The sequence below is a fragment of the Arachis ipaensis genome, chromosome B1 (assembly GCF_059453495.1).
Source record: "Arachis ipaensis isolate K30076 ecotype BB chromosome B1, ASM5945349v1, whole genome shotgun sequence".
NCBI classification, from domain to species: domain Eukaryota; kingdom Viridiplantae; phylum Streptophyta; class Magnoliopsida; order Fabales; family Fabaceae; genus Arachis; species Arachis ipaensis.
In genome coordinates this window covers 13224637-13357071 of record NC_142436.1, presented here as the reverse complement: position 1 = coordinate 13357071, position 132435 = coordinate 13224637, and the positions used below count along the sequence as shown (strand labels likewise).

General features: G+C 38.2%; 9 protein-coding genes, 3 non-coding genes and 1 pseudogene across 13 annotated transcripts; 7 read left to right on the top strand and 6 right to left on the bottom strand.

Moving 5' to 3' along the window:
• Positions 1 to 7723: 7723 nt before the first annotated feature.
• LOC107646583 (uncharacterized) lies at positions 7724 to 8473 on the bottom strand. Its single transcript, XM_016350762.1, has one exon. It carries the CDS (start codon positions 8471 to 8473, stop codon positions 7724 to 7726), a length of 750 nt encoding a protein of 249 aa, XP_016206248.1.
• An 11397-nt stretch (positions 8474 to 19870) lies between these two features.
• Positions 19871 to 19977, bottom strand: LOC148575762 (small nucleolar RNA R71). Its single transcript, XR_015904027.1, has one exon. It is a non-coding gene; the product is annotated as a small nucleolar RNA R71 (small nucleolar RNA).
• Positions 19978 to 26503: 6526 nt separating this feature from the next.
• LOC148575761 (small nucleolar RNA R71) lies at positions 26504 to 26610 on the bottom strand. The gene has a single exon (XR_015904122.1). It is a non-coding gene; the product is annotated as a small nucleolar RNA R71 (small nucleolar RNA).
• A 6526-nt stretch (positions 26611 to 33136) lies between these two features.
• Positions 33137 to 33243, bottom strand: LOC148575760 (small nucleolar RNA R71). Its single transcript, XR_015904121.1, has one exon. It is a non-coding gene; the product is annotated as a small nucleolar RNA R71 (small nucleolar RNA).
• A 5771-nt stretch (positions 33244 to 39014) lies between these two features.
• LOC148575759 (uncharacterized) lies at positions 39015 to 40017 on the bottom strand (annotated as a pseudogene).
• A 10588-nt stretch (positions 40018 to 50605) lies between these two features.
• LOC107625285 (uncharacterized) lies at positions 50606 to 55209 on the top strand. Its single transcript, XM_016327897.3, has 8 exons — positions 50606 to 51081; positions 51197 to 52615; positions 52731 to 52916; positions 52997 to 53051; positions 53401 to 53549; positions 53972 to 54058; positions 54483 to 54611; positions 54734 to 55209. The coding sequence occupies exons 1-8, from the start codon at positions 51016 to 51018 to the stop codon at positions 54845 to 54847; spliced, it is 2205 nt and encodes a 734-aa protein (XP_016183383.1). The 5' UTR covers positions 50606 to 51015; the 3' UTR covers positions 54848 to 55209.
• Positions 55210 to 60249: 5040 nt separating this feature from the next.
• LOC107625276 (Leucine-rich repeat (LRR) family protein) lies at positions 60250 to 61881 on the top strand. The gene has a single exon (XM_016327886.3). It carries the CDS (start codon positions 60520 to 60522, stop codon positions 61810 to 61812), a length of 1293 nt encoding a protein of 430 aa, XP_016183372.1. The 5' UTR covers positions 60250 to 60519; the 3' UTR covers positions 61813 to 61881.
• Positions 61882 to 78680: 16799 nt separating this feature from the next.
• LOC107646561 (uncharacterized) lies at positions 78681 to 79694 on the top strand. The gene is made up of 2 exons (XM_088502536.1): positions 78681 to 79061; positions 79173 to 79694. Exons 1-2 carry the CDS (start codon positions 78681 to 78683, stop codon positions 79692 to 79694), a joined length of 903 nt encoding a protein of 300 aa, XP_088358662.1.
• Positions 79695 to 79907: 213 nt separating this feature from the next.
• LOC148575758 (uncharacterized) lies at positions 79908 to 81209 on the top strand. Its single transcript, XM_088502535.1, has 2 exons — positions 79908 to 80694; positions 80782 to 81209. The coding sequence occupies exons 1-2, from the start codon at positions 79908 to 79910 to the stop codon at positions 81207 to 81209; spliced, it is 1215 nt and encodes a 404-aa protein (XP_088358661.1).
• Positions 81210 to 88950: 7741 nt separating this feature from the next.
• Positions 88951 to 90255, bottom strand: LOC148575757 (uncharacterized). The gene is made up of 2 exons (XM_088503338.1): positions 89152 to 90255; positions 88951 to 89064 (listed from the first exon to the last, which is right to left on the bottom strand). The coding sequence occupies exons 1-2, from the start codon at positions 90253 to 90255 to the stop codon at positions 88951 to 88953; spliced, it is 1218 nt and encodes a 405-aa protein (XP_088359464.1).
• Positions 90256 to 109207: 18952 nt separating this feature from the next.
• Positions 109208 to 111192, top strand: LOC148575756 (uncharacterized). Its single transcript, XM_088502533.1, has 2 exons — positions 109208 to 110135; positions 111188 to 111192. The coding sequence occupies exons 1-2, from the start codon at positions 109208 to 109210 to the stop codon at positions 111190 to 111192; spliced, it is 933 nt and encodes a 310-aa protein (XP_088358659.1).
• Positions 111193 to 116676: 5484 nt separating this feature from the next.
• On the top strand, positions 116677 to 123509 carry LOC148575755 (uncharacterized). Of its 2 annotated transcripts, none has more exons than XM_088499399.1 (2): positions 116677 to 117604; positions 123223 to 123509. In XM_088499399.1, the coding sequence occupies exons 1-2, from the start codon at positions 116677 to 116679 to the stop codon at positions 123246 to 123248; spliced, it is 954 nt and encodes a 317-aa protein (XP_088355525.1). In that variant the 3' UTR covers positions 123249 to 123509. The 2 variants fall into 2 exon arrangements, 1 of the variants encoding a protein (XP_088355525.1); XR_015899750.1 differs by lacking the exon at positions 116677 to 117604 and adding an exon at positions 121716 to 121794.
• A 4071-nt stretch (positions 123510 to 127580) lies between these two features.
• On the top strand, positions 127581 to 128271 carry LOC148575754 (uncharacterized). The gene is made up of 2 exons (XM_088501240.1): positions 127581 to 127953; positions 128114 to 128271. The coding sequence occupies exons 1-2, from the start codon at positions 127626 to 127628 to the stop codon at positions 128269 to 128271; spliced, it is 486 nt and encodes a 161-aa protein (XP_088357366.1). The 5' UTR covers positions 127581 to 127625.
• The last annotated feature ends 4164 nt before the right edge of the window (positions 128272 to 132435 follow it).

Here is a 132435-nt window from a genome sequence, read left to right as displayed (position 1 = left end):
TTTGGTATGACTATACTATGGTGATTACGGTGACTATATAAATATTGTTAAAATTAAGTCTCGATTTTTTAAAATAGTTTGGTAACACTTCTTTTAAGCAACTCTTTTCAAAAAAATATTGTTTAACAATAAAATTCATTTTAGTAACATTTTTTGAAAGGCGGAGACTCGAACAAAGACATTTAAATGTCTTTAAATAAAGACGTTTGATAACGTCAATTGAATAGATTATCATGTATTAGATTTTGACACGCAATATAAATTAAAAGTGTTATTTTTTATTAAAAATTATTGTTATATTCTTAAAATCGTTACTTTGACTTCAATACCAATTTTTTTATTTGTCTAAAATTTAAGTTTTTAACAAAAAATTTTCTAGAAGATTGTTTTATTTTTATTATTTTTTATAAATTTTATAATACTATTTTTTATTTTATTTTGTTATTATTTTAATATTTTTCTCATTTTATAAATTTAATAATTTTTTATGAGTTGAGTTTTTTTTTACAATTTTTTTAATTCTTTTAATATTTGTTTTTTCTGATTTTTTTAAGATCTATATTTTAATGTATAGATTTTTATTATTAATTATTCTATTTTTATTTTAATAATTTTTATTTATTTTTAAATTCTTTGAATAAAACTTTTCATGAAATTGATATTTTAAAAAATATTATTTTTTATAAATTTTAAAAATTCACTATGATTTGAATTAATATTAATTAAAATTATTAATATAATTATTTATTCTCTTAGATATTTAATTTTATTTATAATTTATACCTTTATTATTAATCTACATTTTTTAGAGTATATTTTTTTTTACTGTGGCCAAATAAATAACTTAAAAAAATATTTTTATCATCTTTATATGAATGATACTCTTTTGATGAGTGATACTCTTTTTAAAATACCATAGCTACTATAATCACCATAGCATAATATATATATATATATATATATATATATATATATAGTATAAAAAAATAAAAGATAAACAAAAAGATAAGGATTCAAACTGATTAAAAAAGATATATTGAAATTGAAATAAAAATAAAAAGAATAGATTGAAATTGAGTACAAAAAGAATCATTCTACTTTCTACCCAATTTCTTGATGCAACAAGAAAAGGGACTCCTCAACCTAACTTATAAATGTCATAGTTTGGAAATTGAATCGAAGGGACTCCTCAACCTTTTACCCAATTTCTCTCGATGCAATAAGAGAGGGACTCCTCAACTTCAATTGTCCACATCATGAGTTCATTACGAAACCAAAAAAAAGTTTTGAAACCTCTAAATCATTCTATACTACGACTACCCTAGTTTATGAGGTATTTATAACCTCTTATTAGGTTAAAATATAGAAAACCCTAAGCCCATAAACATAAGGTCCAATCTAGTAATTAAATAAACAAAATCAAAATACATCAAATTAAATTAAAATATTCTAAAAATGTAAACTAATATCTTCTAAATAATACTTGAACTCTTCATATCTCGAACATTTAAAGTACGCATCATTCTCCTCCTCTTCAAAAAAGATTTGTCCTCGAATCTTGTAGGTGAAAAAAATAGTATATGAAAAGAACAATAATTACAGAAAGATACTTTTTTTTCTTTTTTCTTTTTTTCTTCTTTTTTGTATTTTTTTCTCTTTTTTTCTACACTGATGTTTTTTTTATATTTTTTTAAACAATAATGAAACGTAAACGAAAAATAAGAACACAAGAATTTAAAGAAAGACACGACAGACACTGGACACTTTTTTTTATGATAAAAGAAGAACATATATAGATTAATAAGAATTAATCTAATACCTGAGCTTTGATACCAAATGATAAAGAAATAAAAGATAAACAAGAAGATAAGGATTCAAACTGAATAAAAAAGATACATTGAAATTGAAATAAAAATAAAAAAGATAGATTGAAATTGAGTACAAAAAGAATCACTCTACTTTCTACCCAATTTCTTGACACAACAAGAAAGGGACTCATCAACCTAACTTGTCAACGCCATAGTTTGGAAATTGAATCGAAGGGACTCCTCAACCTTCTACCCAATTCTCCGATACAACAAGAGAGGGACTCCTCAACATCAATTGTCCACATCATGGTTTCATCACGAAACCAAAAAAGGGTTTTGAAACCTCTAAATCATTCTATACTACGACTACCTTAGTTTATGAGGTATTTATAACCTCTTATTAGGTTAAAATATAGAAAACTCGAAGTCCATAAACATAAGGCCCAATCTAGTAATTAAATAAATAAAATCAAAATACATCAAATTAAATTAAAATATTCTAAAAATGTAAACTAATATATTCTAAATAATATTTGAACTCTTCATATCTCGAACATTTAAAGCATGTATCAACCTTATTTTTTATGCAAATTTTATTAAATAAAAGTCTACATCTAAATAAAATATTTAACTAAATCTAACCAGATTGTTATAATTACTTTTTAAATCACGCACCTTCATCTTTCCTTCTTCTCCTTCTCCTTTTTCTTCTTCCATTCGTTTCTCCTTCTCCGTTTCCTTTTCCTTCTCTTTTTCTTATTATTCTTCTTCTTATTATTATCTCAGTTGCTATTTTTTCTTCTCCTTCTTCTTTCTCTTTTTTTCTTTCGTTATTATTGTCACTACCACCATCATTACCTTCTTCTCCTCCTTTTCTCTTTTTTTTATTCATTTTTCTTCTCCTCATTCTCCATCATCATCATCATCATCATCATCATCATCATCATCATCATCATCATCTTCTTCTTCTTCTTCTTCTTTATCGTTATTGTCTTTATTATTATCATTATCGTTGAATTTTTGTCATATTAATGACGTTGTCTGATCCAAAATTAATTTGGATATGTTTTTATTCATGATTCAGTCTTTTTTGTATGTTTATTTTCAAACTGAGTTTGTGTGTCACAATCATTAAGCAATTTTGGTGTAAAAACAAAGAAATTTATGTGTATTTGTTAAAAAATTTTGGTGTATTTTTATTCTGATAAATTCTGCATAATCCAAAATTCAGGACACCGATGAAGGGTCCAACCTTTCCTTCTTCAAGATGAGTGAGAATATTATATCTACAACCCGACTAAAAAGCATACAATTTATCCGATTATTCCTGCACATTAACTTGCTAATGAGATGTCGCAGTACTAAAGTGTTAATCATTCCATAACTACTTGTGTTAGGCTGTGATAAATTACTCTAGGTAGGTCTTGCAACGGCTTCTTCTTCTTCTCTTTCATCATCATCATCTTCTTTTTTTCTGATTCATCTTTTATTTCTTGTTTTACCTTCTCAAGTTTCTTCTTGTTTTTCTCTCTTAACAAAAATAGAAACAATGAACCTACATCCATTCAACTAAAAGAAAGAAAGAAAAAATGCAGCATTAAAGAAGACATTTTTATGCTTTTGTAATAAAGTTTCAGTGTAAAAACCAAGAAATTTATGTTATTTGTTAATAAATTTTGGTATATTTTTATTTTGATAAGTTAGGCATAACTCAAAACTTTTTATTTTCCTCATCATCTTCTGCTACTGCTTTTTCTACTTCATTTTTATCATCATCTTCTTTTTTTTCATATTCATCTTTTTCTTCTTGTTTTACCTTCTCAATTTTTTTTGTTTTATACTCTTAACAAGAATAAAAAAATCAAACAAAAAAGAAGAAGAAACATATAATGTTTCAAAATTACTAGAAAGAAGATAAACCTACATTCATTCAACTAAAAGAAAGAAAAAAATACAGTATTAAAGAAGATATTTTTGTGCTTTTGTAGCAAAATTTCGGTGTAAAAACTAAGAAATTTATGTATATTTGTTAATAAATTTTGGTATATTTTTATTCTGATAAGTTTTGGATAATTTAAAGCTCTTTCTCTTCCTTTTCCTCATCTTCTGCTGCTTCTTCTTCTTCTTTTTCATCATCATCTTCTTTTTTTCTTATTCATCTTTTTCTTTTTATTTTATCTTCTCAAGTTTCTTCTTGTTTTACTCTCTTAACAAGAATAAAAATAAAAAATTAAACAAAGAAAAAAAATACATAATGCTGCAAAATTACTAGAAAGATTATAAACTTACATTTATTCAACTAAAAGAAAGAAAGAAACAAGAAAAAAAGAAGAAAAAAAAATGCAACATTAAAAAGAAAAGACAATTTTGTGTTTTTATAGCAAAATTTTGATGTAAAAACTAAGAAATTTATGTATATTTGTTAAGAAATTTTGGTATATTTTTATTCTGATTAGTTCTGTATAATTCAAAACTCTTCCTCTTCCTCTTCTCCATATTCTACTGCTTCTTCTTTATTTCTTCTTATTTCATTTTCTCTTAATTCTTCTTATTTCACTCTCTTAAGAGGAATAAAATAAAAAAATCCCAAATATGCATCTGCACAATCAACACCAGCGAATTATACATAACCAAGGTAACATTGAAGTCCATGCACAAAATCAATCAGCATATTTCAATCATAAAAAAAAAATCAATTCACAACTTATCCAACCATTGCATATTTCAATCAAGCAAGGTATAAATCAACATTATGCATATCTCTAAAAAAACAGCATCAATCAATAATCAACATTCCCATAAGACCACAAAACAGTAACTATATAAAACAAATCAACTGTAAACAGCAACCCTAAACAGTAACAATCATGGAAAAAAATAGCCATAATCATGAAAAACAATAATCAGAATCAATTTTATCTTTGTTTTATTCAACTAAAACTACGTTTTCTTTTGTGATATACTCACAAAATTATATATGGTTGTACATTTTGCAGGAGAAACACACTCATAAAATCAATAGAGAATAATTAAAAAAAAAACCCACCTCAGGGACAGAAGTTGAGGAAGATCGGCATGGGATCTAAGCCGAGAGTGAGAGAGAGATTGAAGCTGCAAATTTCAAGGTGTTGTGTTTGGCTTTTTTTGACGGATTCATTCAAATCACAAAGAAGGAAAGGAGTGAAACACGGAAGGAAAGATGGCACAGTGCAGGCGCAGGAGCTAGCGGATGCAGTAAAGACGCAGGGACGACGTAGCCTGAACGGAGACAACAAACATCGACAGAGGCACAGATGACGCAATAGCAGTGAAGGCGCAGGACAAACTAGCAATGAAATAGCGACCACATAGTGAGAAGGAGAAGGTTGAGGCGCCGTGTTCTCCCCTTTGGCCCATTTCATACTTTCAGAGTGAGAGAATGAGAGTGGATTTGGGAGGCTAGGAGGGGTCAAACCAGTTTTTACCGGTTCTTTTCCTTATCTTGTCCTATGTCTTGCCCGAACTGAACCCGTGATCGGTTCATCAATTTTTCGGTCCAATCGGTCAGGTCGGTCTGTTTTTACAACTATGTTTTCCGCCAATAATGATTAGACTAGAAAAAACCTCAGATAAAAGAACAAAAAATGAAATAACAAAACACTTTTTTTCAAGTTATCATTTTATTCATTTTTACTTTTTTTCCTTCCTCTTAACACCACCATTGCTAGTCAACCACTACTGGCCATCTTTCGTCATGTTTGATCACTCTAAATTCTAAATCTTAAATTCTAGATCCAAAATTTTAATTTTAAATCCTAAACTCATCACATTCAACTGCTGAAAATGTGATGGTATAAGGAGAATGCTTTGTAATGCTTTAGGCATTATTTCTAGCATTCTTTGAGATTTGGTTTTCTTTTTTTGGGAACCATCTCCAGAATATAACAATCTCCTTCTAGCCTATTTGGATTATGGGATCTTTCCTCTTTGGAGAACGACTCATCTTGGTCAGCCTATTTCTACTTGGTGTTTCTTTTTGGTTCGCTCCTCTTTTACTCATGGCCCCATATTCTTAAAATTTCCATTCTCGAGTCCCTACTCAACCCACTCGTGAAAGCCCTATCAATCTTTTGATGTCGTAGTCATTGGATTAGATATACGGGCAATAAAATCTTTTATTCTAGGAGGCTCTAGAACACAGAAGGTAGGGGATTAGGATACGCTCTAGTTGTAAGAACTCAATTTTCGGTAAATAAACTTTTCTAGTTATTTTAAAATTTATCTTGCAAATTCCGAAAACCATGGTCCAACAAGAAATATTGAGGCAGGCCCAAGGGTTAAAAAAAACAAAAATTAAATAGAAAAAAACAAATTAATGAGCTCAAATTTGACTTTATGAGGGTAATTAATCCCTCTAAGTCAAATTTGACTAGTAGATAGTAAATATTACTTTACCATTGGTTTATTTTTCTAATTAAAGACTTTTTGAGCCGGAAAAATACTTTTAATGACGGTTTTGTACGCGTCGAGAAGAACTCTAGTAATAAAAAACCTCGGAACTAGTGGTAAAAATAATTTTTATCTAGGCAATTGTGTCCAAAGATTTATATTAGCTATCCATTCATAATTTATTTCTTTAAGAATAAATCTTATCCATTAATTATTCACCATACGGTAAAAGTTATCACAAACCGAATTTCTAAGTAGTATTTGGTAACACCCTACTACACAGAGTTTAACGCTTAAGTCGTAGAACAGAGGTAGTGTGGTGTTACAGACCTCTAATCAGAAAATATTTACATATAATAGTGGAAGGAGATAATATACTAGGAGCATTGAAAAACGGGTAAAACAAATTCGCAAAAGAAAAGCGCAATGCTCAGGAAAATAGAATTACTTACGTGCTAAGAAACCTAAAAGTTATGGATAGGAATAAGTGAAAGAGTCACAAGAGTGCCAATAATACAGTGAAACTAGCTCCTGACTCAGCCTGCGACGCCAAGGCTGGCCGAAGAATATTTACATACCTATATATACAAAATAAGACCCTAGCTCTCCCTCAGCCTCTATGAGGAACAAAATACACAAGTTTCTTGGAGAACAAGCTAAGTACATAGGTACATATATATACAAACAGTAAACCTAAAATAATCCAGTGACTACTCCACTGCAAAGATCCAGACGCCTAGCGAGGAGCCTCTCGACCTGCATCTGAAAATAACAACACAGTATGGGATGAGAACCGGAGGTTCTCAACATGGTAAAGGTGTCACGCGTATAATAAATAAGGTCCTAGGAATGCCAGAGGCAATCCTAGAACTCCGTCATACAATTGTAAAACTTAATTTTCTAAGCAAAAGCCATAAATAGGGGTAAGTAATCTAGACATTCCTAAACTTACTCAATTTTAAACCTAACATAAACACCAAACTATTTCACCCTTCCTCCGACCATAATTAAGCAGAGACAAGCAACCAAACAAGTTCACGCATAAGTAAGAAGCAGATAGTGTAAGTAGCAAGTATAACAGGTAGTAGGATGTATATATTCAGTTAAGCAATCCCAGGTATAGAAATCAAAACAAACAAATGCACATGATGTATGCCTGTCCTATGGCTGATGAAGCTCATCTGTCGGTTATTCATCCAACCCGACAAGTCCGAAAACCTTAGACTGTCCCCCGTCGCGCATCCCCATGAGTCTATGCATAGATTTCACATTCATTCATCATTCAAATCACTCACTGGGAGCTATCCATACTCGAAAATTTATACGTGCCCGATCACCCTTACGACGTAGGGTCAACATCCTTTAAGAACCTAGTCACTCATCTAAGTTAGCTAAGCATTGTTCCATCTTAACAACTAATAGTCTTCGACTAATCATCGGCTCGGACTCCACGATCATTAAAACTTGTCATGCTTCGCAAATGGATATTACACATTAATGATATGCAAGGTAGCTAAAAATTTAACTGCTAGTTCATGGTTACCTCGGGTCTGAGAATCAGATTCGGCTGCATCCTGACATTTCTTGTGTGGACAGTCTCCAACTGTATGCCCCGACTTCCCGCACTTGTAGCATACACCTAGCCCGGCTCTATGCGGCTCATCTGGAGTAGTCTCTCCATAGCCTTCCTGTAACATCGCCCACTTCATGGAGTAACTTTCTGCGAATTGACTTTTCTTAACCAATTCAGTGAAATTCGTTAACCTTTGCAGATACACGTAGTTGAAGATGTCTCTCCTAAGTCCTTTCTCATACTGAGCACACTTCCACGCCTCATAGTCGGCTGGATTTTCTTGACAAACTTTTGAGAGACGACACAGGTTGTCGAATTCATGGGTATAGTCAGCAACAGACATATTCTTTTGCTTCAGCTGCATTAGCTCCAACTCCTTTGCAATGCGAAGTGCATGTGAGAAATATTTTCCGTAAAATTCTGTCTTGAATCTACTCCAAGGGACATCTGTTAGCTCCACCTGCAAGGTATGACATAACTCTTGCCACCACTTCTGAGCATCTCCCGACAACATGTAGGTCACTATTTCCATGGACTGTACTTCCGGAACATGTTGAGTGTATAAATATCTCTCCACATCTAAAAACCACTGATTAGCCTCTAACGCATTGCCATTTCCATTAAACTGAGGTGGACCACACTTGAGAAACTCAGTAAGGGTCATAGACCTATAGTATTGACCTATGTTGCTTGTACCAGCACCCAAGCTTCTATCTCGAGGTTCTTACATCGGTTCGGTCCTAAGATTTTCCCTCTGAATACCTCGCTCAGATTTGCGAGACAACATTTGGTCCCTGTTCACACCAAATAATTGATATTAAGGTGATCAGTCTCAATATCTCAAGTTTAGTGCTTAAGAGTCCCAAATGCATGCTCACAAACATATATGCTACTTATATCAGTTAGATATCCTAATAGCACATAGACACATACACAGAAAATGCACAAAAGCATAATCAGTCCGTCCTCTGGCTCTATAGGAACGAACTGCTATGATACCATAATGTAACACCTACTACACAGAGTTTTACGCTTAAGTCGTAGAACAGAGGTAGTGTGGTGTTACAGACCTCTAATCAGAAAATATTTACATATAATAGTGGAAAGAGATAATATACTAGGAGCCTTGAAAAATGGGTAAAACAATTTCGCAAAACAAAAGCGCAATACTTGCTTGCTAAGAAACCTAAAAGTTATGGATAGGAATAAGTGAAAGACTCACAAAAGTGCCAATAATACAGTGAAACTAGCTCCTGACTCAGCCTGCGAAGCCAAGGCTGACCGGAGAATATTTACATATATATAGGTATCCCAAATGGCCATAATACAAAATAAGACCCTAGCTCTCCCTCAGCCTCTATGAGGAACAAAATACACAAGTTTTTTGGAGAGCAAGCTAAGTACATAGGTACATATATATACAAACAGAAAACCCAAAATAACCCAGGGACTACTCCGCTACAAAGATTCAGACGCCTAGCGAGGAGCCTCTCGACCTGCATATGAAAACAACAACACAGTATGGGATGAGAACCGGAGATTCTCAGCATGGTAAAGGTGCCACGCGTATAATAAATAAGGTCTTGGGAATGCCAGAAGCAATCCTAGAACTCCGTCATATAATTGCAAAATTTAATTTTCTAAGAAAAAGCCATAAATAGGGGTAAGTAATCTAGACATTCCTAAACTTACTCAATTTTAAACCTAACATAAACATCAAACCATTTCACCCTTCCTCCGTCCCTCCGTCATCCATAATTCAGTAGAAACAAGCAACCAAACAAGTTCACGCACAAGTAACAAGCAGATAGTACAAGTAGCAAGTATAATAGGTAGCATGATGTATATATTCAGTTAGGTAATCCCAGGTAATGCATAGTAATCAAAACAAACAAATGCACATGATGTATGCCTATCATATGGCTGATGAGGCTCATCTATTGGTTATCCAACCAACTCAACAAGTCTGAAAACCTTAGACTGTCTCCGATCGCGCATCCCATGAGTCTATGCATAGATTTCACATTCACTCATCATTCAAATCACTCACTGGGGGCTATCCATACCTGGAAATTTATACGTGCCCGGTCACCCTTACGACGTAGGGTCAACAGAGTATCACTTTTACCCATTTCTGCTGTATTTTTAACTACGAGTAACTAATCACAGTTAACTTTAGATAAACACATCATTATGACGCTGATTATTCTCTCTCAAACTCACGCTCCTTCTCTCTCAATCTCAGCCCCTTTTCTTCTTATTTTTCTTCAGCCTTTTACCATCTTAAATTCAGTAAGACTCTAAATTTTTATTTAAAGGTACATTGGTCACAAATTTTAGACACACTTATGTATTTTTATCACCCTTTTTGACCGAACTCTTGAGAGAGAGAGAGAGAGAGAGAGAGAGAGAGAGAGAGAGAGGAAAATGATGTACATTTTCTCTGCATTTTAGCCTTATTTTTAGTAGTTTTTCTATTGGTGTTCATGTGTTCTTCAAAAGTCTAAGCCATACAAATGCAATTTCTTGCCCGTTTCACTAATTCTCGCGTTTTACCAAAAATTCAGCAAGATGAGCTCTTGTTCCTTCTCTATTCTTTTCTATTTTTTCAGCTGTGATCATGATGAACTTTTGATCTCTTATGTATCTAGAAAACCCATCTTGAAGCCCATATAGAGCACGCCTAAGGAGCTACACAAATTCAAGCTCAAAGTGGTCAAATTTCAACACTCTTTGTGATACTTTCAGCCAAGAAAAAAATTGCACCATATTCAAATGTACTCCAGCATTTGTTAGATTATTTTTTGGTGTTTGGAGGTCTAGTGACTAAATTAAATGAGAGGTAAAGGTTAGGAATAGTTAGAATATGTTTGTGCTTGATTTGGTGTTCATATAAGTCACTTTGTGGTGATTTTATGCTTAATTTTATAATATGAAAATTCGGTGGTACTTCTCTATTTTTGACTTATTATTTGAGTATTATATGAAACTTATTTGTCTCCAGAAATTGTATGAAAATACTGAAATTATTTGGAATACTTGGGGTTTAAGTTTCAAGCCTTAGATGTCATTAAAAATAGGTAAAAATGAAAAAAACTGCACTCCTAAAAATTTAGTCCCTAAAAGACCTGGAAAGTGACGTGTTATAGGGTTAGAAAGAAGATAGAAAACTGATTTTAATCCTATGAAACAAGTATGTAAAAATAAAAAGGGTGTTATGGTCATTTTCGGGTAAAAAAAGGGGTTAAACATAGAATTTAAAAAAAAAAGTAAAATTCTGAACATAGTGTCATTAAAGGTAAATTAGTAATTATGTAAATTAGTTGGATCAAAATTGTAATTAAAATAAATTTTTGGGCCTAAATAAAAGATATAGTAAAAGTTAAAAGTAAAACGGTAACTAAAACAAGTAAATAAATTAAAAAAAAAGGTGAAATGGTCTTTTAGGTCACTAGGGGTAAATTTGATATTCATAAAATATTAGGAATAATTTGGTTATAGAAAAATATTAGTATCAATTCGGTAAAATTTTGATGCTAAATAAGGTTAAACAGTAAAATTAGAGTAATTAGGGGCAAATCGGTGCTTTTAGGCATAAAATGAATAATTAAAAATAATTAATTAACTTAATGAAAGATAATAATGTCTTTTAGTAAAAATATGAGGGTAGAATGATAAAGTAATAACATTAATGGTAAAAGCGTCACTAAAAGTTTAAAGAAAACTAGAAAAACAATGTCAGTTAACAAAGGACAAAATTGAAAATATATAAAAATACCAAGGACAAAATGGTAAAATATGACAATGATGAGACAGTTTACGAAAAGAAACCAGGTACAAATTTTTATAAAAAAAGGGTAGAAAGGTCCCTTAGAGATAAAATTTTATTGGGAAGTGCTGCAGAAAAGGAAACTATAGATCGTAAGGTGCTAGAGATACTTGGTAGAGCGGACTTCCATCCTGCCTGGACAGAAACTATATGAACGTGGGGACGCCTACCATATGGAGTGTTAATCGCTGGGAGCACCTTGTATTTTGTGCTATTCTTTTATTAGCGCCACGATTGTATTTCTAACACCGTGCACGACCGACCCAGTGAAGTTGCCATAGCCGGACTTGGCCCAGGTAACGTCGGATTGCGGGTAGCCAACCAACACATGAGCTAATGATCTCCATAGGATCAAACATGCATCATACTTGATTGTTGCATTTTCTCTGTTTGTGAATGCTTACTTGTTATGTAATTGCTACTCTATTATATACTTGTACTTGTGCTTGTTTGCGTATGAACTACTGTTTAAGCTTTGTAATGATTAGGCTTAGGCTGTGGACCCCTTAGATTTTCCGTATAGTACCCTGTTGAGAATTGTTCATACCCTGGGTCGAGCTGTCCAACTCGGGATGTTTAACGACAAGTTGACCGACCTCTTCAGGTCAGGACCATCCGATCTCTTCTCAAAGAGCTCAGCCAAATTACCAAGAAAAGCCCAAACAGGGCCCAAACAGAGGAACACGACCCAAATCCAAAGGCAGTCCAAGCCTACAAAGATAAGGGCGGTTTCCTTGAAGATAAGATGACCTCACTCAAAGATAAGATAAGATAAGATAAGATAAGATAACTATCTTATCTCCAAGAAGGTCACTCCTCACCATTATAAATACACTGGAGCACCCAGGTATAACTCATACTCTGATTCTACTAAAAACCTGCTTAATACCCTTGCTAACTTAAGTATCGAAGTCTCTTGTAGGTACCCCCCATCCTCTGGTGACAAAGGATCAGCATCATCAACAAGTCCAACAAGTTGGATACGGCGGCTCCAACCACCGTCCACAAATCGGACGCCTCATCGCCGACCAGTACAGAAGATCTCGTCTGAGATCGACCTACAGTTTCAGGTAGCCCTCGGAACATTGGCACCGTTGCCAGGGAACTTAGAAGTCATCCCATCGTTATGGTGGACAATCTTGACAACGACCTTAATTCCGATTTGGAGAACAGAACACCACATAAGAATGCAGAGGTTACAATAGACGACACTTCTCAACCTAACAAAGACAAGAATTTACAAACACGGGAGCCATAGAGGCACTTCAGGATCGCCTAAAACAACTCGAGAAAGAGGTCGAGTATCAACGGGAAGTCGAAAGAGACCTACGAAGGGAAGCTAGGAGACGCCGCGAGTTAGAGGACGAGCTCCTAAAACTCGAAGCAGATCTCAAGGCCAAAACTACTCGATCCGGCCACGAAGGTAGCTCTCGCAAGGATCAAGATCTGTTCACCAAAGAGATAATGAAAGCCAAAATCCTGAAAGATTTCAAACCTCCCAACATGACTCTATACGATGGCATGTCAGATCCTAGCCATCACCTCAGTAATTTCAGAAGTAGAATGTACCTCACTGACGCCTCAGATGCAGTTCGCTGCAAAGCCTTCTCGACTACCTTAACAAAAATAGCAATTAAATGGTTCGACAATCTGCCCCCTAGGTCCATCTCAAGCTTTCACGATTTAGCCAAAAAGTTTCTAGCCAGGTTCTCCATCCAGAAAGACAAAAACTAAGCATGCCCCAAGTCTATTAGGAATCAAGCAAGGAGATCGAGAAAGTCTCCGCAGCTACATGGAAAGATTCAACAAAGCATGTCTGGACATACAAAGTCTGCCAACTGAAGCCGCCATTATGGGTCTCATCAAATGGCTTACAAGAGGGACCTTTTAGTCACTCAATATCAAAAAAACATCCCACATCCCTGAATGAAGTGCAAGAACGAGCAGAGAAATACATCAACATGGAGGAAAACTCTCGACTAGGAGACCTCAAAATCAGGATTCTCCTATTCTTCCCGGGATAAGGACAAAGAGTCCAAGAAAAAAGAAGATCAGCATGGAGAAAAGATCAAGAAATACTACAATTACACCCCTCTTTGGGTGTCTCTTGTAGATGTCTATCGAGAAGTATGTCATACTGAAAAGATACCCCCAGCTCGCCCACTTAAAAGCAAGAAAGGAGGAGAAAATTGGACTGAATACTGTGAATACCATAGAATTTATGGACATTCTACCAACGAATGCTTCGACTTGAAAAATGTCATAGAAAAACTGGTAAGAGAAGGAAAACTAGATCGGTATTTAGCCAACTGAGCAGACGAACCAAAAAAAAGAAGAAGGGACGAAGATGTCGGACGAGCTGAACGATCATCCCGTACACCAGAGAGACATGTCCACATGATACACGGAGGATTTATGGGAGGAGAAATCTCTAAATCATCTCGCAAAAGACATCTTAAAGAGGTATATCACGTGGAGGGAGGAGAAGAAACACCCGACATCCCCACTATCACTTTCACTAAAGAGGACGCAGCTGGCATCATCTCGGGGCATAACGATCCCATGGTCATCACTATCATATTGGCCAACGCTAGTCTCCACCGCACACTAGTAGATTAGGGAAGCTCGGCTGATATCTTATTCAAAATTGCCTTCGACAGACTCGGCTTGGAAGAAAAAGAACTCAAAGCATATCCGAACAGCCTATTCGGGCTAGGAGACACTCCAATCCAACCACTTGGATACATCTCACTACACACAACCTTTGGAAAAGAAAACCGGTCAAGGACACTCAACATAGATTACATCGTGGTCGACGTGAGTTCAGCCTACAATGCCCTAATAGGTCGGACAACATTAAATTAGCTCAGCGCAGTAGTCTCGACTCCACATCTGTGCATGAAGTTTCCAATAGCTGAAGGAATAGCTACGATAAAAGCAGACCAGAAAACGGCGCGCCGCTGTTATAACGAAAGTCTAAACCTTAGAGGAAGAGGAGAAGAATTCCACACCATCGAACTCGGGGGAGTTCGAGGGCGGGAAGAACTTCATCCACAACCTGAAGGCGAAATAGAAAAAGTCCAGATCGGAGATGTTCCAGACAAAACAATAATATCGGCACAATCCTAAAAGGAGACATAAAAGAATCACTCATACAGTTCTTAAGAGACAATGTCAACCTCTTTGCATGGAAGGCCGCAGACATGCCAGGCATAGACCCTAACTTAATGTGCCACAAGTTGGCAGTCTACCCAGGATCTTGGCCAGTACAGCAGAGACGTAGAAATCTCGGACCAGAATGATCCCGAGCTGTGGAAGAGCAGGTACAAGCACTACTGGAGGCAGGATTTATAAGAGAAGTTAAGTACCCACTATGGCTAGCTAATGTCGTCCTGGTGAAAAAATCAAATGGGAAGTGGCGGATGTGCACCGACTACACTGATCTCAACAAAGCTTGCCCAAAAGATCCTTATCCACTCCCAAGTATCGACGCCCTGGTAGATGCCTCCTCCAGATACAAATACCTCTCATTTATGGACGCCTATTCGGGATACAATCAAATCCCGATGTACCCACCTGACCAGGAAAGAAACTCATTTTTAACCCCGAAAGCAAACCACTTGTATTGTACCTCGCGGTGGGAAATCGGACAATAGCCTCAGCACTGGTCCGAGAAGATGACAGTGGACAACAACCTATATACTTCATCAGCAAAGCATTACAAGGGTCCGAATTGAACTATCAAAAGATAGAAAAATTTGCTTATGCTCTCATACTAACATCTCGACGACTTTGCCCATATTTCCAAGCCCATATCATCAAGGTTCAGACCAACCAGCCCATAAAAGGCATTCTGCAGAAAACAGATTTAGCAGGAAGAATTTTGCAATGGGCAGTCGAGTTGTCCGAATTTGACCTTCAATATGAAGCTCGGACAGCCATCAAATCACAGTATTTGGTCGACTTCATTGCAGAGTTCACGGACACCCCAGAAATCCCTACAGAATGGAATCTCTATGTAGACGGTTCCTCAAACAAAACTGGAAGTGGCGCAGGCGTGATAATAGAAAGCGACCAGAGAACCCAAATCAAACTTTCCCTCAAATTCGGGTTCCCTGCCTCAAACAACCAAGTGAGTATGAGGCACTACTAGCTGGTTTGAAGCTGGCTAAAGAAGTTGGAGCTCAAAAGCTTATCATCTTCAGTGACTCACAAGTAGTCACCTCACAAATAGCAGGGAGTTACCAAGCTAAGGACCCCACCATGAAAAAGTACTTAGACAAAACCAAGGAACATCTCGGACAACTTGGGGAATATGAGGTCCGCCACATACCCCAAGAACAGAATGCTCGAGCTGATGCACTCTCAAAACTAGCCATCACCAAACCAGGGGGCAACAATAGAAGTCTCATCCAAGAGATGCTGCAAAACCCGTCAATCTCAGAAGAAGAAAAAATCCTAGCCATAACAGGTCTGGATCAAGGATGGATGACTCCCATAATTAATTACCTCAAAACAGAAACACTCCCTACAGATAAAAAGGAGGCAAAGAGGTTAAAATGGGAAGCACAATACTACACCATCATAAATAATACTCTATACAAGAGAGGGGTTTCAACACCACTGTTAAAATGTGCGCCGACTTCCAATACAAAAGAAGTTTTAGAAGAAGTACACAGTGGCATCTGTGCCAACCATCTTGGAGCACAAGCCCTCACCAAAAAAGTACTCCGGGCCGGATTCTATTGGCCAACTTTGCAAAAAGAGGCAATGGAATTCGTAAAGACATGTTCACCATGTCAGAAGCATGCTAATTTTCATATCGCCCCACCAGAGGAGCTCATCAGTGTAACATCACCCTGGCCATTTGCAAAATGGGGACTCGACCTCCTTGGGCCGTTCCCTCAAGGATCAGGACAGGTCAAGTTCATCATCGTCAGCGTAGATTATTTTACAAAATGGATTGAGGCAGAGCCCCTAGCCAACGCCACTGCTCAAAGAAGTCGAAAATTCCTATATAGAAACATTGTCACAAGGTTTGGGGTCCCATACTCTATCACCACAGATAATGACACTCAATTCACAGACGCAGGCTTCAGAAAATTAGTGGTCGACTTGAAAATAAAGCACCAATTTACATCCGTAGAACATCCCCAGGCTAATGGACAGGCAGAGGCCGCCAATAAAGTCATATTAGCCGAGCTAAAATGGAGATTACAGGATGCAAAAGGAGCTTGGGCTGAAGAGCTCCCACAAGTCCTATGGGCATATCGGACAACTCCACACTCCACCACAAAGGAATCACCTTTCTGATTAGCTTACGGAATGGAGGCAATGATCCCAGTGGAGGTCGAAGAAGGATTACTCAGAGTAATCCACTATAATGAAGAGGCCAATTCCCTACTTCAAAAGGAGGAACTCGACCTACTTCTAGAAATTCGAGAAAGAGCTTGGATTAAGAAAGAGACGTTAAAACGTCGGATGGCCTCAAGATATAACCAAAAAGTAGTACAGGGAGGTTTTTCCGAGAACGATCTCGTCTTAATCCGAAATGATATCGGAACAAGTCGACCCGGAGAAGGAAAGCTGGCAGCAAATTGGAAAGGACCTTACCGAGTCATAGAAATGCTCGGAAAGGGATACTACAAGTTGACCAAACTCGAAGGGCGAGAGCTTCCAAGGTCATGGCACGCCTGCAACTTAAGAAGGTATTACAGAAGGTAACAAAGATCTTAGGATGAGGTGCACTCTTTTTCCTAAAAAGGGTTTTTTAATGAGGCACCAAGCCAAGATCCATGAACTGCCGGACTTATTTTGAATAAAGTTTTTAGATTCTCTACAAATCCTCTTATCAAGACGCATTAATCTGAAACGCAAAAAATTCATTGCCCGATTATAAAGCTACAGATCGGCAGAAAGTGAAAATCAAATTCACTGCTCGATCACGATAAGACCAACGAAGATGAAAACCAAATTCATCAAAGGTTGACCAAACGGGGATCAAACCCAATTTCTACGAAATCGACAAAGATGAAAAGGCGACAAAAACATAATAATGCAAGAAGTTATCGAAAGTGATCCATGGAAAGGACCTGACGAGGTCTTAATAAAAATGGGTTGCTAAAAATAACTTAAAGACAGGCCGACGTAAAGAAGTTGGACCAGTCTACCACAATAACCAAAGTTATAAAAAGTAAATCCCTGGAAAGAGGCCTGGCCAGCGCTAAAAAAGAGGATTACTAAAAATAACTTAGAAGGGACCGATGTGATGAAGTCGGCCCAAACCAAAAAAATTATAAAAAGTAATCCATAAAAGAGACCTAACCAAGGTCCAAGAAAATAGATTACTAAAAATAACTTAGAAGGGACCGACGTGATGAAGTCGGCCCAAACCAAAAAGTTATAAAAAGTAATCCATAAAAGAGACCTGACCAAGGTCCAAGAAAAATGGATTACTAGAAATAACTTATAAGGGACCGACATGATGAAGTCGGCCCAAAACAAAGAAGTTATGAAAAAAGTAATCCATAAAAGAGACCTGACCAAGGTCCAAGAAAAATGGATTACTAGAAATAACTCAGAAGAAACCGACACAACAAAGTCGACTCGGCAAGGCTACCAAAAGTTATGACCCACAGGAAGAGACCTGCCAAGGTCCAAGCAAAAGGGACTACTAGAAATAGCTTCAATACATGACCAAGTTTAAGAAGTCGGACAACAGAAGGCAGGCGCTATAAGGGCCCCAAGTCAGACCCAGAAAGCCATGACCTCAAGAAAATCAAATTACAGGCACCATATCAAGAGAAGGCAAAGAAGACTAGTTGTACGAAGTTAGCCTCAATTAAAATAGAAAATAAAACACAAAAGGAAATCAAAAGAGATTGGACAACAAGGCTCCAATACTCCCAAGATTCCAGAAGGTGTCAGAAAGGTGCAGACAAGCATACCACAAAAAGAAACAAAGTTGTTATAATAACAAGACTCAAGAGGCCACCTAAAGTCGACCCCAAGAGCCTGAGAAACTACCTTTGTTTTTTTTTAAAAAAAGTTGCTAACAGAAAAGCAACCAAAAGTATCCAGAAGTCAAGAGCATAAAACTACAAAATAAAAGAGTTCAAAGCCCACAGGTCGGGCTATACACAAATGCATCTGAAATAATTAGAGAGGATCCAACGACTTCCCAGTAGCTGCATCCCGAGGTGAAAGAGGACGAGTCTGAAGAGGTACCGTGATGCGTGAGCATCTTGTCTATCTTTTCCTAGTGAATTTGCATCTAAATTGTTGAATTTAATTAAGAATTAATTATATTTTAGCCACTATGGATGCTATTTTAAGTTTTGTATAATACTGTTTATTTTAGGTAGCATTTGGCAGAATTTGATGGAGTTTCTGCAGAGAAAGAGAAGAAGCCAAGGAGATGACCAGCGAATACCGACGCGGACGCATGGCTCACGCGACCACGCGGAATGGAGGAAATCGCAATGACGCGATCGCGTGTCTGACGCGATCGCGTGGACTGGAATCTGCACAAATGACGCGAACGCGTGGACGACGCGGACGCGTCACATGCGCCACGTGCAGAAAATGTAGAAAAACGCTGGGGGCGATTTCTGGGCTGTTTTAACTCAATTTTCAGCCCCGAAAATACAGATTAGAAGCTGCAGAATGGACAGAACAAGTGGTCCCCACCCATCAACTGAAGATCTGTTAATTAATTCAAATTTAAATTCAAATCTTAAATTAGGAAAAGATATTATTTTAAGTTTAATTTTAAATATTAGATTTTAAATTTATTAGGATTAGTTATAAAAAGGGATGCCATCAGATGGGAACTCGGTACATCCGAATGGGGATGATGAACAGAGGAGAGTGCTTGGCTCTTATTCTGCCCCTACTGCGGATCTTTATGGAAAAAGTATTGTGGTGCCTCCTATAACTGCAAACAACTTTGAGTTGAAGCCACAATTGGTCACCCTGGTGCAACAAAATTGCCAGTATCATGGTCTTTCTCACGAAGACACAAATCAATTTATCTCTGATTTTCTGCAGATATGTGATACTGTGAAGACAAATGGAGTGAACCCAGAGGTGTACAGACTCATGCTTTTCCCGTTTGCTCTGAGGGATAAAGCAAAGCTATGGCTAGATTCACAACCAAAGGAGAGTCTGAATACTTGGGAAAAGGTTGTTACAGAGTTTCTCACTAAATTTTTCCCACCAAAGAAGCTGACTAAGCTTAGGTTGGAGGTTCAGACCTTCAGACAGAAGGAGGGTGAAACCCTTTATGAAGCCTGGGAGAGATACAAGCTACTAACTAGGCAATGCCCTCCAGACATGTTCTCCAAATGGACCCAACTAGATATCTTCTATGAAGGCTTGGGTGAGATGTCCAAGATGAGCCTAGACACTTCTGCAGGCGGTTCACTACACAAGAAGAAGACACCAGAGGAGACTATTGAGCTGATTGAATTGGTTGCAAGCAACCAATATTTATACTCATATAACAGGAATCCTGTGAATTCTGAGACCCCTCAGAAGAGAGGCGTGTTGGAAGTGGAAGCTGTTAATGCTCTTCTTGCTCAAAACAAGCTTATGTCTCAGCAGATAAATCTACTTACTCAACAGATGGGTGGCATGCAAGTCTCAGCTATCAACACTCAAAATCCACCCCAAGAAATCTCCTATGACATAGCAGGTAATTTTGTTCAAAATGATAATCATGATTATGCTCAACCTTCTTATGAACAGGTCAATTACATGGGGAGTGGCCCTAGGAATCCCAACAATGATCCATATTCTAAGACATACAACCCGGGATGGAGAAATCACCCAAACTTTGGGTGGAGGGACCAACCTCAGAGACCTCAGAACGTCAACAATAGTTCTCAGGGCGGTTTCCAACATAACAATGATTTGGAAGCAATATTGATAGGTTTTAGACAGGAAACCAGAACATCCATCAAGAACCTGGAAATTCAAATGGGTCAATTAGCCACAAAGGTCAATGAAATTGATCAGAGGACCACTAATAGCCTTCCTGGTAACACAATTCCAAATCCAAGAGAGAAATGCAAGGCTATCACCGTAATAAGTGAAGAAGTGGCAAGTGCGGAAGCATAATTTATGCAGGAAACCAAGGCCTCCATTAGAAACTTAGAGGTGCTAGTGGGCCAACTGAGCAAGCAAATACTTGAGAAGTCTGCAAGTACATTTCAAGAGGATACAGTGGTGAACCAAGGAGAAGATTGCAAGGCTATTCAATTGAGAAGTGGTAAAGTAGCTGGCTCTGAGACCAAGGCCAATGAAGAGCTAGTTGAAAAGGAAGCTCCAGTTGAGAAGAAGGAAGAAGTAGAGCACGCCCCTCTAAAGCGTGCAGACAACCCATTCCCAGACTCTCTTGACACTTATCCTACACTGCCAAAGGCTCCTGAGTACAAGCCTAAGATGCCGTATCCTCAGAGACTTCAAAAGGAGACCAAGGACAAGCAGTTTTCAAAGTTCTTGGAAATCTTCAGAAAGTTACAAATCAATATTCCTTTTGCTGAGGTTTTGGAGCAAATGCCTATCTATGTCAAGTTCATGAAGGAGCTGTTGTCAAAGAAAAAGCGTTTAAAGGGAGATGAGACAGTAGTCCTGACTAAGGAATGTAGTGCTGTCATTCAGAATAACTTGCCAAGGAAGATGCCAGATCCAGGGAGCTTTCAAATTCCATGCACCATTGGGAGCACAACCTTTGAGAAAGCCCTATGTGATCTAGGGGCAAGCATAAATCTAATGCCCTTATCTGTGATGAAGAAGCTGCAAATCCAAGAGGCACAACCCACAAAGATAGCATTACAGATGGCAGACAAATCTATGAAGCCTGCATACGGATTAGTGGAAAACATCTTGGTTAAAGTGGGTAAGTTCTTCCTCCCAGCAGACTTTGTAATTCTTGACACAGGGGAGGATGAGAATGCCTCTATAATTCTAGGAAGACCATTTCTAGCCACTGGCAGAGCTCTGATTGATGTAGAAATGGGTGAATTATTGCTTAGAGTGCATAATGAGCAACTGGTCTTTCATGTCTTCAAAGATGTACATTCAACAGGTGAAGAAGAGAGGTGCATGCAGGCTGAGCTTATTGATCCAAACCTTCAAGAACCCCCTGATGATGCACAACAGAATTTGCAACTCAAACCTCCAGTGGTGACAACCGATAAAATTTCGCCTGACATCAAACCTAAGTTTGGTGTTGAAACTGCATCATCCACCAAGGAGGAGGTCCCCAGAAAGAAAAAAATACCCAGAGGATGGAGAAACAAAAAGATTCCCACTGAAGGTTTCTCCCCAGGAATGAAGGTGGTGTTGACCAGCAATCCAGCATGGGTTTATACAATAATCAAAATCCTCTCTCTGGAGCATATTGAGCTACGTTATGGAGACACAGGAAAGAAGTTCAAAGTAAGGGGTGAAGAGCTGAGCCCCTATGATCCTCCTCCTTAGAGGAGCTGACCGTCAAGCTAGTGACGATAAAGAAGCGCTTGTCGAGAGGCAACCCGATAAATTCGTATCCTTAGCTATTTTTCGTAGTAGTAGTTTTCTTAGTTATTTTATTTTATTTTTTTGAGTTCTTACTAATTTTCTGATCATGCAGCTATGTTCTTCCAGGAACCGAACACCTCAAGCTATATTTCAAAAAAAAAAAAATCACCCGACGCGCCAGCGTCGCTGACGTGAACGCGTCATCTAGGGGTGCGAGAAAAAATAAAAATTTACAGAGAGTTGCGCGGGAGTGGCGCCAGAATGGAGCGTTTCGCACAAACGATCCCACGTGTTCGCGTCGTTTGTGATTTTCGTCATTCACGCGGTCGTGTCACCGACGCGATCGCGTGACCTACAAATTCGACGTAAAAGAGCGTTTGGGCAGAGAGTTGTGCCAGCTTGGGGCAAGAAGTGTGCTAAAAGCACAAATTTGGTCACGCGGACACGTGACTAATGCGTTCACGTCAGTTGCATACATGGCCATCCACGCGGACGCGTGCCTGACGCTGACGCGTTATTAAGGAAGTTCTGCGACGTACGCGATCGCGTCATTGACGCGAACGCGTCGCTTGCGCCGCCCAGTTTTCTTTCTCTCTCTCTCCCAATCCTACTTCTCTCTTATTCTCTTATCCTTTTATTTTTTCTTTCATTTTAATATTTGTCTTTTCTAATTTCAGTTCCTCTTTGCTTGAGGACAAGCAAACCTTTAAGTTTGGTGTTGACGCTTCGCTTATAGGTTTTCTGTCTATTCTTATGGCACCAAAGGGAGGCGAATCATCTTCACGGAGGAACACAACCTGAAGAATAAAACGACCGCTAGGATAATTAAGGTGGTTGAGTTCCTTTCATTTTTATTCCTTCCCTCTTTTCTATATTATGTTCCAGTTTCCTGTTATTTTTCTTTGTTTGTTGCATGATCATTTATTAGTTAGAATCCTAAGACTAGTTTAGTTTTCATTTAATTGCCTTAATGCTGAAAAAAGATGTTTCATGTACCACTCACTGAACTTGAATCTAAAAATAAAAGAAAAAGAAGTGATGTATTGCATGAGAAATTGAGTTAATTTTAAAAATAGTCGGATTTACTTAAATGTGGTCGTATTTTCTGTGATTCTTAAAGCATGACATGAACAGTGCATAATTTTTGATAGTGAAGTTTATGAATGTTAAAATTGTTGGCTCTTGAAAGAATGATGAAAAAGAAAGAAAAATGTTATTGATAATCTGAAAAATCATAAAATTGATTCTTGAAGCAAGAAAAAGCAGTGAAAAACACAAAGCTTGCGAAAAAAAAACAAGAAAAAGAAAAAGCAAGTAGAAAAAGCCAATAACCCTTTAAACTAAAAGGCAAAAAAAAAAAAAGATCCAAGGCTTTGAGCATTAATGGATAGGAGGGCCCAAAGGAATAAAATCCTGGCCTAAGCGGCTAAATCAAGCTGTCCCTAACCATGTGCTTGTGGCGTGAAGGTGTCAAGTGAAAAGCTTGAGACTGAGCGGTTAAATTCATGGTCCAAAGCAAAAAGAGTGTGCTTAAGAACTCTGGGCACCTCTAACTGGGGACTCTAGCAAAGCTGAGTCACAATCTGAAAAGGTTCACCCAGCTATGTGTCTGTGGCATTTATGTATCTGGTGGTAATGCTGGAAAACAAAATGCTTAGGGTCACAGCCAAGACTCATAAAGTAGCTGTGTTCAAGAATCAACATACTGGACTAGGAGAGTCAATAACACTATCTGAATTCTGAGTTTCTATGAATGCCAATCATTCTGAACTTCAAGGGATAAAATGAGATGCCAAAACTGTTCAGGATTGCAGTTGTAAACCCCACTATAAGAAGAGACATGAGCTTAATCGAACTCTCATTCTCATGCAAATTCACATCCTAAGCTTATATTAGTTTTGGTTGCTTGAGGACAAGCAACAGTTTAAGTTTGGTGTTGTGATGCGTGAGCATATTGTCTATCTTTTCCTAGTGAATTTGCATCTAAATTGTTGAATTTAATTAAGAATTAATTATATTTTAGCCACTATGGATGCTATTTTGAGTTTTGTACAATACTGTTTATTTTAGGTAGCATTTGGCAGAATTTGATGGAGTTTCTGCAGAGAAAGAGAAGAAGCCAATGAGATGACCAGCGAATACCGACGCGGACGCATGACTCACCCGACCGCGCGGAATGGAGGAAATCGCAATGACGCGATCGCGTGCCTGATGCGATCGCGTGGACTGGAATCTGCACAAATGACGCGAACGCGTGGACGACGCGGACGCGTCACATGCGCCACATGCAGAAAATGCAGAAAAACACTGGGTGCAATTTCTGGGCTGTTTTAACTCAATTTTCAGCCCCGAAAATACAGATTAGAAGCTGCAGAATGGACAAAATAAGTGGTCCCCACCCATCAACTGAAGATCTGTTAATTAATTCAAATTTAAATTCAAATCTTCAATTAGGAAAAGATATTATTTTAAGTTTAATTTTAAATATTAGATTTTAAATTTATTAGGATTAGTTATAAAAAGGGATGCCATCAGATGGGAACTCGGTACATTTTTACCGGAATCCTTATTTTCTCTTTTCCATGAGCAACTAAACCTCCACTGTTAAGGTTAGGAGCTCTGTCTATTTCTATGGATTAATTTTATTGCTTTTACTATTTTAATTTATGTGTGGATTTATAATTTAAGAATTGTTTTCGCTCTTTATTTTATGAATTTGGGTGGAACGGAAGTATGACCTTCTTTCTATTTGAGTTCTTGTAAAACTTGGAAAAGCTCTTTACCGGAACAACAGCTTGAAAACTATTTCTCCTAAATTTTAATTATCTGAATTTAATAGGATACGTGACATATAATCCTTTTACCTCTTGGATAATTAGTGTTTTTGTGGCATATAAACTAGAAATTGATTATCACCCTCTAATTGGAATTAATTGACCAAGGAATTGGCAGTTAATGAATTTTAGGGGAGACTAGGAAGGTCTAAGGAAATAGGGTCTAGTCACATACAGTTTGCCATAAATTAAATCCTGCATAATTAAATTAGTTAGTAAGAAAAGTTAATCCGGAAAAATAGATAACTCTGAAACCTTAACTATCTTCTCCATATATTATTCCCAACTTAATTACTTGCCCTTCTTTAATATTTTTTATATTGTTTAATCTCTTTTATACTGCATCTCAATACCAATTTTTGTTTGTCTAACTAAGTCTATCAAACACTATTGTTGCTTAGTCCATCAATCCTCGTGGGATCGACTCTTACTCACGTAAGGTATTACTTGGTACGACCCGGTGCACTTGCCGGTTAGTAAGTGTGGTTGTAAAATACCGCACCAAGTTTTTTGCGCCGTTGCCGGGGATTGATTGTGATTAACAACTACTCGTTGTTTGATTGCTTAGATTAGATAATTTTTTTTATTATTATTAATTTTATTTTTTTTTGCATTTTTTTTACGATTATATTTTTTCTTTTTTCTTCTCTTTACGTTTATTTTTTTTATTTTCCCTTTCGTTTACGTTATCTCCCCTTTTCCGTAATTTTTTCTTTTATTAAAAAAAATTAAAAAAAATAATATATATATATTTAAATAAATAAAATAGCAAAAAAAAATTATTTATGAATTTAAGTTTGGTGTTACCCAGTTAATTTTATTTTTCTGTTTTTTTTTTCTTTTAAATTTTCGAATTTATTTATTTATTTATTTAGTAGTTTTATTTTATTATTTTACACAGGTTACCTCATAGGGACTTCTCTGCACTCTGACGTAGAGAGTCCAATTTTTTCTTGTTTTCTGCTTGTGTATGCGCAGGAACAGAGACAAAGAACATCTCTTAGACTTTGATCCTGAACCTGAGAGAACTTTCAGGCGACGTTTACAACAAGCAAGACTTTGCAAAACTGCAGAATCCACTATGGCAAATAATAATGCTAATGCCAATGTGGTAAATCCGAATGGGGATGATGAACAGAGGAGAGTGCTTGGCTCTTATTCTGCCCCTACTGCGGATCTTTATGGAAAAAGTATTGTGGTGCCTCCTATAACTGCAAACAACTTTGAGTTGAAGCCACAATTGGTCACCCTGGTGCAACAAAATTGCCAGTATCATGGTCTTTCTCACGAAGACCCAAATCAATTTATCTCTGATTTTCTGCAGATATGTGATACTGTGAAGACAAATGGAGTGAACCCAGAGGTGTACAGACTCATGCTTTTCCCGTTTGCTCTGAGGGATAAAGCAAAGCTATGGCTAGATTCACAACCAAAGGAGAGTCTGAATACTTGGGAAAAGGTTGTTACAGAGTTTCTCACTAAATTTTTCCCACCGAAGAAGCTGACTAAGCTTAGGTTGGAGGTTCAGACCTTCAGACAGAAGGAGGGTGAAACCCTTTATGAAGCCTGGGAGAGATACAAGCTACTGACTAGGCAATGCCCTCCAGACATGTTCTCCAAATGGACCCAACTAGATATCTTCTATGAAGGCTTGGGTGAGATGTCCAAGATGAGCCTAGACACTTCTGCAGGCGGTTCACTACACAAGAAGAAGACACCAGAGGAGACTATTGAGCTGATTGAATTGGTTGCAAGCAACCAATATTTATACTCATATAACAGGAATCTTGTGAATTTTGAGACCCCTCAGAAGAGAGGCGTGTTGGAAGTGGAAGCTGTTAATGCTCTTCTTGCTCAGAACAAGCTTATGCCTCAGCAGATAAATCTATTTACTCAACAGATGGGTGGCATGCAAGTATCAGCTATCAACACTCAAAATCCACCCCAAGAAATCTCCTATGACATAGCAGGTAATTTTGTTCAAAATGATAATCATGATTATGCTCAACCTTCTTATGAACAGGTCAATTACATGGGGAGTGGCCCTAGGAATCCCAACAATGATCCATATTCTAAGACATACAACCCGGGATGGAGAAATCACCCAAACTTTGGGTGGAGGGACCAACCTCAGAGACATCAGAACGTCAACAATAGTTCTCAGGGCGGTTTCCAACATAACAATGATTTGGAAGCAATATTGATAGGTTTTAGACAAGAAACCAGAGCATCCATCAAGAACCTGGAAATTCAAATGGGTCAATTAGCCACAAAGGTCAATGAAATTGATCAGAGGACCACTAATAGCCTTCCTGGTAACACAATTCCAAATCCAAGAGAGAAATGCAAGGCTATCACCGTAATAAGTGAAGAAGTGGCAAGTGCGGAAGCATAATTTATGCAGGAAACCAAGGCCTCCATTAGAAACTTAGAGGTGCTAGTGGGCCAACTGAGCAAGCAAATACTTGAGAAGTCTGCAAGTACATTTCAAGAGGATACAGTGGTGAACCAAGGAGAAGATTGCAAGGCTATTCAATTGAGAAGTGGTAAAGTAGCTGGCTCTGAGACCAAGGCCAATGAAGAGCTAGTTGAAAAGGAAGCTCCAGTTGAGAAGAAGGAAGAAGTAGAGCACGCCCCTCCAAAGCGTGCAGACAACCCATTCCCAGACTCTCTTGACACTTATCCTACACTGCCAAAGGCTCCTGAGTACAAGCCTAAGATGTCGTATCCTCAGAGACTTCAAAAGGAGACCAAGGACAAGCAGTTTTCAAAGTTCTTGGAAATCTTCAGAAAGTTACAAATCAATATTCCTTTTGCTGAGGTTTTGGAGCAAATGCCTATCTATGTCAAGTTCATGAAGGAGCTGTTGTCAAAGAAAAAGCGTTTAAAGGGAGATGAGACAGTAGTCCTGACTAAGGAATGTAGTGCTGTCATTCAGAATGACTTGCCAAGGAAGATGCCAGATCCAGGGAGCTTTCAAATTCCATGCACCATTGGGAGCACAACCTTTGAGAAAGCCCTATGTGATCTAGGGGCAAGCATAAATCTAATGCCCTTATCTGTGATGAAGAAGCTGCAAATCCAAGAGGCACAACCCACAAAGATAGCATTACAGATGGCAGACAAATCTATGAAGCCTGCATACGGATTAGTGGAAAACATCTTGGTTAAAGTGGGTAAGTTCTTCCTCCCAGCAGACTTTGTGATTCTTGACACAGGGGAGGATGAGAATGCCTCTATAATTCTAGGAAGACCATTTCTAGCCACTGGAAGAGCTCTAATTGATGTAGAAGTGGGTGAATTAGTCCTTAGAGTGCATAATGAGCAACTGGTCTTTCATGTCTTCAAAGATGTACATTCAACAGGTGAAGAAGAGAGGTGCATGCAGGCTGAGCTTATTGATCCAAACCTTCAAGAACCCCCTGATGATGCACAACAGAATTTGCAACTCAAACCTCCAGTGGTGACAACCGATAAAATTTCGCCTGACATCAAACCTAAGTTTGGTGTTGAAACTGCATCATCCACCAAGGAGGAGGTCCCCAGAAAGAAAAAAATACCCAGAGGATGGAGAAACAAAAAGATTCCCACTGAAGGTTTCTCCCCAGGAATGAAGGTGGTGTTGACCAGCAATCCAGCATGGGTTTATACAATAATCAAAATCCTCTCTCTGGAGCATATTGAGCTACGTTATGGAGACACAGGAAAGAAGTTCAAAGTAAGGGGTGAAGAGCTGAGCCCCTATGATCCTCCTCCTTAGAGGAGCTGACCGTCAAGCTAGTGACGATAAAGAAGCGCTTGTCGAGAGGCAACCCGATAAATTCGTATCCTTAGCTATTTTTCGTAGTAGTAGTTTTCTTAGTTATTTTATTTTATTTTTTTGAGTTCTTACTAATTTTCTGATCATGCAGCTATGTTCTTCCAGGAACCGAACACCTCAAGCTATATTTCAAAAAAAAAAAAAGCACCCGACGCGCCAGCGTCGCTGACGTGAACGCGTCATCTAGGGGTGCGAGAAAAAATAAAAATTTACAGAGAGTTGCGCGGGAGTGGCGCCAGAATGGAGCGTTTCGCACAAACGATCCCACGTGTTCGCGTCGTTTGTGATTTTCGTCATTCACGCGGTCGTGTCACCGACGCGATCGCGTGACCTACAAATTCGACGTAAAAGAGCGTTTGGGCAGAGAGTTGTGCCAGCTTGGGGCAAGAAGTGTGCTAAAAGCACAAATTTGGTCACGCGGACACGTGACTAATGCGTTCACGTCAGTTGCATACATGGCCATCCACGCGGACGCGTGCCTGACGCTGACGCGTTATTAAGGAAGTTCTGCGACGTACGCGATCGCGTCATTGACGCGAACGCGTCGCTTGCGCCGCCCAGTTTTCTTTCTCTCTCTCTCCCAATCCTACTTCTCTCTTATTCTCTTATCCTTTTATTTTTTCTTTCATTTTAATATTTGTCTTTTCTAATTTCAGTTCCTCTTTGCTTGAGGACAAGCAAACCTTTAAGTTTGGTGTTGACGCTTCGCTTATAGGTTTTCTGTCTATTCTTATGGCACCAAAGGGAGGCGAATCATCTTCACGGAGGAACACAACCTGAAGAATAAAACGACCGCTAGGATAATTAAGGTGGTTGAGTTCCTTTCATTTTTATTCCTTCCCTCTTTTCTATATTATGTTCCAGTTTCCTGTTATTTTTCTTTGTTTGTTGCATGATCATTTATTAGTTAGAATCCTAAGACTAGTTTAGTTTTCATTTAATTGCCTTAATGCTGAAAAAAGATGTTTCATGTACCACTCACTGAACTTGAATCTAAAAATAAAAGAAAAAGAAGTGATGTATTGCATGAGAAATTGAGTTAATTTTAAAAATAGTCGGATTTACTTAAATGTGGTCGTATTTTCTGTGATTCTTAAAGCATGACATGAACAGTGCATAATTTTTGATAGTGAAGTTTATGAATGTTAAAATTGTTGGCTCTTGAAAGAATGATGAAAAAGAAAGAAAAATGTTATTGATAATCTGAAAAATCATAAAATTGATTCTTGAAGCAAGAAAAAGCAGTGAAAAACACAAAGCTTGCGAAAAAAAAACAAGAAAAAGAAAAAGCAAGTAGAAAAAGCCAATAACCCTTTAAACTAAAAGGCAAAAAAAAAAAAGATCCAAGGCTTTGAGCATTAATGGATAGGAGGGCCCAAAGGAATAAAATCCTGGCCTAAGCGGCTAAATCAAGCTGTCCCTAACCATGTGCTTGTGGCGTGAAGGTGTCAAGTGAAAAGCTTGAGACTGAGCGGTTAAATTCATGGTCCAAAGCAAAAAGAGTGTGCTTAAGAACTCTGGGCACCTCTAACTGGGGACTCTAGCAAAGCTGAGTCACAATCTGAAAAGGTTCACCCAGCTATGTGTCTGTGGCATTTATGTATCTGGTGGTAATGCTGGAAAACAAAATGCTTAGGGTCACAGCCAAGACTCATAAAGTAGCTGTGTTCAAGAATCAACATACTGGACTAGGAGAGTCAATAACACTATCTGAATTCTGAGTTTCTATGAATGCCAATCATTCTGAACTTCAAGGGATAAAATGAGATGCCAAAACTGTTCAGGATTGCAGTTGTAAACCCCACTATAAGAAGAGACATGAGCTTAATCGAACTCTCATTCTCATGCAAATTCACATCCTAAGCTTATATTAGTTTTGGTTGCTTGAGGACAAGCAACAGTTTAAGTTTGGTGTTGTGATGCGTGAGCATATTGTCTATCTTTTCCTAGTGAATTTGCATCTAAATTGTTGAATTTAATTAAGAATTAATTATATTTTAGCCACTATGGATGCTATTTTGAGTTTTGTACAATACTGTTTATTTTAGGTAGCATTTGGCAGAATTTGATGGAGTTTCTGCAGAGAAAGAGAAGAAGCCAAGGAGATGACCAGCGAATACCGACGCGGACGCATGACTCACCCGACCGCGCGGAATGGAGGAAATCGCAATGACGCGATCGCGTGCCTGATGCGATCGCGTGGACTGGAATCTGCACAAATGACGCGAACGCGTGGACGACGCGGACGCGTCACATGCGCCACATGCAGAAAATGCAGAAAAACACTGGGTGCAATTTCTGGGCTGTTTTAACTCAATTTTCAGCCCCGAAAATACAGATTAGAAGCTGCAGAATGGACAAAATAAGTGGTCCCCACCCATCAACTGAAGATCTGTTAATTAATTCAAATTTAAATTCAAATCTTCAATTAGGAAAAGATATTATTTTAAGTTTAATTTTAAATATTAGATTTTAAATTTATTAGGATTAGTTATAAAAAGGGATGCCATCAGATGGGAACTCGGTACATTTTTACCGGAATCCTTATTTTCTCTTTTCCATGAGCAACTAAACCTCCACTGTTAAGGTTAGGAGCTCTGTCTATTTCTATGGATTAATTTTATTGCTTTTACTATTTTAATTTATGTGTGGATTTATAATCTAAGAATTGTTTTCGCTCTTTATTTTATGAATTTGGGTGGAACGGAAGTATGACCCTCTTTCTATTTGAGTTCTTGTAAAACTTGGAAAAGCTCTTTACCGGAACAACAGCTTGAAAACTATTTCTCCTAAATTTTAATTATCTGAATTTAATAGGATACGTGACATATAATCCTTTTACCTCTTGGATAATTAGTGTTTTTGTGGCATATAAACTAGAAATTGATTATCACCCTCTAATTGGAATTAATTGACCAAGGAATTGGCAGTTAATGAATTTTAGGGGAGACTAGGAAGGTCTAAGGAAATAGGGTCTAGTCACATACAGTTTGCCATAAATTAAATCCTGCATAATTAAATTAGTTAGTAAGAAAAGTTAATCCGGAAAAATAGATAACTCTGAAACCTTAACTATCTTCTCCATATATTATTCCCAACTTAATTACTTGCCCTTCTTTAATATTTTTTATATTGTTTAATCTCTTTTATACTGCATCTCAATACCAATTTTTGTTTGTCTAACTAAGTCTATCAAACACTATTGTTGCTTAGTCCATCAATCCTCGTGGGATCGACTCTTACTCACGTAAGGTATTACTTGGTACGACCCGGTGCACTTGCCGGTTAGTAAGTGTGGTTGTAAAATACCGCACCAAGTTTTTTGCGCCGTTGCCGGGGATTGATTGTGATTAACAACTACTCGTTGTTTGATTGCTTAGATTAGATAATTTTTTTTATTATTATTAATTTTATTTTTTTTTGCATTTTTTTTACGATTATATTTTTTCTTTTTTCTTCTCTTTACGTTTATTTTTTTTATTTTCCCTTTCGTTTACGTTATCTCCCCTTTTCCGTAATTTTTTCTTTTATTAAAAAAAATTAAAAAAAAATAATATATATATATTTAAATAAATAAAATAGCAAAAAAAAATTATTTATGAATTTAAGTTTGGTGTTACCCAGTTAATTTTATTTTTCTGTTTTTTTTTTCTTTTAAATTTTCGAATTTATTTATTTATTTATTTAGTAGTTTTATTTTATTATTTTACACAGGTTACCTCATAGGGACTTCTCTGCACTCTGACGTAGAGAGTCCAATTTTTTCTTGTTTTCTGCTTGTGTATGCGCAGGAACAGAGACAAAGAACATCTCTTAGACTTTGATCCTGAACCTGAGAGAACTTTCAGGCGACGTTTACAACAAGCAAGACTTTGCAAAACTGCAGAATCCACTATGGCAAATAATAATGCTAATGCCAATGTGGTAAATCCGAATGGGGATGATGAACAGAGGAGAGTGCTTGGCTCTTATTCTGCCCCTACTGCGGATCTTTATGGAAAAAGTATTGTGGTGCCTCCTATAACTGCAAACAACTTTGAGTTGAAGCCACAATTGGTCACCCTGGTGCAACAAAATTGCCAGTATCATGGTCTTTCTCACGAAGACCCAAATCAATTTATCTCTGATTTTCTGCAGATATGTGATACTGTGAAGACAAATGGAGTGAACCCAGAGGTGTACAGACTCATGCTTTTCCCGTTTGCTCTGAGGGATAAAGCAAAGCTATGGCTAGATTCACAACCAAAGGAGAGTCTGAATACTTGGGAAAAGGTTGTTACAGAGTTTCTCACTAAATTTTTCCCACCGAAGAAGCTGACTAAGCTTAGGTTGGAGGTTCAGACCTTCAGACAGAAGGAGGGTGAAACCCTTTATGAAGCCTGGGAGAGATACAAGCTACTGACTAGGCAATGCCCTCCAGACATGTTCTCCAAATGGACCCAACTAGATATCTTCTATGAAGGCTTGGGTGAGATGTCCAAGATGAGCCTAGACACTTCTGCAGGCGGTTCACTACACAAGAAGAAGACACCAGAGGAGACTATTGAGCTGATTGAATTGGTTGCAAGCAACCAATATTTATACTCATATAACAGGAATCTTGTGAATTTTGAGACCCCTCAGAAGAGAGGCGTGTTGGAAGTGGAAGCTGTTAATGCTCTTCTTGCTCAGAACAAGCTTATGCCTCAGCAGATAAATCTATTTACTCAACAGATGGGTGGCATGCAAGTATCAGCTATCAACACTCAAAATCCACCCCAAGAAATCTCCTATGACATAGCAGGTAATTTTGTTCAAAATGATAATCATGATTATGCTCAACCTTCTTATGAACAGGTCAATTACATGGGGAGTGGCCCTAGGAATCCCAACAATGATCCATATTCTAAGACATACAACCCGGGATGGAGAAATCACCCAAACTTTGGGTGGAGGGACCAACCTCAAAGACATCAGAACGTCAACAATAGTTCTCAGGGCGGTTTCCAACATAACAATGATTTGGAAGCAATATTGATAGGTTTTAGACAAGAAACCAGAGCATCCATCAAGAACCTGGAAATTCAAATGGGTCAATTAGCCACAAAGGTCAATGAAATTGATCAGAGGACCACTAATAGCCTTCCTGGTAACACAATTCCAAATCCAAGAGAGAAATGCAAGGCTATCACCGTAATAAGTGAATAAGTGGCAAGTGCGGAAGCATAATTTATGCAGGAAACCAAGGCCTCCATTAGAAACTTAGAGGTGCTAGTGGGCCAACTGAGCAAGCAAATACTTGAGAAGTCTGCAAGTACATTTCAAGAGGATACAGTGGTGAACCAAGGAGAAGATTGCAAGGCTATTCAATTGAGAAGTGGTAAAGTAGCTGGCTCTGAGACCAAGGCCAATGAAGAGCTAGTTGAAAAGGAAGCTCCAGTTGAGAAGAAGGAAGAAGTAGAGCACGCCCCTCCAAAGCGTGCAGACAACCCATTCCCAGACTCTCTTGACACTTATCCTACACTGCCAAAGGCTCCTGAGTACAAGCCTAAGATGTCGTATCCTCAGAGACTTCAAAAGGAGACCAAGGACAAGCAGTTTTCAAAGTTCTTGGAAATCTTCAGAAAGTTACAAATCAATATTCCTTTTGCTGAGGTTTTGGAGCAAATGCCTATCTATGTCAAGTTCATGAAGGAGCTGTTGTCAAAGAAAAAGCGTTTAAAGGGAGATGAGACAGTAGTCCTGACTAAGGAATGTAGTGCTGTCATTCAGAATGACTTGCCAAGGAAGATGCCAGATCCAGGGAGCTTTCAAATTCCATGCACCATTGGGAGCACAACCTTTGAGAAAGCCCTATGTGATCTAGGGGCAAGCATAAATCTAATGCCCTTATCTGTGATGAAGAAGCTGCAAATCCAAGAGGCACAACCCACAAAGATAGCATTACAGATGGCAGACAAATCTATGAAGCCTGCATACGGATTAGTGGAAAACATCTTGGTTAAAGTGGGTAAGTTCTTCCTCCCAGCAGACTTTGTGATTCTTGACACAGGGGAGGATGAGAATGCCTCTATAATTCTAGGAAGACCATTTCTAGCCACTGGAAGAGCTCTAATTGATGTAGAAGTGGGTGAATTAGTCCTTAGAGTGCATAATGAGCAACTGGTCTTTCATGTCTTCAAAGATGTACATTCAACAGGTGAAGAAGAGAGGTGCATGCAGGCTGAGCTTATTGATCCAAACCTTCAAGAACCCCCTGATGATGCACAACAGAATTTGCAACTCAAACCTCCTGTGGTGACAACCGATAAAATTTCGCCTGACATCAAACCTAAGTTTGGTGTTGAAACTGCATCATCCACCAAGGAGGAGGTCCCCAAAAAGAAAAAAATACCCAGAGGATGGAGAAACAAAAAGATCCCCACTGAAGGTTTCTCCCCAGGAATGAAGGTGGTGTTGACCAGCAATCCAGCATGGGTTTATACAATAATCAAAATCCTCTCTCTGGAGCATATTGAGCTACGTTATGGAGACACAGGAAAGAAGTTCAAAGTAAGGGGTGAAGAGCTGAGCCCCTATGATCCTCCTCCTTAGAGGAGCTGACCGTCAAGCTAGTGACGATAAAGAAGCGCTTGTCGGGAGGCAACCCGATAAATTCGTATCCTTAGCTATTTTTCGTAGTAGTAGTTTTCTTAGTTATTTTATTTTATTTTTTTGAGTTCTTACTAATTTTCTGATCATGCAGCTATGTTCTTCCAGGAACCGAACATCTCAAGCTATATTTCAAAAAAAAAAAAAAAGCACACGACGCGAACCCGTCATCTAGGGGTGCGAGAAAAAATAAAAAGTTACAGAGAGTTGCGTGGGAGTGGCGCCAGAATGGAGCCTTTCGCACAAACGATCCCACGCGATCGCTTACCTCACGCGTTCGCGTCGTTTGTGATTTTCGTCATTCACGCGGTCGCGTCACCGACGCGACACCGACGCGATCGCGTGACCTACAAATTCGACGTAAAAGAGCGTTTGGGCAGAGAGTTGTGCCAGCTTGGGGCAAGAAGTGTGCTAAAAGCACAAATTTGGTCACGCGGACACGTGACTAACGCGTTCGCGTCAGTTGCATACATGGCCATCCACGCGTACGCGTGCCTGACGCTGACGCGTCATTAAGGAAGTTCTGCGACGTACGCGATCGCGTCATTGACGCGAACGCGTCGCTTGCGCCGCCCAGTTTTCTTTCTCTCTCTCTCCCAATCCTACTTCTCTCTTATTCTCTTATCCTTTTATTTTTTCTTTCATTTTAATATTTGTCTTTTCTAATTTCAGTTCCTCTTTGCTTGAGGACAAGCAAACCTTTAAGTTTGGTGTTGACGCTTCGCTTATAGGTTTTCTGTCTATTCTTATGGCACCAAAGGGAGGCGAATCATCTTCACGGAGGAACACAACCTGAAGAATAAAACGACCGCTAGGATAATTAAGGTGGTTGAGTTCCTTTCATTTTTATTCCTTCCCTCTTTTCTATATTATGTTCCAGTTTCCTGTTATTTTTCTTTGTTTGTTGCATGATCCTTTATTAGTTAGAATCCTAAGACTAGTTTAATTTTCATTTAATTGCCTTAATGCTGAAAAAAGATGTTTCATGTACCACTCACTGAACTTGAATCTAAAAATAAAAGAAAAAGAAGTGATGTATTGCTTGAGAAATTGAGTTAATTTTAAAAATAGTCGGATTTACTTAAATGTGGTCGTATTTTCTGTGATTCTTAAAGCATGACATGAACAGTGCATAATTTTTGATAGTGAAGTTTATGAATGTTAAAATTGTTGGCTCTTGAAAGAATGATGAAAAAGAAAGAAAAATGTTATTGATAATCTGAAAAATCATAAAATTGATTCTTGAAGCAAGAAAAAGCAGTGAAAAACACAAAGCTTGCGAAAAAAAAAACAAGAAAAAGAAAAAGCAAGTAGAAAAAGCCAATAACCCTTTAAACTAAAAGGCAAAAAAAAAAAAAGATCCAAGGCTTTGAGTATTAATGGATAGGAGGGCCCAAAGGAATAAAATCCTGGCCTAAGCGGCTAAATCAAGCTGTCCCTAACCATGTGCTTGTGGCGTGAATGTGTCAAGTGAAAAGCTTGAGACTGAGCGGTTAAATTCATGGTCCAAAGCAAAAAGAGTGTGCTTAAGAACTCTGGGCACCTCTAACTGGGGACTCTAGCAAAGCTGAGTCACAATCTGAAAAGGTTCACCCAGCTATGTGTCTGTGGCATTTATGTATCTGGTGGTAATGCTGGAAAACAAAATGCTTAGGGTCACAGCCAAGACTCATAAAGTAGCTGTGTTCAAGAATCAACATACTGAACTAGGAGAGTCAATAACACTATCTGAATTCTGAGTTCCTATGGATGCCAATCATTCTGAACTTCAAGGGATAAAATGAGATGCCAAAACTGTTCAGGATTGCAGTTGTAAACCCCACTATAAGAAGAGACATGAGCTTAATCGAACTCTCATTCTCATGCAAATTCACATCCTAAGCTTATATTAGTTTTGGTTGCTTGAGGACAAGCAACAGTTTAAGTTTGGTGTTGTGATGCGTGAGCATCTTGTCTATCTTTTCCTAGTGAATTTGCATCTAAATTGTTGAATTTAATTAAGAATTAATTATATTTTAGCCACTATGGATGCTATTTTGAGTTTTGTACAATACTATTTATTTTAGGTAGCATTTGGCAGAATTTGATGGAGTTTTTGCAGAGAAAGAGAAGAAGCCAAGGAGATGACCAGCGAATACCGACGCGGACGCATGGCTCACGCGACCGCGCGGAATGGAGGAAATCGCAATGACGCGATCGCGTGCCTGACGCGATCGCGTGGACTGGAATCTGCACAAATGACGCGAACGCGTGGACGACGCGGACGCGTCACATGCGCCACGTGCAGAAAATGCAGAAAAACGCTGGGAGCGATTTCTGGGCTGTTTTAACTCAATTTTCAGCCCCGAAAATACAGATTAGAAGCTGCAGAATGGACAGAACAAGTGGTCCCCACCCATCAACTGAAGATCTGTTAATTAATTCAAATTTAAATTCAAATCTTAAATTAGGAAAAGATATTATTTTAAGTTTAATTTTAAATATTTGATTTTAAATTTATTAGGATTAGTTATAAAAAGGGATGCCATCAGATGGGAACTCGGTACATTTTTACCGGAATCCTTATTTTCTCTTTTCCATGAGCAACTAAACCTCCACTGTTAAGGTTAGGAGCTATGTCTATTTCTATGGATTAATTTTATTGCTTTTACTATTTTAATTTATGTGTGGATTTATAATTTAAGAATTATTTTCGCTCTTTATTTTATGAATTTGGGTGGAACGGAAGTATGACCCTCTTTCTATTTGAGTTCTTGTAAAACTTGGAAAAGCTCTTTACCGGAACAACAGCTTGAAAACTATTTCTCCTAAATTTTAATTATCTGAATTTAATAGGATACGTGACATATAATCCTTTTACCTCTTGGATAATTAGAGTTTTTGTGGCATATAAACTAGAAATTGATTATCACCCTCTAATTGGAATTAATTGACCAAGGAATTGGCAGTTAATGAATTTTAGGGGAGACTAGGAAGGTCTAAGGAATTAGGGTCTAGTCACATACAGTTTGCCATAAATTAAATACTGCATAATTAAATTAGTTAGTAAGAAAAGTTAATCCGGAAAAATAGATAACTCTGAAACCTTAACTATCTTCTCCATATATTATTCCCAACTTAATTACTTGCCCTTCTTCAATATTTTTTATATTGTTTAATCTCTTTTATACTGCATCTCAATACCAATTTTCGTTTGTCTAACTAAGCCTATCAAACACTATTGTTGCTTAGTCCATCAATCCTCGTGGGATCGACTCTTACTCACGTAAGGTATTACTTGGTACGACCTGGTGCACTTGCCGGTTAGTAAGTGTGGTTGTAAAATACCGCACAATACCGCATCTACCGTCCCGTAATCCCGGTTCAGGATCTGGACATCGGGATCAGACTCAGGTTGGCCGACTTCAGTTGCCAGAGTTGAAGGAGGCAGGGCAACGGAGACTTTTGCAGAAGTTACAGGATGAGGGTCGACATCATCATCATCATCAGGGTCATCTAGGACAATCTTACCATCTTTTACAATGTTGTCCAGGCTAAAAAGAGTGAGGTCAAGCTCGGGCGCAAGAACTCAAACTTGATCCTTCAAATTCTCATAAGCAACATTTACACTGCCTATAAGATGACCCTGGAGCTCGGCGTAATCAGCTCGAGTAGACTCCAAATCCTCCCTAAGACCCATCATCTCCCTATAAGTCGTGATATAGCTCTCCTTATGCTTCAATGCCATATCTTCAGACAACTTGGCAGAAGCCGCCAAAGCAATAGCCCGAGTCTTCTCCCCCGCCAACTCTTTCTCCAACTTAGCCACTTTCACCTCGAGCTCTTCCTTCAAATCCTTCATCCGATCGAACTCTGATTTGGTCTCCTCCATAAAGGCCTTCGTTGCGTGGATAGGAAGATCATGGGCAGTTCGATATAAAGCTACTCTCATATGTGCCATTTTGATGCTGCTCCGAGTAATGAAATCCAAATGACGAAGAAAAGAGACATCGTCAGTAGGAATAACACCATAAGGAGCAATCTGCTGGTCGACAAACCCAACGGCATCAAAGTCAGGGGCATCTAGATTGAAGGGCTCAACAGTCCTTTGTCTTTTAGGAAGAGGTCCGCCAGTGGGAGAAGATGTAGCAGCAGAAGTCTGGGGGGATCAACTAATCGGACCTGAGGCGTAGGTATCATCTTCCTTGGCCCAGCAGTATTCAAAACAGGCTTCTTGGGAGGAATATGGGAAGATCCTTCCCCAGCAACTTTACCCGAGATGTGCTGCGCTGCTGTAGCCTTCCTCGCCCTCTTAAAGGCCTTCATAGATTCGTTATTTTTAATCATCTCTGAAAATACACAAGAAATCAAGTTATAAACTGGAACAAAAAAATGAGCTCAAAAAGAATAAAACAAATATGACAAATATCAAGGAAGTCGACCCCTACCCAGTTCACTTCGGAGAAGTAAAGGATCTCCTAAAAATTTCTTAGTATCAAGATGGGGAGGCTGCCCCCAGTTTTCTTCTAACATAGTTACAAAAGCTTGCTCAACTCCGTCCAACATCTCCCAGGTGTACCTAGACACCACTACATTCCTTCGCCATTCTAAAGGAAAGCTGGGCTCGCCATTCTCATCCAAAAAGAAAGGTCGAGCTCCTTCAATAGCTCGGACCTTAAAAAAGTAATTCTTAAAATACCTGAAAGACTCATCATACATGGAAAAAACTTTGTGTCCTTGGGCAGATCTAAAAGAAATCCAAGAAGCTTTCTTTTTGGCGGTCCCAGGCTTGGTCAACACAAAGAGGTACAAAAAGAGGGTTTGAGAAGGTTTAACATCAAATTCTTGACAAAGCAATTGAAAAATTTTGATAAATCCCCACGAGTTCAGATGAAGCTGAGATGGAGCTATGTTATACGACCACAACAGGTCGGTCTCAAAAGGGGTGAAAGGAAGGGTGATGTTCATCTGGCTAAAAAAGAAGTCGTACACATAAAAGAAGGGACGCTCCCCCTAGGTCGGAACAGGGAAGCAAACCCTTTCATCAGAATCAGGTGCTACCAATTCATAGTTGTTCTCTTGATCCATACTACTACAGATTCGATGATATTTTCTAAGTTCCGCATAGAATTCAGAGTCAGCTAGAGAAACACACAGCAGGACGAGAGAGTCCAGCCAATCGGACATACCCTCAGGAACCTTGGAAGACATCTCGACAATATTTTTGTGAGAAGACATGGTCAACTAGTCCTACAGCCAAAAAAGAAATTGGATTACTAACCAAAACAGCTCGGACAAAAGAAGTCAGCTCGGACAAACATGACTAAGAGCAACACAAACAGTAAAAGAAAAACCCTAAGACGCACACTAAGGTTCAGGGGCATCCTTTGGAGGCAGGGATAGAGTAAAGACTCGAAAAAAAGTCTACAAGGCTACATCCAAACAAAACTCTCAACAAAGAAAAGTAATCCCCTTCCAAAAAAGCAACAACACGAGAAGGAAATCAAAGCAAGCCATCAGAAAAATGTTATCTTCTACAAAGTCTATCAGTAAAGAAAGCTATCAACATGATGAAATCATCAAAGGCGCAATCTTTTTTCAAAGAATCAAACAGTTTATGATCCCAAAACCTCAAATGTGATGACACAAACGAAAGCAGTAACAACATTTCAAAACCCTAAATATGTCAACTACCAAGAAAAACGAAGGAACCTACCAATTAAAGAAGCCCTAAAACAGCGTACGTAGTAGAAACGATCAGACACAACAAGCAAAGAAAATATTCAAACTTTCACAAAAGACAAACAAAACTATAAAAAGAGATGACATAAAAGAAGACAGGAAACCAACCTGCAAGCGAAGAAGGAATGGCAAAGCAGTCCAGAGTCTGAAACAACAAACGAAGCCACGCCAACAATCGCCTTCTCGAGAAAAGAAGAAGAAAACACGAAAGAACAACAACAGAGGAAGTAAGGAGAAAAGAGAAGTTGCAGTAAGCAAGGAGAAAGGAAATAGGAAGCGAAAGGCTTTGTGAAAATTCAAAATGAGAAAAGGAAACGGCGAATGGGGGGAGTTAATGGGTTTTTAAAACCCTCGCACGTTCCCAAGAAAGTGCAAAACGCGCGCTACAAGGAGAAACGTTCCACATTTAAAGCTACTTAAATGAAGTTCCACAAACAGACTCAACAAAAGAATGCTCGAGTCCGGCTTCTCCAAAAGAGATCGAAAAAACTCAACTTCAAAAGAAAGACCGAGCTCGAGCAAGGGCACTGTTCATACCCTGGGTCGAGCTGTCCGACCCGGGATGTTTAACGACAAGTCGACCGACCTCTTCAGGTCAGGACCATCCGACCTCTTTTCAAAGAGCTCGACCAAATTACTAGGAAAAGCCCAAACAGGGCCCAAACAGAGGAACACGACCCAAATCCAAAGGCAGTCCAAGCCTACAGAGATAAGGGCGGTTCCCTTGAAGATAAGATGACCTCACTCAAAGATAAGATAACATAAGATAAGATAGCTATCTTATCTCCAAGAAGGTCACTCCTCACCATTATAAATACACTGGAGCACCCAGGTATAACTCATACTCTGATTCTACTAAAAACCTGCTTAATACCCTTGCTAACTTAAGCATCGGAGTCCCTTGCAGTTACCCTCCACCCTCCGGTGACGAAGGATCAACATCATCAACAAGTCCAACAAGTCGGATACGGCGGCTCCAACCACCATCCACAAATCGGACGCCTCATCGCCGACCAGCACAGAAGATCTCGTCTGAGATCGACCTACAGTTTCAGGTAACCCTCGGAACAGGAATCTTAGGTTCTCACCCCCTTTCCTTCCACATCCGCAGATGGGGACTGTCATTCTTTTCTTTGAGTATCCTACCTACGGCCACTACGTGGATTCCGCAATGGGAGGCGCGGTATTTTGGGAAAGTCCGCATATGCGTCTCTACTACCTTCCTGATCGTCCCTTCTCCCATCCTCTACTTAGTCAAGAGTTCAACCTGGACATGCCATATAACATGCCTCTCTTCGAGCTGCACCCTGGTAGAGGCCAGTATCTATTCCCATCTCATCCTCTAAAGATGGTGGAGCCCATATTGGAGTTCCCGATAATTGATTTACCCAGGTGGCCACTACCCACCATGGCTTGACTCCAATTAGGATCAAGTAGTCCTCGATATATCTATGCCCGCTGCTCCACCACCATCCCTTTGTAGCTGAGCCAGTCAACGATCCTTGGGCAGAGTTTGACGGACCAAGGATCCCAAGAGCACTAGGTCCACACCTTCATTGGAGTATAGCTCAGAGACAAGGATTGATCAGAGAATGATAGACCTGTAAACCAGTTCTCTCGAGACAGGAGAGGAGGATTCTGCTGAGGATGCGAGGAGCAGCAACATCATGGGCACGTCCGAGTGACTCTTCTCCCAATAGCATGTCTCTTCAGCTTTTAGTTATCTTTGACCCGTACCAGCATCAACATCAGCAGCAACAGCAACAGCAGCAGCAGTAATAGTAGTAGTCGAGGTCTTTGTCCTTGCACTGTATAGACTTTTTAGAGGACTAGTTTTTGTGATATATATATATATACACACATTAGAGTGGGTCCCAGTCTAAGGTGGCTCTTGTGAGTCAGGGCCTGTTAATATAAATAATAGAGTCTGTAAATATTCCTAAATAAGCTACTATGAATGAACTATGAGCATGTGGTAAACAAAGCCCTCGGACACATATGTAACATAAAACTATACTTTTATATGATTATCTGTTCCTTGTATTATCTGCTTAACTTATAATTGTCCCGATATATTAAATTAACTTGCAACCTCAATAAATGTTACAGGCTCATATCTAAATAAATATATTATAGTCGTGAGTCCCTAAGGTCAGTTAAATAGTAGTGCCTAGCTGCTAGCCTTGGTCATGACAGACTAGAAATTCGGTCATTACACTGTTAGCATACCTCATTGTATAGTAAGACAATGAGAAGGTTAGTGCTGTGAAAGAGGTGTTTCAAGTGTCTTTGGTAGTGTTGGTCGCGCTTTAACCAGTTATCCATAGGATATTGGATCCATCGTATGCATCCATGTTAGTGTGGTGGTAGAATTTTTGGAATAATCTCGTCGAGGATCATTGTGAAAAATGGGTGGGAATCTTTGCATCTGCCTTTACTGTCTGTCTGTAAACCATCTTGGATTTTTTGCTGAGTAACCGGTTGGCTTCTGTCCTAGTGTATATTAGATTTGAATTTGAATAAATAGTTATCTTATCCTTCGGATGTGTAGGAAATAAGATTAGTTTTTGAATTTCAAATTGTTAGGAAGTTAGAATATGAATAAGTGAACAAGGTTCATATCGATGCATTAATTTTAAGAGTCTACGAATTAAGAAACTCTTTAGTTTTAGGTTGTTTTCTAAACCTTCTCTTGTTAAAGGTTAGGAGCTCTATTTGATTTTATGAATTAATAATGCAAATATTTTTTTTATTTTGATTCATATTTTTTTACTTTTTCAAAATTGAGTTTCGTTCTTCATTTTTAATGGTTAGAAGTATTGGAAAATATTCTAATTTTGTCTTGGATTCTGTTATTGCTTTGGAAAATTCAATATTGGAATTAACTTGAAATTCTTTCTCATAATATTCAACTTGACTAGGAATAGTATTTTGAAAGTTGTGTAGCTTTAAATCGAAACTGTTCTTAACCTCTTCTCTTAACTAGTTGACCAAGAAATTGACGATTAATTAAGTTAAGAGAAATTAGATTGCTAAGTAATTAAAATTTAATTATAAATGATTTTTTGTGAAAAGATTTTTGCATGAGTCAAAGTAAGAAAACACAAGTATTGCTCTTTCTAAGATTAAATATCTTCGAAGCCTTTAACATTCATATTCTTAATTATTTCTCCAAAGTTTCTAAGCATTCTCTCATTCACAATCAACAATATTTTTCACTGTTCTTTGCTCTACTTCAAGATTCATAATTCTCTTGCCAATGTTTGATCAATCTAATTAGAGATTCAATTAGATATTACTTGATTCAATCCGTTATCCTTGTGGGAACAATATTCACTCACCTTGGTATTACTTGGAGTGATTTGATGTACTTGCCAATATACAAACGTAACACTTTTGCCTTAACAGATATTACGATAGACTAGCTTGATTCTAAAATTGTCATCTCCTGCTTTTTTTCAAAATAAATTTGTCTAGTTGTTCTATTTTGGATATTAAAATTTTCATTATCTATTAAGCTTCAAAAGGTAGGAAGATATGCCTAATTAACTATGCATTCCAACTTCTTCCACCTATATGCATAAGATTTGATACTATTAAGTTTGGCTCTAACTGAATTTTGGGAGGATGGGAGCTCCAGGACTTGAAACAATTTTGCTTTGGTAACCGTGGATTTTTTCATATTTTGACATTTCTCTTGTTTTCAACTTTTCAATATTTATCCCTTTCCAAAACTCTTTTTGCTTGTTAAATACTCCTCCAACTATGGCTTGGTGCGAATACTAAGTATGAGTTTAGGTAATTTTTCCTATTGTAGTGCTTGCTTCTAATGATTTTAACTACCAAGCATTCTGTATTCTTCATTAATCTCTAGCCTTGTTTTGCTAAGAGGGCCATATTGAAAGCCTCAGTATCCCTGAGTCCTAAGCTTTTATTTTGCTCCGGAACGCATAGCTAGTCCTATTTCACTTAGTGAAAATTTCTTTTTTCATTCTTTGCTCTCTAGTAAAATTTGTCTATCATGATTCCAATGTTATAGCATAGTCTAGAGGGTAGTCGAAAGCATCCATTAATGTACGTAAGTATTGCTTGAGCCACTCATTGATCAACATTTCTTTTCTTGCTTTGGACAATAACTGTTTTTCCACCATTTGAATTTTTTTCAACTTGCTCTTGGATATAGTAAAAAACCCGCTTCTTGGATCTACCTACAAAAGTCGGCAGCCCAAGATACTTAGAGTGTCTTTCTACAGTCTTAATCACTAGCCAATCCTAAATGATCATCTCTCTATAGTAAGTATGTTCAGTTAAAAGATAACTCGGATTTCTCCAGATTAATTCTTTATTTTGATGCATTTTGGTAGAAAAATATAGCTTTCTTAACTGTTTGTACTGTCCGATTTAATCTTCTAATAAAAAAGATGTTATTGTCTGCAAAAAAAAATGATAAATCTTTGGACTATTTTTTGCTATTTTAACCTCTTGTATTAGTCTGCTGTTTAAAACTTTATGTAGAATATTTGATAAAATCTTTATAGAAAGGATAAAAAAGTAAGGGGGATAAAGAATCCCTTTGTCTTAATCTTCTTGTAGGGAGAAAAGATTTGCTCGAATTACCATTCAATAAAATTGAAAAAGATGTAATGGGCTTTTTTATTTAAGGTTTAATTACTCTGTTGGTCCCTATAGTTTTGTAAAATTTTTAATTAAGTCCCTATACTTTTTTTCCTTTTAATTGAATCGTTGCACTAAAATTTTTTTTTAATTGGGTCCCTATATTTTTTTTCTTTTTATTTGGGTCCCTGCACCAATATTTTTTTTTTAGTTGGGTCCCTATAAAATTAAGCCAATTACTGCTAAGAGGGACCTAATTGAAAAAACAATTAGTGCAGGGACCCAATTAAAAGGAAAAAAGTATAGGGACCAACAGAATAATTAAACCTTTATTTAAATAAATTTTTTGGCTCTCTATATTACATGATTCCCCTAAATGGTTTTCGAGAACGTGATTTTCCTAAACCATATAATATATAAATCGTCCTAAACTCGTGTGTTTTAATCAATATATAAATCATTGTGCCCTGGGACGATTTATGCATGAATTGCATAGCTGAAAAAGGCATAAATCGTCTCAACTCCCTGTGTGTTACTAAACACAAGTAAATCGTCCTAGGCTATGATGGTTAATGCCTTTTACCCTAAAACCCTCTACCCTGGCATGATTTACGTGGAGCTTCATAACCCTCTATCCCCTAGCATGATTTACGTGCAAATCAGATCCCCACAATACCCTAGTACAATTTACGTGCAACTTTTTATCCTTCAATACCCTAGGACGAGTTGTGTTACTATGATAAGGCATGTTAGTCTAGGACGATTTACGTGCATAAATACAATACCTGTAACCATGGAACGATTTATGTGCTGATAGAGGCTATAAATACAAGAGGACGATCTGTATCGAGCCATAATTCAGCTGAGGGTTTTGGGAAGATGGCTGAGAGTGTGTTTTTGTTAGTTCATCACTGGAAAAAAATCGATGAAAACACAAGTGAGGGTGTAACGTTCAGTAGTAAAAAACATGTTGGAGTGTTCATAAATCCATCAACTAGTTTGGAGGATTTACGAAATAGCATATTACAAAAATTAGGTCAGTGCAGTAAAAAGCTTGTGAAGCAAATATTTTTTCGGATCCCTATCTCACTCGGGCAAGGTTATGTGAAGTTTGGAAAATATGAGATGCTAAGCGATGACGACATTCGTGTTATATTTCACAGTCAATCCAGATTTCCAGATTTGGGGACTATAGATTTGTTTACAAGAACGGCTGATGTGGAGGGTAGCTCCGGTGGATCTGCCCCAAATCTACCCACCGTCGGGGTAGATGGTGCTTATAGTGCCATTCCAACCCGTCATGACATCACCACCCACATTTCATCACCGTCATTTGCAGCCGATCTACCTATTCATGCCGATAATGGAGATGACTTGGGTGATGTGCGTACCTTGGGGGAGCTTGCAGTGGCAATCAGAGGGGACCGGTATTGGATGGTGAAACCACATTCATGGAGGTCAGAGATAGGGATCCACTTGCTGAAGCCATGGGCGATGATGAGTCAGATTCGAAACCACCCGTTATTGGTGATGAATCTGACGGTGAGGATGACACAAGATCAGTTGGGAGATCGCAAGGGCAATCAAGTTCTCAGACACAATAGTACCCTCCACACTTCTCTACATTGGATCTTGAGGCGATGAATCAACCAGCATTTCCAGGTCGACAAATGTCTACTATTGACAGAGACGAGCATGTCATGCATGGTGCAGAGGAGTTTGAGATCGGGCAGCGGTTTCAGAGTAAGAAGGAGCCAGTGTTGATGGTGAAGAGTTATTATAATATTCGTCGTGGTGTTGAGTATAAGGTGTTTGACTCCGACAAGTTGAAGTATCATGGGAAGTGCGTCTAGTTTGGGAATGAGTGTAATTGGCTGACACGCGTGACTATGCGACAACGGAAAGGATACTAGGAAGTCCGAAAGTACAATGGGCCTCACACATGCCTTGCAACCAACCTGTCCACCGACCACAGGCAACTTGATTATCATGTGATCTGTGCGTCAATTCTGTCGCTAGTCATGGTGGATGCAGCAATCTCGGGGAAAGTATTGCACAATGCGGTCTCAACGAAATATGGATTCAAACCCAGCTACCAGAAGGTGTGGATGGCTAAGTAAAAGGCGATTGTACAAATTTATGGTGATTGGGAGGAATCTTACAACCTGATTTCGAGGTGGATAATCGGGGTTCAGATGTACATGTCGGGCAGTATTGCAGTATTGCGTACTTCACCTGTAAGGTCTGGTAATACGGTTGATGGCTCGATGGTATTTTTTCATCGATTGTTTTGGACGTTTTCGCCATGCGTTGAGGCGTTCAAATATTGCAAGCCACTTATATCGATTGATGGTACCCATCTCTATAGCAAGTACAGGGATACCTTACTCATGGCGAATGCACAAGATGGAAACTCGAACATACTCCCATCTCTATGACATCAAACCCTCTCGGCCTGAATGTGGGAAACCTCCAAAATATCCAGGACTGTAGCAACGCTAGTGGCCCAACTAAGTTCTTCACATTCTGATTGGCAACTCTATAGAGACACCTATATAACCAAGACAACGTGGCTGAATCCCAGCTATACTTGCCGAGTCCGTCAAGATCCGCAACATACGGGAGCCAGCGTAAGTGAACTCTGGCACCGGACTTGTCGCCAAAAAGTATCGTGGACAACAACATCATGATGTAATCACACGCATAGACCTGTACCGTTGCCTCTGTAGCATCAGTCGGCATGACTCTGAACCTGTTTTGAAACCAGCCATACGACACGGTGAACTCATCGATACAGTCCTCAGGAGGAAGCTCACCGAATAGCTCTTTAAACCACTGCCACGCAGGCTTTCCACCCTCCATCAACTGCTCAAAGTCACTAAGACAACCACTAACTGGAAATCCATCAACAGGGAGGCCGAACTGATATGCCACATCCTGTAAAGTAACAGTGCACTCTCCAAATGGCATGTGGAAAGTGTGAGTCTCTGGACGCCATCGCTCAACGAAGGAACTAATCAGTGGCTCATCCAGCTTAAACCAATAATCATTCAGCCTAGCAACATGTAGCAATCCGGTGCTATCTAGGTAAGGCATAATACGGTCATGCAATATCATCTTCTGTTGCCTACAGATTCTCCGTACACATCGGGTTAGCTGATAACAGAATAACAAACACAGTCACAACTCAACACCGCATAACAACCAAAAATATGTTCCAGAAATCAAACTCACCCATAAACCAAACAAGAACCATACCAATCCTAAGCACGTTAAGCCTAAGTTTTTACAAATTTCTAACACAACAAGTTTCTTTTTTTCAAAAATCACATTATTATAACTAAACACATCAACGTCATTGACTATATCAATTGTAAACCAAATTAACCACTAACCTCTTCGTCGATAAAACCTGCCACGTGCGCGATGTTGTTCAATCGATACATGTCACCTTCGTTCCTCGCCATTTTGCACCGCCCCCCACCGCCGCCAAACCAACCTTCCACCGCCGCCCTTATCAGCTCAATCCTCCGCCGTGGGCCACCCTCACCGCCATGCACCGGAAGCCACCCCTTCTGTCGCCTAAGCAACCCTCCACCACCACTAACTTTCCGCCACTACACCCTTCCTTCACTTTTTGGCCGTGGCTCTCCTCCACTCAAGCAAGCTCCTCGCCGCTAATGGGGGTCTCTCGAATGAGTCATTACTCGTGGGAAGGTAATTAGAGTTGGGGTAATACATGATTCGTCCTAGGGTATTGAGGGGTGTATATATGCACGTAAATCGTGCTAGGGTATTGTGGGGATCCGATTTGCACGTAAATCGTGCTAGGGGTAGAAGGTTATGAAGCTGCACGTAAATCGTGCCAGAGTAGAGGGTTTTAGGGTAAAAGACATTAACCATCTTAGCTTAGGACGATTTACTTGTGTTTAGTAACATACAGGGGGTTGGGACGATTTATACCTTTTTCAGTTATGTAATTCATGCATAAATCATTCCAAGGCACAATAATTTATATATTAATTAAAACACACGAGCCTAGGACAATTTATATATGGTATGATTTAGAGGAATCACGTTCTCGAAAATCATTTAGGGGAATCAAGTAATATAGAGAGCCAAAAATTTTATTTAAATAAAAAAGCCACATGTAATGCTCATAGTTGTGAATCGTTTAAATTCATCTTCCTAAAAAGTTCATAGAACTGTGAACTTCCTTTAACAACCTTCATAAAAAAAGCTGTTTTCAAACCTAGATAGTGAAGACCACATAATAAACAAAAATTATTTATACGCTTAAAAAATTTATATAATACATTTATATAAAATATTGATATCGATTGATTAGAATCATTTTATTATGAGAAATTTAGATTTAATCGGCTATAAAATTATGAATAAGAAAAAAAATAGAGTAAGAATCAATATTTTTAGTTTAGATAGAATTGATATAATGCCTCAATTATGAGATCATTAAAATAGAATTTGAATTGGAATTATAAAATTTAATAAGTCAAAGACCTTCCAAAAAAATTCAAAATAAATAAATTCACAAAATAAAAAAAATTATTTCGTTGCTATTTTTGTCAATACTAATAAGTTAATATTTTTTTCTTGATTTTGTTTATCAATTATTTTACTAATTGTTATATTAAATTTCAAATAAATTAAATCAAGTAGTTAATTGAATGAATTAATGATAATTAATTAAATTAAAAGAATTATTGAAAAATAGCATGAAGAAAATGGTATATTAGTTATGTTATTAAGTGAAAACTGATTTTAATTATATTTTAATAGATAAATAAATAATAGATAATGGATAGATTTGCCCGTACTTACACTTACAGTTACAGCACAAGGATGGTCATGGAGATGGCACTGCCCCTGGCCCCCTGCAGCTAAACCGGGGGAAGGGAATCATTCCGTGGAATATGACTCTCTTCTAAACATGTAACTGTAACCGCTCTACAATGTAGAGACGACACCCATGCTCACGAGCTTCACCACCCTCTCTCCCACACAAACCACACCCATCCCTTCTTCCTTCACAAATCATTCCTCTCTCTCTCTCTCTCTCTCTCTCTCTCTCTCTCTCTCTCCACGCCTTATAAATTCTGACCACTGACCACTCCTCACTCACTCACCACTTCACCAATCACCATCGTAGCTCGCAATTCCCCAATTCCCGAACCCAACGCAACGCTCAGATCCATTTCCCTTCTCCTTTCTCCATGGACGTCTTCGTTTTGCCACCTTGGATCCCCGAAGATGACCTTCTCTTAAAGAACGCCGTTGAGGTACCTCTCTCTCTCTCTCTCTTGCCGCGGCTTAAGCTACCAAACCCTTGCGTCTGGTGTTTAATTCGCGCAATTCAGTTCAATTCCTAACATATTTGTGGTTGTGGTTGTGTAGGCAGGTGCGTCGCTGGAATCGCTGGCGAAAGGAGCGGTTCAATTCTCGCGAAAGTATTCTATTGCTGAATTGCGAGACAGGTGGCGTTCTCTTCTCTATGACACGGACGTATCAGCCCAGGCTTCGGTTTCCATGGTGAATTTGGAGCTCTCCGGAAAGTCCGCTAAGGAAGGAACAATTGGTGACGCACACAATGGCGTTGGCGTTGTGGCGGCGAAGCGGAAGAGAGGTCCCAGCATCCGGAAGCAGTACTACGCCATGCGGAAGAGGCTTTGCAGACAGGTTTTCCACTCTCTTGATTCTTTCGACGAGGCAGTACATGATGAAATGGATTTGGTTAAGCTTAAGCGTGAGGGCGAGGTTGAATCCGGGGGAATTGTAACTTTAGATAATGATAATAATGATAAGGATATGAATAATAATTCGGTTGCTAATAATTTGGTTGGTTATGGGAGTTACTCGGGATTGGAGGATGTTGTGTTGTCTCATTCTATGAGTGATATTCCTTTGTGGAGAACAATTGAGGATGTGCCAGCACCAGCCATGCCTGTCGAAGCGAGTCCTAGAAGAAATGATCGCCATGGGGAGGAAGCAAGGGCAACAATGCTTCCCCCTTCCCATGGTTCGAAAGGCAAATGTGCAGTTGATGTGTCGAATGCTTTGGCATCTATGTCGGGAGAGGAGCAAAGGCGCCTTTCTGATCCACTTTCGAACTTATCAAATGAGGATGAGCCTTGTTATGAGAACGTTGATTCGCTTCTGTTGAGCTCTCCTTGTGAAATTCAGGGAAATGATGCCTCTGATATTTGCGAATCTCAGAAGGTGGATATGATGACCAAAGCTGGTGAAATGCCCAGTAATTCATCTACAGCTGGATTGGTGGTTGTTGCCAAACCATTAGACTACAGTCGTGGTGATGTGCCTTATGATTGTGATCCTTGTAACAATGCTGTGTCATCTGTTTCGGTCCGAACCCCTCATCGTGAACCCAGTGGAGAGTGTGAGTTCTGCTTCCTGAATGCTGAGGACGCTGATGTTCCATCTGAAGACAGTGCAGACTCGTCAATTATAGTTCCTTGTTTGTTGACTAGGAAACCCCAACCAATTGTCAAGGATGCAGGTTATACAGATTCATCTGTTAATAACCAGATGAAAAAGGAACTAGATAGAAGCTTGAAGAAAGAAAATAATTCACACTCTTCAATGTCTTCCCAGCGACAGATAGTTAAGGCAGTGTTAGTGCCAAATATAAATTCAACTCAGCCACCTGTCGGTGTTGTTACGAGAGCTGAAAATCCTGGAAGGAACCTTATTTCAGCAGTTCCTAGTCAGAGCAACAGTGTCAGTATTAACGCAAGTCACAAAAGATTAGTTCATGCCGCTATCTTGACAGCCATGGATGGACATCCAAAACAAAAGGTTAAATGCATGAATTCCATCAGTAGTTCATAACTACGTGCAAAACTTGTTAGGAAAGTCATTTATGATTTTGCTTTCATTAAGAAAGTTCATTGAAGTTGTATGTTGTAAGCAGGAAAGTGTTGCTTCGGCTTCAGCAAAACATCATGCAGATTCAAGGGCAGGGCAACAAAAGGATTTACCCGAATCTGAAGTAAAGTCATTGTTTCTCAATCAGGAAAGGGAGAATGATGATGATGATGATAATGACGAAGATGACTCTGATAATGAAATTCCTTCTTTTTCTGATATTGAGGCAATGGTAATTATTGTATGTTGCATTGAATAGCAATTATACTACATACTTTGTTATTTCTCATATCCTGGATCTCTCTTGTTCAGATTCTTGAAATGGATTTATGTCCGACTGATCAAGATACAAGTGCAAGCAGAGAAGGTAACTTATCTGACACATGCAAAAATGAAATAATCACAGTTTTGTTTGAGGTTTTAATTTATGCCTCAAAAAATGTTAGAAGTTGAATATTGAAGTGTGTTTAACAAAAATGGATTTTCATGATTTGATTAGAACTTTTGCACTGGATACAATGAGTTTGCTTATAACCCAATTAGCATTTTTTTTATAGTATATGCTTTCCATATGTCATAATTAAAGTTTTCAATATCAATCGTCAACAGATAGGGTTTAAATAGAGCCGTGGGTTATCCTCTGAAGTTTTATTAATGTGTTTTTTTCAGAGAATTTATTTTAATGATAGCTGTTGTCTTCTAATCTTTTACTCCAGTGTTGAGATATCAACATGCTGAGACCAAGAAGACCATCATGAGATTGGAGCAATCTGCACAGTCCTTTATGCAAAGAGCCATTGCATCTCGGGGGGCATTTGCTGTATTGTATGGGCGTAATCTGAAGCAATATATTAACAAGAGCGAGGTAAATTTATGGAGTTTTGACCTCTTGTTTTTCTTTAAAATGTGGATGAATGACATTGTACGAGTGAGAAAATGCTTGTTGTTGTTGTCGTTGTTGAACGTTGTGAAATACTAAGATCTCTTTGTAATGCATGTTACCTTCACTTTGGATTCCCATGCTGTGATTTGTTATCTTGTAGGCCAATTAATGCTTTCGCTTTGATTGCAAACAAAACAGAACCAGACTAGCATTATCTCTGAACAAATTGAACTCTATTGAAGTGAAATGCAATACTTCTGTTGATTGAGTGTTCCTCAACACTAAAATATAAAGTTTTAGTTATGTTATTTTCCTGATTAGGGCTGCTGTTTTTAGTTTGTGATGTTCTTTCCAAGTATAATTGATTCTTCTCTGCTTTTGTGCAATTTCTTTCTACTTAACAGGTCATACTTGGAAGAGGAACTGATGACCTACATGTTGATATTGACTTGAGAAGAGAAGGGTGTGCTAACAAAATATCTAGACGACAAGTAAGATTTTTCAAAAGCTTCAGGTGCAAAATTTCTGTGCATGGATAGCTTTTATGATTGGATGTGATTTATGTTTCATAGATTTTCATTTTGCGTGGATGGAGGAGGGGCCCGTTGGTAAGACTTTGTTGTATTTGAAAAGGAAAATGTATGAACTTATTTCAGTAACGGAATCACAATTAAATGATCTGTATATGCCTGGAGAAGGAAAATGTCTAATTTTAATGTGATGGTGTTATTGTGTGTTTTTATGGTAATTGAAGTAACTACCGGTATCATGACAGTGTCTGCATCTGCATGATTTTCGTGATGCAATGGACATTGCACTTGTAAGGACCCAGATAATAGGATATCCAGACATTTTTTATCATATCCTTCATAATTCATAGTGATTCAACTTTGACACCTACTTATTATCCATTAGGCTTTAATAAGGATGGAAGCAAATGGCTCTTTCATTATTAAAAATCTTGGCAAGAATTCTATCTTCTTGAATGGCAAAGAGGTTGCTCCAGGACAGCTGCGGGGTCTTAGTGCTAGTTGTTTGATCGAGGTAATCGCCTTTTCTTTCTACCTAAAAGTAACGTTTATTTATATATATTACAATTTACAATGCTCAAATATTATTGTATACCTTGAGAGCGTTATAATTCGAGGTAAATGGCTTGCGTACAGATTAGAGGCATGTCATTCATCTTTGAAACCAATAACAAATCTGTGAAGACTTATTTAGAAAATATGAATTGCAAGGGAGAAGACAAAGGGAAGGCTTTAACCATGGTTGCCTGAGACTTAAGAGATTTCTAAGAAGAGTAATGAAATCGAAGGAATAGCAGTATTGTTTAAGTGTAGCTTCTGAAGTTGTAGCAAGATGTTTTAGGAGTAGTTTCTCATGTCATAAAAAAATAGTTGTAACATTAATTGTTATTGTTAGTATGCTTTGTAAAGCGAGAGAGCCCAGGTTGTAGTTGTACATATAGATAGAAGTTAAAGAGCTATTAAGCTACAAAGGTATGATATGGCTGCGCTGTAAAATAGGAGGACTTGTGTTTTATGTCTTACCTTCGCTTCAGTGTAATTGGTCTCGTAGAAACTTCCCTGGCTGAAGTAATGGTTATTGAATGAATAAAATACAAATAGAAAATTAAAATTACATTTCTTTCTCTTGCTTAGTGGGGATATTATACTTCACACTCCTTTTGATTTCAAGTTGGCATTAATTCTGTTTTTCTTCCTATTGCAACAATCTATTTTCTGTTGCTAGGTGTTTTTGATTTGTTTGTTTCTTGTAGATGTCTCTTTCTTGAATTTAGATTTTCTAAAGAAGAAAGTTGGTAAAGTGGTAAAATGAAGGGTTAATCACTGATGATTTTGTAACTTCCATAAAATATGTATTCCATTATCGTAGTTTAAGAATAATTAACTCTTTATTTTACCAATTTTTTTACTTTAGAAGATCTTGACCGCTTTCTCTTTGTCTTTGACTATTTCTGAAGATCTAGTTTTCTCTTTGTCTTTGACTATTTCTGAAGATCTAGTTGGGTTTGTGGGCTTTTTTACCTGTTTTGTTGGGTTTCATATGTTCTTTTATTTTGTCGAGCTAATTTGACTGAAAAAAAATATCCCTATCTTTGATGAAGAGGAAAAAAAAAAGTTAGCATATGTTTATTGTAATTTATTTGAAAACATTACTATTGAATTTATTTTTCTTAAATTTTATTTTTTTTTAAATATTAAAAACTATACAATACTTTACTCTAAATTGTTTAATTTATTTTCTTGATGATAAACTCGAACATTGTTGTTTTGAAACACAATCTCAAAAAACAAAAGGGATTAAATTGACAAATATGAAGAACACTTCTAGTATGAGGCTGGCCTAAAAATGCTTTTTGATAATTAGTTTATCACTTAATTGATTTTGGAGGGAGATTGTTGGTGCATCACCCGTTGGAGCTATCAAAAATTCTACAATGGAAATTTAACAATTTCAGCACTTATTATTTTTTATATGCTGCACGGGAGTGTGTATCACAAAAGGATGAGATAGGAGATGTGTTTTTTAATGGTATAAGGATTAAAAAATTCGGTGCCTCCAATTTCTTATTTGGTTGTACAGTAATATCCAAAAATCAGATATACTGATTTATTTTGTTTAATTTTTTAAAAATGAATTATAAAATGGGGCTGATTTTTTTCGATATAAAAATAATTATGGTGTAACTCAACGAAATAGACGTGTATCAAATATTTACATTGCTATAGTGTCAGGTAAAATCGTATCGTAACCTGTTTTGCTTTTTCACTTGCATTTTACTCTAGATAGTTTTTTCAATTTTTTTTCCCATTCAATTTTTTTATTATTTTTTTGAAATACTAAAACACAGGGTGCGTTGTAAATGTGCATATTTTTTTATCCAAAACTACAAAACGCAGCTTGTGTTTTGCACAGGAAAAAGTATTTTAATCGAGAGCCTTACCTATAAATACGAAACTCAATTTATCCAGACTACCTCATTTTTACTTCCATTCCTCTTTCTTTCATATATTTCATACTTGTGAGTTTTTTTTGCAAATAGTTGTATTAAAAAAGTCGGATTATGTGAAGTTGAGGTTATGGAAGGAATTACAAATTTGCGAGTGTATTATAACAGTGAGATTATACCAAATACACATGAAGGAGTGACTTTTGTTTGTGAATGTCCATTTTCATTTGCTATTCCATGCACCATGAGTTTTGTAGAGTTGCAAAATGGTCTTTGTGAGAACATACAAAGTCACATTTCGAAAAGGGTGAGCAATATTTTGTACAGAAATCCTGTACAAGTATTTGGTAAGTTGATACAGTTTCAAATAATGTCCATCACTGATGATATATGTATGCAGCAGATATTCTATATTTATCAACAAACCCGATTTCACGTGTCGATGATAGAACTGTACGTTGAGTTTGAACAACATATGTGGATGGACGCGGTTGGCGAGGAGGTCAATGTTGATGAACTCGGGGATTTAGATTGGGAAGAAGATAACAACGACAGTGAAGAGAAGTTTGAAGCCAACTATAAATTCGATGACGAAAACGATGACGGAGACCTGACAGGCAATCCGGCGGTACAAAACGAAGCGCATGCGATTGCAAGTCAGCACCCCTTTAGTGTTATGTCTTTTTTGCGGACTCTGGATCTCGAAACTATGCATGCCCCGAAATTTCTTGAGTAAGCGAATATAGGTATATTATGCTACCATTTATTTTATTGGCTTTGTCCAACTAGTGGTGGTTTGCATGTCGTAGGTGAAGGCAATGTTGCGATGGAAGATGGTGAGTTTAATGTCGGAATGAAATTTGGTTCTAGAGAGTCGGTGATATATGCAATCAAAAGCTACACTATCTCTAGAGGAGTTGATTACACTGTGTATGAGTTTGAGTTGCAGATATTCTATGCAAAATGCAAGGGTTATGGTGTAGGGTGCGATTGACTTATCCGAGCTAGTTTGATTCGAAAGAAAAGTTGTTGGGGGATCATGAGATACAATGACAAACACACGTGCATAATGGAGACGATTTCACAAGGTCATGCCAAGTTGGACTCAAACACAATTGCAGATGCTATTAGGCCGTTGGTTGAAGCAGACCTGTCGATAAAGGTGAAGTCTATTATTGCAGAAGTTCAATCCAAGTTCAACTACACTGCAAGTAACTGCAAGACTTGGTTGGCAGAGCAGAAATCTATCCAAAAATTTTCGGTGATTGGGAAGTTTCTTACTAGACTCTGCCAGTATGGTTAAAAGCAATGATTGCGAAGATGCTAAGGTCTCGTGTTCAAATAAAAATGCTCCCCGTTTACCGTGAGAGTGAGGAGGTTCAAGGTGTAAGAGTTCTCTATCGCATTTTTTGGAACTTCTATCTGTGAATTGTAGTATTTAGATACTACAAGGCATTGGTGTAAGTTGATGGCACTGCGAAAAATATAAATGTGCACTTTTAGTTGCGGTGGCACTAGATGAGAACCAAAACATTGTACTTATTGCATTTGCCATAGTCAAGGGTGAGACAGAAGACACTTGAGAGTTTTTCCTAACCAATTTGCGGAGATATGTTATTACCATTGATCGTGTGGGCATTATTTCTGACCACCATAACTCCATCGACGCAGCAATAGCTCGCAATAACATTGCATGATCACCACAAAAAACGTAACATATATTCTACATCAGACTCATCGGGTTCAATTTCTTAAGAAGGTTCAAGACTTCGTATTTACATAAACTCGTGGTTCATAATAATAAATTATTATTGTCATAACAAACAACATTATAAATGATTATTATTTTTATCTTAAACATCATTATACAAAATTAATAATACACTAATCATAATATTAATTACTCATATATACCGAAAACACTAATAATAATAATAATAATAACGAAATTAACAATAAAATTAACAGTTAAAATACAAATAAATAAAATAAATAAAATAAAAATAGATAAATTTATTCATCACAAAATTAAAAAAAAATACTTACCCATTGAAGATGATTCAGATATTCAATAATATGTTCTTAGGATAATAGAAAATCACGAACCATTTTTTTTTCTTAATTTCACTCTTCACTCAATTAAAATTATCATTTTTTTATTCTTCTTCCTCCCTCACTGAAATTCTAAATCTTCTTCTATTTTTCTTTCTCCCTCGCTGAAACCCTAAATCCTTGTACCCCACAACGCAAAACGCTCCTACAATGTCACTTTAACAAACCCTCAATGAAGTGAAATTCTTGGTTCTTTTCTTCCAACCTGTGTTTCGCATTTTAAAGACCCACTTCAATACTACTCTCTTCCAACACGTGTCGTCCATGCAGCGATGTTCCTGCCAATTGCAACCTGCGATTTGTCTCTGGCGCCTGCTAATCGCAATCTGTGTTTGGAGAGTTTCAAGGTGGTCAACCCGACTGGTCCTATCTGTATGCGGGGAATATGGAACACGTTTCGATACATGGTTGTCCCTTTATGCCAAAAACAGCTTGTGTTTTGCAGTTACATGTTTACTTCTTTTTTTGTTTTACCCAAAACGTTACTTGCATTTTGCAGGTAATTGACCATGACAGATCTACATATGTAAATAACACACCATGTACTAATATAATTGAATTTTACCATTTTTTACTCTATTAATAAATTAATTTCTGACAAAATGAACGATCCAATTTATATTTTTAAAAATTTAAAAATTTTTAACATTGAATTCGGATTTTTTAATTTTTATTTTAAAAAATAAAAAAAATTAAAATTTCAAATTGAACACTTCAATTTATTACTTATTTTCTCTCTTTAAAACAAATTGGCCAATAATAACATATTACACATATATTTAATCCATATAAAACAAAATTAGCCCAATTTCAATGCCAATCTAAATATTAACTCGCGTGTTTGGATTTCACTTCATTTTCATTTTCTTTTTAGTTTTATTATTCTGTTTATAGAGCTCATGCTTTTCTTCAAGCAATTATTCATCGCCATCTTCTATTCTCAACCAAAAAACTCTCACTTTTGGTTCACGATTATTTAAATACTAAGCTTGCATTTCCTTCCTCATAGTGGGCGTTTCTGTTTGTCGTGAGTTTGGAAGAGTGTGAAAACTGAAAAGTAGTTTAGGGTGCTGAAGAAGGTTACCGAGGTTCAAGTTTGAAAAAGGAGTGACGGTAGTTTTGATTATTGTTAATGAACTTGGGTGAGGGTTTTAAGAGGTTAAAGATTATTATAGTAGAGGTAATTTAAAAATTTAATGTGTTCTTTTAGCAAAGTTAATAAAACTTTAGCAATCAAGCATTTTTATCAAAACACAGCTCATTTTTGTAGATATAATTATATAAATATATAAAATTAGTTTATTTTTTATCAGTATCCGAATCTTTTCGAATAAAAAATGACTATTTACTCAAAATTAAAAAAAATTTAAAAGATCAATAATTTTATTAAAATTTAATTAATATTTAATTTATTCTAACATAAAAAATAATTTTACTTCATTAAATATAATTTTATACTACTAAAAATATTAATAATAACTAATTAATAACTATAAATCACAAAATCTATTATCCTTACCCGTCTTCAAACTAAAATATAGATTTACTCCTTGAACAAATTTTATGCTTAACAACAAAATCCTAGAATGTAATGAAAAGAAGGGTCCCAGTTTAAAGATTGCAGGGGAGGAGCCTCTGACAAACAGCCCGTGAAGCCACTATAGAAAAGATCTCTGACTACCTTCAGTACCTTGTGTGGAGGAAGAGAAAGCTACTATATTCTATTCATAAATCCCTTACCTTTTCAGTTTTCACTCCCTTCTCCAACTTTCCCCATCACAATAAAAAAAGCCCCTCTAATCTTAGTTTGGTAACACACAACACACAGTTCCAGTAACAAACAACTCCACAAAATTCACAAAAATGGTGTCTCTCGGTTTCCCACAGTTCCCCTTCCATCTATTTCTGATCATTTCAGGTTTGGGAGTGATATCCACCGTTGAATCAAAGACATATTGGGGTGACGCACAAGTTCTGAAGGAACTAAAGAACAAAATCGACCCCTCTTCTCTGACTCCAGGTTCATGCGTAAGCTCATGGAACTTCACCGTGGACCCATGCGACAACCTCTTCACCGAAAAGTTCACGTGCGGTTTCAGGTGCGACTCGGTTGTTTCCGGTTTAAGCCGAGTCACCGAACTCAGTCTCGACCAGGCGGGTTACTCCGGATCCCTCTCCTCCATCTTCTGGAACCTTCCCTACCTCGAAACCCTCGACGTTTCAAACAACTACTTCTCAGGCCAAATTCCCGAGTCATTTTCAAACCTGACTCGCTTGAGTCGACTCAGTCTTTCGCGAAACTCGTTCACCGGCGAAATTCCCTCTTCCCTTGGCTTCCTCTCCATGCTCGAAGAACTCTACCTGGATAACAACAATCTCGAAGGAACAATCCCTGAGAGTTTCAATAACGGGCTCAAAAGCTTGAAAAGGCTTGAAATTCAGTTCAACAACCTCAACGGAGAACTTCCGAAGAATTTTGATTCTCTCAAAAACCTTAACTACTTAGACCTCAGTGACAATGGCGTCACCGGAAAATTGCCGGAGGCTTTACCGGAGTTTTTGGTTCAGATTTCAATGCGAAACAACGCCTTTAGCGGTTGTTTACAACCCGAGAGCTTCACGAAGCTGAAATATCTTGAGGTTCTTGATTTGAGTTACAACAATTTCAGTGGCTCAGTCCCTTTCAGTCTCTTTCAGATTCCCTCACTGGAGCAACTAACACTCTCTTTCAACAAATTCTCCTCCATGAACTTAGCGTCACGTTACGCATTGGACTACTTGCAAAGCGGACTCATAGCGGTTGATCTGAGCAACAACGAGATTGAGGGGTTCTTGCCGATGTTCTTGGCGATGATGCCGAAGCTTGCGTCTTTGTCAATGGAGAACAACAAGTTGAGTGGTATGATACCGACTCAGTTTGCATTGAAGACGGTTTTGCCTGAACCGGGGGTTTCGCCATTTGAGAGGCTTCTGTTGGGAGGGAATTTCTTGTTTGGAGGTATACCGAGTCCTCTAATGGCGCTTAAACCGGGTTCTGCGAATGTGAGGCTTGTCGGTAATTGCTTGTATCGGTGTCCTCTTATCTTCTTTTTCTGTCAGGGTGGCAAGCAAAAATCGTATCAAGAATGTAAGAGATTCGGACACTTCATCCCTTAGATTATGTGTTATCAAAATTCATTTCCATTGTTCTTTCTTCAACTTCACTATCCTTCTCCTTTTATTATTATTTATTATTTACTCCTAAAAATTAGATTAATTTTTAATCATCATATTAATCTTTAATATTTTATTTTCTTAAACATATTAATTTTTTTGTTTAAATTTTTATAAAAAATTAGACAAATAAATTTATATTATTATTTAATAAAAATATAACCGTCTCTAAATATTTTTAAAATTTTATAATAAAAATTAATTTATCTAACAAAATAAAAATTTAAAATTAATTTAATAATTAAAATTTATTAAAACAAAGTATTCAACGAAAAATTTTTTAGAAATTAATTGTGTATTACTACAGAAAATTTTGACTAACAATCAAAATCTTGAAAGGAAAAAAAATACACATGCACTTCTCAAGATGTACAATATAATCTTCTAAATACTATTTATATTTTTAAAGAATAAAACAGTAGTTACTTAAATTAATATTATTGACACATGATCTAAAATATAGGAATGTAAAATAATGAAGTGAAAATAGGTAGAAATTATTGTCTAATTCATAATCAGAGATTAGATTTCTTAGATACTAATTTGGATAACAAATATCATTACAAAAGGACAAATTTCTGCTTGTTGATGTTAATTGAAGTTAAAACTTAAATGGTAGGTTTGATAAGAGAGAATTTAGCGTTTAGAAACTTGGAAAGGAAAAAAGAACTCGTGTGAATGTGATGGAGGAGATTAAGATGTTTTGTTGTGTTTGGGAATCGGAGTTAATATTAGATTTTGTCTCCTATCTCTGTCCTGACAGTCGAACGTTGCAATCATGTGACAGTGTGAGACAGAGAGGGCCACATTTTTTTTTTTGGTCAGAGAGGGCCACGTTTTGTAGCCAATTAAGTATAGTGATGAATAAGAGATCTGGCCTACTGTCAGATTTGTTTTGGGCTTTTATGATATATCAAAGAACTATATGACTGAGAGTAGAAGCGTAGAAACTTGGATTGATTTTTCGATGCTTACCTCAGTACCTACGATGGACACTTTTTGATTTATTGTATCTACATATTAGACATATTTTAGACACAATATTTAGGGCAAAAAACCATATTGAGGCAGAGCAAGAATCTTGTAACCAAAATGCGCCAAATCCAATTTCGTTTCAGCAATGAGCCAAAGTGTATTTTAATACAATTCGAACCAAGTTGGTTCGAATTACACTCCTTCATAATTCGAACCAAGATGGTTCGATTTAGTGTTCTACGTTTTTGAATAATTCGAACCACCAAGGTTCGAACTTCTCCCATACATAATTCGAACCAATAAGGTTCGAACTTCTCTCATACATAATTCGAACCAGGGTGGTTCGAATTATGCTTTGTATTCGAGTCCATGTAATTCGAACCAGGCCGGTTCGAATTACTCCTAATGCACTCCTTCATAATTCGAACCAGGCTGGTTCGAATTATGTGTGATTCGACTATATAAGGAGTTCGAATCACCCTCATTCGAACCATTATCCCTCCCCCCTACCCCACAAAATCTCAGAGAAAACGACCCAGATTCTCTCCGAGAAAGACCTGAACGGACTACTCTGCTGATGGGGGACGATCCGGCACGGTTATATCGGTTGGACGGAGTCGCTCATATAGCCGGGGTCATCAACGACGAGGTTAGTACGGAAATTTTTTTTGATTCAAGCGTTAGTTGTGCCTTAGTGGTTTTGTATCTTGGTTAGACGGTACTTTATGTTAGTGGTTTATGTAGGTGGTTTAGGTGAGGGGATTATGTAGGTGGTTTATGATAGTGGTTTAAGCTAGCGGTATAAGTTAGTGGTTTATGTTAGTGGTTTAGGGTGGTGGTTTAGGGTAGTGGTTTTTGTTAGTGGTTTAAGTCAGTGGTTTTTGGTAGTGGTTTATGTTGGTGGTTTATGTTAGCGGTTTTTGTTAGCGGTTTTTGCAAGCGGTTTTTTTATGTGGTTTATGGTAGTTGTTTAATGCTAGGTGGTTTAAGTAAGCCGGTTTATTGAATTTGTTTCTTGTTAATGGCTCTCGTTAATTGTGGTATATGCTAGCGGTTTAGTTGTGTGGTTTAGGGTTTGTTTTCCAGTTAGTTATCTTTCATGTAATGTTATGCTGTTTAATTTAGAAAAATGGTTAATGTAAACCTGTTTATGGAAACCGTTTTATGTAAACCCGTTTATGTAGACCGGTTTACTGTGAACCGGTTTATGTGAACCGGTTTACTGTAAAACCTGTGTAGTTATATATCTCAGTATGCGGTTCTTTTCATGCGCAGCCCGAGCGATGCATTAGGAGCATGAGGCGGCAGCAGGGCATGCGTCTTGATGACAGATACGTTCCATACTTGCAGATGGCAGGGCTATACCATCTTGCAAGGCTGAACGACCGGTGGTTCCGGCTAGACGAGGCGCTCGTCAGTGCATTCGTGGAGAGATGGCGTCCCGAGACGCACACGTTTCATATGCCGTTCGGAGAGTGCACGATCACACTCCAGGACGTGGCATACCAGCTGGGTTTGCCAGTCGATGGCCGTTACGTGAGCGGGTGCCTGTCAGAGTTCCATATATACATCGATGGAGGCCGTCCACCCTGGGTCTGGTTCCAGGAGTTGCTAGGAGTTATACCTCCTCCCAGTCAGGTTCAGAAGTACGCAGTGAACTGCAGCTGGTTTCAGGAGACCTTTGGTGAGTGCCCTGAGGATGCAGATGATGACACTGTTCGCCGATATGTCCGTGCGTACATCATGATGTTGCTAGGCACGCAGTTGTTTGCGGACAAGTCTGGCAACCGGATTCACATTAGATGGCTTCCATATGTAGCGAGGCTGGAGGAGCTGGGTACGTACAGCTGGGGTTCGGCAGCACTGGCCTGGTTGTACCGGTGCATGTGCAGAGTGGCAAACAGACATGTTGTGAAGTTAGCGGGCCCGCTCCAGCTACTGCAGTCTTGGATCTTTTGGCGGTTTCCTCAGTTTAGGCCTGCAGGATATGAGACGTTCAGCTGGCCGTTGGCGTCGAGGTACTATACTGGGCCTATTCTTTTTCAATATGACTTAGAGAATTGCGTGTATGTTAATACTCTATTGCATAATGTAAACACAGATATTAGTATATGTAACTCATGTGTATGGTGCAGATGGGCAGGTTACAACCCTTCCGGTAGCGAGAAGGGTCCGAGAGTGCGGTCGTGGAGGCTTAGGATAGACCGGTTACAGTCCAGGGAGGTTAGTCTGCTAATTAATAACTGATGCTGTTTTAGTTAAATATTTTACACTTGGGTCGTACAGTTGCCCTGATAAGGGTCGGTTTGTTCTGCAGTTTATATGGATGCCGTACAGTAGCCCCGACGTACTTCAGGTGTTGCACCCGGAGGTTTTGGAGCCTCGGCACATGGCGGTGTCCGGTGCCCATCTGGGCCTCAGCCTCTCGCCCCTTGCGAACAAAGAGTTCGGCCAGCCTACCATATGTTGCCTTCACCAGGGATGCTACAGGAAGATTTCTTACACCCTTGAGGATTGAGTTTACACACTCGGAGATATTCGTCGTCATGTGACCGAATCTCCTCCCCTCATCGCGATGCTGCGTCCACAAGGAGTAATCAATACGGTTCGCCCACTCACACATCGCCGGGTCTTCAGACCTCAGTATATCAAACCAGTAATCAAACTCAACCTCAGTCTTCGCGTACGCTGCATTCACGAGAAGCCTCCTAGCGTCTTTGCCCTTGAAGGTAAGGGCGAAATTGGCCGCTACGTGTCGTATGCAGAATGCACGGTACGCAGAAGGTGGTAACCAACCTCCGTCCGGGGCCTCAAGCGCAGACTTGATGCCGTTGTGCCTATCCGATATAACCAGCAGACCGGGCTGCGGGGTCACGTGCTGCCGAAGGTGCGAGAGAAAGAATGTCCACGACTCCGCATTCTCACCCTCTACTAGTGCGAATGCGACAGGTAGAATGTTGGAGTTCCCGTCCTGTGCAATCGCAATTAGCAACGTTCCCCCATACTTACCATATAGATGTGTGCCGTCAATGCTGACTAGCGGCTTGCAATGCCGGAATGCCTCGATGCACGGAGGGAAAGTCCAGAAAAGTCTGTGGAAATAAGCTTGAGACTCGTCCACCTGTCCTCCAACTAGAACCGGGCTCGTTCTGAGGACCGCAACAGTACCAGGCATCGTCAGCTGGACACCCAACACCCACCTAGGTATCTCGCTGTATGACTCATCCCAGTCACCGTAGATGAGGCCAACGGCCTTCTGCTTCGCCATCCAAACCCTCCTGTAAGTCGGCCTAAAACCAAAATGCGCTGCCGTGGCGTTCAGGAGCACCTTGATGCTAACCGATGCGTCAGCCCTAACCATTGGCATAATGAACGCCGAAATCACAGAATGATCCAAACTTCTGTGATCACTTGATATGGATGTGGCCAGGCAAGTGTAAGGGCCATTGTACCGTTTGACCTCCCAAATGCCCTTGCGCTTCCGGAGACTGAGCCGAATCAACCATGTGCACCCATTCCCGAACTCGGAACACTTGCCCACATACCGGCGGTGATCGGACTCCACCACCTTGTACTGTACCCCTCGCCGGATGCTGTAAGTCTTCACACTTAACAGGGCCTCATCTTTATCCTGGAATTGCTGACCAACCTGGAACTCTGTGAGACCAGCATTTCCTTCCGCATCTCTAGCTCCGAATCCAATAGGGTGACCTAGCGCACCCTCATGCGTCATGGCGTCCAGGTCCAGAGAAGAAAAATATGGTGGATACTGCTGTGTGCCAGAGCTAGAACCACCGCCAGCCAATGCAGGCCCAGCCGCTTGAACCTCGTCCCCGCTATCATCCTCAATCGTTTCGGGCTCAACGTCGTCCTCATCAGGATCACCCAATTCTCCGTCTCTGACGCCAACCGGTGGAACGCCCTGTAAACGTTTGCCAGAACATCAAAGGATCCTACCTCGTCGCGGACGCCGTCATTCAAATCAACAGCAAATGACGGAGAGGCGACAAGTTGGGCCGCTGGCTCGTAAACTGGGACGGAGGAAGAAGCCACAGCAGCCATCGAACTGGAGCCAGCTGCCGTGGCTACATTGGCGGTATTCCGGTTCGAACCCCCTGAGCTGGATACCACATCAACCAGCTTTGCCAGCAACTCTGGTGTGCGGACCTCCGGAAACTGCCTCCGACAAAGAAACATGACTTGGAGGTCCTCATCACTACCAATCGTCAGACAATCATACTTCACCGTATCGTGCAGGATCGTGACTGGAATGCGATAGAAAAACTTCTTAATCCGCTTCGCACCTTCCAGGCCAAGTTTCATCAGCACAGCTCTAACCAGGTCATCATAGCTTGTCGTTCGATTCACCACAATATAGAGAGGATTCTTATCTGTGAACTTCACTCCGGACCGAGTTTTCCTCTTGATGGATCCTTTGTGGTGTACCAAAACAGCAAAACTCTCCTCCTCACTAGCCATCTTACGTCCTCTAATGAGAGCAATTCACGTTTACAGCGTTTATATAGAGCTCTGATTCCTACTAATTCGAACTAACCTAGTTCGAACCATGATACATGTAATTCGAACCAAGCTGGTTCGAATTACTACAATCAACCTCTCTTTGGTTCGAACCAACCTGGTTCGAACCATGATACATGTAATTCGAACCAGCCTGGTTCGAATTACTACAACCAAGCTCTCTCCCCATAATTCGAACCAACCAGGTTCGAATTACATGCTTTCTTGGTTCGAACCTATCCGGTTCGAATTATTCAAATTTTTCCAGTAGTAGTTCGAACCAAGTTGTTTCGAATTACTAGCTAATACAGTTCGAACCTTGGTGGTTCGATTTATATAAAAATGCCTCTTGGCTTATTGCTGAAACAAATTTCTGTTTGGCGTATTTTGGTTAAACTTTTCTGCATGTGGCTTAATATGGTTTTTTGCCCCAATATTTATTTGTCAATACTTATTTGATACATATATTTTTTGTATCTAAATGTATTTTAATAAAAGATAAAATTTTTTTATTCAAATACACCTAAATATCATCATATGTTATTATGTTAGTATGTTCAGATTTATTTTTAATATATATTTTTGAAATGAGTTTAAAAATAATATATTATTAATTATTAAAATAAAAATATTTTAAATATTTTATATAATTAAAAAAAGATATTAAAAATAATTAAAAATTAATTTATATTTTAATATTAATAATTATCAAAATATTATTATAATTTATTTAAAAAATATTTTATATTTTATATATATAGTGTTCCTGTGTCATATAAGAATTTTAAATCCGTGTGTCTCGTGTCGTATCGTGTTCCGTGTCCGTGTCAGTGTCCATATATCATAGCATACAAACACTCATGACAAGAAAATTAAAACTGAGTAAATATTCATATTAGTACTAGTGGCAAAGCAAATTTGGTTGATCTAGTGGTTAGTTCATTAGTCCACTTAAGTAATTATTAGAGTTCAAATTCTGTCTTATGCATAGTCTTACGAGATTCAATTCCATCAATAGCCCTGGTAATGTAAGGGACGTTCGATTTGTCCTGCATTAACAAAGGAAGTAACACTATTGGAGGTTGTAGCCAAATCACTTCGTCATCAACATCACAATCCCCTCCTTTAGCAAGCCAATTTGCAACTTTATTAGAATCTCTCTATATGAGTTCAAACCTCACTTTCCAATCACTCTCATTTTTAAGTAAAAGTTCCTTTTAACAATCTCTATTTCACGATGCCTATCAGATAATTTCCACCCAAACACCAGGTCATATGCCTTGGGACAATCGAGACTCACACACTATGAGTTTGACTTTAAATTCAGCAGCATAATGTAAATCTCTCCATATACTCAAAAGCTCTGCTTTGATGACATTGGCACTATTAATTCGGCCTGCCCCTCCCATCACCTAGTTGCCAGAATTATTGCGCAAACATCAACCAAAAGCATTCTCAATTGACATTTTTATACTACCATCGCAATTAAGCTTTATTGCACCAAGTTCAGGACTCTCCCATTAGAAGGTTTCATGCTAAACAAAGAATGGATTTCTAGGATTATAGCAGCACTAAACACAGCACTCCACATTCGAACTCGAAATGCAATCTCATCATAGGAGCTAAAGGAACCATAAAAATACCACCATTTCTATTTTGTCAAATAGACCACACCGTTGCTGCAAAGATATAGCCGTTACCATTTTTGAGACCTTGTTTGAACCAATTGAGCAGATCCTGATGAAAAAATTAACATTCGAGAACCCTAGACCAGCTTCACCACATCGCAGTCTCAAAGGCAATGCATAATTGCCTCTGGAAGATGGTTACATCTAGTGCAAATATTAGAAGTATGGTTTCCGATTTCGATGGTGACTGGTAGCACTATGGAACCGTCTGGTTTGACAAAATTATCTCCGAGTCTGGTTACTCCGTTGCGGTGACTTTGCAGGTTTTTGTTTCGAAGTCCTAGTTTGTTGAAGGCCCCTCTAAAAAGGATGTTGGAGTCGGCTTCGGTGTCTACCAGTATCCGTTTTACTAGTCCGGTTCTGAACTTTGCCAAGGTGACGAAGGGAGCGCCCTCCGCCGAAGTGCCATTCAATCGTCGGGGGAGAACGTTATCGCTGCCGGGAGGGAAAAAGTTCGTGTTTCATCCTTCACGGCCAGCACCCGGAGATCCTTTTTAAATGCTAATATGGATTTTTCTGGCACGTCTTTCCCTGTGATCACATTCACTATTATGCTAGGTCGGTTTTCGGGCTTTCCTAGTGCGCTTGTCTCACCATCCTCGAATTGCATCCTTCCCACTCTAGTGATCTTTCCCTTTCGACTTTCCTGGATTCTCGGATAATTTTGGCAAACTCGGAGAGTTTGTCGTCTCGGATGGTTTGTTCGAGGGCGTCTTTCAGGTCGAAGCAGTCTTGAGTCTTGTGCCTGTATCCTCTGTGATAGTCGTAGTACAAGCTTTTGTTACCGCCTAGCCATTCTTTCAATTATCACGCCTTCGCTGAATGCCTCGCTCTACTATTTGGTGATAGATCTCCGTGATTGGGGCGGTAGGGGGGTGTAGTTCGTGAATTTCCCACCCTAAGCGGCTGACTAGGGGTAGTGAATTTGAAGTGCTCTTTTGGGCTGTCTTTGGACGGCGGGTTACCTCGAGGTACCATGCTGCTGTTTATTGGCTGCCACGACTTGGTTTACTAATGAGCGAAAATTAAAGCTCACGGATACCTGCAAGTGCACCAGATCATTCAAGTAATACCACGGTGAGTGGATATCGTTCCCACGAGGTTTAAAGGATTGAGCAAACAAAGGACAGATTAAATTCCTAATTAGATTAATAAAACCTTATTTGAAGGGGGCAAGATTGTGTCTTACAGAGAGCTTGAGAATCTTGAATGCGTGAATGCTTACGAACAGAGAGCTTAAATGTTGATTTGAGAGATAGTGATGGTGAGAGTCAAGGGCTTTGGAGATGTTTATGCTTTTAGAGAAATCAAACCTTGTTTACTTATCTTGAAGTTTGTAAAGATATTTCACGATAAATCTTTAGTAACTGATTTCCAATTTTTTGGTTCCTCAGTTTCTCAAGCATTAATTAGTCGTCAATTAATTAATCAAAATAATAAGCACAAAAACTAATTTAGTTTTCTAATAAAATTTAAAAGTAATCCTTAGGTTAAATTATATGTCACATATTCAAGTTGGTCCTATCCAGTTAAATCTTTAGAAGAAAAATATGTTGTTCAAAATTAGAGTGATTGAAAATCATGCATGTGTCGCACACTAATTGAACCACTATTTCTAGCCGAATTCAAAGAGTCATGCGAAAGGGTTTTCAAGCTTTAATTCAAATATCAATTTTTTCAATTATAATAAAATAATTCAAAAGAGATTAGCATACTTTCTGATACCACTAATCCGAATGAATAACAAATAACTCAATCATGAAATGGATCAATGCAAAACTTTAAAACAAAATAAACGTAGATTAATAACCCATAGAAAATATAAACAAAGCTCCAAACCCTTTGACAAAAGATTAGTTACCTATAGAAAAGGAAAGAAAACAATAAAAAGAGATTATGGAAGAACTGGATGTCCTTCCCTGTGAACAAGGTTCACTTATTTATATCCTAAATTCTAGAATTCAAATTAAAACTTAACTAATCTTATCTCTCAAGATAAGATAACTATTTACTAACTTCAATTTCAAATTCAAAATAATAATTCAAATCAAACCCTAACAACCAAATTTCTTATATTTCTAGAAAGAATTAATAACTAATCTTTTAAAATCTTCAATGTTTTGGATGTGATTAAGGCTTCTAATGATGTGGATAATTAAGCTTGGGCCTTAATTGTTGCATCTTGAGAGTTGTAATTATGTTTAATCTGGGCTTGTTGGTGCGGAATTTGACTACCACAACTGAACTGGCAAGTGCACCGAGTCGTACCAAGTAATACCCCAGGTGAGTGAGGATCGATTCCACGAGAATTGATGGACCAAACAACAATGGTTGAGAGATTCACTTTGTCAGACAAGCAGAAAATAGTGTTTTGGGTTCAAAAGCATTAAACAGTAGTTTATGAATTAAGAAAGAAACAATAAATTTGGTGTGAAAGGTATATGAGAGAATGGTGAATGTTTCGAAGATATTTATTTTTTCGGATTAATGATTTTTATCAAATACTTTAATCATGTAAGATTTAATTCATGACAAACTTTAATTGATTAAACCCTAATTCCTCAATAATTTAATCTCATCTAACCTAATCAATCGTCAATTCCTTTGTCACTTAATTTAGATTAAAGGATTAGGTCCAATTCTAGTTTACTAGCCACAAAAATCCTAATTACCCAAAGATAAGATGATTATATGTCACGTATCACGTTAAGTTCAAGTAATTAGAGAATTATGAGGAATTACGTTCAAGTTGTTATTCAAGTGAGTTAACTTTTTCAAGAATCAGCAAGAATTCATGTAGAAAAAGAGCTATCTTCTAATATACTCAAATTCATAACATGAGGAACAAAAATAATCCTTAAATTTAAATCAGTACATTAATTAAAAGTAGAATGGCAATAATAGTAATCTATAAAATAAATAGAGCTCATAACCTTAACAGACGAGGTTTAGTTACTCATAGCTCAGAGAAAAACTAGGATTTCAAAAGTGTGTAAAAAATGCGGAATGAGGAAGAGAGGAGAAGAAGAAGTCCAAAAGGCTAAATCTTTTACCCTCTTATATCTAACCTAATTAATTTAGAAATAAAATAAAATAATAAAATAAAATAATATCTAAAATCCTAGAAGAATGTATCTTTTAATAATAATAAGCAAAAGAAAATAAATAAAACAATTATTCCTAAATCTCCAATCGACGAACCCTTTCTTGAGATCCAAAAACGCGGTGCTGGCACTAAACACTAGGTTCGGCGTTTAGCACCGTTGAGACAGAAATGAATTGTGAACTTGCTGTCTTCTTGGCACTAAACGCCAGGCTCGGCGTTTAGTGCCATTAGCGTGTTGCTCAGGCATATTTTACGAAGCTCCTAGCGCTAAACGCCAGGTCATGGCGTTTAGCACCAACCCAACACAATGGTTGCACACGTTATGAGGTGCCTGGCACCAAACGCCAGTAGCGGCATTTAGCGCCATCTTGATAACATCAAATTTTTTCTTTTTTCTTCTACACAAATTTTGTCAAACTCGCTCGAATTTTTCCTGAAATAAATAAAACTACAATGCACCTTAAAGTAGCATCCAAACAAGCTTCAAACACTATAATCTAAATAAAACTCCATAAATTCATGTTTAAAATAATAAGAAAATATAGAAAAGATGCTCACGCATCACTTGTACTAGAGAAGATTGGGCAAAAAGCCCAAAATTGACTTCTGGGATATGCACGTACGCTAGGGGTGGGGGCTAAGTTGCCAGGCGTGGGGAAGGCATGGTTGGGAGTCCACCGAGCGTGGAGTGCAGTCCGCCAGGCGTGGGGCTGGTCCGCTAGGCGTGCTCTATTTCCTTGATCCTTTAGGGCACACTTCCTTTTCCTTACGCCACGCTTTTGCTGTCTTTATGTTTTCCTTATGAAAAAGCTTTCGTTTTCGCCTGCTTTTGAGTCAAAAACTTCTGAAAACGTAAAAACACTATCCCAACTTCAAATATTTGATTATTTATTAAATTTCTTTTGAAAACATAATAAATTGATTAAAACTTAAGAAAGTAAATGAAAAAGAACTTTACAAATCGCTTAAGATGACATGTCATCACTTACCTCCTCGTCGTTTATGTATTCTCTTGCAATGTTCTAGATTTCATGCATGGTCCAGACAGGTTTGTTTGTGAGGTGCTTACGGAAGTCTTCATTCTTGAGCATTGGTCAGACAGAGGTTGGCCACGGAATCCGTGAGCCCATCGACCGTTAGGCACTCGTTAAACTTATCGAGGTACATCCTCATGGGCTCGTCTTGTTGTTGCATGACCCTGAGCAGAATGATTGGGTGCTTTGCCTTTGTGATCCTGATCGTGAATTGTGCCATGAATTTCCTGGAAATATCGTCGAAACTGGCTATAATGTTGTTCGGGAAAGTGTTGAGCCATTTGATGGCGGGGCCGGCTAGAGTTACCGGAAAAGTCCTGCACCGCACGGCGTCGGCAGCTCCTTCTAAATTCACCTCAAAGGCCGTTAAGTGTTCCTGTGAGTCCTTCGTCCCATCGTATTTTATGTCTGTCGGCTTGTCGAAACCTTTCGGTAGCTTGGCTCTCAGGAATTTTTCAATGAACAGGGTAGCTCCCATTATCACGTGTTTGCTCCTTCTGCGCTTGGAATCTCTTGATATCTCCTTACGTCGTCGTCGTAACGTTGCGAGCCCGACGTCTATCGTGTTGCCCGATGGGTGATCTCTTGTTCCTGGCTTCTCGTCGGGAGAGGCTCTTGGAGGTGGCCTGGTTTGTGTGTTCCGGCTGGTATCACTCTTTGGAAGCGACCCGGCCTTCTAGGGTTTGCACCCTTGGGTAGAGTTCTTGGATTATCTGGATTACTTTTTCTCCTAGGCTGTTAGCTGCTCTGGGCTCGCCGGATTGGCGGCCATTTTTCGGCGGCTACTATCTGTCAGTTGGCTGGACCTGCACACCACTGGTTATCCTCCTACGGATTAGCGGGCCAGCGTCGTTCTGTGGTTTGGGGTTTGGGTTTGGTGGGTCATGGTAGTGGCTGGAGGATCGCTCCTCGAATTCTTCCGTCATGCTACTGAGACTTGGCGAGTCCCCACAGATGGCGCCAATGTATACGACTTCACTAGTACGGATTATGAGAATAATCAGGGACTCGCTGGTCGAGGTGGTGACAGAATTGGATCTCTGGAGTTGCAAGGGATAGTATCCATAAAGACAATCCAACACTAAAGTCAGAATGGGTCTAAGAGGTATAAGTGAGGGTTAGGAGTGTGTAACGTACTTGAGGGAACCCTCAACTCTCTTTATATATAGTTTACCATTGCTATCTTATATTATCTTATAGGTTAAGATAAGAAAGACATTTGAATTCGAATGGTTTGCGATCCTCTACCTGTTTTGGGCCGTGGTCAGGGCCCGAACCCGGAAAACCGGATCGTTATTTAGCGGCTTGGAGAACCTAGAGATTTGGTCTAGAACAAAAACTAATTAAATGATAGGAAAAAGAACACACATTGTAACACCCGAAGATAAGACAATACTCGCCTTAGCTTTTATTATAAATTTAGTGTTCAAAACTCCATGTAACAAATATCTCTCTTAGTATATTATTTCAATTTAAAACGACACATTTTTATTTTCTTCATACATATATAGAGTTCAGATAGTGTAGCTTTTAATATGCTTCTATAAAAATATTTTCACATAAAAGATATAATTATAAATCGTTAGATCGTAAAATATATCAACGATATAAAGACATGTTCGTAAAAATATCCTTTATTAGAAAAAGCACACTACTAATGCTACAAAAGCAAAGCCAAAACCATAAACGCCACATGCTCTTTCATTTAAAAAAGGATGCATCGATTAATGCCTTGTGTTGTGTTGCTCATGATCTCTGCAGCCCCATATCCAGCATCTAAAGTTGTTGTTACCTTTCCCGTTGTCGCTACCGCTGCCTCCGCCTCCACCCCAGCCCCAACCCTCTCCTTCGCCTCCTCCCCCACCTCCGCCTCCACTGCCACTGCCACCGCCTCCTCCTCCACCCCCACCTCCACTACCACCACCACCTCCACCTCCACCTCCGCCTCCACCACTTCCTCCTCCCCATCCTTGACCTTTGCCACTTCCTCCTCCTCCACCACCGCCACCGCCGCTACCACCTCCACCACCACCACCACCACCACCACCACCACCACCTGAACCACCGCCACCTCCTCCACCTCCACCATTATTCTTCCCTCCTTTCTGCCCTTTATGTTTACCATTGCTTCCGCCTCCTCCGGCACCACTACCGGTCCTAGGTCCTTGTCCTCCCTGGCGGCCGCCACTATTTCTATTAAATTTCCTTTCAAGTAATATTTCTTCAGATGAGTTTCCCTCACTAGTGTGAATGGTAGTAGAGTTCACACTGCTACTACCCTTTCTCTCATGAAAAACGTTTCTCCCATTATTATTCGCCAAACAAGGACTTATGAGCAGAACTAATACAGCTACCAAAACAACCCCAAATACTCCTCTCATCTTCATGTTCAACCTTATCACTTATTCAAGACGCTGCAAACCTTTTATACCCTTCGAATTTCAAACCCCAAGCTACGAAAGCTCATAAGGCCATAACGATTTTTCATAAGGCTGACAAAGTTAGGATACAACAATGATGATTATGAACGATATACTTTGATTTGCCTTCAAGTGCAATCAATGTGCCCCCACCTTCGGCTTCTTTTAATTCACCCTTCATATATTATTAATCTTGTCTTGTAACAAGTGATTAATCCTGACTTGGTGTTGATAATCAAATTCAGCTAAATTGGTCCAATACTTTATTAGCATAATAAAATTCAGTTGAAGAAGAAGGATAAAAGACACATAAGATGAAGAACAAAAAAAACTTAATTAAATTTGGCTACAAAAATAACTTGTTACGTTGGTTAAATACTTTTTGTAATGTAATAACTCTCTGCTTATTGCATGTACCTTTCTTTGACAATTGATTTAGAAATAGAATAACTCTGACGCCAGATTTTATTTTATCTTTATTTAGTTGCCTTCGTTTGAAATTGTCTCTTTATAAGAAGTGCATGCAGTACTGAAATCGTGTGACCAGTTTTAGCAAAATGGGAGACAATAATAAACATATATGAACAGTAGATTACCTAAAAGGGCAAGAATTTAATAATAAATGTTAAATGATGTAGAGAGATCGAACACCATTTGTATACTCTTCTAGCTAGTTACAAATTGGCGTAATTTTGAATGATAAATTCTCAAGTTTACGTTCCCTTTATTTGTGGCCACATTTTAATCTCATTAGTCTAAATTGAATTCTGGCAATAAGGTTAATCATTGAAGCTATCTTAGTGAAAGACCATTAATGGAAGTGTTGCATTTAATTTGTAATTTCATGCATATAGATTCCATGTGCTTCAGAAGTTGGGTGGGTTGTGAGGTGTTAGCTTTTGCTTAACGATATGAAATTTCTCTACCGGTAGTGGCTTCTGTGATGAAGACATCAAGATTGGTAGGGATTGAATTATTGTCCGTTGCACTTTTTAGGCATATATTATATATACTTCTTCCATGATTAATATGCCCAATAAGAAAATAAATATTTTTTTCAGTTAATATTTTATTTTTATACTATTAAAATTTAAAATAAAAAATATTTGTCGCCCACTTGGCCAAGAATGATTAATTTTGTTTTGCAAATCATGTAGCATTGTTCATTTGCAATTATCTCAGACTGTCTATCGAACTTGGTTTGAGATTTAACTATTTAAGTGGGATCTGCTCTGGGTATAGTTGTCATGCTATTATTATTTATACTTACGAATTACGATGCAAAAATGGAAAAATTCCTTGTCAAGATTCAAGATACAAGATATTGCTTTAAGGATAAATAATATGGGGAACAACATAAATTCCTCAGTTTGAATTTTAAACGTGTAACTTGGAATTTTGAATTTGATATATGGATTTGCTGCTTTGCTTCTCCCGTCCATCTTATATCAATAATATTCCACAAAGACTTATGATTTTATAAAAATAGAAATAACAAAAATAGCAAATTAGTTAGTTAATCCCTATATCATTAAAACTATACATATATAAAAGCTAACTACTATAAAAATTATTTTTAACGGCTATTTTTATTTTGTTTTAACAACAATAGAAATAGTCGCTAATGTATTTACCGATAATTAGTTATTAACCATCTTATATTTTATCGTTAAAAGATTTTAGCGACAATTACACAATTCCTAATAAAGACCTTTTTAATAACCGCAAAAAAATATATAATAACAATGATATATATATAATGATAACAAAAATATAAATTAAATAAGATATATAGTGATCATTATGTTATTACCTCTAAAAATAATTTTTGTTATAACAAGTAAAAGAATATAATTCTAAATTGAGGAAACGTAGTTCACACTATAGTTGTAAATAGTAAAACTAAAAGAAAAATATTTTACAGCAATGTGATATATCAATTTTGGCCAACATTCTAAATACTACTATAAGTATTAAATTCTAAATTTTAAATTCTAATTTTAATAGTATAAAAAAAAAATATCAATCTAAAATATTAATTGATATTAATAAAAAATATTAATCTCTTAACATTGTCAGCTTCTTCTTTAAATCTACTAAATAGAGCATATGACGACGATAAGCATCTCAAGCAAATAATAATGTTTCATCAAAACTGGTCCGACCATTATAAATTCTATGTCATAAATCGGCTTTATCACTCATAACTCGCCATTATTCACATCTATTACCCAGATATTTGGCGTTATAAGTCGGCATTTTAGTCATTACTCGGCAATTTACGTCATTAATCGGCGTTACAGTTACTAATCAACAATCAATATCATTTATTAAAAAGTAACGTTACAAATCAGCTTAACGGACTGCTTCACAAAAGTGAAACGTCCAAACCCTTATTATTGCTCTTTAATACAGGCAATAAAGCAGGAACATGACCGATTTACACACTATCACCTATAAAAGGTATGATCTTCTATCCTGAAGACACATTGAATTCTCAATACTAACTTAAGCTTCGGAGTGCCTTTACAGGTACACTCCCCTCTGTCTCTTGCTCAAAGCTCTACGCGATTGGACACCCTCTTGGAGTAAAGCTCGGACTATCATAAGGCTTGAAGGTCGGCACCGAAAGCCATAGCTCGGCGTCGACTCCCAGAGACTGAGCTCTCCCTCCAGGTATCCATACAAGAACAATTGGCGCCCACCGTGGGCCAAAAATATAAACTTCTCTCTCTATATCATCGGCCTCGAGGTTCCCGTTTTGAAAGTCATGGCGGAACAACCTCCACCCTCGCCATCCGAACTGCTCCGGATGGTGACTGAGTTGCGACAAGCCATGGCTGAGGAGAACCAAAGAATGGCAAATCAAATTGCCAACTTGAATAACACTCGAACCGAAAACAATGATCGACAAGAACAGACGGAAGAAGCCGAGCAGCAGTCAGGGCCAACACATGTCTCAGACACTGCTTGACAAGAAGAGGAACAACCCCAACACAATGAGGAAGCTCAGAAAAACACAGAAAATGACGATCAGGAAAGCTCCCCCAGACCATTCACGGCGGAAGTAATGAAGTTCGTGCTACCCCGAAGGTTTACTCTACCAACCACCCTAACTCCCTATGATGGGTTAGGTGACCCGAAGAAATACATCAAAAAGTTCACCTCCATAATGATAGTAAACGGTGCATCTGATAAAGTTTTATGTCGTTGTTTTCCATCTTATTTAGACGGTCCTGCACTTGATTGGTTTTGTTCTTTGCCTGCAGGTTCTATTTCTCGATTCCGAGACATATCAAAACCCTTTGAGGAGCACTTTGCTAGATCCGCCATCTACCTTCACGACTCCGACTACCTGAACACAGTCAATCAAGGCCAGCACGAAAGCCTCAAGGACTACATGACGCGCTTCACAAAGATAGCCATAAACATACCCGATCTCCACCCCGAGGTAGAACTACACGCCATAAAAAGTGGATTAAGACCAGGAAATTTCCAGAAAACTATTGCTGTGGCCAAACCAAAAACTATGGCCGAATTCCATGAAAAAGCTAAAGGATAGATTGACATCGAAGAGCTCCGACAAGCTCGGAAAATAGAAAAGCCTCATCATAAAGATGACGACAAGCTACGGGACAGCAAGAAGAATTTCAAACTAATCCCACGATATGAAACCTACACCAAATTCAACACCAAGCGCGATGACATCATCAAGGATATCTTGAATTCGAAGTTAATCAAGCCACCACGAAAAGCTGGAAATTACCCAGATTCAAAAGGCACTGACCGATCAAAGTACTGCTCTTTCCACCAAAAGCACGGACACAATACCGATGACTACGTCATCGCCAAAGACCTGTTAGAGCGATTAGCTCGGCAAGGTCATCTGGAAAAATTCATCAGCGGCCACATGCAGCGGCGAGCACCTCCTCCAGGAGACCAAAGCTCGGCTACGCAACATAACCGAGATAGAGACCGACCAAACAATAACCATCCTAAACTACCAACACGTACAATTAACTGTATTTCCGGAGGTTTTGCAGGTGGAGGAGCCACAAGTTCAGCAAGGAAAAGATCTTACTGAGCTATCCTTTCCATCAACGCCGATCAAAGTCAACAACAGTCGCCGCCTACATCTCCACAGATAACATTCCATACATCCGATCATGATAACAGCGTAGCAAATCTGGATGATCCAGTCGTAATCTCCCTACAGCTCGGAGATCTCCTAATTAAAAAGGTGTTGCTCGACCCAGGCAGCAGCGCCGACGTTCTCTTTTACTCGACTTTCCAGAAAATGAAACTGAGCGATAACATCATCCGACCTTCCACTGGTAACTTGGTAGGATTCTCAGGTGAGCGAGTCCCGGTTATGGGCTCTGTATGGTTACAAACCACACTCGGTAAGTTCCCTTCGTCAAAAACTTCAGACATTCAATACTTAGTTGTTGATTGCTTCAGTCCCTATAATATTATACTTGGCCGACCTTTCTTAAATAGGTTCGGCGCTATAGTATCTACAATTCATCTTTGCGTTAAGTTCCCTTTGCAGGACAACACAATTGCAACCATTCATAGTGATACCCGAGAGGCCAGGGAGTGCTACAACAATAGTCTCAAAAGACCTCACCGTAACACAAAAGCTCAGGTCCACAATATCGGCAACACGAACAACCAACACATGCTGGCCGACCTTGATCCTAGAGCAGGAACACTGGAAAGACCGACTCCAACAGAAGACCTGGACAAAATCTACTTCACAGAAAGCACGGATAAGTTCACATACGTCGGTTCAACATTATCTTCAGACGAAAAATATTCATTCCGAGCATTCTTACAACAAAACGCCGACCTATTCGCGTGGACCCCAGCTGATATGCCAGGCATCGATCCATCCATCATATCACACAAGTTAGCACTAGATCCATCCATCCGACCTGTAGCACAGAAAAAGAGAAATCTTGGGCACGACCAAAAGCAAGCTTCCCTAGAAGAAACCAAGAAGCTCATCAACGCGGGTTTCATCCGAGAAATCAGATTCACAACATGGCTGGCAAACGTCGTCATGGTTAAAAAACATAACGGTAAATGGCGCATGTGTGTTGATTTCACCGATCTCAACAAAGCATGCCCCAAAGATTCCTACCCTTTGCCCTCTATTGATTGTTTAGTTGATAATGCCTCTGGTTTTGAAAAGCTCAGCTTCATGGATGCCTATTCTGGTTATAACCAGATCCAAATGCACCCATCCGACCAAAATAAGACGGCCTTTATTACTGAATATGGAAACTATTGTTATAAAGTCATGCCATTTGGCCTTAATAATGCAGGTGCGACATATCAGTGTCTGATGGACAAAATCTTCGCCAAACAACTCGGCAGAAACATCGAAGTCTACGTAGACGATATAGTCGCCAAGACAAAGATCGGCAATAACCACCTTGACGACCTCACAGAAATCTTTGGACAGCTAAGAAAATATAACATGCGGTTAAATCCCGAAAGTGCGCATTTGGGGTTCAAAGTGGTAAATTCCTCGGCTTCATGCTCACTAGCCGAGGTATTGAAGCAAATCCTGAAAAATGCCGAGCTATTGTAGACATGACAAGCCCACAAACCATCAACGAAGTCCAGCGGTTAACAGGGAGACTTGCTGCACTTTCTAGATTCTTACCTTGCCTAGCTTCTAAATCTTCATGTTTTTTCCAAACTTTAAAAACAAAAAAAGCTTTCCAATGGACTGATGAATGTGAACAGGCATTTACAACTTTAAAAGAAACTCTTTCAAAACCACCAATTTTACACACACCCCTACAAGGGGAGCCACTATTCTTATATTTGTCTGTCACTAACTGGGCTATAAGCTCTGCTCTTGTCGCAGAAAGGGAGAAGAAACAGTTCCCAATCTACTTCACCAGCAAGACTTTACAGAACGCCGAGCTTCGTTACCCAAGCATTGAGAAGCTGGCACTTGCGCTTGTCTTCTCAGCCAGAAGACTCCGACCATACTTTCAGAGCCATGAAATCTATGTTAGAACAGATCAACCTTTGCGACAAGTACTCCAGAAGCCTGAACTGGCTGGCCGACTAGTCAAATGGTCGGTGGAACTATCGGAATTCGATATCAAGTACGAAGGCCGAGCATCCATCAAATCACAGTTCTTGGCCGACTTTATCGCCGAGTTCTCAGTACCGAATATAACTGAAGATTACATCGAATGGTCTTTATACGTCGACGGGTCCTCCAACCCACACGGGTGTGGTGCAGGTATTATACTTGATGATGGCCACGGCAGCGTCATCGAACATTCCCTCAACTTCTCATTTAAGGCGAGCAACAATCAAAGTGAGTACGAGGCATTAATTGCCGGCCTAAGACTCGCTGCCGACCTTAACATCACCGAACTTAAGGTATACTGCGACTCCTTACTTGTCGTCCAACAGGTAAACAACCTATACCAAGTAAAGGACCCCTTGCTCTCTAAATACCTGGATGTCGTACACAATTTACTTTCAAAATTTACTAAATATGAAATACAGCACATACCAAGGGAGAGCAATGGCCGAGCTGACATTCTGTCTAAGCTTGCCAGTACTCAACCAAAAAGGTCATCGCTTTATCAGTCAACACTACTCAATCCAAGCGTTGAACTAACATATGTCTTAAGTGTAACACAGGAAACAGATTGGAGATCCCTATTCATACAATATCTCCAGACAGGGGTCTTGCCAGGCGACGTCGAAAATGCTCGGCATTTCCGCCGACAAGCCTCCTTTTATACAATTTTTAATAATTGCCTATATAGACGGGGATTCTCCCGTCCATTACTCAAATGTCTTTGCAGATCAGAAGCCGAGCTTGCACTTGCTGAAGCACATGAAGGGATCTGTGGTACACACCTTGGAGCCCGAAGTCTGTATTCAAAAATCCTCAGAGCTGGATTATATTGGCCGACAATACGACAGGATTGCCAAGAAAAAGTTAAAAGCTGTAACAGCTGCCAAAAACACAGTTCGATTACACATCTCCCGGCTGAACCCCTACACTGCTCTGAGATTAGTTGGCCGTTCAACCAATGGGGCATAGATATCCTCGGACCTTTCCCCACAGCAGCAGGTCAGGTTAAATTCCTTGTGGTAGCAATTGATTATTTCTCCAAATGGATAGAGGCACAACCTCTAGCCAAAATTACATCACAACAAATGCTTTCTTTTGTTTGGAAATATATTATTTGTCGATTCGGCATTCCTCGGCACATTATCACCGATAATGGTCGCCAGTTTGTCGATAAAAAATTTACATCTTTCTTGCAGAACTTGAAAATCAAACACCATTTCTCATCAGTAGAGCACCCACAAACAAACGGGCTAGCTGAAGCCGCAAATAAAGTAATATTACATGCTCTAAGAAAGAAGTTGGACGATGAAAAAAGCCTCTGGGCCGAGCTTATCCCAGAAATCCTATGGGGATACAATACAACAATACACTCAACCACAAAGGAGACACATTTCCGCTTAGTCTACGGCTCAGACGCAATGATACCCGTGGAGATCTCCCAATCCTCACTACGCACAGAGTTGGCCGATCAAACTACACAAGACATGGCCAGGGAAACCGAACTTGATCTTATTGAAGAACTAAGGTCGTCCACAGCAATCAAACATTTAGCCATGCAGCAGCACGTTGCCCGAAGATATAACAAACAAACTCAACCAAGGTCTTTCCAAGTCCACGACCTCGTGCTCCGAAAAACAGAACAAGCTAGGAAACCACCAGCACATGGCAAACTAGCAGCTAATTGGGAAGGCCCCTACCGCGTCATAGAAGTAATCGGCAATGGAGCTTATCGACTACAAACACTAGAGGGTAAAGATCTCCCTAGCACTTGGAATGTATCTTCCTTAAAGTTATATTACAGCTAATACCAGGGACATGCGAGTACTCTTTTTCCTACTGCCAAGATTTTTCCCACAAGGGTTTTGCTTGGAGAGGTTTTAACGAGGCTAGCCTACCTGGGCCCTAGACATCAAGGGTTCTTTAATAAGTAGATCCCCAACTTTATCACATCAATATTTTTTCCATCTCATAATTTCCATTTCATTTTCATATACATATCATTTCCACCTATACTATCATTCCGACAAATCAGATACTATTAACATTGATCAAATAGGTCATTCGGAAGCAAACAGTCACTCGGAAGCAATAAGTCAAATCTGAACGGAATCTACCACTCAGTCAATCCGACTGCCGACTTCAAATCGGAATCCGATCATTCACACAGAATTCCAATCCAAATTGGAAACCAATATTTCAAAACTTTCCCAAAATTTTCTAATTCTGCTCAACACGTAATCATTCAAAATTTATCTAGCATACAAAACATTCGATCCTAATCGAAAGCCACATCATTCAGAATAATCGCCAATCAGAAACTACGCAAAATACACCTACCAATATATATGTTTTCATCAAAGTCACATAACCAAAAACAAAATAAAACTGTTTCATACACAGTACAGTCAAAAGCTCACTATAGGAGCAAAGTAACCCACCAAAATACATGTTTTAACCAAACATACACACTAAATCAACTATTTTCATCCTCCTCCTCTTCAGCACCATCATCTTCAACCATAACCCCGTCACGAACAATCTTACCAGGGTCCATCTGATCAAGATCAACATTAGGAGCTAAGAACCTGGCTTGCAGAGAAGCTCTTTCGAAACCCTCAATGAAGGAGTCCAGGATCGCTGTCTCCTTACTCTTTTCTAAGCTTTTAAATTCTGCAGTCAACTCCACTACCCGAGTACTCATACTAGACAGATCCGGTTCCTTCTTTTTAACATCTTCAACCTCTTTGGCATAATTCTCCTTCATCAATTTTAAATCTTTCTCAACCCCAGCTAGTTTACTCTCCAATTCTGAAACCTTGGCAGCCTTCAACCTCAATTGTTCCTCCAAATCCGGCTTTTGCTCGGCTATTTGACGATGTTTCTTCTCTCGGCTCCGCCCTAAACTAGCAAGCCTCAGACCAACAACCTTCAACAAACAAACGCAGAATTAAACGAGATCACCCACAAGTTATCAACCACAACAAAACAAAAGGTAATAGATTACCTGCATATACTGATCAACTGCCACATCCCCCACCTCTTCAGCCAAATTAACATCGGCAGGGGTTTGGCAAAATTCATCAGCAGTAATCATAAAAGGATAATCCTTTCCCCAGAGCGACGACCCCTCACTCCGCTCAACAAAACCATGCAACTTCTTCTGGTCATCACAAAACTTATGAACCTCCTCCATTGGAACAACATTTTTCTCATCATCAGAAACATCGGACAAATCAACCAGATCACCTTTTCTTTTCTTAGCAATAACTTTCCTCCTCCCTGACCTTGGCTGATCAACCTCGCCAACGCCGACCTTGTCCGCCTTTGACAAAGATACTTCTTTCTCCAAACCTTTACTCTTCACCTGAGACCTCAAACTCGCCGCAGATACACCAGGATATTTATCACCTGAAAAACAAGGAAAATATAAACCTACTCAAAAAACCTCAAATATGACACAACATCCACAATTCAAAATCTTACCCAGATAGTCTATCACAGCAGTCTTATTCTCCTCCCACTGCAGCAGATCATAAACAGAAATCAACTCCTTCCGATCAACCACTTCAGTTAAAAACTCAATTATGCACTCATCCTTTGGACTTATAGTCTCAGGCCCTAAAATATTTTGAGGCTTTGAACACCACCAGAAAGGAAATTTTTCCCCCAAATGCTCGTCCACATAGAATGAAAAATCTTCCTCACAGCTACTGACCTTAAGGTACATTTCCTTAAAATTCTTAAAAGACGATTTGTACAACTTGAACACAGCAAACCCCGGAGAACTGTTCAAATTCACCCAGCCACCCTTCCAAACACCCTTCGCCTGAAACAGTGAGAAAAACAACTCCACTGACGGTTTCTCCTCCAAATATTCCATAAGAATCTCAAACGCCCGCAGGAAGGCCCAACCATTGGGATGAAGCTGTGAGGGCGCACAATTCAACTGCTTCAAAACTTTACACTCAAAATCACTAAAAGGAACTCTCACCCTTAGCTCCTCCAGAACACAACTATACATAAAGAAATACTCAAAACCCTCACCTCTATGAAAAACCCTATCATCAACCGTACAAGGGAGCAGCTCCAACCGAACCCCAGAACTAACCCTAACAACCTTAGCCTTATCTATTTCATTCACAGCACCAACATCCAAAAATAAAGAAACACGATCCCTTACATCATCATTCACCCAGTCATAGGACCAGTCTACTTCCCCTTTCGATTCTTTTTCATAACCCATTTGAAAAACAGAGGTAGAGAAGAAGAAGAAAACACGATTAAACAGAAAAACCAAATAAAACTAAGAGCACTCACCTCTTTTACTCATTTTTGGTTGAAAACGCTTGAGAAAACACAAAACCAGCAAATATGCAAACCTTCAGAATTCCTAACCTTTAATTCCCACACTTTAACCCAAAAATCTCGCTTCCACTTCCCATCAAATCAGTCACGTCAAACCCAATAAAGCCCACATTGAAAATACGCAAACTCATTAATGACATCACTTAATTATTTTCTCTATCCTAATCATGAAAGCCTATAGTCTCAGTAACTGTTCAATAAAGCACCTTGACCTGGGGGCTACAAGGTAGAAGCACATGCCGAACTGTTCAGTAGCCGACTCATACGCAATTAAAAGCTCAACCTGCTTCATTAAACATTTTTCCAGGCTAAGCTTGGGGGCTGTGGTCCGGCCATTACAAATCCTATGTCATAAATCGGCTTTATCACTCATAACTCGCCATTATTCACATCTATTACCCAAATATTTGGCGTTATAAGTCGGCATTTTAGTCATTACTCGGCAATTTACGTCATTAATCGGCGTTACAGTTACTAATCAACAATCAATATCATTTATTAAAAAGTAACGTTACAAATAAGCTTAACGGACTGCTTCACAAAAGTGAAACGTCCAAACCCTTATTATTGCTCTTTAATACAGGCAATAAAGCAGGAACATGACCGATTTACACACTATCACCTATAAAAGGTATGATCTTCTATCCTGAAGACACATTGAATTCTCAATACTAACTTAAGCTTCGGAGTGCCTTTGCAGGTACACTCTCCCAAAGCTCTACGCGATTGGACACCCTCTTGGAGTAAAGCTCGGACTATCATAAGGCTTGAAGGTCGGCACCAAAAGCCATAGCTCGACGTCGACTCCCAGAGACTGAGCTCTCCCTCCAAATATCCATACAAGAACAAAAACGATTTATCAAAAGCCTATTTGGTTCACCCATTCTTAAAGGGATTGCTAAATCCCACTTCTCCGAACTTGGTTTTATTAGTGAGACCAAGAATCAAGCTCGTCGGGTGGAGCAGAAATTGAATTTGGCAGGTTTTAGCGAATGCTTTATGGTGGACCCTAATGGGACAGCAGGAGGATTAACTCTCGAGTTCAGATTCTTCAATCTAACCAGCATTATATTGCTGCTAAAATAATAGATACTGGCCAGAACTATAGTTGGGGACTAATTGGAGTGTACTTGACTACAAATGACAGTTCGCTGATTTGCATACCGTCATAGTCATACAACAATTTTAGGACAATGTGGTTGTTTTGAGAGATTTCACTGCCATCTCAATCTTTTATAATTTTTTGTGATTGTGATTTAATGTGTTCCTTGGCATTGCTATTTTCAGTAATCATTTGTGTATATTGCTTCATTTATACAACTTAGTTGTTGGTAACCTTGTGAACAGTAGGAAAATTTGCTCACATAGTACTTGTATTTTTAGACACTCATGTTGCCATGGAATCGTGAAGGTTCCGTCGTATTTCAATCAAGCTCTGCTCCATATATACGATTTTAATGATAATGGATCATGCACTGAGGTGGGTTGCAAATGTAGGTTGTTTTTTTATTCTCTGTTTTGATTTAAATGGATGAGATAATTCCTAACTACCTTAAAGTGCTGGTTTCTTGATCTAAGTTACTGGGTAATAAACTTCCAAATTATTTGAATTGCTTCATTTGTTCAACATAAGCATTACTTGTCAGTTTAGCAAAGATAGGGATCACTCTTGTTAGATTCAATAAGATATGAGCTTCCATTATTCCAGCATGTTAGATTCAATCAAATATCTCGGGATCTGTCATGTGCTTAGTTTCAACAACTGACCTAGAAGTTAATCTTCTAATCTAGATTATAGAATGAAACATCATCACAGCACAAAAGGGAAAAGAAGAAATTAATGGTTATGTATCCTAATCTTTCATTGTTGCTTTTCTGAAATATCAACCACTGAAGCTTAGTTACTCTGTCCTGGACATAAAAAGGTTGCAACTCTCTTTCTCTTGTTGTTGTTTGTCCAATCTTGAAACACTGCTATCATTCATTACATTGCAATACTTGTTATTATTAGTTGATGAATCCATTCCAGTTCCTGAGGAGTTTTTCTGCTCTACAAGATGGAGAAGGGACCAAAACACATCTATTTTTGTAACATGTCTATTGGCCTGTTGAACAATGAAAACCTGTGATTATCTTTAGGACTCTAAATGTTAGTTCAGGACCACACTAAAACTCAATGATCTTTTTATATTTTAATAACACTTTTTACTTTTATTTTTCGTATTAAAAAAATGCTATTAATAATAAAAAATATTACTTCACTGCTGCCAAAATTATATAACCACAGTAGGCATAGCATGCAACTAATCTTTATTGCACTTAATTTACATATTATTGTTCACTATTTAACTTACCTCAACAATAAAGCGTGCCCATAGTTTTTTATTCCTTGTTTCCATCTTTGCTTTCAGGATATTTAAACCAAGACCCTTAATTGTGTCAACCATCTCAAGAGAGAACCCTTCCTCCTCACAGAGCAACTATTGGAGGGAAAAAAAAAGATTACCAATGAATTCATTGTGGTTAACAGGGCATTTATAATAATATATAAGCAAAAGTTATTCAAAATTACCACAATCATATGATATGTGAACATATATTTATTTTGATTCCCAATTTTAATCTTACCTCTATAAGCATTTGGCCAGGATGAGACATGTCCTCAACTATAATTGGGCATAACAATGTTTGATGTGGCTCTTCAAATGACCATGTTCCACAATATTTGCTACCTTCCACACTACTCTCTTGTAGAACCACTCCATTTGCCTGCTCAATAAGCTTAACACATCCAAACAGGTCCAATCATATCTGCTACCACTAAGTGATGAACACTAAGAATATGTAACTAGTTTGATTAATTAGTTACCTTAGGCTTATCTGGTTCTTGTAGCTTGTTTGCATAATGTGCAGTGCTTGACAAGAAACTCATGTATCTGATGGAGCACTCTAACAAATTATCAATGCTACACTGTCACATGAGAAAAATACAAATGTCAATATGTTTGTTACTACCAGTATAATGTTAGAAACTTATTTCTTAAAGCTATGCATTTACCTCTTTAACATTCTTGCCAGGGATGATTGTTCTCAATTGTCGAATGCAGTCTTGAATCCTCTGGCGATCTTTTGGCCGCGGCCGACTACCCACCCCTGCCTTGTCCTTCTTCTTGCTAGGTTTTTTTGGCTCCTCTTTCTTCCGAGGCGGCACAAGAATGGTCTCCCCAAGCTTAATGCTATGACTATCATCCATAACCAAGCCTAGCTGCACTTTCTTTCTCTTGATTTTGTTTGTTGTGTCCAAATCCGGAACCGGCTGGGTCAAGTTGTTTCTAGCCTCAAACCAAGCAAGATTTTTTGTGAAGTTCATTGGATTTGAAATGTTCTCCATCATCTCCATTTTATTGTTTTCTGATGATAACTCCAAAACAGAACTAGAACCATTATTCAAAGGGTTGTTGCAAATTGCTTCTTCACAATTCAAAAGCTCCTCAATTGATGAATCTGAGAATAACATTGTCGGCACATCAAAATCAAACTCTGATAGGCATTCAAAGATGGTAGTATCATCAGCAGAACTCGCCGCCGGTGCGATCAAATTCGACTCGGGTTCCTTGCTTCCCAATAGACAATTCTCATAGCTATCCATAACTGATTTCCAAGAAAAAGAAGTAGCATCACATTGCATTGGTTCTAAAAAGGTGTTTGAGTTATTATCCTCTTGTGAAGGATCAAACCATTGGCAAATATCGTCCACTGAAGTGAAGTTCAAGAACTCTTCTGACACATCAATTGGCTCTAACAAATTCTTGGATACCTCAGAACTTGATGGAAAATCAGCTTCTGCCATAATCACTTGATTAGAATGTTGATTTTCCATTGAGTTGTTCGTTATGCACAATGAGGTCAATGCTGATTCATATAACACTTGTTCCTCCAATGGATCAAAAAATGGGTCTTGGTCAGTGAAGCATTTCGTAGAACCGTTACACTTCAAAACCAAACCATTATTATGATCCATATCTGACAGTGACAATTGAGGTTCATGCAAAGAATCCAATTCATATATGGAAACTGAAGGGTTGTTGGGGTTCGAATCATATAAACAATCAAAAGAAATGGAAGCCAAAAACTCATCCAAATCATAGTTTTCAGAATCCATGAGAATGCACACAAAAAAAGTTCACACTCTTCACAATGTATACCGTAACAACCACCACAAGTATATGTATTGGTCTAGACAAAGATTTTAAGATCATTGAGTTATTGCCATTCATAAATAGTAAAAGATTTAGATAAACTATTCATAATAAGATGCTCAAGTTCAATGCTCATAGATAGTCATTATTTCCAAAGATTGATTCGTTGGGAAGAATTATATTGTAACATGGGGATATATAATTAATTTTAGTAAATATTACACTGAAAATTTCCTAATAATTTTTAGACATTATAAAAAACTCTATACCATCTAGAAATTGACATAATAATAATAATATAATTACAAAGAACATGATTTCTTTAATGACAAGATTCTATGTTTTTTCAACTCTTATCACAACAAAAAATAATTGAATTTCATTTTTTTAAACAAATCTTTACATTAAAACAAATTATTTTCTATAAAATATTATGTAACCAATATTTTTTCTTTTTATTTATTTTGTATTTATCCCAATAGGTCAACACTAGTCAACTCTTTATTTTTTTTCCACAAAAATATTTTTCTTAAATTGTTTTTAAAAATTCAAATACAAATTCTATGATACCGACATGCTGTACATCATTAATTTACTATCATGTGTATCACTCATAACTATCACGATTACCATGTTATAGGTAAGTGAAAGATAATGATAAGGAAAGAAAGAAATATTTTTAAAAGAAAAAGATGAAATAAGTTATTTAAAATAAAACCAAAACATTATAGACATTAAAAACGTGAATTTTTATTTTTGTATATTAAATTATAAGTGGTAAAGTCTTTAAAGATGATTTAAATTATGTATTATACGTTGTTACGGGTGTTTATGAAACGTCAATAACGTTTTGTCTTTATATAATTAAAATAAAAAAAAGTATTTTTTTTTATAAAAGGTCACTTTTATTATTAAAATAATATTTTTTTTACAAAACATTAGTCTTTTAATAATTAAAAATATTTTTTTTTACAAAGCATGAGTGACGTTTTATATTATCATTGTAGTAATATAAAATATTAAAATGATTAAATATTTTCATGTTTCACACCAAAATTATCTATATCTAAAAATTTTAATGACTTTTTACAAAGCATGAGTGACGTTTTATCCTATTAATTGTGTTTTCATCTTCTCACACGGAAAATTTTCCATTTTAATGTTTCAGTATTGTCTCGCTTGGCACCCTCTATAATGGATTCGCAGTCAACATGGTCCTGACCCATGCAAAATGCAATTCCATATCCTTTAATTTAATTTTGCATATTGCCATAAGATCTTAGAATCTTTTGTAAAGTGAATATATAAATAATAATGGTTGCAATAAGTATGATTTTAAACCTATATATCTACATCGTTTTGACAAGATAGAATCTGATAATTTTACGGGGATTTATGCCAACGGATTCAATAAAATTGATCCAAATATATTATATTGATTTTGTACTCAATAAATAATTAAGTGTAACGGGGTCATATCTAATTAAATTTGACTTTAATGAGTTTGGATATTATTTTAAGATTGAGAAATTTGAACAATTCCATTACTGAGTATGTTTATATTAATTTAAAAAAATATAATAATATATATAATTTTATTTTTCTATAACTGAAATTTTGATATTTATCTAAGTATAATTTTAATGATGTATTATTCTTTATTTTTTTATTATTACATATTATTTACATATTTTTTTTAGATTTTTTAATATTTTTTTAAATTTACTTTTAATTAGATATTCAATTACCCAAACCAGTTGCACTTGAATTTAATCGACCCCTATTGATTTGGGTTTACTTACAAAAATCACAAATTTAAATTAACGCGAAATAATTAAAATATAATTAGTTGAGTTTTTATTTTTTTTACAGTCTGAGTTAATTCGACTATAAACACCCTAATATATAAATAAAGTCAAAAGGGTCGGTCTTAACTCATGGTGATGATCTCTAAATCTAAATATGTTATTGCAAGTGTAATAGCAGTATCATCTTTCTTTTTATTTATTATTAAGATTATATTATGTTTTGTCTTTCGAAAAATCATTGATTGACCATAATTAATACACATTGAATTTGAGCATGCTACTATCTGTTAATGAAAAATTCTCACATTTTATTCTTGAATTGTATAATAAGGATATTGACAAAGTTATAATTTTTTTTTTATCAAATTGATTATCACACCACTAATTTGTATTTAGATAGAAGTACTTAAAAATATTAGGAGTACTTTAAATCCAATTCATATATGGAAATTGAAGAGTAGTTGGGGTTCGAATCATATAAACAATCAAAGGAAATGGAAGCCAAAAACTCAACCAAATCATAGTTTCCATAATCCATGAGAATGCAAACAAAAAAAAAGTTCACACTTTACAAAATGTACAACGTAATAACCACACAAGTATATGCATGGGTCTAGACAAAGATTTAAGATCATTGAGTTATTGTCATTCATAAATAGTAAAAGATTTAGATAAACTATTCATAATAAGATGCTCAATTTCAATGCTCATAGATAGTCATTATTTCCAAAGATTGATTTGTTGGGAAGAATTATATTGTAATATAGGGATATATAATTTAGTAAATATTACACTGAAAACTTCTTAATAATTTGTAGAGATTATAAAAAACTCTCCACCATCTAGAAATTGACATAATAATAATATAATTACAAAGAGCGTGATTTCTTTAATGACAAGATTCTATGTTTTTTCAACTCTTATCACAAAAAAAAATGATTGAACTTCATTTTTTTAAACAAATCTTTAGGCTAAAACAAATTATTTTCTATAAAATATTATGTAACCAACATTTTTTCTTTTTATTTATTTTATATTTATCCCAACAGCAGTAGCGGAACTTGAAACAAAATTTTGGGAGGATCAGATAGAAAATAATTGTCAAAATGTTTTTGATATGGACCCATTTAAGATAAGCTCGCCTAATCTTATCTCTCTGGTTTGGGTGATATTGCCAAATTTAAAGCCGTTTTTCAAGATCTCGTTCCAAAAAGTTAAGGTTAAAGTCATCAGAGGTAACTTTTTGAACTTTTGAAGGTTATATCTCACTTTCTTCGTGATTCATTAAAGTAGAAGAACTATCTACAAATGTTGATATTATAAAAGTTATATGTTCTCCTTCTTAAATATTAGCCTTCCTCTTAAAAAATGTATCAATTCTTTGATTTTTCATTATTATTTTATATAAAAATTTGAATATATATCCTGTAAAATATGTAAAGAAGAAGTTAGAAAGACAAATATTAAAATTTATAATATTTATTGAATTTTTTTTATCAATTTATACAAATATAATAATATTAATACTTATTGAATATTCTATTATTTTTTATCATATAAAAAATTAAATTAAATAAATAGTAAAATATAAAATAATATTAAATTAAATAAATAAAAAATATCTAATTTTTTATATTTGAACTTAAAGATAGAGAGAGTATTGTTTATTGAACTTATTAGATACTTTAAGTCATAGTAAAGTATTTAAGTTAATTGAACTATTTTTTATCTTTTGAAAAGTACTACTAAATTTTTTATAACAAATTTGGGCCATGACCCCTTATTTGAACTAAGCTCTACCACTGCCAAGTCAACACTAGTCAACTTTTTATTTTTTTTCCACAAAAATATTTTGTTAAATTGTTTTTAAAATATTTAAATACAAATTTAATTTTATCTGATACTATACATCATTAATTTACTATCATGTGTATCGTTTATAGCTATCACGATTACCATGTTACAGGTAGGTAAAAGATAATGATAACGATGACCATGTGTATAGCATTGAATTTGAGTATGCTATTATTTGTTAATGAAAAATTCTCACATTTTATTCTTGAGTTGTATAATAAGAATATTGACAAAGTTATAATTTTTTTTTTCAAATTGATTATCACACCACTAATTTGTATTTAGATAAGAGTACTTAAAAATATTAGGAGTACTTTAAATCCAATTCATATATGGAAATTGAAGGGTTGTTGGGGTTCGAATCATATAAACAATCAAAGGAAATGGAAGCCAAAAACTCAACCAAATCATAGTTTTCATAATCCATGAGAAATGCATACAAAAAAAAGTTTACACTTTACAAAATGTATAACGTAATAACCATCACAAGTATATGTATGTGTCTAGACAAAGATTTAAGATCATTGAGTTATTGCCATTCATAAATAGTAAAAGAATTAGATAAACTATTCTTTATAAGATGCTCAAATTCAATGCTCATAGATTGTCATTATATCCAAAGATTGGTTTGTTGGGAAGAATTATATTGTAATTATGGGTATATATAATTAACTTTAGTAAATATTACACTGAAAGCTTCCTAATCATTTTTAGAGATTATAAAAAACTCTCTACCATCTAATAATAATAATAATAAACTCTCTACCATCTATATTTTTTTTAACTCTTATCACAACAAAAATGATTGAACTTCATCTTTTTAAATAAATCTTTACACTAAAACAAATTATTTTCTATAAAATATTATGTAACCAACATTTTTTTTTATTTATTTTGTATTTAGTCTAATAGATCAACACTAATCAACTTTTATTTTTTGTCCACATAAATATTAATCTTCTAATATTTTTTTTAAATTCTTTTTAAAATATTCAAGTACAAATTCTATCTGATGTTATACCATCATTAATTTACTATCATGTGTAGATACTATATAGCTATCATGCTTACCATACTACAGGTAGGTAAAAGATAATAATAATGAATGAAAGAAATATTTTTGAAAGAAAACAATAAAATAAGTTATTTAAAATAAAACCAACATTATAGACATTAAAAACGTCTCCTACTAACTGTGTTTTCATCTTCTCATATAAAAAATTTTCCATTTTAATGTGTCAGTATTGTCCCGTTTGATACACTCTATAAGATTCGCAGTTGTCAACATGGGTCAGGAACTCATCCAATTCGATGTCTTTTAATTTGCATATTGTTGTTTATTCCTCTAAAAAGATATTGAAATCTTTTATAAAGTGAATATATGAACAATAATGATTGAAATAAGTATGACTTTAAACCTATATTTCGAGATTATTTTTAAGAGATAAAATCTATTATTCTTAAGGAATTTATGGGACCGAATTTGATTATTCGATAAAATTGATCTAATTATATTATATTAGATTTTGTACTCAATAGATAATTGAATGTAATTAAGTCAAATTCGATTAAATTCGACTTTGACAAGTTTGGATATTATTTTAAGATCGTAAAATTTGAATAACTCGATTATTCGATTAAGTTTATATTAATTTAAAAATATAATAATATATATAATTTTATTTTTCTATAACTCAAATTTTGATATTTTCATATTTATTTAAGTATAATTTTAGTGGTGTATATATTACTCTTTATCTTTTTATTATTACATATTATTTACATAACCTTTTTTATATTTTTTAATATTTTTTCTAATTTCACTTTTAATTAGATATTGGATTCTGAAACCAATCCCACTCGAATTTAATCAATCCATATTGGTTTGGGTTCACTTACAAAAATTACAAATTTACTTGACTTAACTAGACCGTATTGTCACGGCCTTGGACACACTCCAACGCTACCGTGTCGGCACTCGGACTTACTCAACCTCTTGAGCTAAGACCAAGTCAGCCTAACCCTCAATACTTAGCAAGAAAGCTAAGAACACAAGAGAACACAAGAAAAGGAAGCTTTGGTGGAAAGAACACTTTATTACTCAAGTGTTGGTTACAAATGATTTACACACCCAAACTCTAACTCTCATCCCTATTTATAGCCATCCACCTCCTCAATGGATGGTTAGGATTAAATCTAATCAACGGTCCAGATTAATCATCCAGAACCTTCTTTACAAATATCTATCCTACCACAACTCTCTAAATGTTTCTAGATTATTCCATATCACTCTTTATACTTCTATATACATCTACACTCTTCTAGAATACTCTATGACCTTCCAGAGTCTTCTAGAACCTTCTAGGGTATTCCGGGACCTTCTAGGACATTCTAGAACGTTCCGGAACCATCTAGAGTATTCTCAAACACTCCAGAAAACTATTCAAACACTGTTAAATCTAACCTTCTAAAATTTTCCGTGACATTCTCCCCCACCTAATGCGCAGACGTCCTCGTCGCGTTCTGTTCATGATAGCGCTCTAGGTGTTCTTGAAATTGCCACAGATCTTCGCGAGTTTCCCAGCTAGCTTCAGTTATCGGGAGCCCTTTCCACTTGATCAAGTATTGGATACTTGGTGGTACTCCTCTTTGTCGCACGACGCGATTAGCTAGGATCTCTTCGATTTCTTTGTCAAAAGATCTAATCACCACAGGCGGAGCACGACTCGAGTTACCTCTACTCGGTTCGTCTTGGTCCGCATGATATGGTTTAAGCATACTCACATGGAAGACCGGGTGGATCTTCATAGAGGGAGGGAGTTGTACTTTATAAGCAACCTCCCCAACACGTCCAATGATCTCAAATGGTCCTTCGTATTTGCGGATTAAACCCTTATGAACCTTGCGAAAGGCTTTGAATTGTTGTGGAAGAAGTTTGATCATTACCTTGTCTCCCACTTGATAGCTTGCATGCCTCCTCTTCTTATCTGCCCATTTCTTCATCCTCTTGGCAGCTTTGTCGAGGTAAGAACGAGTGACATCTGCTTGTTCTTCCCATGACTTAATCATATGATAAGCTCCAGGGCTCTTCCCTGAGTAAGAGGAAGAAAGAGAGTGAGGCGTAAGCGGCTGTTGTCCAGTCACAATCTCGAGCGGACTCTTCCCTGTAGACTCACTCCTTTGCAAATTGTATGAGAACTGAGCAATGTCGAGGAGTTTTGTCCAATCCTTCTGATTAGCGCTCACAAAATGCCTTAAGTAACACTCGAGTAAGGCATTCACTCTCTCAGTCTGCCCATCGGTTTGAGGATGGAAGCTTGTTGAGAAATGAAGCTCCGACCCAAGGAGTTTGAACAACTCTGTCCATAGTCGTCCTGTGAAGCGTGGATCTCGATCACTAATGATGCTCTTAGGCAATCCCCAGTACTTCACCACATTCTTGAAGAATAGTCGTGCTGCTTCCTCTGCAGTGCAGTCAGTAGGGGCAGGTATAAAGGTAGCATACTTCGAAAATCGATCCACTACCACGAGAATAGATCCAAACCCCTCGGACTTCGGTAAGGCAGAGATGAAATCTAGAGAGACACTTTCCCACGGTCGCTCTGATGGAGGCAGAGGTTCCAACAACCCACTTGGTGTCTTGTTTTCAATCTTATCTTGTTGGCACACAAGACAAGTCTTCACGTAGCTCTCCACTTCAGCTCTCATTTGAGGCCAATAATAAGAAGATTCAATGAGTGCTAAGGTCCTTCGCTGACCTTGGTGACCAGCCCATTTGGTGTCGTGGCATTCTCTTACCAACTTCCTTCTCAGATTGTCCCATTTAGGAACGTATAGTCTTCTCCCTTTTGTGTAGAGAAGGTCGTTTTCTAACCAAAATCTTTTGGTCTTACCTTCTCTAGCCAACTCCACCAACTTCTTGGCTAATGGATCGTGATGCAACCCTTCCTTGATGATATGCATAATATCTCCTTCCACCAGAGAAATGGCCGCTAACTCAGCCTTGCGACTCAGCGCATCTGCTACGACATTAGTCTTGCCTGACTTGTATTCGAATTCGAAATCAAACTCAGCCAAGAAGTCTTGCCACCTAGCTTGTTTGGGGCTTAACTTCTTTTGAGTTTGGAAGTAGCTTGTAGCCACATTGTCTGTCTTGACGATGAAGTGTGAACCAAGCAAGTAGTGACGCCAAGTTCTCAGACAATGCACCACCGCGGTCATCTCCTTCTCTTGGACAGTGTATCGCCTCTCTGTATCATTCAACTTGCGACTCTCAAAGGCAATAGGATGTCCTTCTTGCATCAGAACTCCTCCAATAGCGTAGTCAGAAGCATCAGTGTGGACTTCAAATACCTTTGAGTAGTCGGGTAGTGCTAGTACTGGTCCTTCTGTGATAGCAGCCTTCAACTCATCAAAGGCCTTTTGACACTCCTTTGACCATTCCCAAGAGTGATTCTTCTTGAGAAGATCAGTTAATGGTGCAGCCTTAGCGGAGTATCCCTTGATAAACCTCCGATAGTAATTAGCCAACCCAAGGAATGACCTCAATTCAGATACCTTGTTTGGCGGCTCCCACTCTTTGATAGCCTTCACCTTTCCTTGATCCATGCAGAGAGTTCCACCTTTAATGATGTGTCCCAAGAAGTGGACTTCGTCCCTTGCAAAGGAACACTTTTCCTTCTTCACATATAGGTTATTCTCTCGCAAGATCTTGAACACGGTTCGTAAGTGTTCTACATGTTCCTCCAAGGTATTGCTATAGACAACAATATCATCCAAGTAGACCACTACAAACCGATCAAGATAAGGTCGAAAGATCTCGTTCATCAAGGTACAGAAGGTCGCAGGAGCATTGGTCAAGCCAAAAGGCATCACCAACCACTCATACGATCCATACCTCGTGACACACGTGGTCTTAGGTTCATCACCATCGACAATTCTCACTTGGTGATATCCTGACCTCAAATCTAGCTTTGAGAACCACTTGGCTCTACCAAGTTGATCAAACAAATCGGCTATCAAAGGAATGGGGTATTTGTTCTTGATGGTTACCTTGTTAAGTGCTCGATAGTCGATGCATAACCTCAATGAACCATCATGCTTCTTTTGGAATAAGACTGGTGCGCCATAAGGTGCCTTCGATGGACGGATGAACCCAGCATCTAGCAAATCCTTGAGTTGCTTCTTCAACTCCTCGAGTTCTGGCGGTGCCATTCTATACGGTGTTGAGGCGGGCGGCTTTGCTCCTAACTCCAATTCAATCTTGTGGTCCACCTTCCTCCTAGGTGGTAGTTGTTTTGGCAACTCGGGAGGCATCACATCCTTATTTTCTTCAAGGACTTCCTTGATTTCGGGAGGAACGTCTTCTCTTTCAAGTGTTGACTCCTCTTGTAGTAGGGCCAAATATGTAATCTCTCCCTTCTTGAACCCTTTCTTGAGTTGCATAGCGGAGAGTATCGGTGGTCCTCTAACTTTAGAGACTGTAGGGACCATGCACGGAGACCCTTTCTCCATGACGCATACTACGTCGTAGTATGGCATAGGTATTATATTTGCCTTCCTTTGTAAATCGAGCCCGATGACTATTTTAAAATCGTCCATGGGTGCTACTGAGAAATCCACAAGGCCCTTCCAAGAACCAAGAGTCATCTCAACCCCTTTTGCTACTCCCTTAAGGGGTTCACCCTTGGTATTCACGGGTTTGAACCAACCATTCTTTTCGGTGATCTTCAACCCAAGCCTCCTTGCTTCATCAGGCGTGATGAAGTTGTGTGTAGCACCAGTGTCGATCATAGCCATGACAGGTTTTTCATTGATAAAGGCTTTGACATACATCAAGCCTTTCTTTTCTGCAGTACTTGCCTCTTTGGTCTTCACAGCATTTATGTGTTGGATAGATCCAACACACTCAGTTACTTGAGTTTGAGCTTCTCGTTCCTTAGCAATAGATGCCAAAGTCCCTAGCTTGGGACAATCCTTCATTTGGTGCGGTCCCTTGCACACGAAGCATCCTCCTTTGGGTACGAAAGCTTTCTTTTTTTCTTCGTACTCTTTCTTTGAAGAGTATTTTCCTTCTTTCTTGGTTGAGAAGCTCTTCCCCTTGTCTCCCCCACCTTTAGCAGAACTAGGCTTGGAGGAAGACTTAGGTTTAGAGTCTCCCCTATGATACTCAGTGAGTGATTCGGCCACCACGATGGCCTCATCAACATCCTTAACATTCCTTCTTTGTAGTTCTTGCTTTGCCCAAGGTTGGAGTCCATCAATGAAGAAGAACAATGCATCCTCTGATGCTAAGTTGGGGATTTGAAGCGTGAGAGTAGTAAACTCCTTTACGTAGTCGCTAATCGTACTCTTGTGCTTCAACTCCCTCAACTTCTTCCTTGCTTCATAAACCACATTCTCAGGGAAGAATTGTCTTTTCAATTCCCTTTTGAAATCTTCCCATGTGGCTATGTTGCAAGTGCCCTTTTCCATATCTACGCACTTTCTCCTCCACCACAAAGTAGCATTATCAGAAAGGTAGAGAGCTGCAGTGCGTACCTTTATTACTTCTTCGACCACCCCTTGGCCTTCGAAGTACCTCTCCATTTGCCATAGGAAGTTCTCCACCTCGCGAGCGTCCCTTACGCCCTTGAACTCCTTTGGCTTGGGGAGATCAATCTTTGTCGTCTCCCTTATAATGGTTGGTCGAGATTTCGCCTCCTCGAACCAAACTCGAACTTCCTCAAATAGCTTTAAGGAATTCTCAAGCTTCTCTTCAATTTGGAGCATGCTTTCTTTGAAAGCATCTAGTTCTCCTAATACGTGAGCCTCGAGGGTCTCCTTGTCATGTTCTATCCTTTGGAAGCGCTCATCCATAGAGGATAGAACATTTTCCAACATAGAAACTCTTTCTTCTAAGAAGTTAGAGTCCTTACCTCTAGGCTCACTTGAAGAACGGACCTTCTTGCCTCCCCATTGAGAAAGAATAGTATCCCTTCCCCTTTGAGACTCAACATGCTCCATGGTGATACTAGAAGCCATTCCCACAAGCGACTTGTGCTCCCTCTCGAACCTTGCTCGGATACCAAATTGTCACGGCCTTGGACACACTCCAACGCTACCGTGCCGGCACTCGGACTTACTCAACCTCTTGAGCTAAGACCAAGTCAGCCTAACCCTCAATACTTAGCAAGAAAGCTAAGAACACAAGAGAACACAAGAAAAGGAAGCTTTGGTGGAAAGAACACTTTATTACTCAAGTGTTGGTTACAAATGATTTACACACCCAAACTCTAACTCTCATCCCTATTTATAGCCATCCACCTCCTCAATGGATGGTTAGGATTAAATCTAATCAACGGTCCAGATTAATCATCCAGAACCTTCTTTACAAATATCTATCCTACCACAACTCTCTAAATGTTTCTAGATTATTCCATATCACTCTTTATACTTCTATATACATCTACACTCTTCTAGAATACTCTATGACCTTCCAGAGTCTTCTAGAACCTTCTAGGGTATTCTGGGACCTTCTAGGACATTCTAGAACGTTCCGGAACCATCTAGAGTATTCTCAAACACTCCAGAAAACTATTCAAACACTGTTAAATCTAACCTTCTAAAATTTTCCGTGACAGTATGCACATAATACGTAAATAAAATAAAAAGGGTCAGTTTTAAATTCATGATGGATTTCTAAATCTGAATATGTTATTTCAAGTGTAATAACAACATCATCTTTCTTTCAATTTATTATTAAAATTATATTATGTTTCATCTTTCGAAAAACTATTGATTGGCTATAAATAATAGGCATTGAATTTGAGCATGTTATTATTTATTAATGAACTATGATGCATGCAATAATATGGACATAGGATACGATACGATATGGGATACATGAATACATGAATTTTAAAATCTTACATAAGACGGGGATATGCATATATATAAAATATAAAGTATTTTTTAGATAAATCGTAATGATAATTTGATATTTTATTGATATTAAAATATAAATTAATTTTTTAAATTATTTTTAATGTCTTATTTTAATTATATCAAGTATTTAAAATATTTTTTGTTTTAATAATTAATAATATATATTATATCTAAATTTATTTTAAGAATATATGTTAAAAATAAGACTAGACACACTGACATGTGATGGTATTTAGGTGTGTCTAGTTATATGCGGAGAAGAATTTTTTATTTTTTATTAAGACACGATTAAATACAGCAGAGACGAGTGTCGGTGAGTATTACGTCCGAAATGTGTCTCACACGTAAACACGACAACTCAACGAAGTGTATATATTTCATTATTAATGAAAAATTCTCACATTTTATTCTTGAGTTGTATAATATTTTTTTTCTTTTTAAATTGGTTATCACACAACTAACTTATATTTAGAAAGAAATATTTAAAAATATTAGAATTTTTTATTTAAATAAATATTAATTTCTAAAATACGCATCTATAAAAAGATTTTTAAATATACGCTTCTGTCATTTTTTCTCAAGCACCCACGAAATAGGCTTCAATCCCATTTTGCTTGCCATACACACTAATTAGACCAAGTGCATCCCAATGTAGGCAAAATAAACGAAATCACGCACTCCTAATACAAGCAAAATGACCATTTTGACTTAGCCTAGCAAAAGAGAACAGGAATATATAAGAAAGATAAAGTAAAGATAGAAATAGGGATGGCAACATGTATCCTATTCACGGGTACTCAACTGACTCCACTCGATCGAGTAGGATTGCCAATTTGATATACAGTGGATAGGATTTTTGTGCGGGTCGGGTAGGGTGCGGGTTGTGCCTCAACTCTACTCGACCAACCCGCACCTTATATATATATGTGTTATATATTTATATAAAAATATGTTTTAAGTGGATTTTGAACCAAAGACCTCTCACTAAATGCAAAAGATTCTTAGTCATTAAAAGAAGATCATTAATTGATAATTTAATATTTTTTTTTTTACATAAAAGTCAGTTCTATTTTAAATTATCATCAAGTTATATAATAATGTTGCATCTTTTTTGTAACCCGTGAGTAGAGTCGGATACCCGCGGGTTAAAAGCGATAGGATTAGGGTTGAGATATTTTCAACTCGCAGATAGAATTAGGGTTGGCTCCAAATCCTACCCTACTCTATCCATTGCCACCCCCTAGATAGAAAGAGAAAACTGAAAACGAAGAGTAAAATAGAAAAGATTAAGTAATACATTAATCATCACAAATAACTAAAATATGAGCCTTGAAAAGAAAGAAGATATATCTTGAAAAGGAAGAAAGGTTACAAACAGTGTTAGGAGAAGAAAAAATGAATTAGGAAAACACGAGTTATAATATATTAGATAGTATTAAGTTAGATCAAATTATTTTTTAATACAAAAATACAAATTCAAAGAAATTCAATTTTGAATTTATAATTTAAAAGTTGTTTTCATTTGTTATTCAAATAGTAATTTAAAATTGGATAAAGTTTGTTTTTTGTCCATAATATTTTTAAAATTATTTCTAACATTTAATTTGATTCAATTTTGTGTCTAACGTTTGAAATAGTTTCAATTTTATCCCTACCATCAAATTTTTACCAGTCATCAATTAGTCAATTTTTTTTTTCACTTTTAACCTTCTTTTATAACACCCTACCACACAAAATCTTACGCTATAGTCGTAAATCATAAATAGTAAGGCATTACGACACCTAAAAAAAAAGACACATACATAATATTTGAAGAATAATAATATAACTAGGAAAGATAAACAAAATCGAGTAGCTTAAGATGATGTGTCATCACTAAACGTCCTTATTCTTTCCGTTAGGTTGTGGTCTCAATTCCTCTCAAATTCGGACACCACCGAGCTCGATGGTGTTGACCTTTTCTCCCTTTGTGCATCCGCACAGGTTCAGGCTTTTATTATAACACCTTCTTGTCAACTTCTGATCTCTTCTCACAGTGGCTATTCCCTTAGAAGTCGAAAATTTCATGCAATGATAAAGAGTAAAAACTACCGCAGCTAGTCGGTTTGGAATTGTTCGACATATTAGGGCATTATAGGCCGATACTACGTCGACCACTATGTAGTCTATACTCAAGGATCTTGATTTTGTACCTTTACCAAAAGTGGTATATAGTGGAATAAATTCTAAAGGTCGGATTGGTGTATCTCCCAATCCGAAAAGGTGTCTGGATATGCTTTTAATTCTTTTTCTTCTAACTCAAATTTGTCGAAAGCAGGTTTAAACAGGATGTCGGCCAAACTTCCTTAATCCACCAGAGTTTTGTGGAGGTTTGCATTGGCAAGTATCATTGTGATTACAACGGGGTCGTCATACTCCAGTGTTATCCCTTGAGCATCTTCTTTTGTGAAAGAAATAGTAGGCAAGTCGGGGGTTTCAGCCTCCTTCCTGACTTGATAAACTTCTTTCAATTCAAATGTCTTTTGCGGGAGAACTTAGTTATTCCGCCTCCTACAAATCCTCCGGCTATCATATGGACGTGTCTATTAGGAGTTCATGGTGGCCAATCTCGCCAACTCCTGTCTTCTTCCTTTCTTTTCCTTTTTCCTTGATTATCCGATCTTTCTGCCAAGTACCTTTCTAACCGACCTTCCCTAACCAGTTTTTCTATCACATTTTTCAAGTCGTAGCAGTCATTGGTGGAACGTCCATATATATATATATATATATATATATATATATATATATATATATATATATTGTGGTACTTCCACCTTTTTGTTTTTGATGGGCTAAGGAGGTGGAAACTTTTCGGTATGACAGATTTTTCTATAGATATCAACTAGGAAAAGTCGTAGTGGGGTGTAGTTGTGATACCTTCGAGACTTATCTGAGTTGTATTAATCTTTTTTCTTCATTTCTTCCTCGTTATCTCGAGCCTGGTAGTGAGAGTTTTGCCTTGGAGTGCGTTCTCTTAGTCAGGTATTCTCTTCCATGTTAATGTACTTTTTCGCTCGCTCTTGCACCTCGTACAAGGAGGTTGGGTGCCTTTTTGATATGGATTGGGAGAATGGGTCTTCTTTGAGGCCATTAACTAGCTCCATTTTGACCGCTTATGTAGACAAGGTTTGATTTTTAACTAGGTTTTATTGAATCTTTCCATGTAAGTTTGGAGAGTTTCTTCGACCTCTTGCTTGACCCTGAGGAGGCTTGGAGAGTGCTTGACCTTGTCATTCTGGATGGAGAATCGAGTAAGGAAACTCCTTGCAAAGTTATCGAAGCAAGTTGCAGACCTAGGTGGTATATTGTCAAACCACTTCATCGCCGCCTTGGTTAACATTGTCGGAAAAGTTTTGCAACGAGTTGCGTCCAACGCGTCGCCCAAGTACATTCGGTTTATAAAGTTGCTTAGATTATGTCTCGGGTCGGTCATCCCATCTTAGAGGTCCATGTCTGAACTTTTAAAGTTCCTGAAAATCCTAGCCTGCATGATTTCTTCGATAAATGGATCTTCACTTCCAAAGGGGGTTTCTTCCCAATCGGCATGGTTTCTCCAACCCCGAAGATCGGCTTCCATTTACAAAAGCTTTTCTTCTAATTCCCTTCAGCGTCGTACTTCTCTTCTCAGGTCTCTTTTAGATTCTCATTGTCATTCTAGTTCCTGCTCGAGTTGTTCCAATCATCCATGGTGTCCATCTACCAATTCCATAACTTCTGCTAGATTTCGGTTCACCATGTCCTCAGGTGGGTGTATTTCTGAGTTTATCCTTCTGGGTTAGGGATTTCGCGAAGTCCCATTCCCATTAGAAACAGCCGCTCTATCTTGTCGTAGGGTATTACTATTGAACGATCATCGTTGTGGTGTTCTAACTTGGATTCAAATGTCGTATGTCCATCTTCGAAACGATCGTGCGCCATGACTGGGTGTAGACTTCCAGGTCCTCGACAATGATTCCAATGTTCCGATGGTTACCTGAAACTGGGTTGCTTTGGACTTGAACGTGAGGTTCAAACGTTTTTGGGTGGTTTGCCCGACGTCTTCTGCTGCTGTGATGCTGCCGTTCGATGTCTTGATGGAGATGGGGGTAGTACCTGCAAGAGGCTCCGATGCTTAAGTTAGTAAGGGTTTAAGCAAGTTTTTTAGTAGATTGGGTTCGAAGTATGTAAACCCCGGTTAAATTAGTAGATAATTAGTTAATAAATTAGTTTTTAATAAGGAGGATTAGAAATACGAATATTATATCAAAAAAGGGTAGAGCTCATCGAAACGAGAATTTTGAAGAAAACGGTCCAAGAATGGACCGAAAGGACCGAACCGGTTGAACCGGACCCGAACCGGGCTGTTGGTTCAACCGGACCAGCCCTATTAAATGAACCCAGCTTTGTCTTCTCCCTCATTACTGCAGCAACGAAGCTTTCAGCTTCCAGGGAGAAGAGAAACGAGAAATATCCCGTAACCCTAACGTAAATTTCCGATCCCCGTAACTTCTCCGTCCGAGCTCCAATCGCTGCACCGTTTGCGGCCACGCGTTCACCGCGTCGAGCTCTACATTTCTATCGGAACAATTTCATAGGTAACTTGTTTAATCACTCTCAGCTTCATCTTCCCCCAATTTTCAAATTTTAAGTGGGAATATTGAATTTCTTTGATTTCTGATGTTTTAGGATCCAATTAGCTTGAGAGAAACGTTCACTCTTGCTTATGTGAAGCTTGGGTAAGGTGAGGATACGATAATTCTATTTTAATTTCATTAAATTTGAGCTTTGAGTATTAAATTGGGTATATATGTATTATGAATGTGTATTAGGTTGAAAATAAATAATTGGAGCTTGAAATTGTGGATACTGGAACTTGGAGGAAGCGGATTAGTTGAGTTTTGAGGGGCTGTCTTGGTTTTGAATAAATAGCTTTGGTCGTTACGTGGAAATCGGCTAAGGTATGGTTTAGGTTTCTTGCATTTAATATATAATGTTCTGTGAAAACTTAGGCTAGACGGCCATAGGATAAGTTGGAATGCAGGTATATGTTTAATGTTTAGTAATTTGTTGATGAATATATTTGGTTAAAGTTTATTGGATAATTAGTTATTAATCTTGGATGGTGAATGTTATTGTTGATGAACATGGTTGGTTTAGTGCTAATGATTTGGTGAATTATTGATTTGAGATATTATGTGTTAGAAGCCTAGGGTTAGTGAACTATGATCCTTAGTTGAATTTTGGTTGTTGGATTTGAATATTGTATGAATATAATTGTTAATCTGAAGTAGATTTATTGTGGTGACTGTTATGATGATGAGGAAGGGTATGTTGAATTGAAAAGAAAGCAGGTTTGGACCCGAAAAGGGTGGCAAAGTCCGAGTTTTAGAGGAGATGCTGCCGAAATTTTATAAAAAATTAGAGATTTTGTTTAGATGATTATTTAAAAGAGATTTAGATTTAAATGTTATATGGTTTGATATTGAGTTATTAAGAAAGTGAGTATGTTTTAAGTTTGAAGTTTATTTCTTAGAAAAGAATGAATTATGTTTTGAATTGAAACTATTGATGGACGGAATGGGAGGTGTGATAATGAAGGATAAGGATTGAATATGTTTAATGTATGATGATGAATGAGATGCAATTGAGAATGATGTGGATGTTGAGGAATTATAATTGAATTATTTATATGGCTTATGAATTTGAATAATCTGAGATACGAGATTCCCTGGATTAAGTGCCGTGGCTTGCCACCATGTGTACCAGGTTGAAAACTCGATACTCTGTTGACCCTACGACGTAAGTGTGACCGGACACTATATAAATTCCTGGGAATGTTACCCCCATTGAGCAATATTGATTATTTGAGAAAAATCTATGCATAGACTCTTGGGGATGCACGTCGGGGGATAGTCTAAGGACAATTCAGACTTGTCGGGTTGGCTGGATAACCGACAGATGAGCCTCATCAGCCATAGGACAGGCATGCATCATATGCATATTACTTGAATTACTTGCTTGTGCTCTAATTGGGTGTGCCTACCTGTATTTGCCATGCTAAATGTGTATTTGTTACCTGCAGTAGTTGTAACCTTCTTGTATTTGCCTTTATCTGTCTATTTGTCTGTAAAAATGCATGATGGAGTTGGAGGTATGGAGGAATGGCAGCATAGGACTTAGATTTAAGGTTAAGTTAAGTTATAATTAAATATTTTTAGGAAACCACCTTTTATGGCTTCTGTTTAATACTTTAAGCTCTACAATCTGAGTGTCGGCGTTCTAGGATTGCCTCTGGCATTCCCAGGACCTTATATATTATGTGTGTGGCACCTTTACCATACTGAGAACCTCCGGTTCTTATTCCATACTATGTTGTTGTTTTTCAGATGCAGGTTGGGAGCCATCTCGTTAGGCGTCTGGACTCTTAAAGCGGAGGGGTTACTGGATAGTGTTGTTGTATAGTTTTGCTGTACAGTGATGTATATATATGTACTTAGCTTTATCTCCGCATAACTTGTCCTTTTTTATCCTCTTAGAGGTTTATGGAGAGGCAGGATTGTGTGTATGTACTTTTGGGTTTTGGATATGTATGTATATATGTGTAAATATTCTCCGGCCAGTCTTGACTTCGCAGGCTGAGTTAGGAGCTTGTTATTTTGTATCTTTGGCACTCTATTCCTACTTCTGTTATCTTATGTTTGACAGTTACAGTTTTCTTAGCATGCAAGTTAACTCGTTCCTTGAGAGTTGCGCTTTTATCTCGCGATTTTTATTTCCCCTATCCTTCAAGGCTCCTAGCATATTATAACTCTTCTGCTATTATATGTACTTATTTTATTTTAGAGGTCGTAATACCACATCACCTCTGTTTTACGACTTAAGCGTAAAGCTTTGTGTGGTAGGGTGTTACATTAATGGTATCAGAGCAGTTCGTTCCTATAGAGCCTGAAAGACGGACTGATTGTGCTTCTGTGCATTCTCTGTATATGTGTTTATGTGCTATTAGGATATCTGACTGATATATATGGCATAAACGTTTGTGAGCATGCATTTGGAACTTAAAGCATTAGACCTGCGATATTGAGACTGATCAACTTAATATCACTTGTTTGGTGTGTATAGGGACCAGATGTCGACTCGCGGACGCGGTCGCGGGCGAGGTAAAGGTAGGACAGGCACCGTTACTCCTGCTTCCATAGGGACTGATCCAGTAGACTTTATGGCTGCCCTGGGAAATATGGCTGCAGCTATGCAGGCAACAGCTGAGGCATTGGGTAATCATGGGAACAATAATGATGGAGACGGTCCTATGACACTTGCTACATTTCTGAAAGTTCGCCCTCCGACTTTTAGGGGAACCTCAAATCCCACTGATGCAGATAATTGGATTCAGGCTATGGAAAGGGCATTACAGGCACAACAGGTTCCTGAAGAGCAATGGGTTGAATTTGGAACTTATCAGTTGCAAGGTGAAGCTCAGTATTGGTGGCAGGGAACACGACGTATCCTGCAGCCTGATGGTGCTGCGATTCCTTGGGAGGTTTTCCGGACAGAGTTCTATAAGAAATACTTTCCTAATTCAGCTAGAAATGCCAAGGAACTTGAATTAATGCAGTTAAAGCAGGGACAAATGACTGTTGCTGAGTATACCAGTAAATTTGAGGAGTTATGTCGCTTTTCTCGTATCTGTCAAGGTGCACCTGAAGATTTTGCTGAATGGAAGTGTATTAAATATGAGGGAGGTCTTCGGAGCGATATTCTGAGCTTCGTTGCCCCAATGGAGATCAGGGTGTTTTTTGAATTGGTGAATAAGAGTAGGGTGGCTGAGGATTGTGTGAGGAAGGCGGCAGCAGAGAAAGGGAGTTTGAGGATGCCTTTTCAGAGGCCTTCAGGGAGGAACTTTGCTCCGAGAGGTAGGAATTTCAAGCGTGGAGGCTTTGTTCCGCAGCAGACTCAGGGTCAGGGTAATTATAGAAGGCCGAATATTACTGCTAATCAAGGAAAAAGGTTTGGAAAGCAGCCACAGCAGGATCTGAATTGTCAGAAGTGTGGAAAATATCATCCTGGAGTTCCGTGTAGATTAGGACTTGGAGTGTGCTATTCCTGTGGACAGCCCGGGCATATAGCCAGTAATTGCCCTGAGAAGAAGAAGTATGAGACTGGTAGGGTGCAGCAGCCGGGGAGAGTATACACCACTTCTACCATTGGTGCTGAGGGATCTGAGACACTGATTAGAGGTAATTGTGAAATGGCTGGTAAAATCTTAAATGCTTTATTTGATTCAGGAGCGTCTCATTCATTTATTGCATTTGAAAAGGCCAATGAATTAGGATTGAGAATGGTGGTTTTAGGTTATGATTTGAAAGTATATAATGCTACTCATGAAGCTATGGTGACTAGGATAGAATGTCCACAAGTTCCTTTTCGAGTGCAACAGCGTGAATTTGTGCATGATTTGATTTGTTTGCCTATGACTGGTCTTGATCTCATTTTGGGATTGGATTGGTTATCCAAGAATCATGTTTTACTTGATTGTTCTGAAAAGTCAGTACAGTTTATGCCGGAAGGGTCAGAAGCACCGGTTGTGGTGAATAGTTACTATTTGAATTCTATGATAGTAAACTGTTCTGGAACTGAATGTCAGGGTATTATGTTATTAACTGCGGGAGTATCAGGTGATGATCAGAGTTTAGAGCAGATTCTGGTTGTATGTGAATTTCCAGATGTGTTTCCGGATGATATTAATGAATTCCCACCTAACCGAGAGGTTGAATTTGCAATTGAGTTGGTACCTGGATCCGGTCCAATTTCAATTACTCCTTATAGGATGTCGCCTTTAGAAATGGCTGAACTGAAGGCTCAGCTGGAAGATCTGTTGGGTAAGCATTTTATCCGACCAAGTGTTTCTCCGTGGGGAGCGCCAGTGTTACTGGTAAAGAAGAAGGATGGGAGTATGCGGCTGTGTGTCGATTATCGGCAATTGAATAAGATCACTGTGAAGAATAAATATCCGTTGCCTAGAATCGATGATCTAATGGATCAGTTACAGGGTGCCGGTGTGTTTTCTAAGATTGACCTGCGATCCGGATATCATCAGATAAGGGTTAGAGACGAGGATATTCCGAAAACTGCTTTCAGGACCCGTTATGGTCATTATGAGTATACAGTGATGTCTTTTGGGTTAACTAATGCCCCGGCAGTATTTATGGATTATATGAACAGGATTTTTCGACCGTATCTGGACAAGTTTGTTATTGTCTTCATTGATGACATTCTTGTTTATTCTAAGACTGAAGAGGAACATGCTGATCACTTGCGGACTGTGCTTCAAATTCTGAGAGATAGGAAGTTATATGCTAAGTTATCTAAATGTGAGTTCTGGAAGAGTGAAGTGAAGTTTTTTGGCCACGTGGTGAGTAAGCAGGGGATAGCTGTGGATCCTGCTAAGGTGGAAGCAGTGATGAATTGGGAGCGACCAACTTCAGTGACAGAGATCAGGAGTTTCTTAGGTTTGGCGGGGTATTATCGCAGATTCATTAAGGGATTTTTACAGCTCGCCTTACCTTTAACTAAGTTGACTAGGAAGGATACACCTTTTATCTGGACTCCGGAATGTGAAGAGAGTTTCCAGGCATTGAAGCACAGGTTGACTACTGCACCTGTATTGGTATTACCTGAACCAAGTGAATCATTTGAAGTGTATTGTGATGCATCTCTGAAAGGGTTGGGGTGTGTTTTGATGCAGCACCAGAATGTTGTAGCATACGCCTCACGGCAATTAAGGCTGCATGAGATGAACTACCCGACACATGATTTAGAACTTGCTGCTGTTGTGTTTGCTTTAAAGATTTGGAGGCACTACCTCTATGGCGTTAAGTTTCATGTTTTCTCAGACCATAAGAGTTTGAAGTATCTTTTGAGCAGAAAGAGTTGAATATGCGTCAGAGGAGGTGGATGGAGCTTCTGAAAGATTATGATTTTGAATTGAATTATCATCCAGGAAAAGCGAACGTTGTGGCGGACGCTTTGAGTCGGAAGTCTTTATATGCAGCTTGGATGATGCTACGGGAGGAAGAGTTACTGAAGGCATTTCATGGTTTGAATTTGGGAGTTAGAGAAGAATATGGAATTTTGTGTTTGAGTCAGTTACAGATTTCAAGTGATTTTAAATCAGAACTTCTGAAGGCTCATCAAGATAGTGAAGCGTTACGTAAGGTATTACCAGCAGTCGAACAGGAGAAACAGTGGAGAGTGTCAGAAGGTCAGGATGGTTTATGGAGATTCAAGAACCGGATTATTGTGCCAGATATTGGAGACATGCGACAGAGAATCTTAAAGGAAGCTCATAAGAGCGGGTTTTCAATTCACCCAGGGAGCACTAAAATGTATCAAGATCTGAAAGCGATGTTCTGGTGGCCAGGTATGAAGAATGATGTGGCATTGTATGTATCTAAATGTTTAACGTGTCAGAAGGTTAAGATTGAGCATCAGAGACCATCAGGGACCCTTCAGCCTTTGGAGATTCCACAATGGAAATGGGAGAGTATCGCAATGGATTTTGTAATAGGTTTGCCTAGAACCCGATCTGGTTGTGACGCTATTTGGGTGGTTGTAGATCGACTAACAAAATCAGCTCACTTTCTTCCTATCCGAATAAGTTGCACAATGGAGGAATTGGCTCGAATGTATATCAAAGAGATTGTCAGGTTACATGGTGTGCCCTCTACTATTATATCTGATAGAGATCCCCGTTTTACATCAAGGTTCTGGGGAGCTTTTCAGCGTGCATTTGGGACTCAGTTAAGTTTAAGTACTGCGTATCACCCTCAGACAGATGGTCAGTCAGAAAGAACTATTCAGACCTTAGAAGATATGCTAAGGGCTTGTGTTTTGGACCAGCCTGCGAGCTGGGATCGGTATATGCCATTAATAGAATTTGCTTATAATAATAGCTATCATGCGAGCATCGGAATGGCTCCATATGAGGCTCTGTATGGCAGAAAATGTCAGTCTCCACTATGTTGGTATGAAACTGGAGAAAGGAGTTTGTTAGGGCCTGAAATGATAGCTGAAACGACTGAGCAGATAAAGAAGATTCGTAATCGAATGCTTATAGCCCAGAGCCGCCAGAAAAGTTATGCTGATCAGAGGCGAAAGCCTTTGGAATTTGAGGAAGGAGAACATGTTTTTCTGAAAGTAACACCAACCACTGGCGTGGGAAGAGCTATTAAGACCAAGAAACTGAATCCCCGTTATATTGGACCGTTTGAGATTCTGAAGAGAATTGGACCAGTGGCTTATAGAATTGCCTTACCGCCATACCTTTCGAATTTACACGATGTATTTCATGTATCACAGCTTCGGAAGTATACTCCTGATGCAAGTCATGTTCTAGAACCAGAACCAATCCAAGTGAGAGAAGATCTAACACTCCCAGTAATTCCGGTGAGGATTGATGACACCAGTGTTAAACGATTACGAGGAAGGGAAGTATCATTGGTAAAAGTAGCTTGGAGACGAGCTGGTATCGAGGAACATACCTGGGAACTCGAATCAGATATGCGAAAGGACTATCCACATCTCTTTTCAGGTAACTATATTTGAATTTTGAGGGCAAAATTCTTTATTAGGTGGGTAGGATGTAAACCCCGGTTAAATTAGTAGATAATTAGTTAATAAATTAGTTTTTAATAAGGAGGATTAGAAATGCGAATATTATATCAAAAAGGGGTAGAGCTCATCGAAACGAGAATTTTGACACTAATTTTGAAGAAAACGGTCCAAGAATGGACCGAAAGGACCGAACCGGTTGAACCGGACCCGAACCGGGCTGTCGGTTCAACCGGACCAGCCCTATTAAATGAACCCAGCTTTGTCTTCTCCCTCATTACTGCAGCAACGAAGCTTTCAGCTTCCAGGGAGAAGAGAAACGAGAAATATCCCGTAACCCTAACGTAAATTTCCGATCCCCGTAACTTCTCCGTCCGAGCTCCAATCGCCGCACCGTTTGCGGCCACGCGTTCACCGCGTCGAGCTCTACATTTCTATTGGAACAATTTCATAGGTAACTTGTTTAATCACTCTCAGCTTCATCTTCCCCCAATTTTCGAATTTTAAGTGGGAATATTGAATTTCTTTGATTTCTGATGTTTTAGGATCCAATTAGCTTGAGAGAAACGTTCACTCTTGCTTATGTGAAGCTTGGGTAAGGTGAGGATACGATAATTCTATTTTAATTTCATTAAATTTGAGCTTTGAGTATTAAATTGGGTATATATGTATTATGAATGTGTATTAGGTTGAAAATAAATAATTGGAACTTGAAATTGTGGATGTTGGAACTTGGAGGAAGCGGATTAGTTGAGTTTTGAGGGGCTGTCTTGGTTTTGAATAAATAGCTTTGGTCGTTACGTGGAAATCGGCTAAGGTATGGTTTAGGTTTCTTGCATTTAATATATAATGTTCTGTGAAAACTTAGGCTAGACGGCCATAGGATAAGTTGGAATGCAGGTATATGTTTAATGTTTAGTAATTTGTTGATGAATATATTTGGTTAAAGTTTATTGGATAATTAGTTATTAATCTTGGATGGTGAATGTTATTGTTGATGAACATGGTTGGTTTAGTGCTAATGATTTGGTGAATTATTGATTTGAGATATTATGTGTTAGAAGCCTAGGGTTAGTGAACTATGATCCTTAGTTGAATTTTGGTTGTTGGATTTGAATATTGTATGAATATAATTGTTAATCTGAAGTAGATTTATTGTGGTGACTGTTATGATGATGAGGAAGGGTATGTTGAATTGAAAAGAAAGCAGGTTTGGACCCGAAAAGGGTGGCAAAGTCCGAGTTTTAGAGGAGATGCTGCCGAAATTTTATAAAAAATTAGAGATTTTGTTTAGATGATTATTTAAAAGAGATTTAGATTTAAATGTTATATGGTTTGATATTGAGTTATTAAGAAAGTGAGTATGTTTTAAGTTTGAAGTTTGATTCTTAGAAAAGAATGAATTATGTTTTGAATTGAAACTATTGATGGACGGAATGGGAGGTGTGATAATGAAGGATAAGGATTGAATATGTTTAATGTATGATGATGAATGAGATGCAATTGAGAATGATGTGGATGTTGAGGAATTATAATTGAATTATTTATATGGCTTATGAATTTGAATAATCTGAGATACGAGATTCCCTGGATTAAGTGCCGTGGCTTGCCACCATGTGTACCAGGTTGAAAACTCGATACTCTGTTGACCCTACGACGTAAGTGTGACCGGGCACTATATAAATTCCTGGGAATGTTACCCCCATTGAGCAATATTGATTATTTGAGAAAAATCTATGCATAGACTCTTGGGGATGCACGTCGGGGGATAGTCTAAGGACAATTCAGACTTGTCGGGTTGGCTGGATAACCGACAGATGAGCCTCATCAGCCATAGGACAGGCATGCATCATATGCATATTACTTGAATTACTTGCTTGTGCTCTAATTGGGTGTGCCTACCTGTATTTGCCATGCTAAATGTGTATTTGTTACCTGCAGTAGTTGTAACCTTCTTGTATTTGCCTTTATCTGTCTATTTGTCTGTGAAAATGCATGATGGAGTTGGAGGTATGGAGGAATGGCAGCATAGGACTTAGATTTAAGGTTAAGTTAAGTTATAATTAAATATTTTTAGGAAACCACCTTTTATGGCTTCTGTTTAATACTTTAAGCTCTACAATCTGAGTGTCGGCGTTCTAGGATTGCCTCTGGCATTCCCAGGACCTTATATATTATGTGTGTGGCACCTTTACCATACTGAGAACCTCCGGTTCTTATTCCATACTATGTTGTTGTTTTTCAGATGCAGGTCGGGAGCCATCTCGTTAGGCGTCTGGACTCTTAAAGCGGAGGGGTTACTGGATAGTGTTGTTGTATAGTTTTGCTGTACAGTGATGTATATATATGTACTTAGCTTTATCTCCGCATAACTTGTCCTTTTTTATCCTCTTAGAGGTTTATGGAGAGGCAGGATTGTGTGTATGTACTTTTGGGTTTTGGATATGTATGTATATATGTGTAAATATTCTCCGGCCAGTCTTGACTTCGCAGGCTGAGTTAGGAGCTTGTTATTTTGTATCTTTGGCACTCTATTCCTACTTCTGTTATCTTATGTTTGACAGTTACAGTTTTCTTAGCATGCAAGTTAACTCGTTCCTTGAGAGTTGCGCTTTTATCTCGCGATTTTTATTTCCCCTATCCTTCAAGGCTCCTAGCATATTATAACTCTTCTGCTATTATATGTACTTATTTTATTTTAGAGGTCGTAATACCACATCACCTCTGTTTTACGACTTAAGCGTAAAGCTTTGTGTGGTAGGGTGTTACATTAATGGTATCAGAGCAGTTCGTTCCTATAGAGCCTGAAAGACGGACTGATTGTGCTTCTGTGCATTCTCTGTATATGTGTTTATGTGCTATTAGGATATCTGACTGATATATATGGCATAAACGTTTGTGAGCATGCATTTGGAACTTAAAGCATTAGACCTGCGATATTGAGACTGATCAACTTAATATCACTTGTTTGGTGTGTATAGGGACCAGATGTCGACTCGCGGACGCGGTCGCGGGCGAGGTAAAGGTAGGACAGGCACCGTTACTCCTGCTTCCATAGGGACTGATCCAGTAGACTTTATGGCTGCCCTGGGAAATATGGCTGCAGCTATGCAGGCAACAGCTGAGGCATTGGGTAATCATGGGAACAATAATGATGGAGACGGTCCTATGACACTTGCTACATTTCTGAAAGTTCGCCCTCCGACTTTTAGGGGAACCTCAAATCCCACTGATGCAGATAATTGGATTCAGGCTATGGAAAGGGCATTACAGGCACAACAGGTTCCTGAAGAGCAATGGGTTGAATTTGGAACTTATCAGTTGCAAGGTGAAGCTCAGTATTGGTGGCAGGGAACACGACGTATCCTGCAGCCTGATGGTGCTGCGATTCCTTGGGAGGTTTTCCGGACAGAGTTCTATAAGAAATACTTTCCTAATTCAGCTAGAAATGCCAAGGAACTTGAATTAATGCAGTTAAAGCAGGGACAAATGACTGTTGCTGAGTATACCAGTAAATTTGAGGAGTTATGTCGCTTTTCTCGTATCTGTCAAGGTGCACCTGAAGATTTTGCTGAATGGAAGTGTATTAAATATGAGGGAGGTCTTCGGAGCGATATTCTGAGCTTCGTTGCCCCAATGGAGATCAGGGTGTTTTTTGAATTGGTGAATAAGAGTAGGGTGGCTGAGGATTGTGTGAGGAAGGCGGCAGCAGAGAAAGGGAGTTTGAGGATGCCTTTTCAGAGGCCTTCAGGGAGGAACTTTGCTCCGAGAGGTAGGAATTTCAAGCGTGGAGGCTTTGTTCCGCAGCAGACTCAGGGTCAGGGTAATTATAGAAGGCCGAATATTACTGCTAATCAAGGAAAAAGGTTTGGAAAGCAGCCACAGCAGGATCTGAATTGTCAGAAGTGTGGAAAATATCATCCTGGAGTTCCGTGTAGATTAGGACTTGGAGTGTGCTATTCCTGTGGACAGCCCGGGCATATAGCCAGTAATTGCCCTGAGAAGAAGAAGTATGAGACTGGTAGGGTGCAGCAGCCGGGGAGAGTATACACCACTTCTACCATTGGTGCTGAGGGATCTGAGACACTGATTAGAGGTAATTGTGAAATGGCTGGTAAAATCTTAAATGCTTTATTTGATTCAGGAGCGTCTCATTCATTTATTGCATTTGAAAAGGCCAATGAATTAGGATTGAGAATGGTGGTTTTAGGTTATGATTTGAAAGTATATAATGCTACTCATGAAGCTATGGTGACTAGGATAGAATGTCCACAAGTTCCTTTTCGAGTGCAACAGCGTGAATTTGTGCATGATTTGATTTGTTTGCCTATGACTGGTCTTGATCTCATTTTGGGATTGGATTGGTTATCCAAGAATCATGTTTTACTTGATTGTTCTGAAAAGTCAGTACAGTTTATGCCGGAAGGGTCAGAAGCACCGGTTGTGGTGAATAGTTACTATTTGAATTCTATGATAGTAAACTGTTCTGGAACTGAATGTCAGGGTATTATGTTATTAACTGCGGGAGTATCAGGTGATGATCAGAGTTTAGAGCAGATTCTGGTTGTATGTGAATTTCCAGATGTGTTTCCGGATGATATTAATGAATTCCCACCTAACCGAGAGGTTGAATTTGCAATTGAGTTGGTACCTGGATCCGGTCCAATTTCAATTACTCCTTATAGGATGTCGCCTTTAGAAATGGCTGAACTGAAGGCTCAGCTGGAAGATCTGTTGGGTAAGCATTTTATCCGACCAAGTGTTTCTCCGTGGGGAGCGCCAGTGTTACTGGTAAAGAAGAAGGATGGGAGTATGCGGCTGTGTGTCGATTATCGGCAATTGAATAAGATCACTGTGAAGAATAAATATCCGTTGCCTAGAATCGATGATCTAATGGATCAGTTACAGGGTGCCGGTGTGTTTTCTAAGATTGACCTGCGATCCGGATATCATCAGATAAGGGTTAGAGACGAGGATATTCCGAAAACTGCTTTCAGGACCCGTTATGGTCATTATGAGTATACAGTGATGTCTTTTGGGTTAACTAATGCCCCGGCAGTATTTATGGATTATATGAACAGGATTTTTCGACCGTATCTGGACAAGTTTGTTATTGTCTTCATTGATGACATTCTTGTTTATTCTAAGACTGAAGAGGAACATGCTGATCACTTGCGGACTGTGCTTCAAATTCTGAGAGATAGGAAGTTATATGCTAAGTTATCTAAATGTGAGTTCTGGAAGAGTGAAGTGAAGTTTTTTGGCCACGTGGTGAGTAAGCAGGGGATAGCTGTGGATCCTGCTAAGGTGGAAGCAGTGATGAATTGGGAGCGACCAACTTCAGTGACAGAGATCAGGAGTTTCTTAGGTTTGGCGGGGTATTATCGCAGATTCATTAAGGGATTTTCACAGCTCGCCTTACCTTTAACTAAGTTGACTAGGAAGGATACACCTTTTATCTGGACTCCGGAATGTGAAGAGAGTTTCCAGGCATTGAAGCACAGGTTGACTACTGCACCTGTATTGGTATTACCTGAACCAAGTGAATCGTTTGAAGTGTATTGTGATGCATCTCTGAAAGGGTTGGGGTGTGTTTTGATGCAGCACCAGAATGTTGTAGCATACGCCTCACGGCAATTAAGGCCGCATGAGATGAACTACCCGACACATGATTTAGAACTTGCTGCTGTTGTGTTTGCTTTAAAGATTTGGAGGCACTACCTCTATGGCGTTAAGTTTCATGTTTTCTCAGACCATAAGAGTTTGAAGTATCTTTTGAGCAGAAAGAGTTGAATATGCGTCAGAGGAGGTGGATGGAGCTTCTGAAAGATTATGATTTTGAATTGAATTATCATCCAGGAAAAGCGAACGTTGTGGCGGACGCTTTGAGTCGGAAGTCTTTATATGCAGCTTGGATGATGCTACGGGAGGAAGAGTTACTGAAGGCATTTCATGGTTTGAATTTGGGAGTTAGAGAAGAATCTGGAATTTTGTGTTTGAGTCAGTTACAGATTTCAAGTGATTTTAAATCAGAACTTCTGAAGGCTCATCAAGATAGTGAAGCGTTACGTAAGGTATTACCAGCAGTCGAACAGGAGAAACAGTGGAGAGTGTCAGAAGGTCAGGATGGTTTATGGAGATTCAAGAACCGGATTATTGTGCCAGATATTGGAGACATGCGACAGAGAATCTTAAAGGAAGCTCATAAGAGCGGGTTTTCAATTCACCCAGGGAGCACTAAAATGTATCAAGATCTGAAAGCGATGTTCTGGTGGCCAGGTATGAAGAATGATGTGGCATTGTATGTATCTAAATGTTTAACGTGTCAGAAGGTTAAGATTGAGCATCAGAGACCATCAGGGACCCTTCAGCCTTTGGAGATTCCACAATGGAAATGGGAGAGTATCGCAATGGATTTTGTAATAGGTTTGCCTAGAACCCGATCTGGTTGTGACGCTATTTGGGTGGTTGTAGATCGACTAACAAAATCAGCTCACTTTCTTCCTATCCGAATAAGTTGCACAATGGAGGAATTGGCTCGAATGTATATCAAAGAGATTGTCAGGTTACATGGTGTGCCCTCTACTATTATATCTGATAGAGATCCCCGTTTTACATCAAGGTTCTGGGGAGCTTTTCAGCGTGCATTTGGGACTCAGTTAAGTTTAAGTACTGCGTATCACCCTCAGACAGATGGTCAGTCAGAAAGAACTATTCAGACCTTAGAAGATATGCTAAGGGCTTGTGTTTTGGACCAGCCTGCGAGCTGGGATCGGTATATGCCATTAATAGAATTTGCTTATAATAATAGCTATCATGCGAGCATCGGAATGGCTCCATATGAGGCTCTGTATGGCAGAAAATATCAGTCTCCACTATGTTGGTATGAAACTGGAGAAAGGAGTTTGTTAGGGCCTGAAATGATAGCTGAAACGACTGAGCAGATAAAGAAGATTCGTAATCGAATGCTTATAGCCCAGAGCCGCCAGAAAAGTTATGCTGATCAGAGGTGAAAGCCTTTGGAATTTGAGGAAGGAGAACATGTTTTTCTGAAAGTAACACCAACCACTGGCGTGGGAAGAGCTATTAAGACCAAGAAACTGAATCCCCGTTATATTGGACCGTTTGAGATTCTGAAGAGAATTGGACCAGTGGCTTATAGAATTGCCTTACCGCCATACCTTTCGAATTTGCACGATGTATTTCATGTATCACAGCTTCGGAAGTATACTCCTGATGCAAGTCATGTTCTAGAACCAGAACCAATCCAAGTGAGAGAAGATCTAACACTCCCAGTAATTCCGGTGAGGATTGATGACACCAGTGTTAAACGATTACGAGGAAGGGAAGTATCATTGGTAAAAGTAGCTTGGAGACGAGCTGGTATCGAGGAACATACCTGGGAACTCGAATCAGATATGCGAAAGGACTATCCACATCTCTTTTCAGGTAACTATATTTGAATTTTGAGGGCAAAATTCTTTATTAGGTGGGTAGGATGTAAACCCCGGTTAAATTAGTAGATAATTAGTTAATAAATTAGTTTTTAATAAGGAGGATTAGAAATACGAATATTATATCAAAAAGGGGTAGAGCTCATCGAAACGAGAATTTTGACACTAATTTTGAAGAAAACGGTCCAAGAATGGACCGAAAGGACCGAACCGGTTGAACCGGACCCTAACCGGGCTGTCGGTTCAACCGGACCAGCCCTATTAAATGAACCCAGCTTTGTCTTCTCCCTCATTACTGCAGCAACGAAGCTTTCAGCTTCCAGGGAGAAGAGAAACGAGAAATATCCCGTAACCCTAACGTAAATTTCCGATCCCCGTAACTTCTCCGTCCGAGCTCCAATCGCCGCACCGTTTGCGGCCACGCGTTCACCGCGTCGAGCTCTACATTTCTATCGGAACAATTTCATAGGTAACTTGTTTAATCACTCTCAGCTTCATCTTCCCCCAATTTTCGAATTTTAAGTGGGAATATTGAATTTCTTTGATTTCTGATGTTTTAGGATCCAATTAGCTTGAGAGAAACGTTCACTCTTGCTTATGTGAAGCTTGGGTAAGGTGAGGATACGATAATTCTATTTTAATTTCATTAAATTTGAGCTTTGAGTATTAAATTGGGTATATATGTATTATGAATGTGTATTAGGTTGAAAATAAATAATTGGAGCTTGAAATTGTGGATACTGGAACTTGGAGGAAGCGGATTAGTTGAGTTTTGAGGGGCTGTCTTGGTTTTGAATAAATAGCTTTGGTCGTTACGTGGAAATCGGCTAAGGTATGGTTTAGGTTTCTTGCATTTAATATATAATGTTCTGTGAAAACTTAGGCTAGACGGCCATAGGATAAGTTGGAATGCAGGTATATGTTTAATGTTTAGTAATTTGTTGATGAATATATTTGGTTAAAGTTTATTGGATAATTAGTTATTAATCTTGGATGGTGAATGTTATTGTTGATGAACATGGTTGGTTTAGTGCTAATGATTTGGTGAATTATTGATTTGAGATATTATGTGTTAGAAGCCTAGGGTTAGTGAACTATGATCCTTAGTTGAATTTTGGTTGTTGGATTTGAATATTGTATGAATATAATTGTTAATCTGAAGTAGATTTATTGTGGTGACTGTTATGATGATGAGGAAGGGTATGTTGAATTGAAAAGAAAGCAGGTTTGGACCCGAAAAGGGTGGCAAAGTCCGAGTTTTAGAGGAGATGCTGCCGAAATTTTATAAAAAATTAGAGATTTTGTTTAGATGATTATTTAAAAGAGATTTAGATTTAAATGTTATATGGTTTGATATTGAGTTATTAAGAAAGTGAGTATGTTTTAAGTTTGAAGTTTGATTCTTAGAAAAGAATGAATTATGTTTTGAATTAAAACTATTGATGGACGGAATGGGAGGTGTGATAATGAAGGATAAGGATTGAATATGTTTAATGTATGATGATGAATGAGATGCAATTGAGAATGATGTGGATGTTGAGGAATTATAATTGAATTATTTATATGGCTTATGAATTTGAATAATCTGAGATACGAGATTCCCTGGATTAAGTGCCGTGGCTTGCCACCATGTGTACCAGGTTGAAAACTCGATACTCTGTTGACCCTACGACGTAAGTGTGACCGGGCACTATATAAATTCCTGGGAATGTTACCCCCATTGAGCAATATTGATTATTTGAGAAAAATCTATGCATAGACTCTTGGGGATGCACGTCGGGGGATAGTCTAAGGACAATTCAGACTTGTCGGGTTGGCTGGATAACCGACAGATGAGCCTCATCAGCCATAGGACAGGCATGCATCATATGCATATTACTTGAATTACTTGCTTGTGCTCTAATTGGGTGTGCCTACCTGTATTTGCCATGCTAAATGTGTATTTGTTACCTGCAGTAGTTGTAACCTTCTTGTATTTGCCTTTATCTGTCTATTTGTCTGTGAAAATGCATGATGGAGTTGGAGGTATGGAGGAATGGCAGCATAGGACTTAGATTTAAGGTTAAGTTAAGTTATAATTAAATATTTTTAGGAAACCACCTTTTATGGCTTCTGTTTAATACTTTAAGCTCTACAATCTGAGTGTCGGCGTTCTAGGATTGCCTCTGGCATTCCCAGGACCTTATATATTATGTGTGTGGCACCTTTACCATACTGAGAACCTCCGGTTCTCATTCCATACTATGTTGTTGTTTTTCAGATGCAGGTCGGGAGCCATCTCGTTAGGCGTCTGGACTCTTAAAGCGGAGGGGTTACTGGATAGTGTTGTTGTATAGTTTTGCTGTACAGTGATGTATATATATGTACTTAGCTTTCTCTCCGCATAACTTGTCCTTTTTGATCCTCTTAGAGGTTTATGGAGAGGCAGGATTGTGTGTATGTACTTTTGGGTTTTGGATATGTATGTATATATGTGTAAATATTCTCCGGCCAGTCTTGACTTCGCAGGCTGAGTTAGGAGCTTGTTATTTTGTATCTTTGGCACTCTATTCCTACTTCTGTTATCTTATGTTTGACAGTTACAGTTTTCTTAGCATGCAAGTTAACTCGTTCCTTGAGAGTTGCGCTTTTATCTCGCGATTTTTATTTCCCCTATCCTTCAAGGCTCCTAGCATATTATAACTCTTCTGCTATTATATGTACTTATTTTATTTTAGAGGTCGTAATACCACATCACCTCTGTTTTACGACTTAAGCGTAAAGCTTTGTGTGGTAGGGTGTTACAAAGTATACTTAAAAGTGTCAAAATATTTTATAGGTGTATTTGTAGAGTCAATAACTATCTTTTTGAGTAGTTCCACCTTTAATGTGGATAATCGTCCCTTTTTGTTAGGGATGTTGTTTACATATTCCTTCTAGATAAATGGAGGAGGTTATAAAAATTAGTTATCGATTCAGGTAGGTAGAGCTGGTGTTAGCGACATCGAGCCTGACCTCCACAAAGCCGGACAGGTGTCGATGAAGTCCCTTACATATTAATTGAACTTTTACTTAATTTAAGTCTGACTATATATTAGGCCAAAATATAAACAGAATTTAACTGCAATCTCAAATGATTTTATTTGCAAACCGTCCATTTACATTTAATTTTAAAGTTGTGATTGTATTTTTCCAAGTTACTTTGAAGAAAAATTATATATCTATGTACGGAAGAGAAATTTATGTAAATAGTTATTATTCTCCATAGTAATAAGAAGAGAAGTTATATGTCTATATTCATCTAACAATTTTCTTTTAAAAAATTTCAAATTACTACTTATAAGATATAAAATGATGTATGCACATGTGGATGGACGCTTTTTAATTTACATATTGTACCCAAGCTGGTGTATGAGTATGATATGGTGGTGGGAGGTGTGTAACCAAGTTGTGGTGTCAGGGCTGAAGGAACTCGGACCCTACGAGTTCAAGCCACAAAACGCACGGTCCGAGTGGCGTGCATGTGGCTGAGGCTGGTGAGGGACTCGGACCCTCCGAGTTGGCTCAGCGTCACGGACCATCCGATTTCAGTAAGACCAATCGCACGGTCCGAGTTGGTTGGGCATTGGACACGCGTCGCTTCCCCGCTGAGTACCTAAACGGTGCCCCTCATAAACACACAAAGAAAAGAACCTCTCTCACCCTCCGAATCCACACTTCCCTCAGTAACATTTCACTCTCACATTCACCTTCTTCTTCGTTTCTCTGAGCCTTGCATGGTGGAGCAGCTACCACAATGCCAAAAAAAAAAAAATTAAAGATGTTGATCGATCTGAGCTTCATATTATTCATTATCTCAGTGATCCTGACTATATAAGTATTTTTTTAAATTTTTTTAATTTTTTTAATTTTTTATATTTATAATTATTAAAATATAAAATTTCAATATTATGATTGTTGTTAGAGATATAGTTGAAGAATATAAATAGAATGATTATGACTAGTTTATGAATATTGATTAGATTATTTTAAAATATTTTTAACAGATTTTAAATTATATTTATCATGATTAAAAATTTTTTTATGATTATATTGTTGTTAGACATGCACTTGAAGAAATAGAAATGGAATGATTATGACCAATTTTTGAATGTTTGTTAGATTTGTTTAAAATTATTTTACAGATTATTAATTATATAAATCATGATTATTGCATTTGTTATGAGTATGTTGTTGTTAGACGTGTAGTTGAAGAATATAAATAAAATGGTATCGACTAATTTCTAAATATTTGTTAGATTTTTTTTAAAATTTCTTTAACCGATTATTAATTATATATATCATTAGGAAATTTTTTATGATTATGTTGTTGTTATGTTTTGTGTTTTCAACTGTAATAAGTAGTAGATAACGTAAATTTTTTTAAATTTTTTTATTTTTAGTATAATTATTATTTGTAAGCCAATGTTATCTAAATGTGTTTTTAAAAAATTAACTTTAACTGTTATCGATTTTGGTTAAATGTTATTGTTATTGTGATAAAGTGTTAATGCTGAGTTGATTAGTACGGTTATTTTAATTAAGCCATGTTAGATATTTTTTTATGAGAATATTTAAATATTTTTAATTTTAGTAATTATTATTAGCAACTTAATTATTACCATTGTTAGAATATGAATGATGGCATATACTGATTGTTAATTTTTTGTATTACAGAGGAAAAATTTTTTAACAAAATATTAATTAACGTTCGATATTATTGTAGATGTTGTAATATTGTTGAAATTTATGATTAGGAATATATGTATTTGTAATGAGTTTCATTAGCAGCTATGAATAATTTTGAGGATTAATTAAATAAATTTAGAAGTTCCAAGAATTAGTTATATAAGGATTCAGTAAAATGATTGATGATGGTAGTAAGTTAGTAATTCTTAATAATTTGAGTAGTAATTTGTTATGTTTTTTTTTTTTGTAGAAATCAAGAATGTTGACATGTAACCATCCAATTCCTCCGGATCGGTACAACGAAAGGGTGGAGGATCATTTGCGAATTACCGGGTTCTATCATGCATCTCAGATTGGGATAATGCAGTGTCAGAAAGCATTGGTAAATGCTCTAATTGAACGTTGGCACCCAGAGACACATACGTTTCACCTTCCCATTGGTGAATGTGCTGTGACACTTGAAGATGTAGCTCTGATTCTTGGTCTTCCCACAGATGGTCTTCCAGTCACAGGGATGACAATGAGCAGTTTTGAAGCGTTGGAGGCGGAGTGTTTGATTCAATTTGGAGTTGCACCGCGTAAGTCGGATTGTAGAGGTAGTTGCATAAAACTTACCTGGCTGCGGGAAATAAAAGAAAATTTACAGTTGATTGATGATATCAGTATACAGAGGTATGTGAGGTGCCATATTATATTGCTGATCGGGACGATCTTATTTGGGGATAAGTCTGGGGCAGGAGTGCATTGGAAATTTCTACCCTTGCTACGTGATTTTATTAGTATTGGTCAGTATAGTTGGGGAGCGGCGTGCCTAGCACATCTATACAGGGCTTTATGCTGGGCATCCCATTTTAACTGCAAGGAAATAGATGGTCCACTAACACTTCTACTCTGTTGGGCTTGGATCAGGCTGCCATATCTATCGCCGCTACCTAGGGAACCTCGAAGTTTTCCGCTAGCAAACAGGTAATAATTTGTTACAATGTACCCGTTCTTGATATTTAAGATTCAGTTAATGCTAGTTGAGGTAATTGAATATATCATATTAGGTGGCGGAACTGGGAGCGTGGTGACCGACGATATAGATATCTGAAGTTAGCTCACTTTAGGAAGGCATTTGACGAACTTCAGGAAGGGCAGGTGTGTTTTAATTAAAGTAGTATTAGTTTTCGGTTTAGGGTCCGAGACATAATTATACAGCATTGTTATTGCCATTTGGCATTGTGGACTGTGATCATGAGGTTCCTTTATTTTTTCCAGTTTGTTTGGGTTGCTTATGCTGTGGATCGCGTGGATCCGAACATCATTCCTCCTGAAATCTACATGCAGTCGGTTGTTTGGAGCGCTACAGTTCCTTTGGTATCATTCGAATATATCGAGTGGCATGCTACCGATAGGTTTAGGCGACAGTTTGGTTTCGTTCAAGGACTACCTAGTCAGGAGCGAAATCTAGAGAAGGCGCATGGAGAAACCCTGACTGGTCCTAAGAATCTTAATTAGGCCACGGAACCGAGTCATTCAAAGTGGGTGATGCATTGGTCAAACAGGTATAACTACGTTCTATCTGAGCTTCCCATGCCTTCACATCATCTACTAGATAGTTACATGCATTGGTACCGATCAAAATATAGGGACCACTTAAACTTGTCAAATCTTGTGGGTCAAGATAATGATGAAGGTGATCAAGATATGAATGAAGGTGATCAGGATTTGGATGAGGATAATCAGGATACCGATGATGGTAGTCAGGATATGGATGATGATAATGAAGGACAAGATCCACAGTCGCCGCATATATTACCTCCAAACCCGATTCCAGAAGTACAACCTCAGTCCTCAAGCCAGTATGTACCTCAGACACAGTTCCCCCCATCAGTTCCAATAAGTCAACAATATTGGGGAACCTCACAGTTTGAAACAGGAGAAGGAGGTTCTTTTAGCCAGTTGCTTGGGTTGATGTCTGCAGATCCTGGACTATCACAATATGGACATCAGCCTGAGTTCATGGCAGGAAGGTATTCATTGGATGCGAGGTATCCGGGCCATACCTCATCGGTTGCTTCTGGTGGGTTTGTGTCGGTTGACTCTAGTAGGAGTGACGGTGGACGCGAAGCTTTTTTTAGTCAGAACCCTAACCGTGTTTCCATGGGACTCATTGAGGAAAATGCTAACCCACTCGAGAAAGAGACCGATGCGTATCTAGTAGATAACCCGGATAACGAGGAGGATCATGAGGATGATGAAATAGAGGAGTTCGATGAGGATGAGGAATCTCGTAATGATGGTATTATGTTTTTTATTTTACTTTACATCTTCGATTACGTATTTATTTTTTGTTCTTAACTGGCATCTCTGTTTGACTTTTAGTAAATGATATGTGGTATATGTCTTGCTTTGATTACCTGATGCACTACATTTAATTATTTTTCAAAAATTGTATACAGGTCAGGCACGCACTCCGGATGAAACCTCCAAAGGTTACAATCTGAGGATTGATCCACCACGTCGCAGCGCTAGTCGCTACACTCCATCTGTCTTCAAAAAGGCGGCCAAGAAATGCAAGAATTTTGTCAAGGATGTCAAGTGGGCCATGAGAAAGTAGTTGTGGTGTAAATTACTTATTTAAGTATTAATCACCTGGACTGTGTTTAGACTACTTTGTATGTATTGGACATTTTGAATTACTGAGATGGACTATGGTTAGATTTATATTGTATGTTTAGAATATTTATGCACCACGGACCCTATTCAGGTATTATTGATCTTGACTACGTATTAAGGTTTCATAAATTCCGATTATATTGCTATAGATATCATGTCAACATAACTCAGTGCGATAATTGAGATCATATTACAACATGCTACAGGTATCGTATATGCACTGATGTGAAAATTTGATTGGACCGGCCGGTTCATTCAGAAAAACTTTGAACCGGACATCCCGGTTCAACCCGGAGACCTGTAAAACGGACCGGCCGGTTCAATCAGGATAGCTTTTAACCGAACCGGCCTGTGAAATTGGAAAAGCTGTGGGTCCGGACCGTCCGGTTCAATTAGAAAAAATGTCAACCGGGCCGCCTGGTTCAATGAGAAAACCTGTGAACTGAACAAGCCAGTTCAATCAAGAAAAATGTGAAGCGAACCGTCCAGTGCAACCCGAAACCCTGTGCAGCGGACCCGCCGGTTCATTCAGAAAAACTGGTTGAACCGGACCGGCCGGTTCATTCAAAAAAACTGGTTGAACCGGACCGGCCGGTTCAATCAAAAAACCAGATTACGAAACCGGTAGGCTCAAACAGGAAAACTGTGATGCCGACCTGCCTGTTCAACAAGTACGCAAATTATAATATATTTTTGTGATACGTATCCGTATTATTTTTTAACACATACATCTGGTGTACATTAAAATAAAAACAAATTAAAAAGGTTATAAAATAAAAACAGTTTTAAAATAAAAACAAATTAAAAACGTTATACAATGTTACACATATCAGGTCAAGTTACCTCAAAAGGACAACCCATGCCATACTAGTGATCATCTACACCTACCACAATGTGAACCTACTAAGCATCTCCGTCGGCATTTGTACCAGTTGACCGACGGCATCTACTACGACTGTGTCCCTTAGCTCCACATAGCGTACATCGCCTAGGACGACGTAACATTCGCGTGTCCATCTCATTCAAGAAGCGCGTCATCCTGGGGCGCCCTTTCGAGACACGTCTCAGATACGGATTCGGTACGAAGCGAGGACCGTTGTACGCGGGCCATGTCGTCGGGTTACCCAATGGCCTAAATCTTGCTCGGTACACCTGCCGAACTTGGTCCATTTTATACACATCATGCACATACAGTTTCCAATCCAGTCGCTGGTTGGCGCAACATGCGAAGACATGTCTGCAGGGGATCCGGTCCACCTGGAACTCACCACAGTCACATCGAAGGCCATGTAGATCAACTGCAAACTCCAGTCCGCTTGGCATCTCACGCACCTCGAAGACCTCATTCTGCCGGTCAAAGCAACTGACCTGAATGTTTACTGATGCAAGTTGGTTTGCATGCAACTTCGAGGTCACGACTTCAGAGAACACATGGCCAGCATTAATCCGCGCTTCTGCCTCCGCTCTTTTTCTGGTGAAAAGCTCGTTTAGCCTGTAGAATGTTGCCTTGACAAGAGCAGTAATGGGAAGATTGCGTGCACCCTTCAACACTGAATTGATGCATTCCACTAGATTCGTTGTCATGTGACCCCATCGGTATCCACCATCAAACGCCAATGCGTACTGTTCGCGGGGAATTCGGTTTAACCAGTTAGTATACGCTTCCCCCCGTTCCCGTAATCGCTGGTAACGCACTTCGTACTCCCGCACCGTCCTCGAATATCCTAGAGGATAGCAAAAAAAAAAAAACAAGAATAATTATAGCTGTCGAAACAAATCTTGAAGGTTATTGTTGTTAATAAGTTACTTAAATTTAGTAAATGGTTACCTATGTTGACGACCAATTTTTGGAGGTACGGTGCCTTGAATTTTCGCAGAAAATTCGACTCTATATGCCTGATGCAGTACATATGAAAAGCTCTAGGAGGGGACCAAGCTCCGTTACTCCGTTCCACAGCTGCATTGATGGATTCGTGTCGGTCGGATATTAGTCCCACACCATCTCGAGTGACAACGTGTTGACGCAAGTTTCTAAGGAAAAAGTGCCATGCATCAGAAGTCTCTCCCTCGACAATAGCAAACGCAATTGGGACGATATTGTGTAGAACCTATGCACAATTACTCAAGAGGGGGGGTGAATTGAGTATTATAACAACAATGAATCTTTTTGCGAAAGTTAAAGACAATATACAAAAGTGTTATTGTACTAGTATTTTTCCAAGAGCTTAACTCAATTGCTAAGCATTTATAAGGAGCTTTTACTTTCCAATAGACACCAACTCAAATAAATTGATCAAGCTTTTCACCAATCGGACTTAAGCTATTCCTTAAGTACCTACGAAGCTACTTTTCGATCACAATTTATTTGCTCAAAGGTAAAAGACAATAATATTGAAGAGATGAGTTTGGAGAGATGCAAACGCTATTTAGAGTGGTTCGGCACAATCCTTGTCCTACGTCCACTTTCTTTCTCAATCGCTATTGAGAAGTTCCACTATTGCCAAGCTTCAAGGTGCTCGCGCAAAACCTTTTACAATCCGAGTCCTTAGTTTCTAACACCTCACGGTATATGATCACCACTCGTATACTAACCCACTCCACTTAGAGATACCTCCTCTAAGATTTGCCTTGAGTACTTAGTATACTTCTTTGGTATCCTCACCGACTATAGTGTTTATAACTCTTGACTCAACCTTGGAGATCACACTCCAATTTACAAAGTATTACAAGAAAACAATTCTCAAAGAATTGTTGAGATGAAATGAGTACTCTCTAGAAGAGTGTATGATTACAAGTTTAGCACTATTGAACCAATTGATATTGCTCTCTCAAATTGTGTATTATAACACCTTAAAAATGTGTAGAATGAAAGAATATGAACAAGATAGTTTGCAAATACTCACATGTGTGAAATAAGGCTTCAATCCATCTATTTATAGACTTCCCAAACCTTAGAAACGTTGGGGAGTTAATGGGATGGAGCCGTTTTGTCAAAACTAGCCGTTTTTTATGTTTTTGAATCATTTGCATCGATGCATAACACTTTGCATCGATGCAAATGTGTCTTTGAAGCTGAAATTTGAATTTTCAGCTAGGTTGCATCGATGCAAACATCTTTGCATCGATGCAACAAGTCGTTGCATGCTTTGCATCGATGCAAGATGAGTGTGCATCGATGCAAACCTTAAAGAATGGCTTAAAATCACTTCAAAATACTTAGGATTGATCTCAAACTTGTTGGAGTCAATTCCTATGCTTTTGTACCTTTGAAAACAAGTTTTTAAACCATTTGGCTAGCATCGAATTGCAAGATGTGCATCAAAACATTTTGTGAGTGTGTGTTGAGAGATTTAGCAATTGGTTCTTAACAAGAAGTTACCTAAGTCCTAAGACACTATACTTGTCTTCAAATGTTGTGGACTTGAGTTTCTTGTTGTTGTTGTGTTGCTTTCAACTCTTCATTCCTCAACGTTGAATGTTGGTTGATCTTTCAACATGCTTGTTCATTCAAGTTGTTTGTTGGTTTGTCTTTCATGTCGTTTGTTGGTTTGTCATTCATCAAAACCTACGAATACAAACTTCGCATACAAGCAACATGATTTACAATTTCCCCCTTTTTGATAATGACAAACCAATTTTGAGGATATGCATTTATAAATGATTTTGAAAGCAACAATAATGCACTTTGTTTTATAGAAAGCTTTGGAGAAGACTTCACAAAAAAATTTTTTGCAGGAGTTCCCCCTAAATATGTGCATTTGTTCCCTTAAAGGGCGTTTATCAAAGAAAACAATTTAGATATCAAAAGTTTTTGCTTAGCGGAAGTCTTTTTGAAATCATTGTTTCGCAAACTTATTTCTTCTTTTCAAATTCTCAAACTTCTTCTTTTTCAAAAGTTCAAAATTTCAAATATCCTCAAACTTCTCTTCCCCCTTTTGACATTATCAAAAAGAAAGGAGTTTGAAATGTGTCATAGAAGCATGCATAAAACAATAAATTTTTTTTTTAAGTTCAATTTCTCTATTAATTTCAAGGATGAGATATTCCCCCTTTCAAAAAGGATTTGATTTCCTCTTTTTATATATAAAACAAGCATGCATAATTC

Bases quoted from the DNA above. Each gene is read 5' to 3' on its own strand.
- LOC107646583 (XM_016350762.1), bottom strand. From the start codon at position 8,473: ATGACCCTTACTGAGTTTCTCAAGTGTGGTCCACCTCAGTTTAATGGA.
- LOC107625285 (XM_016327897.3), top strand. From the start codon at position 51,016: ATGGACGTCTTCGTTTTGCCACCTTGGATCCCCGAAGATGACCTTCTC. The intron at 53,052-53,400 runs GTAACTTATCTG...CTTTTACTCCAG, and splicing joins TACAAGTGCAAGCAGAGAAG to TGTTGAGATATCAACATGCT. The intron at 54,059-54,482 runs GTAAGATTTTTC...ATTATCCATTAG, and splicing joins ACAAAATATCTAGACGACAA to GCTTTAATAAGGATGGAAGC.
- LOC107625276 (XM_016327886.3), top strand. From the start codon at position 60,520: ATGGTGTCTCTCGGTTTCCCACAGTTCCCCTTCCATCTATTTCTGATC.
- LOC107646561 (XM_088502536.1), top strand. From the start codon at position 78,681: ATGAAGTTCGTGCTACCCCGAAGGTTTACTCTACCAACCACCCTAACT. The intron at 79,062-79,172 runs GTAGAACTACAC...GCTAAAGGATAG, and splicing joins TACCCGATCTCCACCCCGAG to ATTGACATCGAAGAGCTCCG.
- LOC148575758 (XM_088502535.1), top strand. From the start codon at position 79,908: ATGAAACTGAGCGATAACATCATCCGACCTTCCACTGGTAACTTGGTA. The intron at 80,695-80,781 runs GTAAATGGCGCA...TTGATTGTTTAG, and splicing joins CATGGTTAAAAAACATAACG to TTGATAATGCCTCTGGTTTT.
- LOC148575757 (XM_088503338.1), bottom strand. From the start codon at position 90,255: ATGGATTCTGAAAACTATGATTTGGATGAGTTTTTGGCTTCCATTTCT. The intron at 89,065-89,151 runs GTAAATGCATAG...CTCATGTGACAG, and splicing joins CTGGCAAGAATGTTAAAGAG to TGTAGCATTGATAATTTGTT.
- LOC148575756 (XM_088502533.1), top strand. From the start codon at position 109,208: ATGACACTTGCTACATTTCTGAAAGTTCGCCCTCCGACTTTTAGGGGA.
- LOC148575755 (XM_088499399.1), top strand. From the start codon at position 116,677: ATGACACTTGCTACATTTCTGAAAGTTCGCCCTCCGACTTTTAGGGGA. The intron at 117,605-123,222 runs GTAATTGTGAAA...GTTGTTTTTCAG, and splicing joins ATCTGAGACACTGATTAGAG to ATGCAGGTCGGGAGCCATCT.
- LOC148575754 (XM_088501240.1), top strand. From the start codon at position 127,626: ATGTCTGCAGATCCTGGACTATCACAATATGGACATCAGCCTGAGTTC. The intron at 127,954-128,113 runs GTATTATGTTTT...AATTGTATACAG, and splicing joins TGAGGAATCTCGTAATGATG to GTCAGGCACGCACTCCGGAT.